The sequence below is a fragment of the Zalophus californianus genome, chromosome 6, assembly GCF_009762305.2.
Source record: "Zalophus californianus isolate mZalCal1 chromosome 6, mZalCal1.pri.v2, whole genome shotgun sequence".
In the NCBI taxonomy this organism is placed as follows: domain Eukaryota; kingdom Metazoa; phylum Chordata; class Mammalia; order Carnivora; family Otariidae; genus Zalophus; species Zalophus californianus.
This window is the reverse complement of record NC_045600.1, coordinates 31,849,608-31,976,613: the sequence shown is the minus strand read 5'-3', so window position 1 is coordinate 31,976,613 and position 127,006 is coordinate 31,849,608. Positions and strand designations below refer to the sequence as shown.

Below are 127,006 nucleotides of genomic sequence, written 5' to 3'. Positions count from 1 at the left end.
CACTCCCTCCAGTCTTCTCTCCAATCTCAGGGTGTCCAGAGTCTAAGACCACTGATCTGGGTCCCCGACCCCACCAAAGGCTGCTCTGCTCCCACCCCAAACTGCAGGCTCTGTGAGGGCAGGACCATACCTACCTTGTCACAGCTGCATCCCCCATGACATCTGATCTCTATAGATTGGGGGGGGGGTCTCCTGCGCGGGCCTGGCCCCCATAGGTCTGAGCTGGGCTCAGGTGAGAGGCCCCTTTCCCACCCCCAAGTAATCCTGCCACTCCTCAGTATCTCTATCACCTTCCCACCTAAACCCAGAGGCTGACAGGTTGGGAACTGATGTTCTCAGAGCCGAGGCACTTCCCACCCCGAGCCCTAACCCCGATCCTGCAGTTCCCAGCCCTCCCCAGCAATCCCACCCTCCCAAAGCCCTTTGGTGGTTTCTCTCCACCCCCCAAGACCACTTAGGGAGGATATTTTACTTTCCCAGTCAAGCTCGGGGATGCAATTTCTCCTCCTAAGAGGTTAGGCTAATTGCTCTTCCCAGAAGAAAATCCTCCGAGGTTTTCCTTGTGGTGGGATAGGAGGTTTGAAAATTATATGTTCAGGGCAACTTGGGGTTACTATATTAAGTCCAGTTTCACAGCGGGGTGGCTACTGGGGAGCACAGGCGCCATCTGCTGGCCCAAAGCAGGATTGCGGCAAGGTCCTCCCAGCCGGACTTGATTTTCCTCATTTTAAAAGCCCCGTTAACAACAGTGATGTCTAAATTATTGGCCCCGGGTACGTTAATTGTGTGATTTCCAGGGATGGAGAGACTTAAAAGGTGCCAGACACAAACACATCAACTTGTATACATTAAATATCCACAGCTTTCTAATTATCAATCAGACCTCAATAAAGCAATGTTTTTAAACAGGCACACAATTTATAAACCTTAGGCAATGAAAAGATTATGTATTTGTATTCACACACACACAAAGACGCTGACTTCTAACTGATGATGATCCCTACCACTTCGTATATCAAATTAGTTATGCAGCTTTTATCCTATTAGATTGTCTTAAACTCATCTTTTTTTTTTTTTTTTTAGATTTTATTTATTTGTCAGAGAGAGAGAGAGCACAAGCAGAGGGAGCAGCAGACAGAGGGAAGCAGGCTCCCCGCTGAGCAAGGAACCCCTTTCGGGACTCGATCCCAGGGCCCTGAGATCATGACCTGAGCCGAAGGCAGACCCTTAACTGACTGAACCACCCAGGCGTCCCAATCGTAAGCTCATCTTTAAACACATGGGCTCGGGGCGCCTGGGTGGCTCAGTCGTTAAGCGTCTGCCTTCGGCTCAGGTCATGATCTCAGGGCCCTGGAATCGAGCCCCACATCGGGCTCTCCGCTCAGCGGGGAGCCTGCTTCTCCCTCTCCCACTCCCCCTGCTTGTGTTCCCTCTCTCGCTGTGTCTCTCTCTGTCAAAAAATAAATAAAATGTTTAAAAAATAAATAAATAAAAATAAATAAACAAATGGGCTCTCTTAAACATTAAGGTGGGAACATAAATGAGAGGTAATTTTCAGCCTATCAAATTATAAAAGCACATACTCATCAATACAGGAATCCCATTACTGATAATGAGCCTCACAGACACATCCACCTTCATGGGTACAAAGATAATGTTCAAGGATTTCCTCCGTAGCTTCATTAATAAGAGCAACACACCAGGAAGGGTCCATCTAATTCTAAAACCCATACTCTTCAATTAAAAAAAAAAAAAGCTATTGTACCTTTTCCAAAGAAAACCATTTTTCTTGGTGTCCAAGTACCCAGGGTAAACTGGGGTCAGGGTTAAGTCAGGGTTAGGGTTTCAGAGTACACTGAGCAGCTCTGTGAATTGGTCAGTAGGTTTTGGAGTGCAGATATAACTTTCATACAGAGAAACAAAACAAAACAAAACTACCAACCGTTTAACCAAGATATCTCAAAACAACAACAGCAAATTTTTGGAAGCGAATTTTTGCTTCATAGCCATCAGCCTTACCTTAAGAGTGTAGCAAAAGGGAAGTAAAGTCATGAGTTGGGCATTAAAAGAAAACATTTGACAGGACAGAGAACTGAAGGGACGTGCGCCTGGGTGGCATCAGGCTTCGAGACCAGCCCCTGGGGCACACACGGTCAGGGCTGCAGCTCAAGGGAGCCCGTGGCTTGTTTCACTGTATCCTAAACTTCTGCATGGGAGAAGATGGGAGACCCACATGGGTCCACATCCACAGCCCTGGGAGGACAGAAAGTCCTGGACACAGTGTGAGCCCCGGCAGACCCTGGCTTCCCGGGCCCCATGAAACGGAAAGGACGCACGTACCCCAGCCCCCAGGCACCAGCGGTGGGAGGGCAGCAGCATGTGCAAGGGAAACAGAAGGCAGAGGATAGGAAACTATGTCTTCAGCCCAGCCGGGGGCGGGGTGCTCAGTGAGGGGGTATGACACTCTACAACATTCCAGAGGCAGAAAAGTCCAGAAGCATAAAAACCACAAGTGAGAAGAAAAAAAGAACTACAGCATGTCATCAGTGCTAAGATGTGCATTTTTTTTTCACATTTTGTTATCTCTGAAATCTGGATACGTCTTACAATTGCTGGCAGGTCGGTTTATTTGGCAGCTTTGTTCTCCTTCTTAGAAGAGCATAAAATAAAGATGATTTTATTTTTTAATTGAAACAGAGCTGACAAATAAAATGGTGAGCTATTTAAAGTGTATAAGATACATGTTGTAAAAGCATTCGCCCCCAAAAGATGCCTCTTAAAATTGGTGGCATTCAATAATATCTCAATAAAGTGAGAAATAAGAAGTGATGACATGTTAGATTCAGTGAAATCCAATATTATTTACCTGAACCCTAATTATATTGCCGGCACCATGCTGGTCAGCTAGCAAATACTGTTGCACAACCCCGGGAGCCTTACTTCACAGACGAGGAATGAGACCCAAGGTAAACAGCCTTCCCCAGGTGACAAAGCTAGTAAGCAGCAGAAGCAGGATTCAAACTCAGGTTTGCTGGCCCCTATGCTTCCCACTATGTTGTCCGAGTCTCGCCTTCTGGATAAAGTGAGGGGGGCAAGACCAAAGCCAGTTTGTCCTTTCTGTCCTCAGGCCCTGGCTAATTCTCCAGGGTAGGTAGGTCATTCTCATCTGCTCTATTTGAATCCTTCGTATTCAGCTCCACGCTCAGAAGCTTCTGGAAGGCCTGCTTCATGGTCCCCAGCTCACCTGGTTCTGCAGCCACTCAGTGGACCTGGCCTCTCTGGCCTATCTCTACCTCCCGTCCTCGCGGGCTCTCATTGTGGGTTTCCTGTTGCCTTCCCAGCCCCACTAGGTCTTTACTAACCCAGCTTGCCCCCAGCTTCTCTCCCCAGGCCCTGGGGAAAGAGGCTGCAGGAGCTCCTCAAGGTGGCAGTTTGGGGAAAGACACAAATTGCAAGTTCTCCTGTCAGACTGGAACTGACTAGCAGGATGGCCAGGTCAGGGCTCCCATGTTCAAAACAGCTGGTGGGCCACTGGCAGGGTCTGTCTGGCTTCCAGCCTGGGGGATTAGGGAGGGCCAGTGGGGTAGCAGATCAAACCAGGGTCCCTGTCCCCCAGAGACTGAGGGACACCTCTCCTTTCTCCTCCTCTATGCTGCAGCCACCTGTTTCCCAAAGACCTGACATTCCCCCACATGCCCCTTACCCCCCCCCCCAGTTGGGCTTTATTCTTGCTGAGCCTGTGTGTTCAGTTTCTCCCTGCCAGGCCTGGTAGATTTGAAGTTTATGTTCAGAGACTCAGGTCTCGGTCAGAAGACTCCCTCCAGGCAGCCTTTGGCTCTCCCAGGCCCATGGGTCCCTTCCCCTCTGCCCAGACACACCTCCCTGGCAGTTCTCAACTCTACGACCACTGTGGCTTTGCTACTCTCATCAGCTCAACCAGTATTTGTTCCCAGGATGAGAGGATGAGTGGACACTGCTGAGTGCTGAGATGCCAGGACACCGTGGCGGGACGCGGAGAAGGGGCAGACACTAATAGTAGCTCGTGGCGGGTGTTACAGGGGCGGGGCCGCGCAGAGCCAGCTCACTCCACCCTGAGAGCCTGCAGTGGGCACCTCCTGTCTACCTTGTGGGCAGGGACGTCAACTTGGTCGTTGGAAATCAGCCACGGTGGGAGTACTCATGCCCCAGAAATCAGCAAACACTGCAAACCAGAGCTTTTCTTATTTGCTAGCCAGCAAGATATTACACGGGGACAGGCATGCCACTGAAGGAGCAGCATGCCAGGGGCTCTGGGCCCAGGGAGGGGGGCCACCAGCTTGGCTTGAGTTTTCCCTAAAAACAGACACTCAGTCGGGGTTTAAGAACAATGGTTTATTTGGAAGATGGTCACAAGGAGCCACCGTGGTAGGGCCCCCAGTTGTGAGCAAGCTGGCCTTCCTCCTCCCAGGCTGCTGGGAGTTTTCCTGCTGCTCTTGTTCCTCAGCTTACCACATGGGACCTCTTCCTTGTAAATGATGGGTCCTGGTAGATGTGTCTCTGGGCCCCTTGCCAGACAGTGCAAATGTCCCCAACAACATCAAGGTGCTTAGTTTCCATGGGGGTGTAGGGGAAGGAAAGAAAACCTTTTTTTTTTTTCCTCTACCCATCTCAGGTTCATTGGCTGGGGCGCTGTAGATGAGAATAACAAAAGACATTTCAGAAGTATTTTCCACTTTATCTAGAACTACTTCCATAATAGCAAATGTAATATTAGAACAAAATTTTTCTTCTGAGTTTTGTTTCCATTGGTATTTGGACTCAGATTCTAAAAAAAAAAATTGACAAATACTTCACAAATTTGAAAAAACAAAGTTAACAGATGACAGATCTTCTGAAATGATTCAGGTATTTGTTCTAATATTTATTTATTTATTTATTTATTTATTTATTTATTTAAGCAGGCTTTATGCCCAGTGTGGAGCCCAACGTGGGGCTCGAACTGACAACCCTGAGATCAAGAGCTGAGCCGATATCAAGAGTCAGACACTTAACCGACTTGAGCCTCCCAGGCACCCCTGTCTATTTTAAATGGTAGATCTTCCTGAAGTCAGATGGATGATTATTGATTCAAGCCATATTTCTCTGTGAAAATCATAAATCTTGAATAAATGAACATTGTACTTCAGAGGAAAAGCCTCAAAACAAGGAATTCACTTAACTGCTTTAAAAGGTAGATAAAGAAAATTGAGATAATTTTTCATCTTCATTAACTTTGAAGTACCAAATGAAGTAAATGTAAGTTAATGACAAAGGGTGGAGTTTTGATGAAAAAAAGACAGATCAACAAGAGAAAAACAGAAGTTTTTTTAACATGTTGTTCCCACATACGCACAGGAGAGCTGAGTTGAGTAACTCAGAGGGTGGTTAGAACCTGGGCTTATACAGCGTCTTGACAGAAGACAATACATTTTTAGAGAAGCAACAAGACAAAGGAAAAAGACTCTGGGTTTCTAGGGCAGCAAATTGTGGGGAGGCAAATGGGGAAATGAATGGTAACGAAGGGCTAGTTTTAGCAAGTTTCGTCATACAGGCCCCTCTGGTGTCATTGTGGGCAGACATGGGTATAGCCCTCTCTCTGGTGACCAACTTCTGTCTTTCCTAGTAAAGAGGGGAGAAGGGGACCCTTTCACAGTTGCGTATCCTGCTTTCTGGCAAATAAGAGGAGGACAGGGAGCCTTTCTTGCATCTGCTTTTCAATCACTTTCAGTTCAAAATAATCCCTGTGCTGAAGTGGCCTATTTTGGAGGGCATCACCAGAGACCCACTGTAAACACAGAGTGGAATGCTGAATGAAAGGGATCTCCAAGTAGAAGAAAGCAGGGAGGGGGGGTTTGCTCTCTCTTGGAGGCATCATCATCGGCACACTGGGTACACTGAGCTCCCAGAGTTACCAAGGAGGGGGCCTGACACTGTGCTCATGAGAGCATCTATCAAAATGCCTGGCATGCAGACATGAATTGAATCCGCATATATGACTAGAAAGTTCTTTCTTGGGGCCCTGGGTGGCTCAGTCGGTTGAGCATCTGCCTTCAGCTCAGGTTATGATCTTGAAGTCCTGGGATCAAACCCCTCATTGGGCTCCCTGCTCAGTGGAGAGTCTGCTTGTCTCCCACCCCCACACTCCCGCTCATTCTCTCTCTCTCTCAAATAAATAAGATCTTAAAAAAAAAAAAAAAAAGACAGTTCTTTCTTGTGTCCAGACAAAGTCACCCTCCTGGCAATGATGAGATTTTACTTTGGTGCTTCCCAAACTGTGGCCCATGAACCTGCTTGGATTACTTACTGGATTCTACCCAGAATGTCCTAAGGACAGATTTCCAGTTGTCTTTGCTCCTCTTGGACCCTGAGCTACCCAGGCGCCCCAGTTTCCTGGTTTTTAAAGGGATAATAACAGTCTGTGTGAAGACTAAATGCACGTGAATGGCTTAGGACTTGGGCCAGAGCAAGGTTAAGTGCTCAACAAATGCTAGCCATTGTTTTTCTCCTGCTAAGTGTGCCCGGTTTTTTTGCCATTCCTCTGTGGCACAGATCAAGGGCCCTCGCCATCCCAGAAATTACCCAGGTGAGACACGTTGGTAGCAGATGGAAGCAGGTTTTGCTCCCTGCCACTCTCCACCTGCCACACGCTGTAAGGACACACTTGGCCACTGGAGGGCAACAGCCACCCAGCTCATTTTAAGACCTGCTTTCTCAAATGGCCTTTTCAGGCAGTAGTGCGGGGAGGGGGGAAGCCTTAATTAGGGCTTACTGGGCTCTGGGTTAGTTGCTTTACCGAACGTCCACCCTCCTCCAGGCAGCGCTTAGGGGATAGATGTGTCCTAAATATAACCTATAAAGAAAAGTTTTGCATAAAGAACTCTGTTTTCCCATTGCCTTGAATTATAAAATGGGAATTTTGCTCCTAAACCTGGGGACTTCCCCAGGTGCCCAGGGACAGTTTTCTGAGTGTCCACATGCCTGACACCAGGATTCCCCACTCCTTTGCAAGCCCACAGGAGGCTCCTTCCTTCCCCTCCCCACCCCCCCTCAGCCACCGGCTACACATAAAGAACCACGCGGACTGCAGCCCAGAGAGAGGAGGCAGCCCCCTCCCTGCACACTTGGTGTTTCCTTCTCAACACGGCAGCGGGCATAGACTCTCCAACCAGCAGGTCCAAGTGTTCTAGCATGGTGTTTGGACGGGGCATGGGACTCCCTTGGAGCACATCTCAAGGGTCTAGACAGAGGCTCTCCAGTGAAGTCACTCCGGGGCATGTCCCTAAGAATGGGCTGTGTGTTCATTTGGGTTATCCCCAGAGCAGCCTCTCGGCTGAGCTTGTGCCATAAGCTCAGGGGGAAGCTGGACTTAATCCTGTTGGGATAACGCTGTGAAACCATGCAAAACCCGAGCCTCAGAATAATGCCATCCAAGGGGGGAGGCAGCTGGTACGCATTGTTCGTGGAAGCTACTTCCTGGTAGCCTGTCTCATCCTCAGGCAGGGTGGCCTTCGGTGGCTCTGGGAGGAAAGTCCCCAGGCACAGAGATGCAAGAACTGGAGGTGGAAATCGCCTGGGTGTGAGCGGGGCCGTGAGAGCAGCTTCTGGAGGCTGATCTGGGCTGGGAATCCATGCCTTCCCACTTTCATGGAGGATGTCCTATTTGTTGGCTGGCCAGCATCGGCTTCTGGAGAGCCCACTCCCTGTGTGAGTTTTGTGGGGAGGCAGAGTCTCATGTGTCGCTGGCAACAGAGTCCTGCCACACCCCCTCCAAGTGCAGGTGGCCTGGCTGGGGCTGCACCCTCCGCTCCAGGTGAGCACCCAGGCTAGGCCGAAGCCAGTGAGCAAAACCCATTGCCCCGGCTGAGGCCACCATGTTCCCTAACTCTGGGGGATGTTATTCTCTCCCCCAGGAGTCTCTTCGCTAGACTAGAAATTGCAAGGTGGGAGCCCCTGGCCATTTGGGAGGGAGAGCCTATTTGAGAATGAAATCAATCCAGAGAAACTGCTGTCCTGCTGGTATTGTGGGAGGCCCTGCCTCAGGCACCTGGGAAGCCAGGATGACCTCCGCACACTTCAGTTATCCAAGCCAGTAAAACTACCAGTCCGGCGTTAGCAGCTTAGGTTGGGTTGTGTGACTCTGACAACTAGAAGTGTCCTAATCAATACATAACCTAGCAGTTGCTGAGTACCATCCACAAATGACACTGGGTTGGGTAACGAGTTATTACATCTAATTATGCTGATTGTGTATGAAAACGAAATAGTCCTCTCTTTCTCTTTCTCTTCTTGCCTATCTCTCCTCTCACCCACCTTGGCTCCAACTTGGCTGCTCTGCACAGAGCACTGGGCTGTGAGTCAGGAGACCTGGCTTCTCCCGCAGCTCTGCCTCAGCTTACCTCTGTGGCCTGGAGCAAGACATTGCTCTCAAGCCAAAATCTTCTCCTCTGTCAAATGGCAAGGTTGGACTCTGTGACCTCCACGGTTTTCTGACACTAACATTCCATGGACATTCCTGGCCTTCATCCCACACTCAGCCTGTCACGGAGGCCCATTTAGGCCTCCCTGGGAAGCTCTCACTCATCCCTTCTGCACTCACTGCCCCCTTACCTGTAACGATAATGGTTCCTCCCTCTCTTCCTGAAAAGCTGCTTTCACCACTGGATCTAAATTTGGAACTAAAAAGAATTTTGCAGTGAGTAGAGCCTGGGAGGGCTCCCCAGAAAATTCTGGACGGACAAGGGGACAGACATCTCCATTAAGTCTGATCCACAGAGACTGAAAATGAAATAAAAACCTCAACTCCTGATTTTCTCAAACAACTTAGTGTCCTAGATTGTGTCCTGCCTGCAGCCCCAGCCCTTCAGCCCTGTGCCGCTAACCAGCTCCCCCACCTCTTGCTGGGCACAGCCATCCTGGCCCTTTTGGGGTTTCAGGGCTGGGTAGCTTCCATCTCCTTACTCCGTGGGCTAGCATGTTTAGGGTTAGGGGCTCTGGTCCGACAGCTATGGTGGCCTCCCAAGGGCCAACACTGACAACTCAGGGCTTTGAAGCTGGAGTGGTTACTCCAGAGCCTCAAGCTTCTAACCTGGGCCACTGACATCAGGGAGGCAGCCAGGCTTTCCAGAGGCCTGGACAATGGAGCATGTATTAGTTTCCTATGGCTGCCATAACAAATCACCATACACATAGTGGCTGAAAACAACATGGATTTATTATCTTATACAGGCATCTAGCTCGGAGCTACTGCAGGTCCATTCCAGAGCACCACAACAGAGCAAACACCACAATAAAGCAAGCCAACTGAAATTTTTGGTCCCCCACTGGATATAAAAGTTGTTTTTGCACTATACCGCGGCTTATTAAGTGTGCAACAATCTTATGTCTAAAAAAAGAACAATGCACATGCCTTGATTTTAAAATACTTTATTAACACAGAGACATGAAGTGAGCAAATGTTGTTGGAAAAATGGCACCAATAGACTTGCTCAACTCAGGGTGGTCACAAACCTCCAATGTGTAAGAAACACATTATCTGCCAAGTGCCATAAAACAAGGTACGCCTACGGTTCTGGAGGTCAGAAACGCAAAGTCGGTCAGCAGGGCTGCATTTCTTCTGGAGGCTCCAGGGGCGAATCCATTCCCTCGCCTGTTCTAACTTCTACAGACCGTCCACATGCCCCGGCTTACGGCCCTACAGCGTTCCGACCTCTGCCTCCAACACTTCTCCTTCTCTGACTTTGACACTCTGGCCTACCTCTTTCTGAAGCCCCGCCCAGATCACCCGGATTCTCCAGACCCTTAATTACATCTGCAAAGTCCCGTCTGCCATGTAAAGTAATGCAACCACAGGCTCCAGGGATTAGGGCGTGACCAAATTCAGCCCACCACAGAGCTCAAAGACCGGAAGAGGACTCCCCTTACTAGCATTTTTCTAGACTCAAGCCTTTTTGCCTTAAGAATATTTAAAATAGCTTAACAAACCACAGCTAATTAAAATAAAAAAACACCTGTATGAATACTGACTGTCACCTATTGACTGCCTACCATGTGCCAGCACAAACAGGAGGAGACACGGTGGACGCCATGCGGGGATGCGCCATGTGTCCAGCTGGGAAGCAGCAGGGCCCCCCTGAGCCCACATGTCTCCCTTGAAAGGCACTGACGTCAAAAGAGGTTGTATTTCTTCCCTCAGGGACAGGAAGGCAGACCCTGGTGCAGGGCCAGGTTTCGGTGGGAGGGCTCAGGGGCACTCCCCACCCCTCACACCACCCTTGGACGCTGTCCATGCCGAGGATCCCCACTGTCTGGCACAGGCCAAAGAACTGACAGAGCCTCTGACCTCCTTAAAACCTAAGGAAATCTTATCTGTTCTCAGTTCTGGTAACTCACTCACCCTACTGACTGTACCCTTCGGGCATTGGTCCTGTATCCGGGGGACAGTTCTGAGTTGGCCCAGCGACAGAGGACACAGCAGATTCCCGAGACAGGCCTGGGATTTGGAAGGGTCGTGGGGTTTTACCGAAGGCTTGACAGGCCAGAGAAAGAGGAGCTCTATTTACAGATTGGCCTTCATTAGGCTGTCAACAAATCCCCCCCGCCAAAGGTATGGGCAGAGGCAGATAAAAACACAAAAGAAATGCATGCCCTATGCAGGCAAGAAAGAGATTCGATGCGTTCATCCCATCGATGCAGGAACAATCAACTGCCCCCTTCGTCAGGGTGGAAAATTCCATCCAGCCAATCATTTAGAGTAAGCTGGAATGGTTTATGATGAAAAGTGGCCCACGGTGAGATACAAAAGATGACCAGACAGGGAGTGAGGCGACAGGCTGCAGAAGTGCCAGAGGAGGGGCCAGGGCTTGGGGACCCTGGTGACACCGCACTCAACGCTGGACTCTTGAATCGAGGCCATGAGTTCCCCGGGGGCCTTGGGTGAAACCCGGAAGTGGGTGAGCGCCTCATCTTGTGTCCTGGTTCGGACTCCCCATGTGATACATGTCACCATTCTCAACCTGTGACCCAAAAACCCAGCAACGAGTGACCAGGGGACTTGAGATCACCTCCGTAGAAAGAAGTACAAGGATGAAGTAAATCCAACTCTCAGTATTAAGATTTTGGGGGGTGTTCAGCAGGTTTATACTCATGGCAACCTGTGGATTAATTTAAGGAGCTTGAACTCATAAGAGAATCTGGCATATATTCGCTTTGGGGTTTTTACCTGGAATGTGAAATTGAGGTTAGATGTGTAATTTTCATTTTGGAGGTGGAAGAGAACTGTTAGTAAACAGCTTTGAACCGCTCCAGAGAACTTGACTTACATTTAATAATATTTCAACTGCTTTGTGCTGAGCAAGAAATTTGCGGCCTCAATTTGAATTTGCCTCAGTGGGGAGTCTGATGTACTGGAAAGAATTATTAAAATCTGTAAATATGTTTAAAATATTTACAAGAACTTAATTATTTTGGGAGATTTAAATGGGGTTGTTTGTGGAGTGGTTAACCGTTACATGTAGGAATGATTAGAACAAGCAAGAGTGTTTTTATGTTTACAGAAAAAATGGCATTATCCATATAATAAGATGTGTGTGAGAACCTAAATAGCTTAAGAAGTGGACTTAAAAATTTTTATCTCTTTAGCAGATTGAAAATGTAAAGCAAGTATATAACCATCTGCACACATGCAAGCAAATTTAATATTGAGAATATCAAATAAGGGCATTTGTCTAAAGGATGTAGAATAACTCAGTAAGTATACTTTTCTTCAAAGGACTCTCACCCAATTCTTTTTTAACGTGAGCAGTGAAAAGGTCGACTGACCTCTAGAAACTGTGGTAGGATCAAGTGCTTGCACCTTGGGTTTAGGGAACTTTCTGGTTGGAACAATTCCCCCCTCTCCTTAACTGCGCCCTCGGTTAGACTTGCAGGTAAATGGCTAAAACAGGGTATCTTGTGTATTAGCCTCTCTCAAAGGACTTTGACCCTCTGAGGCCAGGCTCTGGTCTTGTTCCATGGTTTTCCCCATGGAGCTGCACCCACCACAGACTGGACTTTTAACCAGCCGGTTGTAAATCCTACAGGAATGTTTCCCAAAGCAAATGCCAACCTCTACCCCATGTCCTTCCTTCTGAACAGTCCTCTTGCCTCTTTCCCTGGGCACTGAGTATTCCAGAATGTTCTAAGATTCTGGGAGCTCTATGTGTTACTGCAGTGGCTTTCCAATAGCACCATTATCGCCACTTAATAGCTAAAGGAACAATAGTGCAGTTTCCCCACTTTGGAAACAACAGTCTACTGCACTGGTATTATGACTGATCATCTTCACTCCCTGTCCTGTAAGTAAAAGACAGCCTCAGGAAGGAGAGACAGGCAAGGAGAAAAAACCGGAGAAGCTAGAGCAGTGCATACAGATCCCCTGGGGATCTTGTTAAAATGCAGACTCTGATTCTGAAAGTGTGGGGTGGGGCCTGAGACTGCATTTCCAGCAAGTTCCCAGGTGATGCTGGACTGCTGCTGCTGTCTGCAGGACATTTTGTTTTTATTTTTTTAAGATTTTATTTATTTATTTGAGAGACAGATAGCACAAGCAGGGGAGGGGCAGAGGGAGAGGGAGAAGCAGACTTGGGGCTCAATCCCAGGATCCCGAGATCATGACATGAGCCACCCAGGTGCCCCAACTGCAGGACATTTTGAACAGTGAGGGTCAAGAGGACTCTGAGACAGTTCAGTGTGTTCCCTTACAGGGAAAATAAACAGAAGGGAGGGGCAGACAGATGTCACAGAGCTGTCTGATGCCAGAGAAAACAAAGGTAGGACTTATTACAGAGCCCCTTCCTTACACATCCATGACCTTACCTTCAACTCATAGGAGCCTTCGGAGGAAACCACCTTTTCTTTCTTAAAATAAAGATAGCGAAGTGTAGGAGGATGGAATGTGCCCGGTTAAAAAAACCTATTAAGGTTGGGTACAGTGGGCCCCATCATCCTTGAACCACGCACCCTTCTGGAAAACAGTAAGCAAGGAGCAGTCCAAGAGTGGTCATGGGAGCACTGTTGCTTTAATATGGTGTGTGACAAGTAATATCGAAATTGTCCACACTCTCCAATCTTGTTCATTTTTATAATCGGCAATAATTAAAACTAAAGGAAAAAAAGTGCGCTAACCACACCTCTGGGCTTAAAAACGAGAAGACAAGACACATAAATTCTCTCCTTAAAAAACAGCCATTTCAAAAGATTTTCTTTAATATCATAAAATATTTTCATGGACAAGTGAGCTAGCAAACACACATGCACCAATGTGCCTTCTGACGAGATACCCCCCCTACCCCCACCCCACCCCCCGCTCCCACATCAAGGTGGACATGAGATTGGAGAAATGAATACAGCAGATGATACAGAGAGAAAAAAAATCGATAAAAAGTACAGAATAGAACATTGTGCTTGGTTATTGTCCTATGTCACAACAAAACAAAACATTTCGGTGCAAACAGTTAATTTTTCCTCTTTTCCATTTAAGTCTGGTGGAGAAAAAAATACTTTTTCTATAATAAAATATGTGGTTTTTTGGCTTTTTTTAACTTTTTTTAATGTAACTTTTTTTTTCTTTTTTGCAGAAAATAATTTTGTAAACTGTCACTTTGCGGGCAGGGAGGCTCGATGCCACGTGGGTCCTGGCTCGCCGGGCTCGAGGCTGAGCAAGGAGACCAAACCCCGGCGGGAGAGGGGGCAGCAGGGGCGCAGGGCGGGGGGGGCGCACAGCGGGCAGGGCGAGGGCGCTGGCCTGGGTGGGCGCGTTAGAGGTCACTCTCGCCGTACAGCGCCGTGGAGAAGGACATGTAGTCCAGAGCGCCCGGCACGGCGTCGGGGCCGCTGTAGGGGGCCATGCGCGCGATGCAGTACTCGGCCTGGTCGGGCGGCAGCTCCCGGCGCAGCTCATCCACCGTGATGTAGTTCTGCAGAGGGAGCGGGCAGGGCCGCCGGGATGTCACTGGGGTGGCAGCACCCCGCCACGTCCCCGTCCCCTCCTCCTGCTTCTGGATACAGAGACGTGCACGCGCGCCTATGCACATGTGTATCGTGTATACGTTTATATACGCGCGTTTATAATGCATGCACTTGCATACATACACACGTGTGAATATACAAAATATATGTTCATTTTCAATCTCCTGTTTGCCATTTCCATACCTACTTTGGCCTGTGCAAACTAATTCAAGTGCTAACTGCACCTATTATTCCATTATCACTCTAGTCTGCAGCAACCACGGGCTGGAGCAACACCAGCAGGGACTCTGGTTGGGACGCACACCCGCTCAAGTGAATACTCTGGAGGTCACGTAATTTTAGCAAATACAGTGAGCATCCAAGTGTGACATCGCCGTGGCAGACCGCTATCTCCACCACGACTGCAAGATGTGGGCCTGCCCCCACCTCGCCTGGTTCCCAGCCCAGGTTTCTGTGCATCCGTGACAGGTCTACTGGGAAGTTGCTTGTTTTAGGAGTTTTAGGCTCCAGAACAGCTCACTTGAGGCTCTGACCCACAAGGTGGGCCCCTAGCCCCATGCCCTACCTCTGCCAGAGTCCCCTAGCAACCAGTTTCGAGGAGAGGGGGTCATCCCTAGGTCACTCCAAAAGTCAGGAGCCCAGGCCCTTTTCTGGACTTCAGAGACCCAGAGTCACTTCAAGTAAGTGGTTTCTGAGGGTCATTCCAGCTCCAAGATGCTAGGACCCTAATAGGGTGTCCTTGAACTTTAGGAACCGACCTTTAGGAAATGCTACTGGCTCAGTCTTTTTCCCTTATAGACTGAGACATTCCAGAAATTATGCTCCCCATTGGCTTTGGCTTTTTATAACTCAATCTCTTCAGTCTGGAGGAAGGATGGCAGAAGGATTATCCTATGAATTTTACAGAAAGGAACTCTGGCCTCTAGACACCTCCCGCTTTGCCAGTTTCCCCTGGTGTTCCCACTGTTCCATTGCCAGGCAGGGAACTTGGGAAATTTGGAAACCGAAACTGACTGCTGCTCAGGGTAGGCCAGTTCGAGACATGCTTCCCTCCCGCGCCCCGCCGACACTCCGCACCTGTGCCTGGCACGACGTTAACGGTGAAGTCTGAGTTCTCGGACGGCCCTTCCATCACTCGGTCACATCCCCCACCCCGTTCTACCCGCCTCTACCACTCAGTGCTCCAGCCCAAGTGCGAAGGAGTCCCGCTCCCTGGCAGGAGACACCCCCCCCCGCCCCCGCCACTCAGGCTCATATTGTGTCCGACACCTTAGCTGATCCCAAAACATTACAGAAATGGGTGGAGGTGGACAGCAGGGGGAGGTCCAGTGGGAGGGAGGGGCCACGGGGTGCAAGTGACCTCCCCTCCAGATCGGAGTGGACCCTGCACAGCACCCACGCCATAGCAGACCCACCTTGTCCCCAGCCAGGATCTTGAAGGAGGCCATGACTTGGTCCGCTGTGTCTGTGTCGGCGGTCTCCCGAGACATAAAGTCGATGAAGGCCTGGAACGTCACTACCCCCAGGCGGTTGGGGTCCACGATGCTCATGATACGGGCAAATTCTGCCTCTCCCTGGAGAGAAGAGCCAACCCCAGGCCTGTCAACCTCTCAGCCACAGGCTGCTGGGAATGTCTCACATGGACCTGAAGCCCCTGGGGGCTCAAAGTGGCCTGAGGCTGTGAGAGGGGGGCAGAGCGGCCCCCTGAACTGACCTGGGCTGTCCTAAGGGCATCATAGGGACATCAGACCCAAGAGCGAAGACCCCGTTCAGGCTTCCCACGCCCCACAGGTTCCCGCTGGAGCAAACGACGACAGTCCTGCCCACGGCTGTCGAGGCTGACGGCACGGGGCAGGTACCGTGTGCCAGGTGCTCTTCTAACGGCGGCAGGCATTTCGCTGCTTTTCACCCTCCCCACCACCGTATGGCGCAGGTCCTTATTACTTCCGTCGGGTTTCCAGACGAGCAACCGGAGGCCCAGATAGGCTTGGTGACTTGCTCAAGGTCACACAGCCAGCAGGTAATAGAGCTGGGGTTTGAACTTGGATGGTCTGGCTCCACAGCCTGTGTTCTCCCCACCACACTGTACTTTCTCTGTGTCAGACCCATGCACAGCACTCACGGAAGTTCCTTCAGTGAGCCCTGACCGCAGTCCTGCTGGGGTCCCCTGGCCTCATCCCAGTCCCCAAGCTGGTGATGGCAGAGCTGGGGTTTACTCCTGGGTTCCCTGCGTCTCGAGCCTGTGCCCCTGCCCGGCACGGGGCAGCCCACAAACTCTGCCCTTTGCACCATGGCCCAGGAGCTGCCTGGCTGTCCAGCTCAGGCCCCCCGCTCTGCTCAGAAGGCCTGCGTAAGGGCACACAGCTGAGAAGACTGTGAAGGCCAAGGGGCAGCAGGCGTGGCCGGAGCCACCGCCAGGGTGGAGGCAGAAACCTCTGTGCTTCCTGAAAGACGAAGTCGAGCCAAACCCGACCCGGGAAGTCCAAACCTCCAGTTCTTCTTGCTAGCCTTGGGGTCAGCCCCACCATCCACCATGGGAGTGAAAAAGCGCATCTCCACAGTAAGTACCAAAGAATACGCCAGCACAGAGACCGAGATGAGAAGGCCAGACCCCTGGGACACACACAGGCCACGAGGCTGGGCCCAGCCTTCAGGGCGCCATCTTCCCGATGGACCAGAATCGTGAGGCCCCTCCAGGGAGAGCAGCCCCTAGCCTTAGGGCCTCCAGCCTGCCCTGGCCAGGACTCGGCTTCTCTGGCCAGCTGGCGGGCCCTCGTCAGAACAGAGGGCGGGGTTTACGTTACCATGTTGTAACCCATGGAGATAAGGCAGGCGCGGAAATCATCCGTGTCCATCATGCCTGTCTTCTTCTGTGGGGGCAGTGGCACCGAGACACCGGAGGGTCAGAGGCAGGAGGAGGAAGGACCAGCCCAGGGCCAGGAGGACAGGGCACAGATGGCCAGAAGGGGAGGTCGAGGGGCATGGTTGGGGCAGGGGGTTAGGAAGGGAAAAGGAACACAGGAGGAGACACATCCACAGGGAGGAGAGAGAACAGGGAGAGGCCCAAGTCCGTCCACAGGATGGAGAGTGACAAGGAGAGAGGAAGGTGGGCCCCGGGCAGGTTCCCATGAAAGACGACCGAGGGCAGAGGTCAGAGGTTGGAGCAGTGGGAAGAGGAGCCCGACATGGGCCCGACAGCAGGAGAGGACGAGCCCCGAGGCCCACAGGGAAGGGGAGACAGGGAGATCCAGACAGAGAGAGAGAAAAGAAAAAGGAGAAACGTGTTATTTCTCGCCCCGGATGCCACCCCTGAGCGTGCTCCATGCAGGAGGCGAGTACCTGGGGGTCGTTGCCAATATCATAACCCAAGCTGATGAGGCAGGCTTTGAACTCCTCGGGACCCAGCGTGCCGGAGTGATCCTGGGGCCGCCGTGCGCCAGGCAGCGAGCCATGCGGTGCCAGGGAGGTGGAGGCCGTGAGGGGAGGGGGGTGGGCCATGCCCCGGGTGGAGGGTGGTGTGTGTGGGGAGACACGGGGACAAAGGCATGCGGGTGGAGAGGGTGGAGGGTGGAAGGGGTGGGGCGGGGAGGGGAAATAAAAGTGCACACGGTTAGACACGCGGACGAGGTCCAGAGGGTGCCCTCTCCCTGGCACACGCAGCCCTGCTCTGGGAAGCAGGCCAGAGGGGAACACGGTGAGCCACAGGGGTGAGAAGCTCCCCCAGAAGGGCCCGGCCCACCCCGTGCCCAAGGCCCCGACCCGGCTTTCCAAGGAGGCTTCACCCACCCAGGAGGCTGGAGGACAGGGCAGGAGGCAGGAGCGGCGGGCAGCAATGAACCCCATGCTCCGACCCCTCTGGCTGCCCAGAAACCCCAGGGCACTGGGAGGGCCAGCCCACATAAAACCCAGCCTGCCCCGGAGCTAGGATGAGAACCTAGGACGAACAACGCTGACACCCCCCCGAGTCTCCCAAAGGCTGCCGGGGGCGGGGGGAGGGAGCCTCCCTGAGGCTAGGGGAGCCTTGCTCCCAAGGGCTGACTCCTCGTGGCCGGAAAACAAGGGTCGGGACCACAGATGCTCTCCCCACTCACTACATGCACTCTTACTCCGCAAAAGCAGGGACAGCACGCCGGGACCGGCTTCCTAAGGCCTGCTGTGAGGGGCAGCCAGGGCAGGCTGACTCCCTGCTCTCCCTCCTCCTCCTCCTCCTCACTTGCCCAGGAACTGGCCCAGCGTGGCTGCCCACCTCATGGGCAGTGCCCTCCCGGGCCCTGGGGCAGGGGCTGGGGACTGCTCTAAGTGCGGGCAGTGGGGTTCTCACCCGGTCAAAGTGGTTGAAGGAGGCCCGGAACTCATTCATCTGCTCCTGGCTGATGCCCTTGGCATCTCGGGTCAGGATCTGATTCTCCACTTCGTTGATGGTCCTGGCGATGGTGGTGAGGAGCTGCTCCCAGCCCACACGGATGTGCTGGAGGGCGGGGAAGAGGAGCCTGTCAGCAAAGGCGCCCCAGGCCTGGGCCTCGGCTGCTCCCTGCTACTCGTTCCCCCAGTACCAAAATGGCCCAAGTAATCAAATCCGGACCGCCAGCCAGATTTACAGCATCACCAGGACAAGGGCAACACGCCAGGACAGAGGACCCAGATGATGAAAGGGGAAGCACAGGAGGGCGCTGGCCTCCACCTGAGGCAGCAGAGACCGGAACTGACGGTGTGAGTCAGGTCAGGAAGGAGGGCCCTGCATATCCCCACTCTAGAGCCACACACACATGCCTTCATGGTCCAAACAATTCACCCCCTGGAGAGCAGGTGCCTAAGCCAGTGTTTGGAGACCACCTGCATCTGAATCATAAGGGTGCTCAGCCTCATCCCAGACCTAGTGAATCAAATCCTAGAGCTGGAGCCTGCAAGTCTGCGTTCTCAACAACCTCCCTGCGAAATTCAGAAGAGCCTGAAGGCCCGGAGCTCCAGAGCGGAGCAGCAGCGAGTACCCCCTCACCCCCAAGGGAGAGTCTGTCCTCCTGCAATGAGCACTTCCCTTGGAAGATGGGAAGTAACTGCCCCCTGCGCCAGCCTGGGGGGTGGGGAGCAGAAGGGGATATGGGGCTCCCTTCCTGGAGGAGCAAAGTCGGCGCCACCCACCTCCATGGTGTAGTTGGTGTGCTTGTTGTCGAAGATGAGGGCCTCCTGGATGAGCTGGTGGTCACCCTCCAGCTGGTCGATCTTGGGCTTGTAGTTGACGATGCTCTTTTCATACTGTCGCAGGTGGCTGAGCTGGTCCTCCAGGGTCCCGTGCATCTCGATGGAGATCCGCCCGATCTCCTGCTCACCCGGAAGGAAGCCCTTGTGAGACCTCCCCACTCTGTCCCTGGGGTAGGGACTGGGGCACCCAGGTCATCGGTCAGCCCCTCAGACGATTTTCGGTTCCCACCCCAGTACCAGGGAACCCATCAGTGGTCATTAGTCAACCGAGAACAAGACACATTGCGCAGGGACTTGGTGTGGCAACAGCATCATAAAGGGGGTATGAGAAGCACTGTCACTACCAGATGACATACTTCCCATCTCTTGGGTGCCTCTCAGCTTCAGAAAGGGGCTGCAAGATCAGTTCCTCACCTAAACGTTCACTCCTCTGCTTGACATTCAAACTCCCCGCCCAAGCCTTGTTCCCAACTATCACCCACCTCAGGGACTCTCTCTGCCCACAGAGCCACCTTCCTCACAGCCTCAGGGCACCTGACGCACCTCCTCAGTGGCCACGCACCTGCTGTTCTGCCCCCACAGTGCCTGCCTTGGCCTGCCTTGATCCCACCTGCCCCACGGGCCAGGCCTCATCCCCCTTTCTGTCTAGACTTCATCTATGGAAACAAAACCTGTTTGTAAAAGCCTCAATTGCGCACTCAATTTGACCCAGCAAATGTTTCCTGAGCAGTTACGACGTACCATGTGCCATGTGCTAAGCAGGTGGGGGTGGGGTGCAGGAGAGACACAAACATGAGCTCAACATGGTCTCTGCCCTCAAAGAGCTCAGAGGGACACCATGCTCTCTAACCCAAGCAGAGCCCCTTCCCTGATCTACAGCGCCCCAGGATCTGGCCCAACAACTCAACAAAAAAATTCCACGCTTGCCCGAGGCTCAGTTCTCTCTCTGGAAAGTTCCTTCTCTTTGACAAACCTCTCTGCTCAGAAGGAAGGGAGACCTGGTCAGCCAAAGAAGCCAAAGGATAAATTAACTAGTCAGTTCCCCAGGCACTCATCCTTCTGTGGGACTTTCTCATGTGGCTCTTTAGTGGCAGCCCTGGGTGGGTCTTTGCTCACAAACCAGAGCTGGGATGGTGGTCAGAGGGGCAGAAGCGCCCATCCCTGCCTCCCATGAGGGGACGCACCTCCATCTTGGTCTGAATCCAGGGCCCGATGACATTGGCCTGGGCTGCGAACTGCTTACGTAGCCTCTCATTGTGCTGCTGGCGGGCATGCTCCTCCGTCAGGGCCTGGTCCCTCCGAGGCACCAACTGCCGCACCTGGGGTGAGGACAATCATGGGACGTGGGGAACGGGCCGGCCACCTGCCCCATACTTCAGATGGGGAAAGGGAGGAGGCATGAAGGGAAGGGGCCAGGCAGGTATAGAACAGGAGTGAACACATGGACCTGTTCCAGAAATTCCATCGTTCATTAACTGGACAGGTGAGTGCTTACCATGTGATAGTGAAAAAAATAAGATCAATGAAAATCAATAAAAATCAACCAAAAAAGGGGACAAAATCCCTGCCCTTATAAAACTTTCAATGGCCCAGCCAATGCCCCACCCAGCCCTTGGACTCACGTGGTCCCATTTGCCATTGATCTCCTGAGGAGTGATAGTTGTGTAGGGGTTGGTGCCCGCCATGTTGACGTGATAGGTCTGGACAATCTTGGACACCTCGTTGTGGATACCCAGAATGGCCAGACGCTCCTTGTCGGCATCAGGGAGGGTGGCCTTGAACTGCTCATGGGCTGTGGTCAGTCCCTTGGGTGCGAGAGAAGCACAGTGAGCAGTGCCTCCTGTGGGCAAGATGAACTAAGGGAGCCCTACGGGTCCCAGGGTAGAGGGGGGTGGCAGGGCCACTGAAGGCCTGGCCCCACACCAGCTGGGAGACCCAGGGGCAGCAACCAAGGATACTCATGGCTGAGAACCAGGCGAGCAGGGCCAGCCCTGGGGAGGTGAAGGCAGAGCCATCAAAGCAACAGCTCATGCTTAGGGCTGGTGAAGTCAGGAGCAACCACCCTAGAGTGTACACCACCCCACAGTCAGGTCAGGGACAAGGGGTGCCCCAGGTCTGCTTCCCAGGTGACCTTCCCCAACCCAGGCTTCCTTTGCAAAATCTTTTAAATCCAATTCCCTGCAGCTGAATGAGGACGCTATTGCTATGCAATGAGCTCCGAAACATTAAGTTAAAAACAAGGGTTCAGAATACAGTATATAATTCTGTGTTAAAGGGGGTATGGGGAAGAACACATTAACTAACAAATAAATACATAAAGAACACAAAAATAAATAAATATAAATTAGTGAATAAATAAAAAAAGGCTTGCATATGCAGAGACAGTGTGGGCATGCTGCTTCCCTCTGGGGAGGGCACTAGGGTAGGAGGGACAATTTATGGCATATCCTTTTTATCTTCTAGATTTTATACCATCTGTATATATTACCTAATCAAAATACATAAAATGTAATTCATTCAAATGTATAAAATCCTTGGCTGCTATCCCCAACCCCACAGAGCAGTTCTGCAGGAATGAGGTTTGCACAGGGGCCTGGGGGAACCGGCCTCTGGGGGTGAGGGGTCTGCAGCACACCTGGATCTCCTCGATGGTGTGCACGATGAAGGTGTCCTGCAGATCTTCCATGGCCCCCTCCATCCAGTTGTTGAAGGGTGCGGCCCGCTTGGCGTACTCCAAGTACAGCTGGTCAATGGTCTCCAGCAGTTTCTCTGTCCGCTGGGAGTGACAATTGAGGCGAAGGGGTGGACAGGGAGATATTCAGCAGAGTCATATCCAGAACCACCACTCCCTGCCTACTCCCCCCCCCACCCCCCCCTGCCCCAGGCCTCCAAGACCCTCTTGGCCAGCCACAAGGGGTCTAGGTCTGGAAGCACCAGACTAAGTCAGACAGAAAGACTAGGCTTTCTCTGGGACACTGGTTCTTAATGGGGGATCTACAGACCCTCCCACATTTGGAATCACCCAGCCTGGCCCCCGGGCTGATCTGTAGAATAGGAAAGTTCTCAAATGGCTAGGGTTGGGCTGCGAAGTGCACTAGACTGGGAGGAGGAGGTGTGCTTAGGGCCAGAGAGGAGGCATCTCCAGCAAGGCAAAGCTCAATCCAGTGCCAGGGTGAACCTTCGACAGGCAGGCCAGAGCAGGTCCAGGGAACCCAGCGGAGCCTTCTGGCTCAAAGCAAAGGGACTCACAAAGCAGGAAGAGGCACCCAGAGCTGCTAGAGGCAGGCCTCCCTCTCCCTCAGGGGCCCTCACCTCCAGAGCTTCCCTCCGCTTCTGGGTTAGGGCTCCCAGATTGTCCCACTGGTCACAGATCTTCTGGCATCGGGCATTGACACTGGGTGAGTCGTAATAGTCCAGCTCACTAGAAGGCAAGAGACAGGGAGAGTCCGGTGACCCGGGTTACCTCCAGGACCTGCTCTCCTCCTTGGGGCTGGGGTGCGAGTAGCACGGGGGGGGGGCCTTCTAGGTGCCCCTCCCACCCACCTCCCGGGCTTTCAGAAGACTGCTGGGAGACAAATGAAGGCCAGTTCTGTCCAGAGGCCCCTGGCACACCTCGGCTGGAGGCGACACCTGTCTTGACCCCAATACCCCATGGCAGGGAGCCTCTGAGGCCCAGCAAGAGCTCTGGCCCTGCACTAGTTCCAGGAAAGGACCGGATGCCCTCAGCAGTAGGGTCACGGGCTCATTCTCCACCTGGGGCGACACTCAGTCTTCTGTATTGACGCCCTTCCCGCCCGGGCGCCCACCGTGCCCCCGCTCCTCGCCTCTCACAGCCACACCCTGTCTCCCATGGCAGCCCCAGCCCTCGCCTCGCCGCGCCGCGCCTACTTGAGCTCCTGCGCGATGGCAGCGATCTGCTCCACGCGGTCCTGGTGGGCGGCCAGGTCGCTCTCAAAAGCCTCGTGCTTCTTGAGCAGGGCCTTGATCTCTGAGAGGGTGGCAGTCTCATAATCTTTCTGCCGGAGCATAGCCTCTTTGCCTGGGTTCAGAGAGAAGGGGTACGAGGCTGAGCAGAAGCCGAGGCCCCATCTTCTTGGCCCCGACCGTCCACCCCTCGGGGCCCCAAGAGGCCCATATCCAGGGGCACAACGTCCCCAGATGACCACCATACAGTGATCGATCATCTGCAGCTTGAGAAAGCGATGTGCAGCAGGAACATCCACTAAGAGGCCGAGTCGGGGAAGTTCCTACTTTCCACGGAACACGTACGGGGCCACGAGGAGTGGTTACATACGAAGGCTACACAGGGCCAGGCCCCGTGGTGTAGCCAGGAGAGAACCACACAAGGGCCTCAGGGGTGCCCCATCTTTAGAGCTTCTCCACCTATTGTTGCTAGCCCCCAGCAGCCCTGCAGGGACCCCTCCCCTTAATTACTCTCACGGTGGTCAGCATGTCCAGTGCACTCTACACAGAATCCAACAGTGGCCAGAACCTTCTCTGTCAGGGGCACCGCCCTCTCTTTAGCAGTGGGGCGGGGCTGGCATGTCTTGGATTTCTGTTTCCCGGGAGGAAACGGGATGAGAAACCAACCTCCTGGGACTGCTGTTACGTGATGTCTGACAGCTGTCTTATGAAGCGTCTGGTACAGGACAGGGACTGCCCTCGCCTGGCCTGGCCCGCACGCCCACCCTCCCCATCTGGGCCCGTCAGGGATGCTCAGTCCTGCTCAACAAATAAAGGCTGGGCTGTGGAGGCTGAAAGACGGTGCCCGATGTGGCCTTTCTTTCCTTCCCTCTACCTTTTTTTTTTTTTTTAAGAATTTTTAAAGATTTTATTTATTTATCTGAGAAAGAAAAAGCATGAGCAGGGGGAGGGGCAGAGGGAGAGGGAGAAGCAGACCCCCATGGAGCAGAGAGCCCAATGCGGGCTCAATCCCAGGACCCTGGGATCATGATCGGAGTCAAAGGCAGACGCTTAACTGACTGAGCCACCCAGGTGCCCCTTTTTTTAAGATTTTATTTTTAAGTCATCTCTACACCCAAGGTGAGGCTCAAACTCACAACCCCAAGATCAAGAGTCTCATGCTCTCCTGAGCCAGCCAGGCGCCCCTCTACTTTTTTTTTTCTTTAAGTCAGAATAATAATATGACAAGTTTAGGGGGAAAAAATTACAGATGAGCCTACTTATCTACTCCTTTCCCATCTTTCCTTATACAGATGCTGTGTTAGAACCAGCAGGGATATGTAAGCTGTGTTTCCTGCTTTTCAAACATTCAGCAGCACATCATCAGAGTCTCTGCTCCGGCTCCAGTTGCCGCATGTGTCCCCTCCCGTGGCTGAGCCACCACTGGCGTGACCACCTGCCACACACACTTACTGTGGGGCATCCAAGCCCCTCAGCTTGTGCTATTAGAGAGGGTCTCACGGCAAATCTCTCTAGACATGTGATTTCCCCACGTTCAGGGTTAATTCTTTAGACAGTCTCAAGAATTCCCGGGTCGGCAGGCAGTGCCACGGCTAGGCGTGGACGTGCACAGCTCAGACTGCTTTGCCCAGAGGTCGTGCCAGTGTCCACGGCCCGCACACCAGCTGGTGGCGGGCTGGCTGACGGGGCCGGCCCCTGCTCTGTACCTTTCTGTGAGCTGCGCCTTGGCCCTAGGGTGGACGTGATCGAAACAGGTGGGTGAGCTGGTGCAATCTCCCCTTCCACTCTGTACCAGGCGCACCTGGATGAATAGCTTCCTACACGTGCGGCGGGGGCGGCGCAGAGAGCAACCTGGCGTCCCTGTGTACCTACGACATGGAGCTAAACCCAAGCCCCTCAGGCCGAGTCAAGCACGCTCCCATCCCCCACCACGCCACAGGGTACAGCCGTCCCTAATGGTCTCCAGCCTAAGAGCTGAGGAGCACGACAGAGCTAACTGGGGGAGAGTGGAGACACTGCGCTCCACCGGCCAATAGGGTCTGCCCCAGAGGCTCCGGCTGCAGCGGCCGCAGGACCCGAGGAGATGGGCAGTTTGGGTCCCTCTCCAGAGGAAAAGACTATTTCAGGTGTGATTTTTCTTTCTTTGGAGTTAACTTCAGCTGCCGACAAGCAGACACCAGAAATGGCCCCAAGTGCCTCCAAATTGGAGTAATGGAGACACGCATGTGCTAACATGGTAAAGGCTCTGGGTCACTATAACCGGAGGCTGGAAACAAGAAGAGGGAAGGCAGTGGAGGAAAAACACCCAGGGCTGCAATTTACGGAGTGTGCTCTATGTGCCCGGCACTCAGCTAAGCATAAAATGTCCTTATGATGTTTACTCCTACAACAACCCTAGGAGGAGGCATGCTGAGTTGAACAGTGTCCCCCAAAACTCATGTCAACCCAGAACTTCAGAATCTGACCTTAATTGAAAATAGGGTCTTTGCAGATGCAATTAGTTAAGATGAGGTCATAGGAGACGAGGGAGGGCCCTAAATCCAATGACTGGAGTCTTTATTAGAAAAAGGAGAGACACAGAAGCAGCCATGGCGGGTTGGAGGCAGAGCCGAACTAAGCCAGCGACACCAAGGATGACCAGCAACCACCAGACGCCAGGAAGCAACACAGAGAGCCTCGTCCTCAGAGCCTCCAGAAGGAGCCAACCCTGCCGACCCTTTTGCTTTGGACCCCTCCTGACCTCCTCCTCCTGAGAGAGCACGTTTCTGTGGTATGAAGTCACCCAGTGTCTGGTCCTTTGTACCGGTGGCCCTAGGAAGCTGACACAGGAGAGGGCGCATGGTCATCTGCATGTCACAGATGAGGGAACGAGACCTGGGGGCTAAATCGCTGCTCCAAATTTACTCTGCTTCTAGGTGGCAGAGTTCGGATGAGAACCCCAACCTCACAGACTCAGGGAAGAAGACATCATCACGGTGACCAAAACCAACAATGAATTACACATACGTAGCATCATGCTACCCCAAGTATCGATTCATTCCGTTCCCCTAAACCTATGAAGTTGGCACTGTGATTATCCCCACTTTACAGACGAGGAAGCGGAGACACCTAAGAGGCTAATGAACTTGTCTAATGACAAGAACTAGTAAGAGACAAAACAAACAAGCAGCAAGAGAGAAAGCAGCGGGCGGTTCAGCTGGTGGAGCACGAGAGCTGGCACCCCCGGGGGGGAAACAGGAGGCTGGGCTGGCCTCACCGTCCGTCCAGGCCTCGTGGATGGAGGCCTTCTGCCGGAACTTCTCTGCCAGGTGGTCGAGCCGCTCCAGTCTCCGGATCTCATTCAGCAGCCACTCCTCATAGCCCTTCTCCGCCTGCTCTAGGCAGCCCCAGGCATTGTTGATGTCCTGTAGGGATGGGAGGCACAGGGTCAGCCCCTCCTGGCCCCCGAGGCCCCCACCAGCTGCCCCATGCCTTCTAGAAGAAGCACCTTCCCCATCTCAGCCATGCCCACCCAGCCCCACACTGGTGTTTCCCGGGCTCTTGGGCACCAGGCCTCCTGGGCAGGGAGTGAGGCCCCAAGTCCACATGGGCCACCCAGCTATAGGGCTTTGGGCGTGCAGCCCTGTGCAGAAAGAGCCCGAGGCCCTCTGTGGCCCAGGATGCTGACCAATCACAGAGGATGTAGGGCCAGCCAAGGGAAAAGAGCAACAATTGAACGAGGCAAGCAGGTGTGGGAGCCTCCCAGGCTCCCCACATCTCTGGATCTGCTCATGGGCTCTGGGCAGTAGCCTGGAGCCTGCAGAGACCCTGGTCTGGGCGAGCTGGCCGAGCATCTGAGGAGAGTGACAGCTGCTGAGCACAAACCCACAGCCCTTCAGACGGGGAGCCACCCACAGGGTCGCTCCTACAATTAGTACAGGGTGCCCACTGGGCAGATAGGGGCTGAACCGGCCTGCATGCCACCTGGAGGCCCCGGGCACAGGCTACATCCACTGGGAGGAGGGGGCTCCTCTAACTCACACAGAGTACCCTCTGGTTAGCAGGGGCTCTAGCCACCTAAAAGTTGCCGTTTTAGCCTGGAATCTGTAAAAAGACAGCTACTTTCCAAAGTGCAGATACAATGGCCAGAGACTCTCTCCTCTCCTCCAGGGTCCCCCGGGATTGTGCCTCCTTCCAACGCGCTTTGCCTGCTTTGCCTGTCCCCGGCCCCTCCCGCCTTATATGCCCACGCCTCCTCATGACTTCTCATTTTAAAGGGCAAAAGCTCTATCTTGGTGAATTCTTAAATTTTCTTTTGCATGCTTCCCTGGCTCATAACATTTCTTCCCAAGTCTGAGGACAGGGTAAGCGGGAAGCAGTAATAACCTAAGTAACCTAAATGAAGAGAATTTAACAACTCGGACAGCCATTCACAATTTTAATTTTTTTTAAAAAGCGACTTATCAAATAAAACATGCTTTAGGATTTCCTTAAAAATTATATTTACATAGACTAAAAGAATCTTTTCCAAAAAACTTTTTTTTTTCTTAAGGAGGCTCCGTGCCCAGTATGGAGCCCAACTCGGGGCTTGAACTCACGACCCTAAGATCCAGACCTGAGCTGAGATCAAGAGTTGGACGCCCAACCGAATGAGCCACCCTAACATTTTTTAAGTTGATACTGGGTAATTGAGACTATAAGTAATTTCTATTTTCTGTATTTTGCCTATTTGTATCTTTGAAATATCCAACCAAAAAAAAAAAAAATCCATTATATTTTTTTGTATGGTAATACGCTTTTTTTAAAGTGCTTAAAAAAGATTCCGCGGCAGTAAAAAATTATCTTAATTGCTATTGAATTAAGCCCTGTTTGGTTCAAAATGTCAAGAGGCATTTTGTTTGCAAAGACGGTTTTCTGAGGGGTGGGGGAGAAGGTGGTGCTGGGGGGTCCAGGTGGATATTCTGGGGTCTGGCAGGGCAAGTCTGGCCTGGAATAGTGGGGGGTGTGGGGGTTGAGCCTGGGGGGGCAGGCGGGGGAAGACACGTCCCACCCTGACTGGGAGCAGCTCGGGGCTGGAGGCGGCGGTCCAGTGGGGGCCGGGCCCTGTGGGGCTCACCGAGACCATCCTGCCCTCGGAGGGCATGAAGGCAGGCCGGTTGCTGAGGCGCAGCTTGGTCTGCAGCGTGTTGAAGTTGATCTCCAGCTGGCACTTCTCCTGCACTTTGGGCGGCTTGTGCAGGCGCCGGTAGTCCCGGAAATCCTCCAGCTTCTGCTGCATGGCGTGCATGGTGTTCTCCGGCGCCCGGTTCTCCAGCCACGGGATAGTGCGGCGGATCCACTCCAACAGCTGGAGGGTGGAAGGGGTGAGGGTGCTGGGAGCAGGGGCAAGGGCTGCTTCCCTCTCCTGATGGCCTTTTGGCCCTTCCCACGCTAGGGGAGCTGGGCGGGGGGGGGGGGGGGGGGGCTCTCCTGACAGCACACTCTGTCCCAACTGCCACTCTCTGGCCACGAGGCCAGGTTGCAGGGTGCTCCTTCATGCAGCCTGGCCACCAGCCTCCTCTCTGCAAGGGGAGGAGGCTAACTCCACCTCCCTGCTCTGCCAGACCTGGTGGGAAGTCAGCGTGACTAGGAGCAGACCCGAGCTCTGGTTCCAGCTCTACCACCCGGCTGGGCCTCCGTGTCTTCATCCGTACCAGGGAGGGGTGCACAGTTGTTTCCCGAGGCCCTTGTCACCCGGCCATCTAGAATTCTAGAATGAGGATCTCTGACTCAAAAGGGAAGAGGCCAGCTTCTGGGGCACAGGCAGGGAACAGCCTGGGTGAGGTGATGATGGTGGAGAAGCTGGGGGGGGGGGGGCGGGGGAGTGTTGGTGGTCACAGGGGACAGAACGAGCACCTGCAAGGTACCAGCCCGTCTCCCAAACGAACTCACTGGCATAATGACGGGAACCCCATGTGGTTAGGTGCTGTGAGCCTCCCCCAGGCTGCAGAGGGGTGACCGAGCACCGTGAGGTTACATGACTTGCCTAGGTGAGGAGGCTAGAATGGCAGAGCAGGGATTAAACCTGGCACCTGGGTTCTTAGTATGCTGGATGGCAGATCCACCAGAGGCTCAGAAGGCTGAGTTCTTTTAAGGAAGAAGCAAGTGGATCCCTACAGAATCTGCTCCTGGCTCAAAGCCTAAAGTGAGTGACCCAAATAGAGTCAATGGCGAAACCCAGAACAGCAGACCCATCACTGTCTCCTCCTGTCCCACGGGTGGGCCCAGCTGCTAAGCTAGCTTGAGCCAGCACAGGTCCATCTCCAGGTCACATCCTCGCAGAACCAGGCGTCCTCCTTTTCTAGGCCAAGCCTCTCACAGAACAACAGTATACCAGGCTAGAAAGGCCCCTGAGATCTCTTTCTTGGCTTAGCTCTCACTTGACAAGTGAAAAAAAAAAAAAACAAGATCCAGAGAGGTGCAGAGTTTGCCAGGCTCACTGTTCGTTGGTGAGAGAAAAAGCTGGGGACTTGGCTCGATTGGCACTTCCCTCTGCCTCCTGGGAGAACGAACAGGTGAGGAGCGGAAGCTTCCCTGGATCTGCTGTGCTGGGACCAAGGACTACGCCCAGCCTCAAACTGTGCCCCAGGGGCGGGTTTGGGGGGGACAGGTTCTGGGGGCTCCCTCTTCCCCCAGGGTGGGGTAGCAGAGCCTGGCTGGAGCTGGGCCAGGAGAACCCAGGAGGTACCCACATCGCTGGCCAGCTTCTCATAGTCTTCCATGAGCTGCTCGTTCTCCTGGTTGACGGCCAACACCTTGCAGATGCGATTGGCTGCTGTCTCCGCCTGGGAACAAGAAAGGTGGGGAGGGGGTGCTCATGGTCAGCCCTGGGTAGCAACTCTCACCCCTGCAGCTCCATGTGGCAAGAAGGCAGCTCGCAGGGCTTCAAATCCACCGCCTCCTCGCCAGCTTCTGCCAGCCCATGCTGGGTCCCATGGATCAAGGAGCCCAAAGAGAGATCTTGGTGGCTGAACTGGGGGCCCCTGGAGAAGGACCTGAGTTTGAGGCCAACCATACATGTTGGGAAGACACTAATGTGATGACTGATATAATCAAAATGTTCAGGTAAAGAGGTGAGAAAATTCACGCCCAGCCGAGAATCCCAAGTGGAGGCCCTGGGAGTCCGAAGGCTCAGGCTCTGAGGCTGGATTGGCCAGAATCTTGGGAGATGCAGAAATTCAAAGCTGGGCGTCTGGAATAAGGTGCCTACTGAGAAGCAGAAGGACCTCTCGGGATCCCTACAGAATCTGCTCCTGACTCAAAGCCTAAAGAACATCAGAGAAGACTCGGAGACCCTCTACGGCATGAAGACAAGACTTAAGGACCAACCCAACACAGGCAGGACGTCCAGCAAGCTCAGGCGCCTTTGGGAAAGCTAAGTGTGGGTCCTGCACTGAGGGAGTGCTGGGCTAGCAGATGCCTGACATGGGTCCTGGCGACAAGAGGAATGAGAGGGAACTGACTGGAAATCAGAGGCAAAGGCCCAGAAGCTCCAGGGGACACTGCCTTCTCAGGCCATGGAGGGTACTGTGGACCCAACACCAGCAAGGGCCACATGTCCCTATATCACCAGGTGCTCCGGTAATTTTTAAAATTCATCTTTTCACATCATGACCCAACTCCAAGGGGAGGGGAACTCAAAGCCTTTTTGGGGGTCCTGGGATAGAAAGACAGCCTAGGGGTGGGAGCAGATAATGCCGATGAAAAGACAGATATGCATCCTGGGGCCCTAGAGAAGGGTGACCCTGCAGGCGACAAGGGCTTAAGGGACAGAAAGATGGGACCTCACAACTGGTTGATGAACAAGACAAAATGAGGTTTTACTGCAGCAAGATAAACAGAGGCTAGGCATAAGGAAGAATTTCCTGAGAATGAGGGTGCTTTGAACTGAAAAGAAATAATTAAGATGTAAATTTTTTTTTTTTTTTTGCAGAACTTTTCAAACAGGATTCATACCCACGGATTCATGTACTGGGAGGGCCTGCTGGGATGTGTGTGTGTGTGAGGGGGCACAATGAGGTCAGCATAAAGGTTCTTTAGAGCTCAAAGTCAAGAGATTGCACCTCCAGGGTGAGGTGTCAGAACAAGGAGGCCTCCACCAGGTCCAACTGTGGGAATGGCCAGAGGGTCTCCAAGACAGGATGGGTGCTTTGAGTCCCAGGTCTCAAGACACTGAGGCAAGGAGTCACATCCTTAGACCCTCACCCCTCTGCCCTCCAGCCTAACTCTGCCCTGGAGATGCCATGGCCACTTCTCATGTAGAACTCCTGATGATCATCCTTCCTCTTAAAAACCAACAGGTAACTACAGGGAATCCCAAAAGGTGACAAGGAGGGAAATTCCTTCCCTCTGGGGCCCTGGAAAGAGCAAGGGCATAGGGAACAGGCCGACATGCCCCATGAGGAGGGCTGGGGGGTAGCAATCCACCTGAGGTCACCAGGGCCACTTCCCTTGAAGGCTGGGGAGGGGGACCCGGGGCGGGGGGGCAGTGATCTCTGTACCAACCTAGGTAAGCTATGTCCAGCATGGTGACCAAGTGGGTAAGAATCAGAGATGGCCACGCATCACAGGCAAGTAGCAGTTACCACTGTGATGTTTCATGGATAAAGCCCTCCTTGGCCTTGTTACCCTCCTGATTCATCTTGAAATCCTGGGCTCAGTGGTCCTAAGCTTTGACTAGTGTGCACTCTGTCAAACCGGCAGACTGAATGAGGCCTGTGTTTATGGAATTTTAGGAGATGGATCCTGGGAGCCTCCCTCGGGAGCCCCGCCTGCTGCCTGTTCCAGGGTCAAGGCAGGCTCCTTCGGATGAAGTCTGGGGGACTTCCCCAGTGGGCCACCTGGGGAGTTTTCACAGAGACCTGCCTCTTTCCCAAGCCTGCAACTCAGCCTGCCCATGCCCAGGTGGCTTCACCCGGAGAGACTGAGAAAACCGATCATTATAACCAGGATATCTGCCTTTGGAAAGGAAGCACAGGCACCACGGAAGACGCATACTTTCTTTAGAAACAGCAACGGCCCGTCTGCAAACTCCACCAGGGGTGCCTCCGCCCTCAAGGGACAGCCCAGCTCCCACCACGGTTCCCTTTAGGAAAGAAGCAGGCTCCTGGAATCCAGATTTAATTTTAGGAAAAAAAAAAAAAAAAGACAGGTAGAAAGTTCAAGACCTTGACCCGTTTCTTTCGCTCACTGTGTAACTCCCCCCTGCAGAAGCCTACAAGGTGACACCTGCTTCCACATTGGTCCCTTTACAAAGAAGGGTTCGGTCATCCACCACCCCCAGCCCAGGAGGGCCACAGAGGCCACGCAGGGAAGTAAGACCTGCAGGACATACTCACTGCGGTGGAAGGCAAGTGAGACCCTCGGCAGGGGGGACCGAGGCCTACCCTAGTTGTCTCACTTTCTAGTTTTCTAGAAACTGTTTTTCCCGTGGCTACAAGAACTCCATCACTACAGGGGATTTAGGAGAGAGGTACCCAGAACCACCAAGTCATGAAGACGGCTCAAAGGAGAGATTTGTTCTAGGGGAGGAAAGATTCATTCTCTGAAAGAGAAATTGAAGCACCATCAGAACACCGACCCTGGAAGAATCCTTCCTGCAAGAGGAGGGCTGCTTTGGAACAAGGAGAAGAACCAGACCGCCCAGCCTTTCTGATGTTAACAGAATTTGCATGAGATAAAGGACATAAGCACAAATATCATTAATGGGCTGAGAAAATATTTTTAACACTAGGCAAAAGGATTACTTCTAAATGCCAAAGGAAGACTTCTAGAAATTTGTGTTTACCTTCCCTTGGTTTGTTTTTTCATGACTTACTTTAAGTTATATTATTATACATCTTAACACAGAACAATCTGTTTGGTTTTATAATAGTGTTTTTTTTTTCCCCCCAAGTTAGGGACTATTATTCCTGGAGTACTAACAACTTAGCTATCCCACACGAAACTCAGCTATCACAATCCAGGCTGCTACTCTAAAAAGCAACATCAAATTCGCTGGTCCAGGTAGTTAATTAAGGTGATGTCTAACATCCGAATGTGGCCAAATGACGCACAATGGCTCTGTCACCCACCATCCACGGGGATTCACATGAATGCCACCAAAATGTCATCTGTGACCTTTTTAGTCAAAAATTTCCCAAATCTACCTAGAATTGCCCATTTCCTTCCTCCCACAGCTCAGCCCTTCCCCGTGTCTAAATCGGCACCCAGCCCCAGTGTCCCCACCAGCGAGGCCCATGGGCAAAGGGGCTCAGCTCCCCAGCTGCCATCTCCCGCTTCCCCTGGGTGCCTCGCTCTGGGCAGTGGGAGAGCCCCGGCCAGCAGGGCTAACTCGCCCTGCCCTCGCAGCTGTACTGTCACATCTCCAAGCTGTCACATACGCTGTGACTGCCTTCCCCACACTTGCCCCATCTTCACTTGAGGGCCCCTACTCAACCCTGAAGACCCCCAAGCTCAAGTTCAAGAAAGCATCTGTGCTGTGCAGCCCTGCAGCCCTCTGGCCTGCCCCGCCCCCGCTCAGTCTGTAGCAAAGGTGGGCACTGATTGGATTGCAGCCATTGTTGGCTTCTAGGTGTAAGGGCTTCCCCCAGATGGACTGCGAATCCCTTGAGGGCAGGAATGGGGTTTCTTTCCCGTAGGAGATTCACGATGTGAAAAAAGCAACCGACGGGCCAGAGAGATACAAACATCACCATCCACTCCTGAAAGCATCCAGAAACACCTACAGCAGAGCTAGTCTGTGCCTTAGATGGTTATTTCTCACAATCGTTCCCAATAGACCATGAACTTTACAGCACAAACTACATAAACAAAATCCATTCCTTTCTGTTGATTCTATATCGACACGAGGGAAGAGGAGGGGAAAAGGAAACCGAGAAAGAATCAGAACCCAAACCAACATGTCAAACAGATGTTGGTCCTCGTCCGACAAGGAAAACCAATGATGTGCACCTGCGTGCCCTACACCTGTATGGGTACGTGGACTATTGACACACTCGCGCGCACACGTGTGGACATGTGCGTGCACACAAGGCGCTCTGCTGCCTTTCTAGTTCCACCGCCCGAGGCTTGACAAGAGAAAGACAGTGGTGGGGTTGGAGGGCCCTGGGCATGGGTTTCAGGATATGTTCCCCGACTGGCAAGAGACATGGAGACGGTCAAGACAAGAAGAGTGTGTGAGTCTGAAAGAATCCTTCTTCTTCCACAGGAGAGGGCAAAGCTTCCCCTCCCCCTGGCCCACTTGGCTCTAAGCAGTTGCTTGAATCCTTAGAAGTGTTCCGGGACGACTCTGGGAGAGGCTCTTGACCCAGGACATGAGAGGCACACCACCCTTACCCCACCCCCAACCCCACACTGGTGACCTTGTTCTTGAATGTGGACAAAAGGAGCATGAAATGGTTGCAACAAGGATGAGAGGGAGGGAGGAGGGCATGGGGGGAGGTGGCATGAGGTCTGGGAGGGAGGAAAGCAGGCTGTTCCATGCACACGCACATACACACGCACGCGCGCGTGCACGCACGCACTCCGTCCGAGCACCATCATCAGCCAGGACACAGGGAAGGCCAGTGTCAGCAGGCATGAAGCCCAGGACAGAACCCTTGGAGGAGCAGGGAAAGGAGGGGAAGAGCTCGAAAAAGGAAACCCCCACAGCAGAGCGCCCTGTAGCTACGGACGCAGGGAAGCGGGCCCTCTGTTGGTTATCAGGGCTGGGGCCCGCCCCGGAAGTAGACAGATGCTGCTCACAGCCTGGCTGAAAGGTGGGGGGTCAGAGGGGCCAGAAGCAGCTGGCAAGACAGCAGCAGTAGAGATGGGACAGAGAGAAACGGGAAGCAAGAGGAAAACCAGAGAAGAGGTTGGAAGGGGCGGGAGATCTTGGGAGGGCCAGGACACCTGTGAGGAAGCCTCCACCCGGGACAGCTCTCCTGTCTCCGTGCCAAAGAGGCGAGGACCAGAAAGAAGGCGGGGAGGGTCCTGGGTGCCCATCCAGCCAGGGAACAGGGCTGCTGCTAGCCCATACAGTGCTTCTTGTGGGATGGTTTAAAGGCGCCTCTCCCCAAGGCACTTCTAATGGAAAACTATCATACTGATAGGTTAGGGCCTATTTTTCCTGCCATCTGCAGGATCACTTCAATAACAAATATTCACACCTCCATGGTCTATGGGGCACCCATGGCACCCTTGTGGAGTGTGCAGCCTGCACCACGCCCATGGCAGGCCTGGCTGGGAAGGGCGCTGAGCCTCTGGCCTGGATACCAGGGAGAAGGCAGGAAGATGTCCCCCTGCCTCTTCTGCTGGGTAATTTCAGAGGGTGGTCCTGACTAAGCGGGAAGGAGAGAACACGAAGGGGTCCTGAATGTTTCAAGGAGTAGTCAGGAAGCACAGCCAGGAGCTGTGCCGCTTGGGATAAGGGCTCTTGACTCAGGATCCAGGGCAGGAGCTGAGATCACAAGCTCCCTTCCCATCTGTGGCCTCCACTAGGCCCAGCGTGTACGCGCAGAGTCACACGGGGCCAGCCAGAGGATGGGGCTCTCGGGTGTCTTCAGGTGTCCTGGCCAAGGTTCAGAGAACACAAGAGGCAGGGGGCCTTCTCAAGTCCCTCCTGTCACTGCAGGGGCCGCGGCCCCCCGGGACGGTTGCTGGAGCATCCCGGGAGGATGGAAGAGGTGGGCGGAGGGTGGCAGGGAGAGCGGGCGAGGCCGAGGGAGAGCTCACCTTCTGCGCACCCAAGAAGGCGTGGCAGTGACATGAAACAATAGGTCACATGGCCTTCCCATCCAGCCTTAGCGTGCCTACACATCTGCACAGAGAAGGAGAAGAGGTTGAGAGGAGAAAGGGGGGCGGCAGCAGCACAGAATAAACCCAAACAGCCGTGGTGGCCAGAGAGAACACAAGATGGTCGCAGAGACAGCCAATGAGGGGATGGGCAGAAAGAGGAGACATGAGATGGTGGGAGGAGAAAGGGGTGGGGAGCAGAGAGAGCACAGACTGTGACAGGGAAGGGGGAGAGAGAGCAGAGGGGAAGGCTGGGCAGAGGTGCGGGGAGCACCCCCATCATGCGTTTGGAGACAGGTCACTCAGACTCCATGCGGAGGGTGGGAAATCTGCCTGAGCACATCCACGTGATGGGACAGGTCCTTGGCCCAAAACCATGAAGGCCCAGCCTGTTGTGTTTCCAGGGTCCTGCCTGTGAGAGGGGTCTAGGAGAGGGGCTTCTGCTCCCTGAGCTAAGCCTAGTAACAAAAATATCCAAATCTTCAATATATGCAGTGTGAATGGGTGCTCTTTAGTTGTGGTACCCTTGTGCAGTGTGGAACCTGCACAACTGGACTTTAAACTCAGGCCTCCCTGAGCAAAACTGAGCCAGGGCATTTGAAGGGGCTCACAGCTGCCCAGCTCGCCCCTCCCCCCCCCACTCCAAGGGGTTGTGCTTATGTCTGAGAACACAGAGTGCAGAGTGACCCCACATGCGGGTCCCAGGCAGGATATAGAAGGATATAAAAGGCACCAGGGCCCAAAAAAGCTGTGGACAGATTTGCTAAATCATGCCCGTGAATGGGAGAAAGGTGGGGGCTTCGTGACACCTTTGTAAAATAGGTCAGCGGAGACAGGAGATGCCTCCCCAGGGGAAGCCCTCAGCTCCGTGAAAGCCTGTAGCTTCAACAAAGGTGGGCACGGAGGGGCTGTTGCCCACCGTGCCTTCCAGGCGTCCAGAACCCCCAGCCTGATTTCACACATGCAGCTCTTCCTGCTCAAGCCGGGCCTCTGGGCCCCAGAAGGTGAGCTCTAGCCCAGGCTTCTCAGAGACTGTAGAGGAAGAGGAGAGAAGGAGCGGAGATGCAGGGTGGGAGAGAGCCGAGCAAGAACACGCGCCACGTTGGCACCGGGAGTTAACTCTACCAAAGAGACAGACCATCCGGACCCCCTTGCCAGGGAGAGGCGGGTGGGGTGGGGGCGCATGGTTTGGGGCCCGGCATAAGGTGTGCTGCGAGAGGAAGGAGCAGAGGGACCCGGGTACCTTCTGGGCTCCAGAGAAGGCATGGTAGAAGCTGGACACGTAAGTCATGATGGCTTTCTCATCCGGGCGGGCGGTTCCGACGATGTCTGTCAAGAAAAATCTGGAGTTAAAAGCCAGCTGGCGAACACGTGATAAACTTCCTGATGTGACTTGGACAGAAGTTTACAGAACCTCCAAGTCTTCTTGCCCAAATGCTGAGCCTGAATCCTACCCGCTTCTGGCATCAACCTCCACTTACAGGAATAGGAGAGGTAGAGGGAGCAGAGAAACAGTGTCCCAAGGAAGCAAACGACAAACCCAGAATAAGGAACGTTCCACGAGCAGCTGGCCCCGTTTCTGCAACAAGTTCAGTGACAGGAATAAAAAGGAACAGAGGGAGGAGGGGGTGCTACAGACGGGGAAAGACAGAAGAAACAGAACAACTAAATGCTACGTGCAGACCTCACTGGGATCCTGATTAAAAACAAACCAACTCTCGAAAGAACCAACTGGGGAAATTTGATTTTGAATTGGGCAGTAGATATATCAAGGAATTACAGTCACCTTGCTAGATGAAATTTGTTTTACGGTTACATAAGAAGATATCCATATTTTTAAGGTATGTATTCTGAAGTATGTAGTGGCGAAATGCTGTGATGTCTGGGATTTGTTTTAAAGTATTTCAACTAAGAAAACAAAAGGGGAAAAAAGTGGCAAAATCTAATTGTTTCCTTGGGATGATGGGTATATGGAAGTTCATATACTATTCTTCCTGCTTTTGCACAGATTGGAAAATGGTCCCAGACAGACATTGTCACCAACTATCACCTCTCCCTCCTAGTCTCCTAAGGGCCCAGTCACCTTTCTAAAAAGTCACTTGCTTTTCCACAAATGCCGGATATCCCCTCCCTTTCCCCTATAAGTTAGATGTGGATATAGACCCCAAATTCCTAACCACCCCTGCGAAGTACTCTCTGTGAATGCACATGTCAATCGACTTCTGCTTGCTTTTCTCTCGTTATTCTGTCTTTTGCCAGTCTAATTTACAGGATCCCAGCTGGAGTGCCTAAGAAAGCAGGGGAAAAGAGTTTTTCCCTCCCCTACAACAAGGGAACACTGTGTTCCAGCCCAGCACCCACCACCCCAGCTCCAAGACAGAGATGAGAACAGGCAGTTGATTCAGATCAGCCTCAAGGGCACCAGCTAGCCTCCCCTCCAAACGGCAGGGAATGAGGAATCCCTGACAGGCAGGTGCCCCCCGGGGCTCCCCAGATGAGGTCGCAGAGCCATGCCTCTTCCCCGCCCCACCTTGGGCCATTGGGGCCCACCCAGCTTGGTCATGGAGTGGGGGTTGGGGGGATGGGGGTGGGCAGGTGAGAAAAGAGCTGCAGGCACAGAAGGAAACACCTTTTACCTTCAGCATCCAACATCTTGGGGATGTCCAGGTACTTCTCTGCCACATCAAAGGCCGTGTTCAGATTTGTGAGTGGGTCGTCCTAGAGGAAGAAAAAGAGGAAGGCATGGGGGGCCCAAGAAGCCACTGGTCAGCCACACCTGGGTGATCAAAGACGGAGGCACAGAGAGGGCGTCTATGGCCCCCTGGTCCCCAGGACCCAGCTCTGGGTGTACAAGGCCGGCTTCCCCTCTAGAGCTTGCTGGGTGGGTGTTTAAAGTGCCATTTTTCCTCCTCAAGTCTCAGTTTGTCAGAGAAAGAGCGTGAAGCATACTGCCCTGTGGCCCAAGAAAGAACGGCTAAGAAGTACACGCGGGGAGCAGGTCACTGGCCTGGGCACCGCTCGTCTTGGCTCCTGGTTTCGGCTCTGCCAGGGGCTGGTGCGACTGCTCAGCAACCCACCCTTGCCTTCCCCTCTGCTATTTAGGAGTCGAACTAGGAGACCTCAAGCTGCTCACATTCCATGAAATCTGGGGGGCTCCTTCAAACAGCCACAATTTGACTATTCTGACTTCTGCTACCAGCTCCAGAACACAGACTGGGGACTGGGAAGGATGCGGAGAAAGCAGAGACCACAGGCACCGGGGGTGGGAAGGCAAGCTGGTGCAGCTGCTGGGAACACTTGAGGGTCCTCAAGCAGTTAAACCTCGGCCGGCCTGCCATATGACTCAGCGGTCCCACTTCTGGGTATACAGCCCAAAGAACTGAAAGCAGGGACTCAAATCGGTATCTGCACGCCCATATTCATGCAGCAATTTTCACAAGAGCCACGAGGCAAAAATAACACAACTGCCCACTGACAGATGAGCAGGCAAACCAATGGGGTGTCCATCCAGTGGATGATCATCCTGCCTTCAAGAGGAAGGAGATTCTGACACCTGCTACCACCTGGGTCAGCCTTAAAAACATTCGCTCAGGGCAATAAGCCAGACACAAATACTGTATGATTCACTTATATGAGGCATCTAGAGAAGTCAAGTTCATTGAGTCAGAAAGTAGGATGGTGGCTGTCGGGGGGGTGGGGAGCGGGGCGTGATGGTTTCATGGGTGCAGGGTCTCAGTTGTGCAGGACCAAGAGCACGGGAGACACGTCCCTGCCACCACCCTGTACACCTCAGCATGGCTCAAGTGCTTATACCATACATGTTTTGTGTTTTGACATATGGTACATTTTATGTTTTACCAGAATTAAAAGAATTTTTTTTTAACGTGGGGAAAAAACCACCGTGCAGCAATGGAAGTTCCTTGTGGGTCCTCCCCCACTACTTCCTGGCTCCCCAGACTAACCTACAGCAACCTGGTTTTTCCAGCCCAGGACTCAGTGTCCCCCTTTGCAAAGACAAGAATCACAAAGTTACAAAGAAATAAATGCATTCATCCAGGATGCTTTCAGGAAGAAACTGCTCAAAATAGAGAAGGTGGAGTCCTTCTGGGAAAGTTGCTGACAGCTTCCAGAATGATTGAAAAAAAACAATGCCAAGCAGTGAAAGTCACTTCCGTCCAGGGCCTCAAGCAACCCTTGGGCCCCGGGCTACACCCACCGGCCACACTCAGTTTCCAGGCACAGCCAGGCTCCCAGGCCCAGCTAAGGCCACAGCGGGAAGGAAGAGCTTCCCAGCCAGAGCCCCACAGCTCTCCCCTATGTCCTAACGCCACTTGGCTCCAGCAACCTGTGCTTTCTGGAAAGCATCAACGGTTCAGTGGGACCAGGTCTGTGCTAGGATTTGGGCTGGATTTTACTGATGCTACTGAATTAAGGCAAGGAGAGACAGACACAGTGAAACAGTGAAAAGACAAGACATGAGGGGGTGGGCAGCTGGCTGGGTAGCAGACTAAGGGCCCTAGACTCTCACCTCCCAGAGAACCAAGACCCTACAGTCTGTGGCATGGGGGTTAGGGACTGGAAAGCCACAGTCAGCAGGGCCCCTCTCTATATGGGGTGGCAGACAGCTATGGGTTAACTGGCTGTACCCCAGCACACGGACACAGGAACAGACACACACACAGCTATCACCTAGGTGCATCAGGCAAACAGTAAGGAGGTATGTGATGATGTCTTTGAAAGAAAAAAATCACCACCTCTAGGGTTTCCCGCCTCAGCTGTTTAATTCGGCCACACAGCGTTCAGGTAAGTCAGGGGGTTCTCAACCTGATTTTTTTCCTTGCGAGGCAGCTGAGCTGGAGTGCAGGGACCCTCCCACCCACTAAGACAGTGGCTTGGGAAGAGCTGGACCCCTGACCAAAGACACAGGCAGGGCCAGGCCGTGGGCTTCTCTCCTTCAAAAGGTGGGCCTGAGGGGCGCTCAGGTGGCTCAGTCAGTTAAGCGTCTGCCTTCAGCTCAGCTCGTGATCTCAGGGTCCTGGGATTGAGCCCCACATTGGGCTCCCTGATCAGCGGGGAACCTGCTTCTCCCTCTCCCATTCCCCCCCTGCTTGTGCTCTCTCTCTCTCTCTGTGTCAAATAAATAAATAAAATCTTAAAAAACAAACAAAAAACAAGGTGGGCCCGGGGCCCAGCCTCAGGCTTCAGCCTGGCTTCGAGTGACTGGAGGATATGGGAGTCTACTCCGTTTCTCCCCTACACCCTGGAAACTAAGGCCCTGACACCATGATGGACTTGCCAGAGCAGCTCCCGCACTGGCAACATCAAGCCTGGCCTCTGGGGGCGCAAGCCAGGTGGGGGGTCTTCACTGAACACTGTGTTCTCCAAGTGTCAGGGTCAAGTGGAGAAATGTAAGAAGAGGCATTCCTAGAAGCTGCCTTGTCAAGAGATTCACCCACAGACCGGCGACATTCCAACCCGAGCTCTAGATCATCAGCTGGGGGTGTGTGGAAGACTCCACAGGTGGCTTCTTGGCACCGGGCTGGGCTCAGAGGGAAGCTGGTGAGTGAGGTCAGAGCAGTCCCGGACAGGTCTCTCCAAGGTCTAGGCCAGCCCCGACACCAGAAGAGCTCCCACCGCCTGGTCTGCTCCTCAATACATACACACGCTCAGGAAAATCCCCCAGCGGCTTCAAGCCAAGAGAGTAAGTGAAATCAAGCAGCAGCTAAAGAAAATCCCCCAGGCAAACTTCAGCAATGAGTTTGGCAGGAATCTGCTGGGACTGCACAGCAAGTCTTGGACCTGGATGGGAGCAAATGCCTCTAATATGCAATAGCTTAAATTGTGGAAGTACTATATCCATTTTATAAACCCCAGAAAATAGAAGGGGAAAATGTCAGTGAGGATCTCATCACCCCAACAACATGCTGCGGGGTTCTAATACACTGTGGGCTGTTCGGGTCAGCAAGAACACGCATGCTATGCACACAGGGAACCCAAGTAGCCCTCATAGTGGAGATGCTTTTCTCTGACTTCTACAGGCTGTCTCTGGGGCCAGTCTAAGGGGAATAACACCCCTGATTGTGGCCATGGGCTCTCAGAAGAGGGCCCCAGGCCTGCCCTTCTACCTCCCCTCTACCCGGCAGGGACCTGGCAGCCGGGAGCTGCCGCACGTACCTTCCGCAGCTTCCCGTAGTCAATCAGCTCAGGCCGGTGTCGGTGGATCAAGGCACAGAAGCCAAGGCCGTCCTTCCAGCTGCCCGAGGGAGAGAGAAGGCGGGGGGCAAGCTGGTGAGTGGGACCGGGCACTAAGGGGAAAGCTCTAAACGAGGATTGGGGGGGAGGGTCCTCCTTTTTTCCAGAGATGAACACACAGTGCTTCGGAGCAAGAGTGAGGAGAAGACAGGATGGGAAGCAGCATTTCTTCCTGCCACAATCCCAGGCACTGGGGTCAAGCTTTTGGGGGCCTGGCAAGTTGAGACACCTACCACATCCAACTCTATTCTCCACCAAGGTCTCCGTCCCCTCCCCTTCTCTGCTCTGTTCCAGTACCCCAGGCTGGAACTTTCTGGACACTCTCCTTGGGGAGCTCCCCAGCAGCTCGAGGAGCATCAACCAAAGGCGTATGTAGCCGCAGCTAGATCGAAGGCACCGCTGGGAGGGAAGGTGGCATCGGAGGGTCTGTGGCTCCCGCCCCTCGAAAGCAACTTCTTCCCCAGGGACCTCTGCTCTGTTCTAGAGTTGAGACGAATCCAGCCAAAGGGGGCCCGGGGGTCTTGGGGGAACAGCCCAGGTTCTGCAAGAGCCCCTCAGTCCCCGGCCACTCACCTTATGTGGAAGTTCTGGATGTTGACGTTTTTGTAGGGGGCGGTCTTTCTCTGACACCACAGGAGTAGCCCTTCCTTCGCGGAAGTTTCTGTGAGGAGGAGGGCGGCGGGCAGAGAGGTCAGTGGGCGGAAAGCCCCACCCACTGTGCCCACAGGGTCCATGCTCTGCCACACGAGGGGTCCATACAAAGACCCCTAGGTGCCAGCCCTGGGGCTACCAGGCCACGAAGTCTGTTTCCTCGACAAAGTCTGAGAAGTTATTTGAGAAAGAAAGAAGCAAGCGAGGCAGCTTTTATGAGCGAGCCACATAACACACGTAAATACTGATCTAATGGCCTTTCAAACTTTCAGAATCTTCCCCATCCTTCCCTTTTATTCAAAGACAGGGAGCATTACAAAGTAAATCAGCAACCCATGTCAGGTCTATGTTTGACTGGTCTATGAAATCTGAAGTCCTGGGATCTCCGTGTTGGCGTATTCAGGCGGTGTAGAATGCACACAACCGTGGGGGACAGAAGCATTAGGATCGTCTAAAAAATAAAGTTTCCTTATATTTAATGCACGGAGTGACGCCATTGCTGTATGTGTGAAGCAGACACATGTCTGTAAGGTAAAGCAGGTAGGCATCTGAGGGGACGGCAGGAGCTCCCTGCACAGAAGGGTTGTAAACCACACTGCCCCCATGTGCTCGCATCTGTGAATTGCAGAAATGGAACCCCAGCAAAGAGGGTTCATGGGTGATCTCATTTACTCTCAAGTCACAAAATGGACTTTAAAATGACATGACGTGATTTCTGCAAAGATAATATTTCAAGCACAAACAATGAAAAAAATCAGCAAAGCTAATGCTTCTCCTCAGCTCAAGCTCATATTACAAGATTAAAACAATGACAATTTAACCAGAGCCGACAAGAAATCAGCCCCCAAAGAATCAAATTGATCTCACCAAGAAGGCAATTTGAAAATGGATTTATATCCACCATCACTCACAAGAACCATGTTCGAAGTGACTACTGTGGACACCTTTTTAACCGCTTCAGTCCGAAATACCAAGCATCTATAAACCAAACTTAGGCCTTCACATGGCTATCTCATCAGGTGTCAAACCAAAATTTCCAGAAGGAAGCAATTTATTCCACATTCTTCCCATCAAAAGAATTACTTTGAATTACAATCTTTATAAGATTCCTGGGCCATGAAAATGAATAAAAATGGTGGCTCAGTTCGTTGGGCGACTGCCTTCGGCTCAGGTCATGATCCTGGAGTCCCGGGATCGAGTCCCACATCGGGCTCCCTGCTCAGCGGGGGGGGTCTGCTTCTCCCTCTGACCCTCTTCCCTCTCATGCTCTCTGTCTCTCATTCTCTCTCTCTCAAATAAATAAAATCTTAAAAAATATATATATATATTTTGTAAAGTTTACGTATTTATTTATTTATTTTAGGAATCTCTGCACCCAGTGTGGGGCTCGAACTCACAACCCCAAGATCAAGAGTCATACGCTCCACCAACTGAGCCAGCCAGGCACCCCATGAATAAAAAATATTTTAAAAATATTATCTCCATGTCACGTTTTTAAAATTTGTTTTGGCATGTGTGTTTCATAATACGAATATCAATACACAAATACAATTTATTACAAAATAAATATACACATATCAGATATAAAGCTCAAAAACTGCTGGAGTGTGGAACCAAAAGTTTAAAGAGATCGCGCGGCCCCAGACTATTAGTGGCCTCTTAAAGATCTCTAACGTGGCCACCAGAGGGGGCTATGGGAGCGAAGTGCAAGATCTTGGGTCCACTCGGAATCCTGCAACACAGCCTCCTGGCTGCCAAGCTATTTCCCTGCCCTTTTGGATTTAACAATCCAAGAGCCAATACTTCCCCACAGCACCTTTGGGCAGTCCCAAAGTGAGTGGGATTCCCTGGGGCCAGGATGTGGCCCACAATTAGGCCCCCACCGCCAGGGGTCAGGTGGTTCTCCAGGCTGAGCTCAGGGAGGAAGACATGATGGTGAGGGCAGGGTTGATGGGGTGGGGGTGGGGGCCTTGGGGACTAATGAAACAGCAGGAGACCCACCTTCCACAGAGATGTCCTGGATGGCAAAGCGGAGGATGATGGTCCAGATCATGCCCAGGGTCATTTTCACGTTCCCATCCACAATTTCTACAGAAATGGCATCGGGACATGTTAGGATGGCTGTTAGCAGGGGCAGAGTTAAAATTCCCAGAGTGCCCACATCACTGCATGTACCACATAGGAAATCAAAGACCACACAGCTCCACTTTTAGGAAAAAGTAAGTATGTTTTTAAAAGTACATTTAGATATCACAGGTGCCAGGAGAGAAGTCTATTTGGGGGTGACCCGGGGAACACGAGATAGGTGATCAATTCCAGTGGGTGCATCAGGGAAGGCAAGAGAGACTGACAGAGAAGAGGGAGAGGTTTTTTAATCATCACCAGTGTTCTAGCAACTCTGTGAGTTGGGGAAGTCTGGGCAATCACAGCTCTCAAAATAGCCATCCACACCCAAAAACCAGTGTAGGCAACAGAAAGGAATCAATCCAACAAAGCTTTGTAAATTGACATCTTGAAGGATCCACTAACTCACAAATCAACCCTTGGGTATCAAATGCATATTTTTTAAAAAATCAAACAATAGCTTCAAGATCACAATTAAGAGATAACCCACTAAATTCAGTCTAAGTAACACTTTTTAGACTTTTAAAAAATGCTATAAATTCTATGAAGTAATTTCTTTTTCCTGTACCAGGCCCAGAGGCAGAGAATATACACATAAATACCTGTCTTTCAGGAGCCTAAAACAAGCGAGCCATTTAAGGTCTTGGGGGCTGAGTCTGTGGCAATCAAATGTAGACTCCTTACCCTCACCTGCTTCCAAACCAGGAGACAGTAACCCAGCCCCCGGCAAGGTACTCTCAGCTGACAGTCTGGCATCCAAAGAATATCTTATTTTTTCCAACCTCAAAAACTGACTATAGGAAAAACCTAACAGAACCATGAGAAGGGGTAACTTGCAGGAACTCCCAATATCCTAAGCCCATGTCCACTAGGGTCTGCTTCCCACAAACCCATTAAGCAAGAATGGATTGCACTAAGGAAATTATATTCTAAGATCTTATCACTTTCCTCAAAAGGGAGGGCAAGACTGTGTGCCGCTATTGGCCCAACAAGCTACAGAGCGTTGTTGCTAATTCCCGGCAGGGCGGGCCGCTCCGCTGAGCCCGCATCGGGGTGCTGAGGACGAGAAGTGTCCACGTCGGGCAGGGGACAGGATGTAACTCTTCCTGCTAACAAGGGCCTTACATGCCCCTCTGAGAACTGCAGACACCAGTGGGGCACAGACCTGAGTCGGAGGAGGGCCTGGGTGAGAGACAGAGAACTGAGCAGTACACAACCATCTCCTTTAAGAAGTAAAACAGGCAGCCAGCACTGTGCAGAGCACGCTCGGGGGACACAGAGGCAGCCAGTCAGTTAAGAATCAGTTCATAAAGATCTGGTTTTTTTAAAAATGCCCTTTTATTTGTGATTTCCAATGATTTCACATCTATAATGTTTAAAGGGTTTATACAAATTGATAAGAAAAAGGCCAAATTCACAATAAGCAAAAGACCTGAATAAATACTTCACAAAGCATGAAATATAACCAATTTATAAGTATGTTCAATCTCTCTTGTAATTAAAGAAGATAGTATCTTCCCAGCTATTAAATTAGCAAAGTTAAAAAACAAGGAACCCACACCTTCATGTGTGTTGATGGTAACAAGCCTACCTGGCACACTGTGCCTAGAAGTGTAAATTGGTTTAAAAAAAAACACTTTCTGGGGAGCCTGGGTGGCACACTTGGTTAAGCGTCCAACTCTTGGTTTCAGCTCAGGATGTGATCTCCGGGTCATGAGATCAAGCCCCACGTCGGGCTCCAGGCTCAGCACAGAGTCTGCTCTAGATTCTCTCTCCCTCTGCCCCTCCCACTCATGCTCTCACTCGCACTCTCTCAAATAAATAAATAAATGTTTAAAAAAAAAAAACAAAAACAACTTTCCGGGAAATATTTTGGCAACAGGACCAAGCATCTTGAAGTTGTTCGACTTTTTTTTTTTTTTAAGATTTTATTTATTTATTTGACAGAGGGAGCACAAGCAGGGGGAGCGGCCGGCAGAAGGAGAGGGAGAAGCAGGCTCCCCACTGAGCAGGGAGCCCGAAGCAGGACTCGATCCCAGGACCCTGGGACCATGATCTGAGGGGAGGCAGATGCTTAACTGACTGAGCCAGCCAGGGACCCCGAAATTGTTCGACTTTTGACAGTGAAGTCTCCCTCTAGGAATCTACACCTAGCTAATGATCTGACATACAGGGTGAAGGCTGCTGTACAGAAGAGGGTCATCGATCACGGCCCCAAGTTGGAAAGTGAGAATATACCAGGTACAAGGTGTGATGGAGTTAAATGCCCTGCCCGTCAGCCACCTGCTCAGAACCTCCATGCCTTCCCACCTGACTCGGAGTCAAAGCCCTGACAGTCCCCTTCCACCCTCCCCAGAGCTCTCTCCTCCCTGGATACCCAGGGGATCTGCCCCTCGCCTCCCTCCATCTCCGCTTCATCTTCTCCTGGAAACCTTCCACTTTACTCCCTGCCTGGTCTTTCTCCACCTGACACCCGTGTGTGTGTGTTTTCTCTCTCCCCCTTTCTAGAGCGTAAGCTCCACGAGGGGAACAATCTTTCTGTCTTGCATCACGGCTTAAAGCCCAGCAGAGTGCCTGGCCTAGAGAAAGCCCTCCATCAATATTTGGTGAATGAATGAACGAGTACTGGAGGGCTCTACACACACGTGGGTGAATGGGCAGAGGTTACCCAGGTCTGTGGCTGGGACAACATAACCACACTCAGGCTCCTCCAGGGCAGGACCCAGGTCTGGAACAGAGCGCAGCTATGCTCAGCAATTAACACAGCCACCAAAAATTACATTCACGAGTTTTTAATGACCTGGAGAAATCTTTAGAATATGGAAAGCAGAAAAAGCAAGTGTGAAATTTCATGGACAGTGTTTCAAATATAGGGGATTTTTTTTTAACGTCTAGAAGAGGCTCCGGTGAAAGAGGCCTCCACTCTTGACCTTTCCAAGAGCAGAGGTTGCAGCACTGGCCTCCACCTCTGCCCCATCCTATGGCCCCCTCTTGTGCCCGTGTAAAGGCCAAATACCTGGGCCTCCTGTGGCCTTGAGTTCAGTGCCCTCCCAGCACTAAGGGAGACAAGAGTGGCTTCTTTTGGGGGTCTTGCCTACTTATTCCTCTCTCCCTTCTCCAGAAACTCATTGAATTGCTCACTGAATTCTCACTCATATCAGATCCTGCAGGAAACAGGAGAGCCAAGTACAGGCAAAAAGAGTGGGGTGCGTTGACACCCCATGCCCCACCCCAGCCTCAGGGCCCACTGGCTCCCTGTCCCACCCCCAGAGTGTAGCCCCCCACCCCGGGCCCCCAGAGCAAATCCTTTTCCCAGGCATCTGTATGTCTGGATCAGGGATGCCCCATCTCACCAGCAGCTTTATGTTAGGGGGCTGCCAAGCATGCTGGGTCCAAGAGGGTCCCCAGGCCACAACTGGGCCCTGTGGACAAAACATGAGAGTGGACTATAATGTCTGCTGTGGGTACGAGAAGAAGGGGAGGGTCATGTTTCTGCCATTCCTGGTCTATAGCCAGCCAAGAAGCGTTCTCATCCTGCATTTACCCCCTGCCCCCACCCCAGGGATGCAGCCACCCACCCATGATTCAGGCAGTAGAATGAAGACATTCCACATGACAGAAACTAGACGCCTGGGGGGCACCAAGCTCCCAGACCCATGCTTTAGCTACTGCACCCACCACCCCCTCCGTCCCAAGGACAGGTGATCAATCATCAAGATCACACGCAGGCTCTTGGCACCCAAAGCCATCAAGCCCCGCCCCCCGGCCCAAAGATCTTAAGATAAAAAAAAATCTTTCAAGGTCCTCTCACCTAGTTAAATCCCAACCACTCACCTACGTCAAGCCTCAATTCCATGAAGTCTAGACATTCTAAATCAAGTACGGTACAGAAAACCCTAAGGATCTATTCTAATCCCTCCTGGACATACGGAAATCCCTTGCCTTCAGCTTCCAAGCACACACCTTCAGGGACAGGGCCCATATGCCCCTCCAGAGCACCCATTCCATTCCCAAAGAGCCTCCTGGGCCTGGGTCTGCCCCTCAGGGGTTCACCAGAGTCTAGTCCTGCACCATGTGATAATCCTTTAAAGGTCTGGTGTCTTGCCCACGCTGGGCCTGCCCTCCTCAGCCCAGGACGCTCCTCAGCGTAACCGGCAACATCTCTCCCCACCTGGACCCCCACAAGTGCTCACTCCAGGGGATCTGCTCCACTGCCTTTTATGTTATAGTCTACAGCAATAAACTGCACTTCATTACAATAAACAAAACCCATTTGTGGCCTCATCCAGTTTCCTGGCACAGCCGAGCAACCATCCCAGCCTCATCTGAGTGCTCAATTTGAAACAGGAGAGGTGATTTCAAAGTGGAAGGCTCGGCCTAAAGCACGGACTCCCTAGGGCAGCGAGGAGGTCAGGATTATCTCATTTTAAAGGAGCCTTTCAAAATCTTCAGAGAAGTGAGGACTGTGTGAGAAAAGCTGGAAATCCGAGGCCAGCTAGGTTGACTTCCCGGAAGGTCAGAAGGGCCGGGCGGAGTTTATGCCCGAGGTTGTCTCTGCTCCTCGCCCTCTGCCCAGGCAGGCACAGCCAACCTGACCCAACCCTCCGCAGCTGAGGAAAAGCAGACAGGAAAGTCCTGTGCTCGGCCCCCACACACCATGTCTGCAGCTATGGGAACAGGTTCGGACCTCAGCTCTGGAGCCCAAACTCCCAAGCTCATCCTGGCTCTGCCACATGGAAGGAGTCTGGTCCAGAACCCATGCTCAACCACACCACAGGCTTCCACCCTAGCAACTTTCTCAGCCTAAGTTGCCTTGATTATAAAATATGGCTGGTGAAAAAAAAAAAATAAATAAATAAATAAAATATGGCTGGTGATACCCACCCTACAGGCCTGCTCACAGGTGGAAGGGGAGAGCCCATGCAAAGCATCCTGTCTAGCCAAAGAGCTAGAACCAACGCTCCTCCTCCCCCTTTGGACCTCAGAGTTAAAAAAAAAAAAGTTAGGTAGCTGTTTAATTTTTCTTTCTAAAAATCTGGATTTCTGGCTTCTTTTGAAAAAATGGGAGGATCTAGCCATGCTGGACCTGTATCCCCCACACAGCAACAAATGATTAGTAGGTGCCCCACTTAGAAGGACATGCCTTCCCCAGTTCTCCACAATCCCCACCCATCCCTACCGTCACCCCTGGCCCCGCCTTACACATCCTTTACTTCCCTGTTCCAAGGGGCATGTGAGCTTGCACCAGACCAGCTGAGCACCATCTTCTCTGGTTTCCCAGCCCTGCTTAGGTGAAATGTTTTCTGCCAAGTCTTTAATCTTCCCTAAGAGAGCAAACTACTCTTTTAAGAAGCAGAGAATATATTTCCACTCACAAAACAAAGTACCCCACTAGGTGCGAGTCCTCTGAACATTTCCTGAGCACCTGCTGTGTGCGCCACACGGATATAGAGACACTGTCTTTGCTTCACAGCTGAAGATGTGCTGGGTGGGACACATGAGGCAGCACCCACAACTGCTCAAGCATGAGCCTGAGCCCCAGTAAGGCAGGGCTTGGTGAAATTTTTCTGCCAAAGGCTGAGAGGAAATATTTTCAGCTTCGCAGCCCGTACGGTCTCTGTCACAACTCTTCTGCCCATTGTAGCAGGAGAGCAGACACAGAGAATATGTAAACAGACAGGTGTGGCTGGGTTCCAATATTTACGAAAACCCGTGTCGGCCGGATTTGACACCGCGGACTGGGGGTTGCCAATATTGTGCGAACATTCGCGTTTGATGTAGCAATGTAAAATCCCGCAATTTCTGGAAAGAAAGCGGGGGTGGAGGGCTTTAGACTCATCCCACCAGAAAAGAGACGCACTCCTCTGATTTGCTGGAGCAAGTCCCCTACCCTCTTCAAGAAAAGGCCACACTCTAGGGGGACTTCTCGGACACAGACCAGGTCTGAGCTTTGGCTTTGCCACTTACTGACATTGGGACCTTCAGCAAGGTACTTCATCTCGTTAGGCAACTGGCTCCTTCTCATCAAATGAGGATAATAACAAGAGCCACCAGAGAGGCTGTGGGAGGGATCAGCGAGATCGCCGGCACCAAGGGCTTTGGCATAGCACCTGCCTCAGCGTGTTGCTCGGGGATCACAGCTGTGCGCATACGTCAAATGATGAACGAATGGATGGAAACCCTCCCTAGCTTGAGATTTACGGCACCACACAGCAGGTGCCCAGCGAGCCCCAGCTGAATCCAAGGGGCGCAGTGCTGACACGGCCTGGCTACAGTGTTCCCTCCCCAGATCCTTCGGGGCCACCACAGTACACACAAGAAACTGCATTGCCTCTCTTAAGCCATTAAGAACAAACAAATAACAATTTATACTGAGCTTTAAAAAATTTTTTTTTCAAGCGAAGGAGAAAGAGTCAAGAATCTAATCTGCAGAGAAGTGCTATTAGGAATGTTCCTGAGGGCTTCTGGACATCAGTCTTCCCAGGGCTCCATGGGGCCTCAGGGCAGCCTTCACCCTCCACCCAACCCAGGTCTGACACCCTGCAGGCAGCAGAATTCTCTGCCACGGGCAGCAAAGTGCAGGCAGGCCTGTGGGTGAGGGAGGTGGCATTCCACTCTCATGGGACCTCATGGCACCAGGATTCTGCTGGTGTTGGGGGGGGGGGGCATCAAGGTCAGGAGCAGGGAGCGGGCCCTTGGTTTTCCAGGGGGCAGAGCTGGATGTGGGGTGGGGGGGCGCTGCTGAGACTGGATGGAAAGTGTAGTTGTTACATGAAGAATCCAGAGGTCGACCAGATGGAGGTGCTGGTGGCCCCACTTCCCAATGCACCCAAGGGTGTGGGAACCTGGGAGTCGGGCAGAAAAGGCGAAGAAAACAAGGAGCAGAAAATCAGGCTCCGTAGAGCAGCCAGACGGCAGGCCTCACTCACCTTCAGCTCCGATGGACACGAGCTTGACCCCCTTGCTGGCTATGAAATCCAGGGCCTTGTTGACGTTGGAGATCTTGTGCACCCTCATTTTGCCTCTCTCCGGCTTGGCCAAGCGCTCCCCTGAATGCAGACCAAGAGGGGGGGCAGGGAGGGTCAGATGCTGTTTCCCGGGAGCAGGGCTGCTTTCATGACACCCTCATCCAGGAGTGGTGAGGGCCACCCTTCACAGGGAACGACAGGGAGAGTCAATCCTGCCTCTTTCCTGCCACTTCTCAGACCTCAACTGTTTGCCTCCACCCAATAGATCTGCAGTAAGCCCCGTATGCCTGGGACCTGGCTGGGTGCTAGGAATACAGGAGTGAAAAAAAACACTTTCCTGCCTTCGTGCACTTCTGGCCCAGGAGGAGACAGACCTTCAACGGAGAACACACAAATATATGCAAATGAACGAACATCAAGAAGGATAAATGCTTAAAAAGAGGACGCAGAGGAGGGCAGGTGGGGGGTGAAGGAGTTGTGGGGTAGTCAGGAAAGGCCTCTGAGTGGGCGGGCAGCTGGGCCGCAACAGCAGGGAGCAGTGATCAAGGCAGAAGGAACAGCACATGCAAAGGCCCTGAACCCCTTCTAGTCTATACTGTTTGGCCCGGGGAAGATGTGTGGGCACTTTAGAATATTCTGAAAAAGTCCCCTAGTGTTTAAACAGAGCTGCCCGTGGTGTTCCTCTCTCGCTGGAGAACCGCTGCCTCTTGTGGGCATCCTTGGCTCAGCTCCAAGCCAACTCCCCACCCTCAGCCTGCCCCCTCCTCCAACGCAGGTTCCAGGGTCAGAAGCTTCAGGGAAAGAGCTGGTTTTCCAAACACCCCGTTAAGAGCACTTTCAGCTCAGAACAGAGGCACCCGGGGACCTCTTTAAATTAAAACTCATGCGTGCCCATACCGGGGGAAGGGCACATAGCTATAGAGTCTCTAAAAGGCCAGGGACACCAAAAGGCTGAGAACTACCGTCCTAGAGCCCAAAACTCAGGACCCTTGCACCTGCCGCGGTCTCCAGCCCTGCCTCGCCGCACATCACCTCCCCGCCACACCCAGCACATTAGCAGCCTGACCGTGACAGCTCAAGGAGTGGGGCTGCCACAATGTGGTAGCAGCACTTCTCCAGGGGACCTCCCAGCAACCCCCTCCTCCGGCTTCTCAAGAGCAGACTTCCTGCCACAGATGTGATTAGGCCTGGCAGCTCCCAGGGAAGCACAGCTGGGTTTTTATGATTAAATTAAGACTTTCCATTTGCAGCTCTCCCAAGGCTGTGGCCGCTGCTCAGCCTCCCCAGCTAGGTAGCCCACCATCCCCCTGGGCAGACGAAATGCCCCAGGGACTCCCTCCCATAGGATGGATGAGGCAGAACCCCATCCCACCCTGAAGGCTCTTCTGCTAAAGCCCCAGCCCTTAGGTCATGCCGAGCCTAGGCTCCCCAGCCAGTGCCCCAGCTGTGCATACTGGCTGGAACAGGACTTCTCCATTGGGACAGGGAAGGCAGTGAGACCAGCAGTTCTCGCACTTCTGATGCCCAGCCCCCTCCTCCTGCCTCCCAAGTTTCTAATTTAGGAAGTCTGGGGTGTGCCTGGGACTCTGCATGTGGACAAGCAGTCCTGCGGATTCTGGTGTGGGTGGTCCGGGGATACTACTCAGAGGACCTCCCGGGGCACCAGCCCCTTCCTTCTGTCCTTCTACTCACCTCACGACACTCAAGGAGGAAAAGGCAATGTCTCAGCGACTTGATGTCCCCCGCCCCAGGGAAAGAGACAAGTCTAGTTCACAGAGGTACACAGGTCCCCTTGGGCACAGGCCCACCTGTTCGGTGGGGAAAATGCTGCTAGTTATGCAGAAAAGCCCAGTGCAGGGCATCTGGTCACTCCGATATTTGTTGAGCATCACATACATGCCAAGTGCTATTCTGAGCACTTGGGACACAGAGATGAGACCGTCCCTGCCCCAAGCAGCTCAGGGTGGGATGGGGAAAAGCACAAATGCGCCAAAAATGATCATGCCATGGAGAAACGGACACAACAGAGGGATGAATGGGGTGTGGCAGGAGCCCAGAGGACAGCCACTCATACGGGGAAAGCCTTCCTAGAGGGAAACCCTGAGCTGAGTTTTAAAGAATGAAAAAGAACAACACCAGGTTTGTGTAAACTCAGAAATGTTGGAAGAGAAGGCAGGGAAGGACGCTGTAAAAGGCAGTTCGAGGAAAACAGTACCTAAAAATGGTTCCCCCAAAAAAATTAAACATAGAATTATCACATGATCCAGCAATTCCACTTCTGGGTGTTGACCCCAAAGAACTGAAAGCAGGGACTCAAACAGACACCTGCACACCCGTGTTCACCGCAGCACTAGTCCCAAGAGCCAGACGGTAGAAGCAATCAGAAGATGAACAGGTAACACAGAATGCAGTGTGTGCGTGCAATGGAATGTTAGCCTTAAAAAGGAAGGAGAGTCTGACACGTGGAGGAACCTGGAAGACGTTACAATGAAATAAGCCACAGAAGGACATATACTATCTGATTCCACTAATATGAGGTGCTTAGAACAGTCACACTCACAGAGACTTAAGAGAAGGGTGACTGCCCAGGGCTCAAGGGAGAAGGGACCAGGGAGCTAGTGTTTAATGGGCAGGGGTCTCAGTGCGGGATGACGGAGAAGTCTGCAGATGGACACCGGTGGACTCCCATAACGATGGGAGCGTACGAAATACTCAATGAAATTGAAAATGTTCAAAACGCTAAATCTTACGTTCTGTAGTTTATACCGCACACACGCAATCCCCCATCCCCACCCTCCAACACACAGATTTCACCTGCAAGAGGATATTTAAAAGTACTGGGGAACAAGTCAGCTGGAGCTTATGCTGAAGCACAGAGAGCAGAGAGCCTGTCCTTGGTGAGGACTGCATGTCTCTTGGGGTGGCAGAGGGTCTGAGGTCTGATACCTTTTTGGGAAGTTAGTTGAAAACCAAAAAGGTGCCGGCTCACAAAGGATCCTGCGAGCTATGCTAAGGAACGTGGGCTGCAGGCTTCGAGCCTTGCGGAGGCACTGAAGGGTTCTGAGCAGGGAACAGCGAGACCATATTTGGGCCGTCAGATGGCCCCTCTGGCTGGCTGCAGCATGGGGAATGGACGGCGGCGGTGGGGAAGGAGCTGGCAGGGGGTCAAAGGCCTCTGGGGATCATCTAGGTGAGAGCGGACGCAGGCCCACACTGACACCACGGCAGCAGAGGTTAAAAGGCTAACAGAAGAAGGAAAGAGAATGAACAGAACTTGAATGCCAACTTGGGAGAGCGAAGCAAAGGAAGAGCTGTCTCTGATGCCTACATTAGGTTCAGGAGAACAAGATGGAGATTATAGGAGGAAAGAGGTCAGTCAGGGCCAAGGGTAGTCCGCACAGTCTTGGGCATGCTGAAGAGACCCTGGGGGACATCTGGGTGGAGATGGGGCCTCAGGGAAAAGGCTGGACTGAGACAAGGTCTGGGACTCACCGGTGTCGAGGAAGAAGGTAAAATGAAGAGAGTAGCTAAGATTACCCAGTGTATGAACCAAGGCGAGAATGTTGGAACCACCAACCTCTAAGGCATGGTGGAGGAAAGGTATTCACAAGAAAGTGGAGATCTGCATTCAAGGGGAGCTGTCTCTCCCAATTTCTGGACATCCAAATTCTACAATGGGGGCCAGATAAGGGAGTGAGATCAGCTGGATATAGGTGGAGAGGTACTAGTGGAGCCAAGGTTTGGAGATGGTCAGCCATGGCCGACCCTGTTTTGCAAATGAGGGTGCTGAGGCAGAAAGGCAGTGGCTTGTCCAAGGATATGTGGATGGTCAGCAGCAAAGCCAGGACCAAACCCGGCCTCCTAGTCTGAATTCACACATGGCACCCCCAACTTCTCTCAAGAGACCCAAAGCTCACCATGAGCAAAGGCAGAGCAGAAGCCAAGCTGTCAGGGCAGCACCCCCACAGTGGCCAAACCCAACAGGCAAGCCCCTCGTCCTTGGCCAGGGTGGCCCACCTCACCTGAGATGACCTCCAGCAGCAGCATGAGCTTCAGTCCGTCCCGGAAGTCCTCCTCGATGTTCTCGATCTGCGTCCCTGCCTTGCGGAGGTGGGAGTTGCACCATGCTGTGAACGTCTGGGCAAAGGAAAGACGAGCAAGCGGTCAGGCTTCCCCTGCATCACAAGGTCTCTGAGGCCCCCACAGGGGCCTCGGTGGGTCCCCAGGACCCGCCTGCCTCATGCCCTCTCCGGTTGCTGTGTGGAAGGCATGGGTGGGCACCGTGGGATGGACCCTCCTTTAATGCCTCCCCACCTGCAGTTAGGAGGGCCAGCAATTTACCTTTTAGGTTATAAGGCTTAGTTTCCATCATCACAGGGACAAGGCAGAATACCCCAGAGGTGACATAGTAATAAGCCTTAATTAATCAGGGCAAATGAGCTGATTAAATCTTTGTCCACTTGGCAGCTGGCTAAGGAAAGAATTAGCAAGTCTTGCTGGGCTCAGAGTTCAGAGGCACGGTTTCAGGACAAGGAGACAAAGGTGAGGGCTCCAATGTGCGTGTGTGCATGTGTGTGTGTCTGGCATTGGGGTGTGAGGCACCTCAAGCTGCAAAAGCGTGAGGAAGAATTCCAGAAGGGAATCTGAGAAGACTTAATGAAAGACCATCTATACTGTGACTTTCTAGTCTGCGGGGGCGAGCAGCAAGCCCGAAGCGGCCCCCGGATCAACCGAGCAGTCCTGCACTGACAGCACCACCTCCAGGCTTGCACAAGGAACAGGCTGACCCGACGAACAGAAACAGAAGCGTGTGCTTCCATTTCCCAGGCCCGCCTAAAATTGGGGCAGGGGCCTCTCCCCAGCTGTCACATTCCATGGGAAACAGAAAGAAGAGCTGTCTAGCTTCAGATGCAACCTACTTCTTGGCAACTCCAGAATTCTATGCCTCAAATGGCACCCTCAATGACATGGGGGCTCAAGCGCCCATGTCCAGCCCCCCACAGCAGCTCCAGTCAGCTGCCCTCCTACCCGCCCTGCAAAGTTGCAATGGTGAGTGGTGTGTTGCTCAACCCGTAACAGCCACACCAGAACCACCCCTCCTCCTAAGAAAGGTCACCAGACTCATGACCCCCTTCCCCTACCACTTCCTCTTGCCCTGGGGAACAAAGGGAAGTGGCAATGAACAGGCCGAAGGGAGGAACGTCACCCCAGTGATCATTAGGGGAAAAGAAATGGCTGCTTAGGTTTATAAGCAAGAGTTGAAGAGCCTGCGAGCAAGAAGAAGGGATGGTGTCAGTCCAGGCAGGTGGGGAGGAGGAGGCAGCATTATGACACCCCCAAGTCCGGGCCCACGCCTCACGAGACGACTTCTCTCTCCCTACAAACACTGCTCCACTCTGCAGGCCAGTCTGCTCCCAATACAGAGAAGAGGCTCGTGGATGCTATCCAAAAGCTTTGGGAAGACTGGCACACAGATGAGGGTGGGCAGGGGATATATTCTGATCCTCAGCCTGCAATGTCCTCCATGTCATGTGTGGCTAGCTCACACTCATCTTCCAAGATCAGGCTAAGCTATCACCTCCTCCCGGAAGCCTTCCTGAAAGCCCACCGCCACATCTGGGTTGGGGGCACAGAGCCCAAAGCACCTTGCACCCACGCCATCGTTGCCCATATCCCAGTGCACAGCCCTTGCCTGGCCACTTGTCAGAATGGGAGCTCCTGAGGGTTTGGACTCAATGCTCTGCCGAGAGTCCCAGAGCAGAGTCAGGGACACAGCAGTGACCCAAGAGCAAAAACCCCTGCCCTGTGCAGTGGACATTCTAGGGGATGACAACTGGGTGAAGGAGCCAGTGAGGAGCTCATGCAAAGTCGGGGGGCGGGGATTTCTGGAAGACCCAACCGCACCTGCGGATGATGCTGGATGGTGTCAGGGCAGGGGGCCGATGGGCCCAAGAGCGCCCTCAGGGACCCTCTGGAAGTGTAAGACGGCTCAGAGCGGGCCTGTTTACCAGGTGCCCTGCCTCTAGTGTTGGCACCACAACTCGGCAGGAGACCAGACGGTACTTAGCCTCTTTTTGCATTTTGTTAAAACTTTTTTTTGTTGTAAAACATATCAGAGAATTTTTTCATCTTGAAGAGAATTTATCTTATGGTTCCGTATTCTCTCCCAGCTGTGACCTGTCTGCATACTCCTGCCCTGGGTGTCATCACACTGTACATAATGTGGGGGGGGGGGGGGGGGGCAGCTTTCTCTCATTTACCACCATCTGGAATTTCCACCGCACCTTGCTCTCATCTCCCTTCCCAGCCCTCACTCAGCCCCTGCCTGGGGTTTTCTACAGACTCGAGGGGAAGTAGGTCCCCCCAGCAGGGGACAGTTCCAGGTCCAATGTGGCCAGGGTCCTGGTGAGAATCACCCACACCGGCAGAGCTGGGGGCTGTGAAATCTGTTTATTGCTCAGTTGTGAAGAGGGGTTGCGGATGAGAGGAAGAAGAGGCTGGTTTTGAAAAAAAAAATACTGCTTTTGCAAGAGGAAAATGCTGTTGAAAGCAGCCAGCCCCATTTCCTGGGGAAGCCAGGCTCAGCCCTGGCAGACAGAAATGCACCTGTGTTTGCTCATGGCTCCCACACAAAGCCCTAGTTCTGAGGCCTCCGGGGCTGCACGGCACTGGGAGACCCTCAGTCTCCCTTCCCGGGCCTCACAGGTAACTGCCTTGAAGGGGCGTCTGAGCACCTCCCAAATGAGGAAAGTTCCACCAGTAAGCACCACCTTTCATGCAGCTCAGGCCGAGGTAGGGAACGGTGGAGGCCACTTGGTGACTGAGACCATGCATGTACCACACCTGAGTTCAACTCTTTTCCAGCTGTGTGATTTTGAGATTACCCTCCCTAACTTTAGTTCCCTGACTAGTAAAAGTGAGATAGTGACAGCACTTTATAAAGTCAGAAGAATTAACTAGAAAACACTTATAAAGTGCCTGTCACTTTGCGCACCATCGGTGGTAAGAATAGAAAAAGCAGCTCCCCCTGAAACCTCCCAGTGGATTCACCTGCTCTGTGCCCCCAGCCTGCAGTCTCCTCCCTGCCCTCAGCCACCAAACTCTGTCACCCTGAATGTGCTGCCCTGACTTCCCAAGATGACACCTGGTGTGTCTGAGAACTCTGATGTGTTACGGGAAAGGACTAACATTGTGGTGTGGGGTGCAGAAAGCCCGTGACTTAGACAGTGGCCTTGTGGATCCTCACCAGAGAAGACACCAACGGGGCAAAGGAGTGGGGAGGACATGGGGGCTTCCAGGCACACCACACAGCCAGATTCTCTTCTCCAATGTATAACCCCACCTGCTGTGTCTGAGTCTGAAGGTTCACGGCTCCCTGGCCAGGGCAGCCCTCCAGGAGCTCCTTTGTAAAGGACTTATTAAACTGGATTCAAAGCACAGAGCTCAAGTAATTTCCATGAGACACACAAAGGGTGGAGATGTCCCCGTCGCTGGTGAAGATGTGCGAACAGACCTTGGTCTTGACCCTCACGCTCCAACATTATGACAGAGGAGGACACCTGCCTCTTAGCAGTGCCCCAGGGGTCCAGCAAGGAGGAAAAGCCAACAACCACAAGTGATGCCCATGGCTAGAGACCCCAGGGCCCCATGGCCTCCAGCCCAGACACCCCAGCGTGGTTAGTACTACCCCAGCAGGGTTATGGTCCAGGCTCACTCAAATGAAGGGCAGGGGCCATTTTACTGCCTTAGTCCCAACCCCGCCTCACCCTATAGGACCTTCCCGTTGCTCCAAGAGCCCCATCACTGGGTCCTTCTTCAGCTCACAGTCTAAAGAGACAGAAACTGTTGATGGGGGAGCACCTGGGTGGCAGTTAAGTGTCTGCTTTCAGCTCAGGTCATGATCCCAGGTCCTGGGATGGAGCCCCCTGTCACACTCCCTGCTCAGAGGGGGTCTGCTTCTCCCTCTCTGCTCATGTTCCCCCTTTCTCTCTCTCAAATAAATAAAATCTTCAAAAAAGAAAGAGAGAGAAAGAAAGAAAGAGAGAAAGAAAAAAAAGAAAATTCTAAGAAAGAGAAAGAAAGAAAAGAAAGAATTGTAAGAAAGAAAGAAAGAAAGAAAGAAAGAAACAAAGAGAAAGGAAGGAAAGGAAGGAAAGGAAGGAAGGAAAGGAAGGAAGGAAGGAAGGAAGGAAGGAAGGAAGGAAGGAAGGAAGGAAGGAAGGAAGAAAGAAAAGAAAAGAAAAGAAAAGAAAAGAAAAGAAAAGAAAAGAAAAGAAAAGAAAAGAAAAAAAGAAAGAAAGAAAGAAAGAAAGAGAAAGAAAGAAAGAAAGAAAGAAAGAAAGAAAGAAAGAAAGAAAGAAAGAAAGAAAGAAAGAAAGAAAGAAAGAAAGAAAGAAAGAAAGAAAGAAAGAAAGAAAGAAAGAAAGAAAGAAAGAAAGAAAGAAAGAAAAAGAAAGAAAGAAAGAAAAGCTGTTGATGGGCCTTTGGTGGATGCACTCTGCTGCAGAAATGGGCTCAGAGATGCAGGGAGGTCCCAGGAAACGTGCTTGGGGCCCCATGCTGGAAGTGCTCACAGGTTCCCTTTCCCATTTCACCCTCCTCCAGCTGCAACCTCTGAGGGTGCTGGCAGAGAACCCAGACCCCTGTTCAACCTCGCTCTGACCCTGAATTATCTACCCATATCCAATCTGTATATCTAACCCTATCTAATAAACAGTGCTTAAAGTCAGGGCTGCGAATAGGCCTGGCCAGGCCCCAAGTTGGGGGCGAGGGGACAGACGGACACATCACAACAGGAGAGACAGGTGAGGAGGGTGCTTGAGCCCAGGCTGAGTTCCATGGAGCTGGCCATGGAGAAGCACCTTTGTCTACCTTCTCTATGGGTCTCACAGTCCTGCTGTCACAGAGAATCCTCTAATACCTTTCCATTATATCTTTAACAAGTATATATTTCCCTTAAAATGTGTTGAGAAAGCAAATGGCTTTTGAGAATATGCTGTCCCGCATTCCCAGCTCAGATGCACTAGAATGTGACTCTAGTCACAGGGGCCTCTTTGAGCCTCTGTTTTCAAATGTGTAAAATGGGGACGGATGATAGCATCTACCAGGCAGAACTGTGATGAAAATTAAGTAAGATAAAATTAGACAATAGAAAATTAGAAAAAAAGATATTAACCTTAATATTGCTAATTTATGTTAATAATGATAATGTATTCTTAATATATGTTTGAACTATAGTAAATGTGTAAGAAATAGTCACAATCATCATCATTATTGTCTATATTTTAGGTTCTAAAAGAATATCTGTATAATCACATTCAGCTGGGATCTGGGGTACAGAGGATCACCCCATAAGCATGAGTCAGAGGCTGAGCCTTTAAAGTCAGGTGGTGTTCATACCCTTCATCTTGGTGGGAGAAGGGAGTGTTCAAACATGAGATGCTGAAACACATGAAGGTCAGGACACTTGCTCAGGATCACTTTATTTTTTTTTTTTTAAAGATTTTATTTATTTATTTATTTGAGAGAGAGAGAATGAGAGATAGAGAGCACGAGAGGGAAGAGGGTCAGAGGGAGAAGCAGACTCCCTGCCGAGCAGGGAGCCCGATGTGGGACTCGATCCCGGGACTCCAGGATCATGACCTGAGCCGAAGGCAGTCGCTTAACCAACTGAGCCACCCAGGCGCCCCGCTCAGGATCACTTTAGAGAGCAAGCATCCGAGAGACTGGAAGGATTCACTCTAAAGAAGTTGATGCAAACTCCAGGTCTAACCACTTCTGCTCAGGTGGTAACTGTGGGCAAGCGACTCAACATGGCTCTGCTCAGGGCACTCATCTGTGGAGTGGGGGTAATATGATGAGGGTAATAACAGCACGGGGGTCAGAGGATTCCGCAAGATGATCCATTTAAAACACTGAGGAGAGCCTGGGACCGAGTGGCTGCCCAATAATTACCTATTATTACTGCTACCACAATAATTAGAACCACAGTTACTACAAACTCTTGCTGCTCAACACATTTCATCAAAGAATGTTAGAGCTGGAAGCGATGCTAACAGCACCCAAGTCAAAGCCTCACTTTACAATGGAGGACACACGACCAGAGAAGGCAAGTGGCTCTTCCCAGGCCACAAAGTCGGGTATGTTCACAACCCAGCCTCCTGACTCCCTGTCCCACACACCTTCTGTTCCGCCGGGACACTGTGGATTTCAGGTACAGGTATAGATGGGCTGAATCTTACAGAGTATCGTTGAAAATGGGTCACTGTGAAATGATACCACCAACCAGATGGAATCTGGGTGACTCGGGTCAGCAGTGGCACAGTCTGAGCTGATGGAGCGTCAGTAGAGCTGGCACGGGCTGGGCAGCCTCTGTGGGGGCAGCATGGTGGAGAGAGGCGACAGGAGCAGAGCCAGGTGGTTACCAAGACATGGGAGAGCATTTTGGATAGTGAGCAGATCAGAAACATTTCTTTGTGGGAAACTCTGAGAACTGGGGCTCTTTGACCAGAGGACAGAAGAGAGGACTCAGCGGCTCACCTCAAAGATTTGAAAGACCTTCCTGTGGATGAGCAAAAAGCTTTTTGGGTACAGCCCCAGGCAAGACAAGGCAGGAAGCAAAGTGAGGAATATAGATTCTAGAGCAAGACTGACCCGCACCCAGTCCCAGCTCTGCCCCTGAGCGATCCTGGGCAAGTGACTTCACTTCTCCCACCCTGGATCTCCACATCTGTAAAATGGGTAGAAGAATAGAACCCACCTCAAAATAAAATAAATAAAATAAAATAAAAAATAAAATAAAATAAAATAAAATAAATAAATAAATAAAATAAAATAAAATAAAATAAAATAGAACCCACCTCAAAGGATGGTGAGGATCAATGCACCAAATACATGGCAACTGCTAAGCGCAATCACCACACATAAAGTTCAAAGAATGGTGGCTACATTATTAGGATGGAGGACAGGAAGGTGCCGGGAAGGCTAGAGTTCAGTGTCGTCACAGACCACATGTCTAATGTACAGTGTGCTTCCTGCCAACAGCATGTGCTTGGTGAGGGTGCTGGGAAGGGATCCACACACCCCTGCGGACTGAGCAAAGTAACTTCCCTTATGATGCTGATTTGCTGAGAGACCAAGGCAGTCCTTGAAAATGTTACTTTATCGGGCTCCCTGCTCAGCAGGGAGTCTGCTTCTCCCTCTGACCCTCTTCCCTCTCGTGCTCTCTCTCATTCTCTCTCCCTTAAATAAATAAAATTTTTAAAAAAAAAAGAAAAGAAAATGTTACTTTAGAGACGTGTTTAAAGAGCTCAGTTACCAAGAGTCACACTTAAACGTGTGAGCAAGGCTTCTCGACCTCCATACTACCGATACTTGGAGTTGGTTTCTTGTCAGGCGTTGGGGGGCCTGTCCTATGCATCACAGGGTGTTCAGCGGCATCCCTAGGCCCTGCCATGAGATGCACTAACATCTCCCCATTTCAAGCGGTGACAACCAAAGATCACCCTCAGTCAAGAACCTAAAGGAGACAAACATAGCCCGATGCGGGGCTCGATCCCAGGACCCTGGGATCATGACCCGAGCCGAAGGCAGACGCTCAACGACTGAGCCACCCAGGCGCCCCCATGTGCCCTAAATAATAGCAATATTAGCAGCTAACATCTACCAAACACATACTATGTACTACACCCTCTTCTCGTGTTTTACCCCCTTTAACTCGTGTATCTTCACAACACCACTCTAAAGCAGGTGCTATTATTCTTCCTCATTTTACAGATGAGGAAATGAAGCCTCAAAGAGGTTTAATAAATGAGCAGAAGGGGCAAGTGTAAGGCAAGTAGGACTGGGGCACCTGGCTGGCTCAGGTGGTAGAGCGAGTGACTCTTGAGCCCTACGTTGGGTGTACAGATTACTTAGAAATGAAATATTAAAAAAAAAAAAAAAAAGACTCCTAGGGTCTCTGGCTCCACAGTGGGAAAACATGAAATCTTTCTAAGTCTCCTCACCAAAAAAGTGGCACATATAAGAACAGGAATGTACAATGTGTTGACACCAGTACTGAGCACCCAACAGTGCTTAGCACAGGCACCCTTCCTACCACCACAGCGGACGCTGGCCATCTAGGGAGCCGGTAGCAAAAGCTGACAGGACCTCCCGTCAGGGGAAGAGGGGGCTCCCCTCACTTGGGCTTGACGGAGGATTGATACCTGTCACCAGGGATGACAGACGAACCACGCACACAGCCGTCCTTGGTGAAGTGAAACAAAGGTACCGATTTTCATTCGTTACCTTTGCAAAAATAAGTTTCTTCTAATTCCCATTGCAGGGTGGGTACCGTGACAAGGAGCGCAACACGTCACGGCGGGCGGGCTGACGTCAGAGCGGGGCAGGCTGACGTCAGAGCGGGGCGAGATGCCCTCACAGCGGGCGGGCTGACGTGGTATGCCCCTGGGGAAAGCTCCTCACCAAAGGGAAGTAAAATGTGCACAAGCCCTAGCCCGATGCTGGGGCGCTATTCTGGGCAAACACTGCTAAACAAAGGCCTTGAGTATGAAAATGTTCTTGTCAGCGTTACTTGAGAGGAAAAAATTACAAATGGCCCCAAATTATATTAATAAAGTATCAGTAAAGTAAATTATGAGTCATCCACTTAATGGAACATTACACGGCCAAAATGAGAGGTTCTGAAACCATGTATTATTATGGAAAGAACCCTTAGATATAACTAACAAAAAAGCAGAATACAGAACTGTATGTACTGCAGGTTCAAAGCTAAGTGAGTGATCGCAGGAACATGAAAAGCACCCGAAACAAAACCCATCCACACGTGAACAGTGCCGGTGCTCCAGGAAGCGAATGTCCATGACTGTCTCCGCTTCCCTTGATCAGGCATCCGCAAATATGGCCGGTGTTAAGGATCTGCCCCCTCACCCTTCTCCCTGCTAGCACTTTCCTTTTTGATGTTTACTCGCCTCCAAGCACAATCCAGGCCATCCACTCTTGGCTGACCTCACCAGAGAAGCCTCCGTTGACAAAGGTGCCTTTTCTATTGGTCGCGCAACAGAGTAAACAAGATAACCCACCTGCAGCCCAATGAGATGGTGTGGCAGTGGTGGGGGGACAGCAGCGCCACCTCACCCAGCCACCACCAGCCCCAGGCTCACGTGCTGACCACACCTCTCCCAGGCACATCCTCCCGCTCCTCTGGGATCATTCCAGGGGAGCTAGTGTTCAGAGGACAGGAGTCAGGGAACCTGGTGTGCGTGTGATCCTGGATAAGTCACCTTAACCCCTTCCAGCTATGGAACCCCAAATAAGTCCCTCACACCTTGCAAGCTGGAATCCAGCAACTTTTCCCATCAGAACATGCCTAACTCAAAGACAGAAGCACAGATGGGAGCTACACTTGTGGTGAGCATAGCAAAATGTATAGAATTGTCGAGAATCACTATTGTGCACCTGAAACCAATGGAACGCTGTGTGTCAACTATACTTCAGTTAAAAAAAAAAAAACCACAACCAAATAGAGCACGCAGGGGCAATCTTTTGTTCCTTGTAGGGCTGATTCAGATTGGTAGGCTCTGCTCCTTATCAAAAGAGGCCAATAAATTCCATAGGGACAGTTTCTTCTCAACGAACTCAAAGTATGATCAGTGTTTCCGTCTCGAGACCGACAGTTCCCACTCTCACAACCAGACACCTGTTAGTAGTTTACTGGATCATCCACAAAAGCTGTAGGCCAGAATGTCCCTGGAAGGACATACAGGGACCTGAGACAGTGACTGCCTCCAGGGAGGGGAGCTGGGGCCTCCTGACAGAGGAGGGAAGGACATTTGCTTTTTACAGAACACCTTTCTGTTTCTTTTGAATTTTATACCACATACAATCATTACCTATTTTTAAAAAAAAAGCTATGCAAATTTAAGAGAAGTCTGTCTGCAAGCATATACATTTATCCAAGTCAGACCTCTGGGATGGGATATAGGGAACTTTCCATTTCTCTAGGAATTCTTTTGTGGGGGTGAAGGATCCGTGCTCATGTATTATCGGGGGTGGGGGGAACAGATGTTTCCAAAGTAAAAAAAGAACAATAAAAAAGGAAAAAAACTGTCCCGTCTAATTAAAAGAATTAGTGAGAGAATCAAGTAAGATATTACATAGAGAAAGTGTTCTGAAAAACTTTAAAGTGCCTTATCTATGTAGAATATCCCACGAAAGTCATAATTAGGGGCCAGGATAAGAGGATAAGCCAGCAATCAAACACACGCACACACATCCACCCCAATAGTTAGTAAACTGCTAACCATGGGGGAAGATGAAGGGCAGCACCCCTTCGCCAAGAGGCTCCAGAAAACCCCAGTCTAGTTTCTCAGCCTCTTGAAGGTGGTACCTGGCTGCTCATTCTCAGTGCCCCTCCCTGGAGTAGAACAACCAGGGACCGGGTTTAGGCTCCTCAATTCAAAAATCAGTTCTCTGGCCCCCAGCCCCAACCCCCTCCCAGTGGGTGCTCCTCCACATGTGCTGCGGGGTCGAGTTCTCCGAAGCATCTGCCGGCACCGCCAGGGTGCCTTCTCTCTCCCGCAGGCCACCCTGCAGACCCTCTGGTCCCCGCACACAGCCAGTCTAGCCAGGGTGTGGGCACTGGGTGGTGTGTGTAGGCAAAGAGCTGCCCAGAAGTGATCTCAGATGCCCGCTGCTCTCGTAACATAAACAGGAGTATCTGGTTCACTTATCAAGGGCATGCTGCCAGTCCTTAAAAGCAAGCTGTCAGCTGGCTCGCTCAAAGATGAAAAGCAGAGTCCTCAAGAACATCTCCACCCAGATCTATTTACTTTCCCCCAACCTGGGAGTGGTTGCTAACAGAGTTGAGAACCGCCAGGCAGTTTCCTCTGTTTGGAAAGGGTACCTCTCTCACAGTTTGCCCCCAGGCCATGGGAATTCTGGGATCCTGGAAACTCAGGGTGCAGGCGGCTGGGGCACCCAAGGGAGCTGGACTGTGGAACTGAGCAGAGCGGGGGCCGCAGTCCCAGCCTACACCTCTCACTAGCTCTCTTTGGACAGGATTCTCAGTCTCAGCCTCAGGATGCCCACCTATAAAATGGGGATAACAGGACCTACATAGCAGAATGCCTGGGTGGCTCAGTAGGTTAAGCAGAGCAGAGCCGAAGGCAGATGCTTAACCAACTGAGTAGGATTAAGTCCCGCATCAGGCTCCTTGCTCAGCAGGGAGCCTGCTTCTCCCTCTGCTTGCTCCCCCTGCTTGTGCTCTCTTTCTCTCTGACAAAAAAAAAAAGAAAAAAAAAAAACCCACAAGACTTAAACAGCACAGCATCAGAAAGAACCAAGTTAGATCTTATGTACTTAATCAAAGATGGCCTGGTAGTATGTCCACAGCAGACACTTAAAAAATCTTAATCCAGCCCGCCTCTGTCCCTCACTGGCTGTGGGACTTTAATTAACCTGTCTAGGCCTCCAATGCTTTATCTGACAAACGGGGATACATAACATCCCTACTTTGCAGGCTGTTGTCAAAATGAGGCCAATGGAAGGAAGCAAACACAACAGAGCAGGAGTCCATAAACATCCACGGTCGTACTGCTCTCATTTCCCATCCCTTTCTGTTTAATCAAGGCTAATCATTCACAGAGCTCTACAGGCTGGAAAGAAAGACGGCCTGTTATTTTTTGCCCCACTGAGGAGGAAACCTTGGGACCAGCCTCTCAGCCAGGGTGGGGAGACTAGGCGGGGGAGCAGGGGCCTGTCTGTCTCCTCCTTTATGTCCAGCTGCAGCCCACGCTGGGAGACAAAGGAGCGGGGGCCGGAATGGCTCATCCTGGCAGGTGGTTTGACCTGATGAACACACCCGGGTTGGAGACAGCGCCCATGGCCTCCTTCCCGACAAGGGCCTCAGAAAGCAGACGGAGGCCTGGGCAGCCCAGCGCCTTCCTGCCAAGGTAGGGGGAACTTGCCGGCTCCTGAGAGAATGGGGAACCATTTTTTAAAGACAGGTGGCCTGTGATCCCTGTGAAGAAGCAAAGGTGGTCCCCTTAGCTCCTGGCCAATGAGAACCTCCACTGTCCCCACCTCCACAGCCAGAAGCCAAAGTATGGCGATGCCATCAGCTGGCTCCGGTGGCCTTTGTGATCTGGATCCACCAGGCCTCAACTGTCACATCAGGAAGACAAAGACAAATACGAGCATCTATTCCACACGGTGGTTGTGTAGGAGGGTTGGGTGAGCTAATGCAAAGGGCTCAGCCCAGTGTGAGATGCAGGTTAAGTGCTCACCAGATGTTAAAAACCAAAAAGCTATCTACAGAGACAGAAAGTGAGTCCTGGTGGCTTGGGGCTGGGAGCAGGGGAGAAAGTGGGGTTAAGCTAAGGGGCATGGGCTTTCTTTCTGAGGTGATGAAAATGTTCGCAGGGGCGCCTGGGTGGCTCAGTCGGTTAAGCGTCTGCCTTCGGCTCAGGTCATGATCCCAGGGTCCTGGGATCAAGCCCCGCATCAGGCTCCCTGCTCTGCGGGGAGCCTGCTTCTCCCTCTCTCTCTGCCTGCCGCTCCCCCTGCTTGTGCTCTCCCCGCCCCGTCAAATAAATAAATAAAATCTTAAAGAAATGTTCTCAAACTGACCGTGAGGACGGTTGCACAGCTGTGAGTACACTAACCACCTTCCAAATACACCCTTTAAATGGGTGAACTGTATGTAAATTATATCTCAAAAAAGCTGTTATAAAAAAGGACAAAACTAAACAAAAATGTTCCAGGACCCCACTAAGCCTTTTACCGCGGTTTTGTTGTTGTTTAGCCACTAGTCCCACTGGCAAGAAACCAGCCGCAGGGCGCCTGGGTGGCTCAGTTGGTTAAGCGACTGCCTTCGGCTCAGGTCATGATCCTGGAGTCCCGGGATCGAGTCCCGCATCGGGCTCCCTGCTCGGCGGGGAGTCTGCTTCTCCCTCGGACCCTCCCCCCTCTCATGCTCTCTCTCAAATAAATAAATAAAATCTTTAAAAAAAAAAAAAAAGGAAAGAAAAGAAACCAGCCGCAGAGGCAGGCCCCAGACCCTCTGCTGGTCCAGGTGCTGAGGGCATGGACTGAACTAGCCGGCTTACTGCCTGTGGCCCGAAAGCAAGCTAACTGGAGGATTCCAAGGTGACAGGGACTGGCCTCATCTTTGGCCACATGTAGTGGTGGAACCAGGCCTGAACTGAGCTGGAGGTACCACTGGCCTTCTCGATGCCTCCCCAAGGAGTAGCGACTCTGCAGGGCAGCTCACAGCCTAGAGCACCTGCTCCTCTGGCCATACCTCACACCTCCCTGCAGCAGGGTGACACCTTCACTCTGGAGACCAGTGTGAGAACGGCCTGCTCCCCACAGCTAACCCTGAGCTGGTCCCGCCTGTGACACCTCCCCCACGTCTGGAGTCCAGTTCTGGCCCTTGCAGGTCTGACGGCACACAGGCCTCGGCAGGCTGGAGCTCACAGGAGTAGCCCACACATTCCTTTTCCAAAGAAGGAAAAGCCACCCAAAAGTGAGGTCATTTGGTTTTTCTGGCACCGATGCTTACAGCTATGGGCCACTCAGTTCCACAGAAAGCTTCCCTGCATGACAAGGATTTGGCCCAGCCTCGTATTCATAAAATATGGGAACCTGTGGTCTGGCTGACTTGACCCTAACTGGACTCCCCTGTGTAGCTGAGGTGTGACCGTCAACTTTACCTGTCGAAGCCTCCATCTGTGAAATCACACTCAGCAGGAACGGGCCTGCAAGAAGACATGAACTGCGTGCGAAATGGTCAGTGGGCACCCTGCGGGAGTTAGGGAGGTCACCTGGGTGCCGTGTGTCTTCCCGAGTCTCAGTCAGCATGCTCCAGGAGGCCCTGAGACCCAGCTCCTCCGGTCCTGGACTCCTTGTCCCAGCCAAGGACACAAGACCCTCGAGAGGCCCTCAGCACCAGTCAGCCCAGACCGAAGCCAAACGCCGGGACGCCTCCCACCTCCCTCCTGAGGGGACTGCCACCCAGCAGCCACATGACCTCCCACCAAATACAGGTAGAGACACGGCCTCCCAAGGGAAAACTCAAAGCTCCAGGGAGCCCAGAGATGCCCCAAGCAGAAAGCAGGGGTGGTGGCGCCAGCTCAGAGTCCAACAACCGTGGGAGTATCACAAGCTAGGAGGAATCACCCCGGAGACTGACACCTGGGTGGGGGGGGGGGGGGGGGCGCGGGAGTGGGGGAGGTGCAAACTTCCTAAGTGGCAATAGCAGACTCTATAAACTGCCACTCCCCAAGGCATTGGGGGCTTTCTGCAGAAGATCTCCATAATTCTCCTCTGTGACAGCAATTGCCCCACGCCTAAGAGGAAGTTTCTGGTTCCTGGAGCGCTGACTGGAGGAAGGGAATGAGACGCTGGCACATGGAGGGCCTCCTGAGTTGCATACAAAGCAGTAATTGTCCCTTTACACCTAAGAGACTGGTAAGCAATTAGGATGTTGTTGGGGTCGAGGGAAACAGGGGTTCTTATGCCCTGCTGGAGAGCAGACTGTGCAGCCCTTCTGGAGCACAACCCAGCACTAGATCGTCAAGCACAACGTGCACCTCAACGTGCATCCACCCAGCTACCCAGCAATGCCCGCCATAAGTCCCCCTCCCAAAGAACTCCTCCCGGGGTGAAGACCAGGTACTCCCACCGGGTGGGAGAATGTTCATCATTCCATCAGCTGTGTTGGCAGGGGAGGGGTTGGGGACGATTCACATGTCCACTGTAGGAAGACGGTGGGGTAAAAAGGCAATGGATGCACAGTGACCGGGCCTGGACCTGCAGGGACAGTAAGCTGTGAGCTGAGGGCCTAATTAGGTCAGTTCTCTTCACATGAGGTCCAGGAAAATAAAGTTTCTTCTCCCAAAACCCAAACACAGATCAGCACATTATGAAGCGACACAGAAACCCCAAAATCCCCCTATTAAGGACCCAAAGACAACCCGTGAGCCAAGGAAAAGCCCACCCAGGCCCAGGCCGGTGGAATCCCATGCCACCACTGCCCTCCCGGCCGGGCTACCAGACCTGTCAGAAGTACGGGGCATTGGCAGCCAGCACGACGGGCCTGTGGCCAGGTGGCCAGCCCAGCTCGAGGGACAGGGCAGCAAAGGGATCCGCTGCAGGAAGCAGGAGGCTGAGGAACAGGGATGTGTCTACAGAAACGTCCACATTTTCAGACGGGTGAGAAGAAGTGGAGCCGCAGGTGGATGTGGACAGGACCCTCCAACTCTGCTGGGACCCGGCAGGACACGGGGCTTCTGTCTGTGGGGGGTGTGGTCACAGCCTCCCTCAAAGCTGGGAGAGCCACACCCACACTGTCCCCCAGCTCTGGGCTTCACCTCAGAAAGCGTGCAGAGAGCTGGGGCAGCTGGAGGGCACCACAGCCCTCAACCACACCACAACCACTGAGAAAAATACAGTGTCAAGCCCCCACAAAGGGGGCACTAAAGGCAATGGGGACCGCTGGCCCCAAGGAGTGGGGCAGAGAGGGAAGGAGATCAAAGATGTTGGCTATCCCTACCACTCTGTGAGGCACCTACCACCTCAGCAAACCTGCTCAACAATCCTATGCTAGAGGAGGAAACCGAGGGCCAGAGATGTTCACAACCTTCCCAGGCACACAACTAGTGAGAGACAGAACTGAAATCTAACCAGGTCCATAGGACACCAAAGCCTGAGCCCTTGCCACTGTGCTGGGGCTGAGACCCCCCCCGAGGGAAGCCTTCTATCTTCACTCAGTGTGGGAAACAAATAAGGAATTAGCCAACACCACCTGCACCAACCACCCAGCTTCGCCCACCATCCTGCACCAGTCCTGGGTCTGTCTAGAGCCACACGGGCACCCTTGCGGCTGTCCTCAGGCCGTCCCTGGGCCTGGATCAAGGAGGGTAGCTAAAGGGCAGCCCAGGATACTAGGCTAAGAGTCACCCCCAGCGCTCACATCCAGCCACGAGAGAAGGTCCTGGACCTGGCGGCTCTCTGGGGATGCGAAATGGGCCAGGCAGGTTTTTCTTCTAAGTCTCAGTTTTAGGGAGGTAGAGAGAGGGTTTGAACTCTGATCTCTTTTGGCTTTCTGAACACAAAGCCCATTGAGAGAGATCAGGAATAATTAGAGGGGCAGCCAAGTCAGGGATGTGTATGCCAGAGTGTGGGCAACTGGCTTGTTTGGGCTTGGACTGGCCTGATGTCAGCAGCCTCCCCCACAGCAGTCCACTGCAGATGCTCCTGACTCACCCAGGCTCCAGGATCCCCCACCTGTGAGCTGGGAGCCAGATTCACATGGGGCCTGGGGTTACACGCTGGGCTCCTAAATCAAGGAGCCTTCAGTCTGCTGGCGATGACAAATGCTAATCAGAGACTCATATAAATGACTATATATTTGCAAACTGAGTTTAAATGCATACAGGAAAAGTTCCAGAAGGTCTGGGGCTAAAACAGGGCTGGTCGTGTGTGGGTAGGAGCGTGCATGCACAACACACCTGACTGCTGGCCTGAGGAAGTCAGTGAATTTTTTTTCTTTTTAAGATTTACTGACTTATTTTAGAGAATGAGAGAGCACAAGTGGGGGGGCGGAGGGAGAAGGAGACACTCTCATGTAGACTCCGCCCTGAGCACGGAGCCCGACGTGGGGCTGGACCTCGCAACCCTGAGATCATGACCTGAGCCAAAACCAAGAGTCAGACACTTAACTGACATGCCAACCAGGTGCCCCAGTCAGTGAATTTTTAAAGCTGAGGAATTTTAATTAGATGAAAAGATTGTCAATGTGAAGGGGGACCATATCATCCAAACCAGGGCACTTCAAAATAAAAGGAGGTGCTATTAATAATTACATCAGGGCACCCATCAATCGATGAATGGATAAAGAAGGTGTGGTATACATCTACAATGGAATATTACTTGGCCATCAAAAACATGAAATCTTACCATTTGCGATGACATGGATGGAACTAGAGGGTATTACGCTAAGCGAAATAAGCCAATCAGAGAAAGACAATTACATGATTTCACTCATACGTGGAATTTAAGAAACAAAACAGGATCATAGGGGAAGGGAGGGAAGAATAAAATAAGATGAAATCATAGAGGAAAACAAACCGTAAGAGACTCTTAATCACAGGAAACAAACTGAGGGTTGCCGGAGTGGGACGGGGTAACTGGGGGATGGACATTAAGGAGGGCATGTGATGTCATGAGCACTGGGTGTTATATGCACCTGATGATTCACTGACCTCTACCTCCGCAACTAATAAGACACTATATGTTAATTAATTAAATTTAAATTTAAAAAAATAATAGTTACATCAGGGCAACAGGTGCAAACCAAGCCATATGGTCACCCCGCGCACGTGTGTGGGGTCGGGTGTGGTCAGGAAGCACTGCCGCCCAAGCAGAGGGAATGAAGTATCACAGTGCTCAGGCACAAGGAATGAAGCCTTGCTCAAACCACTGGAAGGTGGCACAGGAGGAAGGCAGGGGGCAGAGGCTGAGGTCAGCAGCCCACCGGTCTTGAGGCTCATGCAGGAGGTTAGGATGGTTTCTCCTGAGAACAACAAAGCCCCTGAAGAGGTCTGTCTGACTTCAGCTGAGGGTCGGGGGTGAGGATGAGGTGGGTGCAGGAATCAGTGTTGGCTGACCCATAATTACACCTGCATCTTGGAAAGAGACTCCTAATTTTGGTGTGAAGAACAGATCAGAGGCGGACAAGAATGTCAGCAGAGAACAGGAGGGGACCACACAAAGGTCCAGGCAAGAGAGAAAAGTGGCTTAGACCAGGGCGGCAGCGGTGGAGACAGAGAAGCGGGTAGACCAAGTACACCTGGGGGTCAGGGAGGGATCAGAGATCACCCTCTGATTTTGTACTTGGGCCATGAGATGAAGGAATGAATGGATGAAGGTGCCCTCCACCAAAACCACGCTCCCCTGCCCACCCAGACACCTCCAGCGGCTCACCACGGCTACAAAGGAGGGTCTACAGCCCTCAGCCTGGCAATCGAACATGAAAGTCAGAGGAAAAGGATCTGAGAGACCACGATCCCCTCCCAAGCTCACTGTCAAGGGCTCTATCGGCATCGGCATCATTAACCCTCCCAACCTCCCTATGAGGTAGGTACTATCATCAATCCCATTTTACAGATGAGAAAGCACACACAGAGCACACAAAGGCACTCAAGGTCACATCAAACAGCACATGGAAGAGCCAGAATTCAGGCTGCAGAGCCCATGCTTCTAACCACAGGCTCGGTCAGCCTGGACCTCCTCTTTCCCGACCCTCCCGAGCACCCAGCAGCAGGTGATGTGATGTGCACAAGCCCAGCGTGAGGCTCCTCCCCTCTCACTGCCCACTGGCCCACGGCCCCCCAGCCCAAGCAGATCACCCTTCAGGAGTGGAGCCCGCACAGGCACACCTGAAGCTCCCCAGGGAAGGCTATCCTACTGTGCAGAAGGGATGGACAAGCGGGGCCTTAGAACAGCCTAACGGAGCAAGTCCGGTGCATCCCTCCCACCCTCCCCAAGCCTTTCCACCAAAACCCAGAGACAGTCAGGTTGAAATCATTAAAAGCCTCATTAAGAGCCCCTTAACTGAAGAGGGGGGTACATAAAGAACTTAAAAGGGTTTTCCTTTCATGGACCAAGCCAACCTTGGGAATAAGGAAGCAGGGAGGCAGTGGACCCCTGCTCCTGGAGGGGCCTGGCAATACCCATTCTTCACTTCCTGCACACTCTGCCCTCCACCACCTGAGCAGGGGGGTTCGCCCTGTCTGTGCTTCTAGAAGACTTCCCAGACCTAACCTAATGGGGGGGAAGGGCAGGAGAAGTGGACACTGGCTACCCACAGGAGAAGTGGACACTGGCTACCCACAGGACTTGCAGGATTCCACCAGTGGCCCTGAGACGGTGTCCGAGCCCTGTCCACCTGGCCCTTCCTGCCTCCCTACCCTCCTTCCGTCTGTGGATCTGCAGTGGCCCCGGGACAAAGCCCACAGCTCACCACGCTCAGCGGGGCCCTGGCCTTCAGAAGGCACACCTGGGGAAGCTCCCGCCCCGTCGCCCTGCCACCCGCTCACTATGGCTGGTCTCCGCGGGCCTCCCTCAAGGGGCGGCAGCAGGACGCACTGTTCCCCCTCTGCCACCACCGCAGCCATGATACTCACCTCCTTCCTGTCACCCCACCTCTCTCCAACCCCCACCTTGTCCATGCTTCAGTAGAACGTTGGCAGGCACAATGGACACACGGCACTGGGAGGTCCGAGTTCTAATTCCAATTCCACCACAAGGGAGCACAGCGTCTGAGTCTGTCCTGGAAGCCTCGCCATCTCCTCACCTAGAAAGTCTTCCACATTATGGGGGGCCATACGCGCCTCAGAGCTGTCTCAGTGGGCTCTCGTGAAATCAAGTGGTACAGCCACTGGGACAGGAATCCAAAAGCAGCAAATATGAGAGTTTCCAAAATTGGCCTCATCATAAAACATGCTGAAAATGCAGATCCCACCCCAACAACTGCCATTCTGGTTCAGGAGTTCTGGGGTGGGACCCATGAATCAGAATTTTAACAAGTAGCAAGTACTCCAAAGTGAATCCTATAATTGAGCAAGTTGGGACACTAGGCTCGAGACGCACAGAGGAGGTCTTTACCACCTCCCCTGGGCAGAGAAGGGCAAGAAGGGTTTGCTAAAATCGCTCCCTGGCTCTGTGCACACATAGGAAATAACAAGCCCTACCCACGCTTCGGGAGCCCACCAGGGGTGGTTGACATCCCTCCTCTCAGGTAGTCCTGGCAGTGACCCCGCAGGGTAAGTTGCAGGACACAGGACGAAGATGGCAGAGCCTCCCTTCACCCCAGAACTGCCGACGCAAAGCTGGGCTCTTCTCAACACACTGCAGCCTTGCAAGAACGACTCTCCTGCTCGGGGAGCGGGGCGGGGTGGGCGGGTGCAGAAAGGAGAAGACAGCAGTAAGCAGGACTACCCTCCTGTCCCCTCCCCCGAGCCTGGACGTGACCCATGCACGGGTGGTCCCAATCATCCTATCCTGCAGGAGAAGGGGGCACTCCACTGCCTGGAGGGGAGGCTGCTATTTCCTGTCCCCAAATAAGAGGGGACAGGGGTCCTGGAGCCTGCAATCTAGGAAGGTAGGGGGGACCCACCTAAGAAACAGTCATACGGCGACCCGGCTTAGAGAGAGCGCTGAGCCAGAATGCCTGGCACGGAAGTAAGGGGTTCTAAGAGGGTCTGGCAGGAGAGGGTGCCGGGATCCAAGAACACGTTGCATTGGAATGAAGCCCAAGGTACCCTGGCCCCCTCCCTCCCCCAAACACATAATCCCTGCTAAGCGAGCAGCAGCCGGCCCCATGACAGAGTGCACCGAGAGGAAGTTGCAGTCACCCAGCCAGGGAGCATCACAGCGCCCCTTCCTCCTCTCATCCAGACTCTCCCGGGGGGGCTCAGCCTAGAACCAGACAACAAAGCAGCAGAGAGAAAGCACAGGGCAGCCCCCAGACCTCGCCTTCCTGTACCAAGTCCTCACCCAGGCCTGCTGGCTGGTGGCTCCCCTCCCCCTTAGAGGGCACAGCAATGCCCACAGCTGACGTTCAGTGACACTTGCTTACCAAGCAAGCACTTTGTACCAGTTATCATGTGGACTCTTCACCACAACCTTACAAGTTAGATTTTGAACCCCATTTCAGAGATGGAAAAACTGAGGCTCCAGAGGGTTAAGCACCCCAGCTGGCAAAGAACAAGCCCTCAACCGAAACCCAGGAGTTCCCTAACACCCAATTCCACAGTTCCTTCCCCTGCTTTCTCTGTCTCCCTCACTGAGCCTCTGCTGAGTACAGGGTAACAGATCAACTACTACCAGAACTACCACTCTCAGGGAACCAACATGGAGCTGACAGATCACTATACACCCAAGAGGGAATGACGCACAGATCCCTGCAGGGAGCCAGGGTCCTGGCTCGTGCTGGAGGTCTGCACCAGCAAGCAGGCAGAAACCAGTTTGCTCTGTGTGGGGCTCTGGGGTGCAGCCATATTTGAGGGCCTGACTTGAGCCAGCAGTCAACTGCAGGTGCAGCAGACATGGTGAGAGCAGGAATCAGGAGAGGAGATCCTGCTCTGTTATCAAGAAACAGAACTCTCCAGAGGAAGCTATGAAATTTTACATCAGTCTCTGTAACTCACTGGCCAAAAATCTATCTCACAATTACCCTCCAGGAGAGCCTGTGGCACAGAATCAGCGTGGGACAGGAAGAACAGGAGGGGGCAGGGGAGTGGCCACGGGGAGAGTGGGGCCCCCTGGTTCTGGGGGCCCCACTCCTCCCCAGAGTGCCCAGGAGGCTGCAGTCCCCTTCCCAGGATCTGTAGCAGGAGGAAGACTGGGACCTGGCCCAAAAAGGCCCTTCTTCACCAGAAGATGCCAGAGCTTCTCATTAGTTCAGTGGCTCCAGACTTCATGGTACCCCTGTGGTGACTCCCCGGCTGGCCAGACGGCCCACCTCTGCAGGCAGCTACTGGAGCAAGCCCAATGGACCAGGGACCTGGCCCTGGGGGAAGAGGAAAAAGGGCTGGTGTCCAGAGCCCTCTGCTGACCTATCAACCCTGCTTTGGGGGCTCAAAGTGCCTGAAGAGCATAAACAGTCAATACAAAAAACGTAGCAATTGCACATCTGGGTAGATACAGAAAAGAATCGAAAGCAAGGACTCAAACAAACAATCATACACCCATGTTGAGAGCAGCATTATGCACCATGGCCAAAAGGTGGAAGCAATCCAAAAGTCCACCAAAAGATGAATGGGTAAACAGAATGTGGTGGATGCATGCCATGGAATATTGGTCAGCCATAAAAAGGAAGGCAGTGCTGACACAGGCCACCACACAGATGAACCCGGACGACATGATACAAAAGGACAAATACCAGATGATTCCCCTTTAACGCAGTACCTAAAGCAGTCAAATTCACAGAGAAGACAGAGGGTGGCTGTCCCGGGCCAGGGGAGGGGGGCATGGGGAGCTCGTGTTTAACAGGGACAGTTTCAGTTTTGCCAGATGACAAGAGTTCTGGAGATGGACGGAGGCGATGGTTGCCCAACACTGTGAATGCACTTAATGTCATTGAACTGGACACTTAAAAATGGTAAAAATGGGGGGCACCTGGGTGGGTCAATTGGTTAAGCCTCTGCCTTCGGCTCAGGTCATGATCTCAGGGTCCTGGGATGGAGCCCCACATCAGGCTCTCCACTCAGTGGGGAGTCTGCTTCTCCCTCTACCCCTCCCCCCCACTTGCACGTGCACATGGTCTCTCTCTCTCTCTCTCTCTCTCAAATAAATGAAGTTTTTAAAAAATGGTAAAAATGGGGCGCCTAGGTGGCTCAGATGGTTAAGCGTCTGCCTTCGGCTCAGGTCATGATCCCAGGGTCCTGGGATTGAGTCCCGCATCGGGCTCCCTGCTCCTTGGGAGCCTGCTTCTCCCTCTGCTTCTCTCTCTCTCTCTCTCTTCCTCTCTCTCTCCCTCTGTCTCTCATGAATAAATAAATAAAATCTTTTAAAATAAATAATAAAAATGGTAAAAATGGTAAATCTTACATTACATATATTTTACCACAAACTCTCTCTCTATATATATATAAATATAGAGAGATGCAGATTAAACATAAAACCTTATGTGTGGCATAGGAAAAATAACCATTTACCTGCAGGGAATTTTTTTTTAACCATGAGCAAGTTATACTCTCATAATACAATAAAAAGAGACACTGAAGACTTATCAACACAAAACATTTCAAATCGTGAGCCAGGCTGTTGTTTAAGGGCTGCCCACTCCACACAGTGGGGCAAGGCCATGCCCCGACTCTCTCCTCGCCACCAGTGCCAGCCTGCCCGGCACCGCCGAGGATGAGAAACCACCTCCCCCCCACCCGAAAAGCAGCAAAGGCGCACTCGGGGTGGGGGCCAGCGATCATGCAGAGGGCCGTCCCGACCCTCACCCTTCATGAAAACAGCAGCAGGGAAGTCCCCCCAGGGCCAGAGGTGAAGGGTAACTGGGGTGCCCCTGCCTGGGCTCTGACTCCAAGGTGACTCCGGCTTTGGGAGGAAATGAGCCAGTCTGCCCCATTTCCCCTTCTAGGAAGGCACGAGGGAATGACTTAGCCCAGTCCCTGCCTGGGAGGGCTCTGGGGAAAGCACCTCCCGTCCACCACCTCCACCTCAGGGGGACAGGAAGCTGCAGGGAAGAGGGAGACAGAGGAAACGTGCCCCTGATAGAAGACTCAGGGTGGAGGAGGCGCAGAGGGCAAGACGCGCCCTTCCTCTTTCTACCCTCAGCTCCCACTGTGAGCACACCAGGAGGGCTGCAGACTCGGGCTCGGGTGCCGATGCTCCCACCGACGAGCTGCGTGGCCCCGCCTCAAGTCCTCATCTGTCACTTGAAAGGGATGGAACACTTGCTATCAGCGGCTCCTTTCAACTCTGAAACCGTGGGCTTCCGTACCAGCTGGGTGATATTCCAGAACTGGGAAAGGGCTGGGGAAGACAAGACATGGCCTTGGAACAAGGAGAGCCTCGAGACAGGGACACGTGCCTGGTATCCATCCCCCACCAGAAGCAATGCTTCTAACGGGACCACCAGTGCCCCCACCCTCAGACCACACCACTCATTCACTGCATGTTTTCTAAGCTCTCGCCCTGTGCCAGAGGCCGTGCCAGAGCTGGGAAACCGCTGGGCAGCCCAGCCTCAAGGCACTCACAGCCTTCCAGACGTCTCCACCCCACCCCCTGTCCCCAAGCCAGCCCTCAGAGAGAGCAGAGCCTGCAAGAGCAGAAGGGGAAGCCATACAGGGCCCCGAAAAGAGCGCCAAACTAAACTGAGAGCCAGGAAAGTGTGGTTAGAATCCCACGTCTGCCACTGATTTGCTGCATGACCTTGAACTAGCTTCTTCAGCCCTCTGGGCCTCAGTTTCCCGATCTGTCAAGAGGGGCCTGGGGCTGGTCTCTGCAGGACCCTCCAGCTCTGACAGCCTGGAAAATCTCTGAGATCCTGGGATCCCAGCAGCACTGCTGACCCCTGACCATCCGGGACCCTCGGACCCCAGACAGGCTGAGCTGATAGCCGGCCAACTCCGGGGAGTTCTGCGGCACCAGGGACAGAGCTCAGCCCCGCAATCCCAGCTGCTAGAGGTCGTCTGAAGGCGAACATCTGCTGTAACTTCAGGGATAAAATGGATGTCAGGGAGTTCTCAAAGTTGGTACTGTTTAGCTTGGGATGGGGGTCACAGGACCAGAAGGAAGCTTTGTGCATTCTTGGCGCCCCAATGCCTGGTAGGGGAAAGTGGTGCCCCTCCCGCACCATCTCTGCCGGATTTGAACCATAAACACAGCCCTTTTCTGAAGGGAAGGGCTTAACACAAACCAGATGTGGTAGGGACTTTCCCCCACCCCCTCCTGGCCCTAAAATTAAACATTCGGTGTCTCCTCTGCCAAATTCACTTGAAGGCCGAGCCTTAAAGAGCCAGCACCTCCGGTTCTCACCCTCACACATTCTCAATCACATCCCTGCTTAAACAAAATGTCAAAGTCCCCAAATGGCAAATGTGGATGGGGCGGCCCCCCCAGGAGTACCTGACACCCATGCGGGCCAGGGACAGATTTAAAAGGAAAGGTCACTGGAGAAGAAATGCTGGTCCTCTACCATCAGCCCAGAAGGGACCAAAGGGCAGCCTTCCAGAGGTGGTTCACGTGCCTAGGGATTTGCCCCTGGGAGGCACGGAGCAGGCTTGCAAAGGCAGGGCAGCCAGCTCCTCGGGAGCACCAGCCCTGTCCCTAGAGGACTGTGGAGATTCCTAGAAGAGTCCATTTCCAAGACTAGAGTTGACAGTCTCTAAGGATGAATAACAGGCATCTTAGTTATCTCTGATCCCATGCAAGGCTGTGAGGATCCAGACAGAGCCCACCTCAAGAGAACTGGACTCTGCTGGGCTGCCAGACTGGTTGCTCCCCTGTCTGGAAAGCTCTCCTGGTCCTACAGAGCCTTCCAACCCCAGCTGAAGGCCCAGACCATCCACCCATCCTCCCCTACCTCCCCTTGTGCCCCATCCGTGCTGGGGCCATGCATCAGCACCTAGCACTAATCAGCTGACCCAGCGGAGGCGCATCCTAGCTCCCTAGCGAGGCGACACATCCCCTGCCCTTAAGCTCAGGGCACCACGTTGGATACCTTCTCTGCACTCCACGGCACCTAACAGTACACAGCACACACTGAGCATGCTCAGGACAGACCGTAAACTCTCATGGAGCCGCCATTAATCAAGCAAAGGACAGGTGACAGCAAAAAAATATTTGGAGAGGGATGGTGCTTCAGATAGAAATTACCTGACTTGCTACAAAATTGAAATACTCTTTTTTCTTAAAAAAGTATTTCATCCTGGGGCACCTGTGTGGCTCAGTCGGTTAAGCGACTGCCTTCGACTCAGGTCATGATCCCAGGGTCCTGGGATCGAGCCCAATGTTGGACTCCTTGCTCAGTGGGGAGCCTGCTTCTCCCCCTCCCTCTGCCTGCCACTCCCCCTGCTTGTGCTCTCTCTCTCTCAAATAATTAAAATCTTAAAAAAAAAAAAAAAGTATTTCATCCTACAACCTCAACACAGACATTTTCATTTTTGCTTATTATTTTTCTGTTTACACTAGTTTTGACGGTTGCAACTGATTATAATGCACATACCATAGTGTTCTTTAATAATCAACAGACTACTGAATATTTCATTCCTGTATCATATTTATAAATGTCATTTTTTTTAAAGATTTTATTTATTTATTTAATTGACAGAGAGAGAGAAGGCGAGAGAGGGAACACAAGCAGGGGGAGTGGGAGAGGGAGAAGCAGGCCTCCAGGCGAGCAGGGAGCCTAATGCGGGGCTCGATCCCAGGACCCTGGGATCATGACCTAAGCCGAAGGCAGTCGCCCAACCAACCGAGCCACGCAGGCGCCCCTATAAATGTCATTTTAAAAGCTGAAAAAATGTTCCAGCACCATCAGATAACAGGAAGGTTTGTGAAATTCCTCCCCTAATGTTACTTAGACATGGAAGCTTTTTTCCCAGATAGCACAGAGAACATTCTTTGGCGTTTCTGTTTCAACCAGTTTTCTTCAGACAAAATCCTGGAGGCTGGGGTATGTACCAGGCCAAAGGGTATGAACATTGGCATAGCTTTCGCTACATAAATGAGTCACGATGCTGACCCACAGGCCGCACCAATCCCAAGCACCTTCAGAACGCAGGGTATCCACTTGTTCAAATAGAACCTTGCCTGGATTGGCTTCTTCTTCTTGGTAGAACTCTTTCTCAGTGAAGTTGTATTGCCTGGAAGATTTCATCATCTCTGGGCCTCCAGAATAAGTGCTCCACGGATCCTTTGAATTGTATCTTCGCTCCAAGGCCCAACTTCTCCATGCCAATCCTGGTAACCCTAGTCCATTCTGATGTCACTGGCAAGTTGTGGCTCGCCTGAGGCCTGCTCTACCAAACTCGATCTCCCCCACGTCTGAGATCCCTGATCCCCTTCCACACGGTGGCCCCACAGTAGCACATCCCCCCCTGAGAAACTCCTGATAGACAGGCAGCTAAGGGCTCCTTGACCTAAAGCCCCCCAAAATGATGCCCAGGGATGTTGAATTGCCCTGCTCAACTGAGTCTCACAGGCCTTCTAGGCTCCCCGTTGCCTGGGCCCATCTCCAGGGGCCAGTCTGAGTCTGGGCCAATAAAACACACTGCTGCTGGCAGCCCCCCCCCACCCCACCCCTGGCTGAAAAGACAACGAGGAGGATTCACAGTCCAGAGCCAACCCAAACCCCTGCAGTCACGCTGTCTGCATGAAAGTTAGAACCTAGACAACAGCCCACAGTCAGCATCTGGCTCAATGGACACCAGAGGGTCAGAGGTCACTAAGGTGGGACAGGGCGGGGCACAGGGCAAGGCAGGATGCAGACCGTTGAAAAGCCCTCTCTCCACAGGAAACCAAACAACAGAGCTGGACGGTCACTGAAGGACACAGATGTTTGTGCTCGGTGAGCAGGGAGGGCCACCTGTCTGGTAGAGAGGGCCCCTCAGAAAGCCCAGTATGAGAAAAGCATGGCCTCCATGAGCAGTGCAGTATTGTTTTATTTTTTTTTAAAGGTTTTATTTATTTACTTGACAGAGGGGGGGGGAGCACAAGCAGGGGGAACAGGAGAGGGAAAAGCAAACTCCCCGCTGAGCAGGGAACCTGATGCAGGGCTCAATCCCAGGACCCCAGGATCACAGCCAGAGCCAAAGGCAGGCGCCCAACTGACTGAGCCACCCAGGCGCCCCCTGCAGTATTGCTTTTTTTTTTTTTTAAAGATTTTATTTATTTATTTGACAGAGAGAGACACAGCGAGAGAGGGAACACAAGCAGGGGGAGTGGGAGAGGGAGAAGCAGGCTTCCCGCTGAGCAGGGAGCCTGATGCGGGGCTCGATCCCAGGACCCTGGGATCATGACCTGAGCCGAAGGCAGACGCTTAACAACTGAGCCACCCAGGCGCCCCTGCAGTATTGCTTTAAAGCAGCCTTGCAGGGCACCTGGCTCAGTCAAGAGGGCATGCCGACTCTTAATCTCAGGGTCGTAAGTTCAAGCCCCACATTGGTGTGGAGCCCACTTAAAAAAAAAAAAAAAAAAAGAATTAAATTTAAAAATAAAATAAAACAGCCTTGCAGATAGCCAACTGGCCCAAAACAATGTACAGTCAGGAAAGCAAGAACAGATTTTCCTTCCTTTCCTTACTTTCCCTCTAAGTAGTGTGGGTTTAGGGTCCAGAAGAGACACTTGGTTCACATTTTGGGGATACTCCTACCATTCAGACTGAAGCAACAAGATTCTCCAGAGAAGAAGGCACAGAGGTCTCTAGTGTTATCCAAAAATTATATAGGGAGCTTGCTAGAAATGCAGATTCCTGGGCTCTGCACCCAGAGCATTTGGTATGGCAGGTCTGGGCAAGGCTCAGGAGGCTACAGTTCGTACATGAACCCGAGGTGGGCCGTGGACCACCCTTTAGTAAATATGGCATCGAAGTGAAACTCTCCACGTCGGTGGCAGAGAGCCGACATGCCCGCTGGAACCAAAAGACCTATAGGGAAGTTGTGGTCACCTGGAGTGGGTGCTCAATAAAGTGTAGGCAGGAGGCCCTTCACTGTCCCCTGCCTCCACTCCTCAGAGCAAAGGAACCTCTCCTTGACAGAGCAAAGCACAGGTCTGCTGGCTCCTCAGGAGTCCCTCTCTCCTTCCCAATTACCATGAGTCTTAATTAGACCAGCCTTTATAGTTCCTTGTGGTTTTCTGGGTGGGGAGAGGCAGAGGGTAGAGTGTCTAGCAAGCCAGACAGAACAAATCAATCCCAGCCCGTGCACATGGCTGCAAGCTGGAGCACCATGAGGCCCTGACAGGGAGCTCTTTACCCGAACAACCCGAACAGCAGCTGAGATGTTCCAGTGGCTTCCCCCTTCAGTGCCCCCAAGGAAATGTCCCAACATGAAGAATCCCCCTGGCAAATCCCATGGCTCCAAAGTTCTGGTTCTCCACAGCCCCTGGACATGGGAAGGCTGTGCAATATGTCGGATGGGCTGGCCGTAGGACACTCAGTATTAGGGACACTCACCATTAACATCCTCTAGGTGCACCTCCGAGACAGCCCTTTAAGTTCCACATGCGGGTACAGGGGCTTAGGTAACTCTTAAGACGCCATCATGGAAGCACCATCTCTTCCTCCCCCAAGAAACACCCACGGACCTCCAGGTATGGTGCCCGACCAAAGCGCACCCAACTCCACGTATCGAGTTCTCAGTGAAGATGAAAAACTGGGAGGGCCAGAGCTGCAGGAGAAAGGAAGCTTCTGTGCATCGCCTCTTATGTCTTGAAAATAACGCAAACATCCAGGGGTGTCACTGGTGCGTGCACAGCACCAAGTGCTCCCGATGCATCACCCAGGTGGGCATTTGAAGCAGCCTACGAAATCCTCAGTGGGCTCTTAGAGCTCCCAAGGACAGAGGCCTCATTCCCTATTTCAGGTCAAGTCATTTCATGAACAGTCCAGCTTCCTCTTCCCATCCGAGCATCTGGGAAATTCTGTCAGATACATGACTGCTCAGGTAACAGTGGAGCTGCCCGGGGACAGAAGCAGCACTGCGGGTTGGGGGTGCGGCCACCCTCAGCCCAGAACCAGCACCCCCGCCAAGAGTTGAGCAGGGGCCCGGCCAGCGCGGGAAGCAGGCTCTCCCGCCCTGAGGCTTCCTCCTGCGGATGGATGGGGGACAGGAGAGCGGCGCCTGGGCCGGGGAAGGCTGGGTTCGGGGAAGTGAACGGGGAGAAGTGAGAGCCCGGTGCAGAGCCGGCAGCTTTAGCTTCTCCTCTAGGACTTTTCCCACTTCCCTTCAATGTTACCAAACGCCCTGGTCCTTCTGACAAGCCTCACAGAGAGACAGGAACTTGGAGAATGTGGTCAGCAGCCAGGTCTGGGCGAAATCTTTCCCACCTCGGATCCTACTTCTCCCTGGACGCTCACGCTCCTTGTGCCCTGTCCCTGAGCCCTGCGCTGGCGTGAAGAATCTGCTAAGCTGTCACTGCGGGATCATATTTCGCATCTTCCTCCCAAATATTTAAGTCCTGACAGTTTTCTGAATCACCTTCTACGCCTCTAACACTAGATGAAAATGTAAACAAGGCCTTCAGATTAGAAAGGTAAGCCCACAGCCAGGCAGGCCAGTGGCGAAGATATTTGGGGTCAGAGGAAAATCAGGCGCCCCCCTGCCAGGTAGGGCGCGGCTAGGAGAGCCATTAAGGGGGCCTGCCCCAGCTCTGACCCTGGCCTGACAAGGGGCAGTGGGTTCACTCCAGCAGCGCCCCAAACCAAGACCTCCATACTCTCAGCATGGTAGAATTACAGGTCATCTTTCTTCTCTTCCTGATACTTGGCTGTATTTTCCACAATAAGCATTACTTTCCTTTTTAATTAGTTTTAAAAAAAATAGGTTGTGTATTGCTGGTGGCATATTAAGTCAGTCCATCTGATAAAGGCAACTGATGAATATGTAAAATGGTCATCTCCCTTGGCCAATTAACTCAGACCCCAGATATTAACCTAAAATGCAGGAAAGTATCCACATGAAAGTAATATTTACAGAGGCATTAGCTAGGATAGCCCAAAACTGAAAAGCATGGAAATGTCCACCACTGGGAAAAGGAAGAGGAGTATATTTGTCGCCTTAGTGAGGAGTGAAGCAGCCGGTAAAGGTGTCCCACCAAGCCCAGCCCCAACTGGCAAGCCACTTCCTTGCCACTTTCTCCCCGCAGGACCTCATCCCTGCTCCACGGCAAGGGATGCTCTGGGCCAGAAACGCCGGGCCGAGACATGGAGCAAATCCAAAAGTGCTTCTAGAGGACATCCTCGGCCTCCACCACCTTCCTTCTAAAAAGGTGGACGGGCCAAACTCTTTTTTTCCTAACAAAAGAGCAGCTTTGGTCCTCACGTGCCTCGTACCTAGAGCAACCAGTTCTCTTCTCTGTAAAGGTCTTGGAAAACCTCTAATAAACACAGGGCCCAGGAGTCTACTCCAGCCCTAGACAAACAACTGCAAGTGAGGGTCTCCTGTGACAAGCATCTGCAAGGAGTAAGGCCTCGCGAAGGCTGAACCTCTAGAAGCAGAGGATGAGATTTCATTATTCAGTCTCTCACAGAAATGCCTTCATCTAACTGTGACTTAACATCATGTCTCCTGGGGGATGATTTAAGAACCAATATGCAGGGGCACTTGGCTGGCTCAGGTGGAGCAGGTGAGTCTTGATCTCAGACTTGTAAGTTCAAGCCCCATGTTGGGTGTGGACATTACTTAAAAATAAAAATCTTTAAAAAAAAAAACACTATGCAAAAAAGGTCTCTGTGTTCCACGAAACCACGACTGACAGCATCGTCCGGCGCACCCCTCTTCTAAAATGGAAAAGTTCCTAGTATTCAGTACTTATAAAAAGTGTCTCTCCCATGAACTGATATACTTCCTTTTATTAGAAACAAACGTATGATAATTCCAATTTCCCCTTTTGCTTTGGTTACCAGGAAGCTCCAAACTAGGGTCAAGGCAAACTTACAAAAACTAACCTCTTATAACACTGTTTTCTCAACTACCTCCTCCTCACCCTGACAAAACTCAGATCTTGCAACTTTTAAAACTCTGTTATACATGAGCCTTTTAATGTGCTCTCCTCAAATGCTTGTTGGAGAAAGGCAAAAAAAAGTACAAATAAAAAAACATTCATGAAACAAACTCTATACTTGGCTCTCACTTTCTCCAGGGAAGGAACACAAAGGCTGTGCAGCTATATATGGGGGGGGGGGGGGGGGGGACTTTGATAAAATGCCATGTGGAGAAATAAAAAGGAAGAACTAAACTGTATATACACTATGATTACCACTATCAAAATAACGTATATATGAGGATGAAAACAAAAATAGGTTTCTGAAACTATAAATTGTGTGTTTAGGTAAAGGGTTAAAATGGTCATATTCCCCCCCCAACCCCCTGAAGTTTTTTATCTTCTCGAATGGAAACAGAAGCCCATGTGGGTGAAGGAAGCAGGCAAGCAGAGGCCAGAGCTCCCTGGCCTTCCCCTGTCACCCCCCAGGCTGCCACACTGGGGGAGGGGACGTGCTGTAAGCCCCCATCTGGCTCCTTAGGGACTGGAACCCAGTGGGTGTGGTCTGGATGTCTTAGGGTCCTGAGGAAGACGCCTGGTGCCCTGAAAGCTGTTGGAGATTCTCGCTGTCGCTATCCGCCAGCAGCCATGTGCCGAGCACACCCTCATAAGAACGACAGACTAGACACCTGGACACACAGCTGTGGAGAGAGGCGGGAGCCATCGGCCATGACCCCTGACCTCCAAATGCCTAGGACTTGACTGGCGAGCTAGCGACCCCTCCGCCTTCCCACGTCAGATCAAACGGCACTCCCCCCAGGAAGCTTTCCTCACCCACCCCCAGAAACTACCCTCACCCCCGACAGACAGACATTCGCAAATGGCCTACATGCCTCCTTCCACAGCCCGCCTCCGCATCTGCCCAGCCCAGGGGACCGACTGCGAGCCCAAGGCCAGCACAGTTGCGGTTGGCGCCCGGGCCACAGGAACTAAGTGGCCGGCGGATGGGATGGTTCAGCCCCTGCTGAGGGCCGAGGTTAGGGCAAGTGGACTAGAGGCTTCCTCCGGCCTCCACTGCAGTCAGGGTCCCCGGGGCTGCCAGAACGGCTGGCAGCCGTCTCTACTGTGTCCATCTCTTCTCCAGTTGGGCAGAGAAGCCCCGGTGGTCTGAGGCGCAGCCTTGCCCTGCAGAGCAAGCAGGAGGCTGACTCACCACCTCGCAGGTGGAGTGAGCTCATTCCCTTCCAGGGCATCCTCAGAACTAGAAACCCACAGCAGAGGTGGTTCCCATGGCAACAGGCCAGCACCTCCCCCACAGCCGCTTCCCTGGAGTACCCTCCTCGGAGCCAGGGGTCACCTACCCCGCCCTCCCCAGCCTCAAGCCTGAGAACAGAGTGAGCAGGGGCCTTGGGCGCCAGGCAAGGCAGAGTCCTCCTCCCTCCAGCACCCCCGCGGGCTTCAACAAGTCTACCCAAACACACTCAACACCAGGAAACTCATGACCCCACAGTTCATTCCTTCTCTGGAAAGTCTGACGACCAGAAATTCTGAGCTAGACTCCATCTCCCACACAACTCCCACCAGGACTCAATCTCTCCCTTGGGCCTTGCAACGTGGCCTGGAGCCTTCTCTACACAGCCAGGTTCCTTCCACTACTCCTGACACGGCTCCCACCCTCCACACCGGACCATAGGGGTCTCCAGCCCTCTCAACACGCAGAGTCCAGAGAGCTGAGCGCTGAGCAGGACTCAGGACAAGCCCAGAGCCCACTGCTGCCCCTAAGATGGCCACGCTCGTCCCTCTGCTGACTCACCCGGTAGGCTGCCACCCAACCCCAGGCCTCTCTCCCTCCAGCAGCTCCCAGCCCACTCCTCCTCGCTCATCCCCTGCCCGGCCCTTCCCAGAGCTTGATACTCATCTCTCATGCCTTTGGTCACACTCTTTGCCTGGCCCACCTCCGTGCCCTTCGCCACCACCGCCCTTGGCCGGACTCACCCAGACATACCAGAGATTCGATTTTTAGCTCAGTTTATTGCCTCCTCCAGGAACTCTTACCTGTCTCCTCCAAGGTGGGTTGAGGTGTCCCTTGGGCTCCCTTCACTATACTGCATGTGACGTTTTTTACTGTGACAAGGTCTATAGGCCTGTCACCCACAGGCCTCTCAAGCACCTGACCCTGACCTGCTCTCAAGCATCTGGCCCTGACCTGGAATGAGCAAGTACTTAATATCTGTTAAATCTGGGGGGTAAGCTCATCAGTCTTTGCTGTACTATGCTCCATACTTTTTCTTAGATTTAAAATGTCATTTAAAAAAAAAAATGTGAACTAAGTGCACAAACTACTGTTGGCTGCAGTGCCTTTGGCCCCAGAGTATGTCTGACCACCTCAAATATCTGGCTGAACTCTTCCTTCAGAGCCTTCCCTCCCACCCTGGGGCTGGGGCCGTGCCACGTGGCCAGGTACCAAGTAGTTCAAGCCTTCTGGAGCACTGCACGTCCGTGCCTGGAACGGAGGTGACACGAGGCTGAGTTCGCGTTAGGGCTATAAGGTCATCTCGTCTCCGCTTGTCCTTTGTACACGTGAGAAGAGCAGTTCATGCGAGCACATTCATCTAGTGTAAATTAGCCCAGATGGCTAAATATGACAGGGCGGTTTCACTAAGTGCTGAAGCTGGGTAATGGGTACAATGGGATTCATTATACACTTCTCTACTCCTGTTTTTGTATTACCCGTAAGTTTTTTTTTTTTTTTTTTAACTTATTCATGCAACTAACATTCCCTAAGTGCCTACCACACCCCAGGCATGGTGGATAAAGAGAGAAGTAAGAAACAACCTCCTCCCCCCATGATGAGTTGAAAACTTGATTAAATTCTAAATTCTTTGCTACCTTATCCCTCCTGGAAAATTCAACATCTGATGGCACATGTGACATAAAGACAATGCTGATCTCCCCAAAGGGCAGAAGAGCTAGTGAGGGGCTTTTGGGCGCTGTGTCCCCTGGGCTTGTCTCCCCAGCCCTGCCTCCTCCACCTACCCCTGCAGTCTCCCCCTGTACGGGGGCAGCCCCTCTTTTAGTAAGTGGCTGCAGGACACCAAGGGTGGGCCACCAAGGGTGGGCCTCAGGGCCACTGCCGATCGCACACGCCCACAGGCAGCCGGGCCAGGATACCTGCAAATGACAGCTTTCCCTCAAAGGGCAGGATGCTTTCCCTCAAAGGGCAGGATCCAAACACCCTTCATTCTACCATTACAACTTCTCCTAAAGCCCTCTCAGTATCAGGTGCTAGGCCAGCTTTGGAGATTGAAATAAAGGCCACACAGAGGTCCCTGACTTCAAGGGAATCGTGGTCCTATTGACAGGAAATCCTTGAATTCAAATCCCAGCTCTGCCACTTACTCACTGCAGGACTTCGGGTGAATGACTAAACCTCTCTGGGCCTCGGTTTTCCCATGTGTAAAATAGGGATCCTAGGGCCCACGTCCCAGGGTTGTCGTGCAGATTTTATGGGTCAGCGCATGGAAAGTCCTTGCCCCGGCACTTAGAGGTAAAAAGCTAAGGACAGTGCCAGGCACGCAGCATTGGAAGAGTTACTTCATGACTCCTGCATTAGTATTATTCACCACACTCCTACGGCCTGTTAACAGGTCTAGGTGACGGTGTAGTTCGAAACGCAAAGAACAAAATCCCAGAGGCAAGGCCAGATGCAAGAGACAGGCTCAGACTGGTTCTGGCTGTCCTTGCACCACTACGCTCGCCTGCCTGAGCTTTCCTGAGCAATGCCCCAGCTACAGCCTAATGGGTAGACGGTGCCCGCAAGCCTGTGAAAGCTTTCCATCTGGCCAGCCACGCCCTTCTCCTCCCCAGCGTGCCCAGACCCAGGATGCTGTAGCCAGGCTGAGCACTGTTTCCTTGTTGTTTGGGGTGTGGGCTTTTGTCTTTTGGAGCCAGCTGCCAGTTTCTGCTCACCCTGGGCCTTAGAGGGGAGGGGCACTTCAGCCCCCACAGACCTGGGTGTGAATCTCGGCCTGCAGCACTCGAGCCTCAGTGTGTTATTTGACTTGTCAGGGTTTTGATCCCCTCACCTATAAATAGAGTTAATGCCTCCTACCTTGTTGCAGGGATGAAGTAAGAGTTTGATGTGCAACACAGGGCCTACAGGCCACCATGACTGGGTCAGGGGGTGGAGCCTGGAATACCTCCACAGATGCAGGGCCAGCCCAACCCGGACATGGCCAAGAAGGTGCCACACTCGTGCCCCCAGGAAGGCAAGGAGTTCCACCTCTCCCCAGAGGCAAGGCCCAGTACAGCCTCATTCCCAAGACCAGCCTTGGGGATGGCCAGTGCCCGGGGTGCCACACAGGGCAAGAGGGAAAGAGAAAAGACATGGGGAAGAAAGGGAGAGGCCAAAGAGAAGCCCCCATATAGCCCCGAGCTGCCCCCATGTCCACTGCTTGACACAGCACTGGGCCCTGGAGTGTCAGGGACCAGAACTCCAGCAGCAATGACAATGGAGCACCCCCCCCCAATCCTATCACTCAGCACCCGCCATGTTGTAGATGAAGAGCAGGTGTGGCGCGTCCAGCATCACCCAGCAGCCATAGGCAGCTCCAGGTTCCGCAGGAATGTGCAGGAATGTGTGTGTCAGCAGAGAGGTATTTGGGGCCCGAGGAGGGTGGAGACCCAGTTCTGTCTCTAGTGTGCGGCTTCCGGTCTCCAGTCAGGTCGGTGGTGAGGACTGTGGGCTCTCTGGCCAGGCAGCCCTGGGTTCAAAGGCTAGAACATTGCTCAAGAGCTGTGTGGCTTGGGGCAAATTATTTAATCTCCCCAAAGCTCAATAACTTGTGTAAATTGGAGATGAGAATGGAATAGTACCTTTACTGCACAGTGTGGTTATGAGGATTCATGGACTGAAAGCACATCACAGACTTAGCACAGGCTGGGCGTGTGGGCGTGTTAGCTGTAAATACGGGACCACGACCGCTAGTCCCACCCATGCCACCAGCCTTGACCCTTTGGCTCATTCCTCACTCCCTTCCACAACTGCAATCTCAGGAGCCAGTCCCAAGAACATCTGAATATAAGGGCAGCCATACAAAGGGCCCACCTGTTCTTCACCACCTCCAAACTGACACAGCGCTGCTGCCATCATGTCTGAAATCCACCTGAACTTGACCACCCACACACTAGCCAGAACCCCAGCAGCTCCATCCCTCTGCCTCCAGAGCACAGAGGCTCAGGCTGCCTGTCTATCTGCAGGTGTTCTGGAGCCCACCCACAAGCATGACCTCAGAAGATGGTGCATATGGGCTTGAATAAACAGTCCTTCCCAAAACCAGCCATACAAGGAATGAACCCATGGCAGAGCATCCTCGCACGAGTCTGATCACCATTATGGACCTCCGTCTCTTCATCTGAGGAGGGGAGAACCTGGTGACAGAATAGTCCCCTTCTGGCTCTGGCATTCTGATTTGACTTCTTCCCGCTGCTACAAGGGAAAGAAGGGCCAGAGCTGGCTTCCAGAAGTAAACAAAGTAAAGGACAAGGCCGCCTATTGACACCCGTCCCTTGGGCAGATTCCAAACTGAAATCCTTGCTCCCTGGCACAGGCTGGAGTTTCTCCTACCTCGCACCAGTCCTGTGATGCAGCTAAGCCTACACAAAAGATGGATTATGAACGGTCCACCTTGCAGTGGGCAGAGATGCTCTCCCCACCCCCGGACCACACCTGGAGCACCCAGGCGAGAAGGCAGAGCTAAGGAACCCTTCACCAATCCCAAATAAGGCTCCCTACCTCCACCAGCACCAGGCTTCCCACACGGCCACACCCCAGGCAGGCATTTCCAGAATAAGAGTGCATGCAGGGCCCAAAAGACAGAGCACCCCTGGATCCATAAGGGAAACTCACTCACCTGGCCCCACCCACGCCCTCCCTAGAGGGTGGGAACAAATTCCTGAAAGCTGAGGACAGGGAAGACTTCTAAAGATAAGAGTCTCTGTGGGTTGGCAGAATAGTTGTCTCAGGGTCAGGCTGGGAAGCCCAGGAATCAACCTCAAGATCACCTCTAGAAGTGCTTGGCTCTACCGAGCAATCCCTATCAAGAGGATGGAAACACAGAGTGCTAGCACTGACCCAGACCTTAGAGATCATCTCCATGTGAAAAGCCAGGTAAGGCATTTAGGACACGCCACTCCCACCATCCTATAACCCAGGCCCTCATGTTGTAGGTGAGGCTCCGGCCTGGCTTATCCAGCAGCACACAGCAGCCACAAGCCCTGGGACATCCTGCCTGCCTGCTCTCCTTATTCCCAGGGGACAGAACAGGTCCTGCCCAGCACTCCCAAGCTCTCTGGAGGCTCTCTCCAAAGAGGACGGTTTTTCCACACCTACTCCTCTCCTAAATGCCACCCACCAGGGTTCCAACAGAAAGGAAGGCAGGTGGACCAAGGTCCTGCTGGACCCCACATGCTGGTGAGCTGGAGGGTCTGAAGCTTCTGTCAGGTTCCACGCCCCCCAGGCTGCTGTGGCTAAAGATGGCAGGCTGCTGACATCCACCGCTTGAGAGAGAACCCTCAGTGCTGGGGCTGGAAGCAGGTTTTACTTCCTTTGAGGCCCGCAAACCCACACAAGAGGACCAGAAACTCCCTAAGATTTTCTGAAGTAGGGGCACTAGCCAAATGCAACAAGGGCAGGGAGCAGAGGGACGTGTCAGCATGACCAGGACCTCGGGAGAGGAATCTGAAGTGGGCCACTGGCCAAAAGAGGGAAACACACAGCTGGGCTGCCTAACAGGGAGCTGGGGGGCAGGGGCGGGGGGCGCAAAGGCTCCAGGCCACCCTGCAATCAGACACCCTGAGAGGGGGTGCAGAGCAGCGTAGCAGGGCCTGGGGTCATCCTAGGCTTGGACCCCATCTCCAGCTGATGCTTCCCCATCACTGCTGCGGCCCTTGGTGACTTGGACTGTCGCCACCCAACACCTGAGAATCTGTCAGGCATCTCCTACTGGACTGTGGCTGCCACACCCCCTCCCAAGGCACCCACTGTCACCGCTCAGCACATCTAATATTTGCTGAGCACCTACCTTGCGCCAGCAGGAGGCTCCTCAGGAGTCACCCTGCTCAGGGTGCAGAAGCACATCTCCCTCTCCAGGCCTGGGCCACCCAAAGTGAGAAAGGACCCAGCTTTCCCTTATTTTGGGGGGAGGGGGAGGAGGCACTAGGTAGTAAATATCAGCAAAGTCACCATCTACGTCAAGACCTGTACAGCAGATTGCAAAAGTAGCCCCAATTCTTCGCCCCTGCCTGGGTCTATCTCCTTTACTAGTAACTTTGAGGTGCCTGCTCACTTGTTAAAAATGCACATTCTCGGGCGCCCGGGTGGCTCAGTCGTTAAGCATCTGCCTTCGGCTCAGGTCATGATCCCAGGGTCCTGGAATCGAGCCCCGCGTCGGGCTCCCTGCTCAGCGGGAAGCCTGCTTCTCCCTCTCCCACTCCCCCTGCTTGTGTTCCCTCTCTCGCTGTGTCTGTCAAATAAATAAATAAAATCTTAAAAAAAAAAAAAAAATGCACATTCTCAGGCCCCACCCCACACTGACACAAAGCCTGAGGAAGGCGTCCAGCATCTGTATTTTAACAAGCCTTCTGGGTGATTCTGACGCCCGGTCACGTTTGAGAACCACCCTTCCAGGCTTCAAGGCTCTGGGACGAGGTGGCATAAGTCTGCCTGGATCGCAGTGGCATAGCCTCCAGGAAGCCCAGGCGACAAACCCCCTACTAGGAGGGCTCCTGAGACAACCCCCCCCCCAGCCCAGACCCACCTCCAATCATCCAAGGAGCCTCAAAGTCATTCATAGATCAGTGACATCCCCTGAGAACCCTCCAAATGTCTTCAGAGCCAAGAGTTTCACAACAATGCCCAAACCGAGGGTGATGAGGGCTGCCAAGGGGCTGCCAACACGCCTGTCCTTTCCATCCTCTACCCAGGCGCTAAGTGAGCGAGGCAAGCGTTGAGTGGCCGAGAGCCAGCAGAGGAGGAAGAAAAGGCCAGAGCCAGGAAACCAGGCCGGGGCAGGGAGACATAACTGGAATCCCACCGGCTGCCCCTGGGGCCCAGCCAAGAAGGGCTCAGCTGTGGCTCCCCACCTCGGCCTCTTCCCAAACTCTACGTGCCGAGAACGACTAACTTCCCGATGTTGCAAAATGCCACTGTGAGACATAAAATGCAAACTCATTTAGAAGCATTCCCAAATCCACAGTAGCTTTCTGTCATTACATATTTGCTTCATCAAGAAGCAATAAAAGCACAACCGCTACTCTGGGAGGAGAAAAACTGGCAAAGCAGTGAGTCCCTAAGAAGCTGACTGTCGGAGGCCCCGGGAAAGGAGAGCGGCGGGCAAGGGTGCAGGTGCCCCCCAGGAAATGGGAGCCAGGTGCCAAAACATGTGTGTGAAGAAAGAAAAGAAGAAACTGAGGCTGGCTGCCCCCGCCCCTCCCTCCTCAAATACCAGGGAGTCCTTGAATGCCGGGCGGGCGGTGGCGGGGGTGGGGTTGCGGAGCAGCAGGAGCAGCAGGGTAACACGGAGAGCAGCCCGCAGAGGCAGGAAACCCAGCTTTCCGTCTCGCCTCCAGCTGTAAGCCCCTGCGCGACACGGACAAGTCCCTCAGGTCCCTCAGCCCCTCCAGGCCTCAGCTGTGGTCTCATCCGTGAAGCTGGGGGACCAGTCCAACCTCGACAGCTCCAGGGCACAGGAGAGGTGCAAGCAGAAAGGACAGCGTGCATGCATGGTGCTACGCTGGCTGTGACACCATTTAAAATACAGACGACTATGCAGGCAGTGACTGCATAATACAACATACGCTGAGGACAGAAAGCACCAACACCAGATAGCGGTTACTTCCAGGGAGGACGACAACAGCACGGGGGACAGGCACACCAGCCCCTCACCGCCACCTATAACACACATGGTCTTGGTGCGCTGGCCTCCAGAGCAGAAAACCTAGAAATAACAGCTGGAACTGCCTGAGCCTTTGCAGGCCTTTCTAAATTTCCTTACCTCCAGCTAAGTCATCTCATAAGGGTGCTGTGAAGACTAAATGAGGGGCGCCTGGGTGGCTGTCAGTTAAGCGTCTGCCTTCGGCTCAGGTCATGATCTCTCGGTCCTGGGATGGAGCCCCGCATCCAGGCTCCCTGCTCAGCAGGGAACCTGCTTCTCCCTCTCCCTCTGCCCCTCCCTCTGCTTGTGCTCCCTCCCTCCCAAATAAATAAAATCTTAAAAAAAAAAAAAAAGACTAAATGAATGAATAGTTGGGAAACCCTTGACCGCACCTGGCCCACAGCACCCTACCGGGCTGGTACATACGGGGGGGAGGGGGGGGGGGCGGGGATGCTCAGCTCCACATCCCCAGACACATTCCCTGGGCCTGGGCCTTCTGAACCAGCAGCTCCCGTGGAAAGGGAATTAGGGGCAGGTCCCTGAGCCTGGCAGCCCTGCGCCCCACTGTGTCCTTACTGCTTGTGCAAGCAGCCCTATTACAGGGGTTCCGGCCAGGCCCACTGAACTGAGACCCCTGTGCAGCATTCCTTAATATTTTTTTAAGTTAGTTATGTACAATGAACCTCCAAATTAACTACTGTTTAACTTAAACAAAAACAGTGGCTTTCACAGAAACTCAAGCCTGGGCAAACATCTAAATTAAAAAGAGGCCTCAGGGTTTCATGCATGCAAAGATACCTCTGAACAGCCCCAGCCAGGATCCAGGATAAAGGGCAGGAAACCAGGGGTCTGGCCCCGCTTCCCCTGCTCCGGGAAAGCAGGATTCATGAGCCACCTCCTCCATCTCCCAGCTCCCAGAGCCAAGTCTGGAAAAGCACTGTGGGTTCCTGGAAAGAAAGACCTTTCCGAAATATCGGGAACTCCATTGGAAAGTGCCATTATAGATTATCTGGAGGATGTCTGCGGTGTTTGAAAGGGAGCCACTCCTCTGCCGAAGTCAAGACAGAGGCCAAAATCAACACAGGGGCTTGTGAGATCCAGAGAGACACACACGTGTGCCCGCATTCGCACGTGTTGCACGGCCTGCACTCCCGGGACAGACCCGGAGGTCGGGAGCACAGCGCCTCTGCCAAGCGGCTGCCCCCGCCCCTCCCCGGCCCTGCAGACCCCACGCTGGGAGGCCGTGGGGATCCCATTTCCTGGTGGTGGGACTGAGAAGAACTGAAAGGCCGACTTCTCTGCATCCCCAAACCCCAGGCTGTGACGGTGGACAGTCCCACATCGGACGTAAGGAGAGAAGACAGTCTGACTGTAACAGGCCCTCACCCACCCACACGCAGGGCTGGCAGCCTGTCCTCCAAGATGGAAAGCCAAGTTCCATTCGGAGACCTGCATGAAGGAGGCCACCCACCTCGACGTACCCACCCCTCCTGGAGTTTTACCTACAGAGGATTTGAAAATAGAGCTCAGAGCACCCCTCCATTCTGTTCCCATCCGTTTATAATCAGCTTTACATATGGCTTTTAAAAATAAATCTTCGGGTCCATAAAAGTGCTCCCCTGTGAGCCCTGGCCTGACCTCAAATCACAGGCCCATGTCTGCACTCTGACTGGGCCCCAATACCAACCAGCACGCAACAGGAAAAACAAGGCAGGGAGCAGGCAGCTTGTCACCAGCTCCCTTCCCCCACCGACCGCTTTTCCGCCACCCGCTGAACCACTTGGGGCCTCTAATTTACACCCTGAGCTGAAAGGTTCAAAACTGGGGGTCAGGAAGGGCACCGTCCTCCCCCCAGGGCTGTCCCCTGGCCTGGCCCGCAGCGCTGAAAAGCCTGAACGGACTCCAACCTAAGCCCCCCAACTTTCCCTCACCAACTTTCTTAACAGTCTAAATGCTTAAACAAGAACCTCCAGCTTTGGGTTTCATTTAAAATCAAAATAAACAGTGAGCCTCGTGCTACCTGGTTCAAAGCCTGTTTCCCTGGTGACCCAACAAAGGGAAAGATGAGCAGGTGAGGCTGAGGGAACCAGATCAAGAAGAGGGACATGGTTGAGTCTTAAAGCGGGGAAGCCAGTTCCCAAAAGCTGAGGTCAGCTCTACAGAGGCCACCAGGGACACAGGGACCTTCAGGTTCAGAGGACTTGAGTCTATTGCTATCAGTTACTCCTTCTACTCAAAAGTGTGGAGAGGGGCGCCTGGGTGGCTCAGTCGTTAAGCGTCTGCCTTCGGCTCAGGTCATGGTCCCAGGGTCCTGGGATCGAGCCCCACGTCGGGCTCTCTGCTCGGCGGGAGGCCTGCTTCTCCCTCTCCCACTCCCCCTGCTTGTGTTCCCTCTCTCGCTGTGTCTCTCTCTGTCAAATAAATAAAATCTTTAAAAAAAAAAAAAAAGTGTGGAGAAATACAATTAGAATGTTATCCTACCTTTCCAACCAAGAAAAGTAACTTTGGATAGGCCCTGCTCCCTTGGCTTAGCCTCTCAGACTCTTCAGTCAAAGACTTGGACTTAAGACCAACTCCACCCCATTCAAGCTGAAAGAGAGACCCTGGTAAAGTCACTTAACCTTTCAGAGCCTTACTTGCCCTGTCTACAAAAAGGGGATAAGACCTCACAAGTTTGCTCATCATGATTAATGAAGAGAAAACCACGTGTGAAAGCGTAAGTGCTAAAAACCACGAATCGTGGGGCACCTGGCTGGTTCAGTCAGCAGAGCATGCAACTCTTGATCTCAAGGTCATGAGTTCGAGCCCCACAGTGGGGATAGAGTTTACTTAAAAACAAAAAAACAAAAAAAACCCCACGAATCCTGGGGCGCCTGGGTGGGTCAGTCGGTTAAGCATCTGACTCTCGGTTTCACTCAGGTCATGATGTCAGGGTCATGAGATCAAGCCCCGTGTCTGGCTCCACACTCAGCAGGGAATCTGCTTGAGAGTCTCTCTCCCTCTCTCTCTGCCCCTCCCACTCCGGTTCTCTCTCTGTCTCTCAGATAAATCTTTAAAAAAAAAAACCATGAACTTGAGTACTTGATTATAATGAGTACTTGATTATAAACCATCTTTAGTCGTTCCTTATGATTTCATTTATATAAGCCTTGTCTCTCAAAACAAACTACAGAATAGCAAAAGGTTTGTCAGTACTTCTGGTTAAGAGTTGAGTTCTGAGGTCGATCTGCCTGGGCTCATTCATAACCTGGCTTACTGGCTGGTTGATCTTGGCAAGATACTTAACCTCTCTGAGCCTCAGTTTCCCTGTCTGCAACAAGGAAACTAACAGTACCTTCCTCAAAGGGTTGACAGATTGAGGTAATCCAAGCCATACAACCCTCAAATAGTGTGAACAATCAGTCACTTTACTTATGTGGGGAACCAAGATGTTCCTAATAAATACTGGCTGGTTGGTATAAAGCAGAAAACACTCCTTTCCAGCCTTCCCTTCCTCATCTTCTCTTCCCTCCCCAGGAGGTAGACAGTGTTTACATCACCTCCCAGATCTTGGGCTTGGGAAATGCTTGAAACCAAAAGGTTCCCGTTAAGGACCAAGGGCACCAGCACCTTCCTTCCCAGGCCCTTCTCACTCTGCAGCTGTCGAGCACGTTACTTTCTATCTCCCGGCTTGGGATTTTCATCTGTCAGGAGTGATCATCCCACATCCCTTCCAGGGCTGCCACGGATGCTAAATGGGGCCACCGAAAGAACATGTCTGACATGCAAGCCATGTGCAAGAGGGGTTTGCTCTGTGTCCCCCACCCCCCAGGTCTGGAGAGGACCCCACAACCTCTCAATGAAGAACAGACCCCAGCCCCAAAGCAGCCCACCACAGCCAAGGACCGAGGCAGTTTCCAGGGTAACAGCATCCTCTGCATCTACTCCCGATTTCCATCCCCGGCTGCTTTTGATTCTCTTCCCGCCCCTGTAGTGGGCTAAGTCACCTCTTCCCACTATTGCTAGGCAACCCTAAGAGCAGTGCAGCTGCCTCCCGGGGGAGGACCCCAGCCCCCCTCCCCTTCCCAGGACTCGGGCCCTGGGGAAAGCTGCCCCCTTGGACACTCCCACCCTTCCCCATTAACCCAGGGGATGGCAGAAGGTGAGAAGCGCTCCCAGACCAACAGGGTTTAGAGGTGCAGGTGTGGTGGACTTGACCTTGGGGAAATGAGGACAGCCACCCCCTTCTTCCCCACCCCAGCCTTCTACTTGCCTGTGCTTGTGTGTGATCTATTCTTAAGCAGTTTCCAAGCACAGGGTCACATCAAGCTTTTCATGAAAGATGCCCCTCTTGATTATTTTCCTCCTCTGCAGCTCTCCCGCTCACTCACCATGAACCTAGATCCCTGACCTTAGAGTAAACAGTGAGCAAGAGAGAGAACAGGTAGACACAAATGGAGAAGAGGGGCAAGGAAGCAGAGAGCACCAGCAACTCCTGGGAGGCTGCTTAGCTCCAGAGGTGGGAGGACAGGCAATTGTCATTTTCTTCTATTACTTAGCATGTTCTCAGGTTTTTTAAATTAAGATAGAATTATACCACACAAGTCACCCACTTGAGCGGGTTTTAGAACATTTATACATACATAGTATATGTATATATTTAGACTATATTTACATATATTTAGTGTATACATGTTTTGAGCAAGTTTTAGTATATTTATTACATGGTTTTCGGTGTATTCACAGGGTTGTGCCACCATCACCACTATCTAATTCCAGAATGTTTTCATCCCTGGGTTTTGTTTCATCTATGTTTGTCTCTGGTCAAATGTTCCCAGATAACACAAGCATTTCTTGAATAAGCAGCAAAGCGGTGAGAAGGCAGAGGAAGACACACCACCCAGCCGGGGATCCAGGCCCACCTCTTACTGGCTGTGTGATCTTGGAAGTTCTGCAGCTGCTCTGAGCCAGCCCTCTCATCTGTAAAATGGGGATAAAGTGCCCACCTCACGGGATCAGATGTGCTAATGCAGCAAAGAGTCCCCAACACAGTGCCTGATACCTAGCCTGTGCTCAGAAGTGGGGGAGCCCCTATGAATATGATGCAAAAAAGCCTTTTTTTTTTTTTTTTAAGTACAGTTCTGCTCCCAGCTCTGGTCTGGGAAGATGACTGTGCCCAGGCTGTTGGGGACTGCCATCATTTTTGCTTATTTGTCTGGGAGGGCTGACTGGGGCACACAGAGGAGGCAAGCTGGAGTCATGACTTGCCCATGTGGCTTTGGGGCTGATGCATCACTATCCCAGACTCCAGGTGCCCAATGTGTTGAGAACCTGCCAGATAATCCCCAGCCAGGACATGGAAGCAGGGGCGAGGGCAGGCGAGGCAGAGAAGAGAGCAGCTGACCAGCCCTCTGTGTAAAAATTTACCCCTGCGCACTGAGAAGGCAGGCTTCTGGGAGCTTGGACTTGATGCCTAGCCTGGGACCCAGTGAGAAATCTTGATGTGTTAAGAGGAAGGTGGGGACGCCTGGCTGGTTCAGTCAGTGAAGCATGTGACTCTTGATCTCAGGGTTGTGAGTTCAAGCCCCATGTTGGGCACAGAGATTACTTAAAAATAAAATCTACTAAAAAAAAAAAGGGGGGGAGGAAAGTGGGCTTCCAGGCTGTCTCTGAGCCCCAATTTGCTGGGTCTCCTGCCCCCACCACTCCTAAGGCCCCTTGCCTCCAGCAGGACCAGGTCCAGACAATTAGTGCTTAGCAGGGCATGGGTGCCTCAGCAATGAGACACAACCCTGGGTCTGAATCAGGGAGTCTGAGCGGGCTGACCCATTGTGGCCAGGACTAAGGAAGCAGGCTAAGGGCTTTCCTCTGCCCACGGCTTCTTGGCCATGACCTCTCTGGGGAGCTGCGGACTAACCTGTCCAAACCAGCCAGTGGGCTCTGGAACCTCTCCCATGTCCTTGGCAAGTAACCGAGCCCCACTCCCCAGGCCCTTGCAGAGATGTGTGCCCACCAGGCATACTCAGAGAGGAGAAAAGCAGGACTAGTGGGGAAGGCGCCCCAAGACCACAAGCCCGTTGGCTGCACGCCCCGTCCTAGGAAAAACTTGGGTGCGTTACATGTGGGGGCAGCTCAGGTGGCGTTAACTGGCTGGGATGGTCCCCACAACACCTGCACAGGTACGGGGCTCAAGAGCCCCACCTGTGAGCTGTACAAACAGCCTGGCCTCTCAGAAAGGTGAGCGGTCAGCTCTGGGAGAAGGACAAGGAGAGAGAACAATGGGAGCGGGGGGTGCCCGGCCCGCAGCAGCTTACACATGGTTGCCCTCTGGTCTGCCCTTCCACACTTCTGGCTCCCTCCTGTCCTGCCCTCCTTTACACACACACACAGCCCAACTGCCAGGCTTCCCACAGAATCTTCAACCGCTGCCTATCCTTCCAGATGCAGCTCAATGCCACCAGCTCTTCTTCCCCTTCTCCACCAGCGCAGGCAGGGAGCAGGGCTGGCCCTGGCCCGACAGCGGCCAGCACCACACCTCGGGCCACTTGGGGCGCTTCCTGGTGTGACATTCTATCTTTCTGCTTCTCTCCACCTAAACCATGATGTGCACGACCCCAGGTGGGTGAAGCGTCAGATACCTAACAGGGATTCACCCAGTGCTCCCTGATGGACTCTGCTGGGAGACACCATGGATGTTCTTACACTAAGAAGGGACTAGAAGGTAGCGGAGCAGAGACACCGGGTCTTCTCTAAAGACACACAGCAGCAGATCGCAGGTCTCAGGCTCGGGCTGCCCCACCCTGGTTCCAGAACCACAGAAGGCACCAGGTCTTGTGTGACAAGTCCTCAAGCCAGGCTTAGGGTTTGTGGCCACTGGCCAGGCGCCCAGCTCCAGGCCTTCCTGGAGAAGGAGAGGGGAAGCCCAAATCCCAACAACAAACTACAGGACGCCTGTGTGGTTTGACCTCCTCACACTTAGAACGGCCTGCAAGGAAGGGCCCGGGGTTCCAGGCCTCCCCCTACCCGCACCCCCACTCCAATGAGCACAGCCTTGGCAGCACCTCCTCAAGAAGTCAGCTTCAGGAAATGACTTTCCTCCTTTTCCTTTGGTGACCACAGACCTTGCAGGAGCCTGCAAGCCTATCACACCCACAAGCTCAACTCTAGTGATTAACAGCCCCTCAAGGTCTCATCATTCCTTGGGCACCTGGATGGCTCAGTCGGTTGAGCGTCTGCCTTCGGCTCAGGTCATGATCCCGGGGTCCTGGGATCGAGTCCCACATCGGGCTCCCCCTGCTCGGCGGGGAGCCTACTTCTCCCTCTGCCTCTGCTTGCCACTCCCCCTGCTTGTGCATGCGCTCTGTCGAATAAATAAAATCTTTTAAAAAAAAAAATCTCATCATTCCTCAAAACTGGACAATCTGGTTTTCAGTGAGCTCCGGGCCTTCCTGCATCTGTCCTAGGGAAGCCTATGTGGTAGCCCGAGGCAGCCCCGCAGCCCCGTGCTCCAGACCCCCATCCAACTCCTTCAGGCTTTGGCGAGCGTGTCCTCAGAGTACCCACAGGAGACGGGTTTGGGAGAGGAAGCAGCAAAGCAGGGCTGGTGGGCTGCCAGAGTCGTGGGCGGGGCCTCAAGAACGCCCTCAGCTACCTGACCGCGGGGCCGCGGGGCCGTACCCTCTAGAGGAAATCCATGCTTTGAGGTCACTTCACCTGTACTATAACAAACTGACAAAGCTTTTGAGCGCTTCACATTCATCTCTTCATCCTCGATACCCAGAAGGTAGGTAAAGGGTAGTCAAGAGATTCTACACCATTCTATAGGGAAGAGATTGAGCAATCAGAAAGGTCAAGTGATGGGGAATGAGCCACAGTTGACTTCAAGGTCCAAGGTCAAGGAGAACACAACTCTGCATACTCCTAGCCAACTAGGAGTTGGCTCCTCCTAAGATGGGTTTATATACTGCACCTTATCCCCAAGAATATAGGGTAAAGGCCACAGAAACTCTGGCTCCTCAGAAGAGTTAACATGTATTTACTGAGCACTCCCTGTTAGGTGCTATGCTAAATTCCCTACACACGTTAACTTGGTTTAAACCTCCACTCAAAGATATGAGGCAGGAATGATTAATTTCCTCATTTCCCCATTGGCATCATCAGGCACAGAGCAGGTAAGTAACTCACTGAAGATCACATCGGAAGTCCGTGAAGGGGCCAAGATTTGAACCCAGGGTGCCCAGAGCACGTCTGCAGAGGCTGGAGACAGGATACAGCCCCAGATGGGCTGGTTTGTCTGGAATGTAAAATATTCCAACCCCATTTCCACCTCCCTCCCCACGTCCCGCAGTTGGGAGCCATGGGTGATGCTATGTTTCTCAACACCTTGCCCTGTACTAGGCACCAGGGGTTCAACAGAGAACAGAAGAGGCTGGGCCCTGTGCCCACGGCCACGGGCACAAGGTGAAGCAGGCAGGAGTGCAGAAGGGCGAGGGGGAGGAGGACCGAAATGAGAGTCAGTTCTCTCCTCCTGCAGGTTCTACTTCCACCAGGCATCACTCTGCTTTTTGCAGCGCTGACCTTTAAGGCAGGCAGATATCCTGTTCCTCCCCAGGTAAACCCCTCCATAGCAGGCCTCCCCCTGGACCGGTAGCCTTGACTAGCTCCTGCAATGGTCCTGCAGTCTAGCAGGGAGTATAAACAAGGGGGCCCATCTTCCTGGGACCTGGCATGATGTGGGTGCAGACTCGGGACCTGGGCCCTCATTCACCTGCCAGGTGAACGCCTATTTCAACACCATTAGCTCAACAAATATTGACTAAGCTCCTATATGTGAAACAAAACAAAACCCAGGGCTGGCATCTGTGGGAATACCCATTAAGCCCAAGCCTCCGGGATTCAAGAGAGAAGAGAGAATAAAATTTCACAGCTGAAAGCTGCCATTTTACAAATCTTCGTCAACCCAGCAGGTGGGGATATTAGCTCCTTTTTATAAATAAGGAATTGGAGGCTGAGAGGTTAAAGTAACTTGCCCAAGGTCACAAGCCTGCAAGAGTAGAGCCAGGGTGCTCCTCAATCCACGCTCTCTCCAGCTGGGCCGGTGTCCGGCCGGGACGCACAGGAGGGTGTGTACAAAAAGCACGTGAGCAAATAAGCCGGGGGTATCGTCATCCTGCAAAGATGGGGCATTCAGACCTGCTCCCTTAAAGAAGGCGGCTTTAGAGCTCAGCCTCGAAGGCCAGGAAGACTGGGAAGGCCAGCCAACTCCCTAAGCCACTGCATTCTGTGTCTGGAAGCAAGGAGTCCAGGCCCATGAACTCTGCACGGAAGCATTCTGTGAAGACGGGACAAGCCACAGCCCACCAATGTGGGTTCTTGAGTCATGCCTCCTGCCTGCACCTGCCTAGGCCTACCCAGTCACCAGGGAAGTACTTCCTACCACATCATTTCACCCGAGGCCTGTCAGAGCCCTGAGGCATCAGCAGGGCAGGGCAGAAATGCAGCCCATTTACAGAGGAGGAAGCAGATCGGAAGCACCTGTCTGGAGCATTCACTGCTCCAGCCGCAGCACTTGGAACTGGGCCTGCGAGAGTAGGTGCTCAAAAAGCATTTGCTGAATACTCTAATGAAAGCTCAGAGAAATGAAATGACTTGCCTGAAGTCTCTCCAGTTGTTGTGAGTGCACCACAGCTAGAAGCAGGGCCTTCTGCCTCCCACCCAGAGGCCTTCACACCCCACTGCACTGTGTCCTCCCACCCACCCAGCTACGTACTCACTCTCCTGCCTCCTGCTGGAATGGCCAGCCTCCTCTGTCCACTAGTCTGTCTGTCCTCATCCCTCACCTCCCACGTTCAGCAGGGAGGCTGTCAAAAGGAACACCCAGGCTGGGGCGCCTGGGGTGGCACAGTCAGTGAAGCGTTCAACTCTTGGTTTTGGCTCAGCGTACGATCTCAGTGTCATGAGATCGAGCCCCATGTCGGGCTCAGTGCTCAGCATGGAGTTTGCTTGAGATGCTCTCTCCCTCGCCCTCTGCCCCTCCCGCTTGTGTACTCTCTCTCTCTCAAATAAATAAATAAATCTTAAAAAAAAAAAAAAAGCAACAAGTTACTTTAGGTCTGATCTCCCATATAATACCACTTCCTGATATCTCCACCACCCCACCAAGAACTAGGTGAAATTTTCAGACAAGAAAACTTGAGGCCCATGCAAGGTAACAGAATTAATGGCAGAAAACAGAAAAAAAAACCTTGGATTTTCAAAGTCAGGTGCAGAGCTTGTGCCACGCCCCCAGCCACTCCATCAACCCCTCCAAAGCACATGCTGGCTCCCGTTGGTCCAGAGGTCCTTGCAGGCTCTGGATGCCAAGTCCAACTTTCCTGACCTTCGCCCCAGCCCCCTGCCATGCACCATTTGGGACTCTGGACTGGTTACTTTCCCCTCTGCCCCTCATTTCCTCAACCTCAGGTGTGCCAGGCTCACATCCAATGCCAGCCCTTGCAACTGTTGAGTTTACCCCCTAGATCACCACATTTCCCAGATGACCCGTTCCCACCTGGCTACAGAGGCCTGGGACACACCCACCACCGCCCATGTCAGAGTTTTACAAGTCTATATATGTGCATATATATATATATACACAGAGACAGAGACAATATAATTTTTCTCCCAACTATATTTAACATTCATTCATTCATTTAATACAGAATACTATACGCAGGTCCAGTGACCAACACTGGGGAGACAAGAGTTTTTGCCCTCCCAAGAACTTCATCCCACAATCCTGCCGCTCGTGCCCCAACTAGGCATATAACAGATGCTCGGCAAAGGGATGTCTCCTCGACTTTCCCTGGAAGAGCCCAAGACATCCACCGCCCTAATCCCATCCCCTCCTATCCAATTTAAAATCTAGTCTCAAGAAGTCCTCATCCTGAAATTTTAAAAAGCCCCCCCCCCCCGCCTTGACCCCACAAGAATCTTCAAATTAACCACTCCATTCTGAGCTCCACCAACGGCCCAATTGTCCCAGGAAATAAGCCCAGTGAGTGGGGGACTCTCACAGCCCTCCCCCCCAGGGATTGGGGGGGCAACAGGAAGAGGGGGAGGGATGTTTAAGCAACTGTCACACTGCAAGTAAGTCAACTCCAAGCCGGAGACCTTCTGCCGTTGCCCTACAGGGCCAGGCCCAGCAGAAGCCCCTGCCTGGGTCTCAGGTCGCCGGGCTTTGAGGAAGCCCTTTGTGCGTGTGTTTTAAATTACCTCTGTTTGTCTGATGATGAAGTGAGTAAAAGGGCGCCGATTCAGGGTTTAGGATTCCTGAGTGAGCTAATACAGGATGCCTTTGGCTGAAAAAAAAAACTTCAGTCGGCTCCCTAAACTCCCCCCCCTTTTAAGTTTAAAAAAGGGAATGAATGTTACCATTTTTGGACATGAGCGTTCTCCCTCAAGCCCAGCCCAGCCCTAACCGCACTATCCAAAGGGACGCGCCATCCTGTCCCCCCCCATTCCCAGATCAGCGGGGGGTGGGGGGAGATGAAATGAGGAGGGACCGGATGGGAGCGGACAGCGGGGGGGGGGGGTAGGCTGGGGGGGCGGTTGGAGGGGAGGGGGGAGGAGAGGAGGGTGTTCAGGGTACGTGGCCGCCTGGGGCAAGAGCTCATAGCTCTGGCAGGAAGCAGAGGCAGGGTTGGGGCGCCCTCCCCTCCCTCCCCACAAGAGTGGTTTCTGACCTCTTCCTGCCACCGGCCACTGTGCCCAGGTCCCATCGCCAGCTCCGAGCCAGCCCCCGTGGCGGGGTGCGCACCCGGTACACCTCGTCTGGGACGCCTGGGGACGGTGGCTAAGCAGAGATTTCCCCAATGACTGACCCCAGATATCCCAGTAAACAACCTCTTGTCCTGGAGCCCTTCAACTCAGATCAAGTTGCCCAGATTCGCCTTCTCCCAGGAATAAGTGGGTGTCGGAGGGGCAGGACGGAGACGCAAACCCATCTCCGCCCGCAGCTGAGTTTAGCAATAAAACGGTTTGCCGTCCTGACCCCGCCCCCACAGGGCCGGCTGGGGAACCGGCTTCTGCCCCCTGGTTTTCTCGGCTCCGGCCCCACTCCGGCAGGTCCACCTCCAGGCAGACCCGAAGGTGGCTGCCAATCCCCGCGGCGCACGCTTCCCCCCGCCCACCCCCCGCGGCCTGCCGGCTGAGGTTGGAAGGTGCAGGGTCCCCCGCAGGTACGGAGCCCAGGGCGGCCCAGGAAGCGCGCTGCCACCGCACGCCATATGGAGAGGCGGCCAGGGGGCGGGGAAGGGAAGGGAAAATCGATCCGGAGCAAGCAGCCACCAAGCCAGCGGCTCAGCCCCAGGCTTCCAAGCACCGCCTCCCACCCCCTGCCCACGCGGGGACCGTGCGGCTGCAGCCGGGTGGCCTGAATCGCGGACCCCAAGGCGACCTGCCCGCCGGCGGCCCCACCTCCCCGCGCTCGGGCTCGGCGTTCGCGGGCTCTGGGAAAGGGGCTCTTCCCCTTCCAACCGCGCCTGTAACCCAACACCCCACCTCGCAGCGGCCGCGCATCCCCCGCCCCCGCTCGGGCGAGCGTGGAGCTCGTTCCGAGCCTGGAGCCGGGAGCGCGGCGGGCGGAGCCGGTCGGGCCGGGGGGCTGCGGCGGGCTGGGGAGGCTGCTGACCTTTCTCTGCTGCTTCTCCCAGGCCGGGTCCAGGAGGAGGTCCCGATCCCAGTCCTCTTCGGGCTGCATGTAGTCGTTGGTTTGCTGGGAATCATAATGGTCCATGATGGTGCGCGCGTGCTACGAGCTGGATTTCTTCCTCCACCTTCTCTCCCGGCGGCGGCGGCGGCGGCGGCTGCTTGCTGCTCCGGCCCCGGCGTGGGGAGGGAATCGGGCCGGGCCGGGCCGGGCCGGGCTGGGCTGGGCTGGGCTGGGCTGGCGGGGCCGGGCTCGCTCCCCTGCGCCCGGTTCCGCCGCGGCGGGGCTCGCGATAGCTGCTGCTGGAGGCGGCGGTGGCGGCTGGAGCCCGCGGACTGCCTGCCTGGGACCTAATCTCCACGCACAGTGAGCGAGGCGGACACACTCGCGCTGCGGGCGCCGAGGCGGGCGGGGGCGGGGGGAAGGGGCAGAGCCCTCCCGAGGTTCTCCATTGGCCAGGCCGAGTTGCCCAAACTTCCCCCCATCGCCTTTCATTGGGAATTCCTGGCATCCGTCAGCCAGGCCGCGGCGCATATAGGTGGACTGGGCGGCCCCCTCCCGGCGCGCACGCCCCCGCCCACTCCCCGGGTTCCCACTCCCCCGCCGCTCATGTGACACCAGCTTAAGCTGAACGGGACCGAAGCCGGGGGACGCCTCCCCGAGCTCTGGGACCGAGCGGCAGCGCGCCTCGGAGCCCCAGTCGCCGCCGGGGACTGGACACGCTCCCCGCCCGCGGCAAGGCGGCGAACTGGGGCGCGCCGGCCTGACTGTGCCCCCCACGCAGCCAGCGGCTGGAGAAGGGACGCGAGCAAACCCGGAATGCATTTCATGTCTCCTTCCTAGGGTCCGGAGAAGTCAGCACCCGAGGAAAGGGGGCAGGGAATGCCGGAATGGAAAGGAATTTCCTGGGAATTTCCTGACTCCGTCCCGCCCGTCCCCGCCCGTCGCTACCCAGCCGACCCCTGCCCTCTGAGAACCCGCGGTCTGGCCAGCGAACGGCGTTCAGGGGCCACGGAGCTTTCCCGTCTCGCCTCAGGGTCCTTTCTGGCTCGACCTCCGGCTCAGGGGACCGCTCTGCCTAAGGGCTTCCCGGTGGCGCCTACGTCGCCCCGCTTCCTGGGCTCCCTTGCCGGTCCCCGCAGGCGGGATCTACCCTCTTACACGCCCCAGCAGCCCCCTGAAAACTGGGAGGGAGGGCCCTGAGTGGTCTACCTACTCCACGCCCCGCCCCCAACACACACACACCTGACAGATGGGCAAACTGAGGCTCAACGAGTTGAATTGGAAAAGGGATTTAGCAGGTTTTCAGGACCCCAAGGCCCAGCCTGTAACCTCAGGCCTGACAAAGCCTTATTGTTATTCGAGGAAGAAAGAGGGCAAGATTGGCCAAACTCTTAACTTCTAGGTGCCTGTCTGGGCTTCCTTCCCCAGGCCTAGTAAGGAGAGTCTAAACACACCGTCCCAGCCGTGACAGATAGTGGGAAGAGGCAGACCTGACCTCCTGGTGGGCTCCTCTAGGGGATCCCGGACTGAAGAACAGTCCTCCCAACAGGTCATGCACACAGGAGTGATTTTATATTTGCGCCCCGAGCGTTGGCTGAGCCGACCGCAGAAACTCCAGCTTGTCAACCCAGAGGTGAATGAAGGAGAAGAGGAGTGCGTTGCCAGGAAGGTCCTTGAATGAGGACACCTGAAAGGCCACAGATGGGAAAGGTGAAGAAAGTGCCTCCGCCTCTCGGAACCACTAGCAGATGCTGTTGTCAGCAGATACCTGGTGTCGCTACCTGCATCATTAGTCAACCTCACATTTATGCAAGTACCACGGGTCAGCGCCCTGCCTGCCACAAGCCCCTGGCTGAGGAGGCACTGCCCCTGATTTATGGACTATTTTATAACCATTTCTAAACTGTGGCTCTAAACCTAACTAGAGGGTAATATGGTGCTGTAGCCACTCGTTCCCTCAATGAATACTTGCCGAGCGCTGTCTGCGTGTCAGGGGTTGTGCTAGATGTTATGTATACAGAGATGAAAAGACCCGTGCAGCCCAGCAGAGACAGATACAGAAACAAAAATATAGCGGGAGGAGGCAGCTGTGATGGGGAAAGCTCTGACCACCAAGCCCAGCAGGGGAAAGGAGGCTCCAGGTGTAACTTTTTGGAGTAGGTGAAATTCAAGTGCGCCTTAAAAACAAGAGTCAGCCAGATGCCGAGTTTGGGAGGCTATTCCAGGCAGAAAGATCAGTATGAGTACATGGGGGCAGGACACTGCCTGGTATAAAAGGGATGCCTAACATTTCAGTGTAGCTAGACTAGACATTCAAGGCCAGAAGGGGCAAGAGATGGGGCCATGGAGGTGGGCAGCTGCCAGACCACCAAGGCCTGGTGCGCCATGGGAAGTGCGGATCTGAGGGGACCAAGGCTGGACAGAAGCTGAGAACCAGGTGCAGAGCAGTTTCGATCATCCAGGTAGCAGTGGTGTCTCAGGCAATTCAGGCCACTGTCACAGAATAGCGGAGATCGGGTGGCTTCAACAAGAACATTTATTTCTCATAGTTCCGGAGGTGGGGAAGTCCAAGCTTAGGTTCAGTGTGATGAGAGCCCTGCAGCCTGGTTGCTAGAAGCCATCTTCTGTGTCCTCACATGGTGGAAGGGGCTCTGCCCTCATGACCTACGCACCCTCCTAATACCATCACACTGGGTGTTAGGCTTGCAACACAGGAATTTTGGCGGGACATGGACATTCAGTCTATTGCAAATGGAGAAGAGTGGGTAGGCAAGAAATACTTGTCTGTATTGTCTGAAACCCTGGCCTCAGGGTTTCAATGTGAGGACAGAGAGGAGTCTTTGCTCCTCTTGCCCAATGCCCCATGTGAGACGGACCACGCACTTCATCTATATGAACTATGTAAGCTCTACTATGAGATGAGAACCGTCTCCACTGTCGAGAAAAAAACCAGCTAAGGCTCGGGGAGGTAGCTAACTAGTGCAAGGTTACACGCAGTTTTGTGACTCCTAAACCCATGCTTTGGACCCAGTGTTTCTCAACCCTGGGACAGTTTGGCACCCTCCCTCCCAGAGGATATTTGGCAGTGTCTGGAGAGATTTCTAAAAGTTGTCACAACTGCTGGGTCACTATTGGCATGCAGTCAATAGAGGCCAGGGCTGCTGCTGAACATCTACGAGTGGGTCAGGACAGTCTCCCCCCAACAAAGAATGATCCAGCCCAAGTTATCAACAGTACTAGGGTTGAGAACCCCTGCCTTCACTATTGGCTTCTAGTTGGGATGATCTGGTGAATGGTGGCAGTACAACCAGCGGAGATAAAGAATTTCAGATTTGGGAGTAGAATCCTGGATTGAGTGTGAACACGTTGAACTTGAAGTGCTCTGAGAATGTTCAGACTCGGTTGCCCAGCAATCAGTTGACCGCATGGCCCTGACTGAACTCAGGGGAAACAGATCTGAGGGTCAACAGTATACAGATGGTATTGACAACCATGAGACCACCCATGAAGGATGCCTAAGTGGGGCTGGGAAGGGGACCAAGCGTGGAACCTGGAGAAGCAGCACTTCGAAGGGAGTGTAAAGAACAAGATGCCTTTGAAGGAGACAGAGAGGAAGGGGTCAGCAAGAACACAGAGCCTGGACCATGTGGTGTCGTGAAAGTCAAAGATATAAAGTTTCAAAGTGAGGGGAGTCAGCAGCATCAGATGTATCCAGAAAATAAGGCCTAACAGTATTCTTTGCATATGATCATTGAAAATTCACTAGTGTCCTTTGCCTGTGGAATTTTAGTAGTGTGGCCAAAGCTGTGAATTTAAGAGACACTAGGCAGTGAATGAGGGACAACAGTGAATATAGAAAGGATAGAGGGGAAAAAATTATATATATATATATATATGGCATTCCTAGGGGTCCAAAAGAGGAATTTTTTTTTTTTTAACAGGAGAAACTTGAGCTGTTTGTAGTCTGAGAGGAAGGATTCAGTTGAGAGGAAAGAATTGAAAATGCAAGCAAAAGTGAGAGATGGCATAGTTCTTGAGGAGACAGAACCGTGTGGATTCAAGAACACAGGCTAAAGTGTGGGTCAATAAGAGGAAAGGGGGGGCGCCTGGCCAGCTTAGTCAGTGGAGCATGTGACTCTTGATCTCGGGGTTGTGAGTTCAAGCCCCATGTTGGATGGACAGATTATTTAAAAATAAAATCTTAGCGCCTGGGGGGCTCAGTCGTTAAGCATCTGCCTTCGGCTTGGGTCATGATCCCAGGGTCCCGGGATCGACTCCCACATCGGGCTCCCTGCTCAGCGGGAAGCCTGCTTCTCCCTCTCCCTCTGCCTGCTGCTCCCCCTGCTTGTGCTCTCTCTCTCTATCTCTCTGTCAAATAAATAAAAATAAAAATCTTTAAAAAGATAAAGTAAGGGGCGCCTGGGTGGCTCAGTTGGTTAAGCGACTGCCTTCAGCTCAGGTCATGATCCTGGAGTCCCGGGATCGAGTCCCGCATCGGGCTCCCTGCTTGGCGGGGAGTCTGCTTCTCCCTCTGACCCTCTTCCCTCTTGTGCTCTCTGTCTCTCATTCTCTCTCTCTCAAATAAATAATAAAAAAAATCTTTAAAAAAATTAAATAAATAAATAAATAAAGTAAAATAAAATCTTTAAAAAAAAAAGGAAAGGCCCTGGTGCTCTGAGAGGGGGAAGGGTTCCAAGGACGGGCGTGGGTGTCCATAAGTGAACAGGAAGATGGTCTTAGGTTTCTCAATAGGGAGGAGGCCCCAAGGGATGGACTGAAGGTGATGAATTGACTAGTCTTTCCATCCAGGACTCACTAGTGGCCATCACACTGGTGATACTAGTCCCATATAACCTTCTATAGAGAGAACAGGATTACTAAACGGGTTAATTTTTTAGGGATACTAAGTTATATGCATGTTTATAATATCCATTCTTTTTTTTTTTTCAGTTGGGGTATAACATACAGGGGCACCTGGCTGGCTCAGTGGAGCATGTGACTCTTGATCTCGGGGTTGTGAATTCAAGCCCCACGCTGGGTGTAGAGATTCCTTAAAAAAAAATGAAATCTTAAAAAAAAACGGAGTATAACATACAGTAAAACACATTCCCCAAGGGTGCTAATGTTCAGCATGCAGCTCAGTGAAATTTCTCCTGGGTTTACACCCAGGAAACTACTACCCACATCAAGATAAAACATTTTCAGCACCTCAGGTTTCTCATGCCCCCTCCCAATCTATACTCACAATCCACATAGGAAACCATTATTCTGAGTTCCTACTGCCGATAATTGTTCTTACTCGTTTTTGAACTTCATATAAATGGAATCATACAGTATGTACACTTTGGTTTCTGGATTTTTCACTCAATTTGATGTCTATGAGATTTGTTTATGTTGTGGCTTGTATCAGTAGTTAATTTGTTTTTGTTTTTCTGTTTTTGCTGTGTAGTATTTCATTGTGTAAATATATCCTAAGTAATTTATCCACTCTCTTATTGATGGGCACTTGCCTTGTTTCCAGTTTGGACCTACTATGAATAAAGCTGCCATGAATACTTTTAAAAAAAATTTTTTTAAGTAGGCACCACACCCAGCATGGAGCCCAACTTGGGGCTTGAACTCATGACCCTGAGATCAAGACCTGAGCTGAGATCAGGAGTCAGACGCTTAACGGACTGAGCCACCCAGGCGTCCCTGCCATGAACATTTTTATGTGCATTTTGGTGAACATATGCATTCATTTCTCTTGGATATATACCTAAGAATGGAATTATTGGGTCACAGGGTGGGTTTATGTTCGCTCTTAGTAGATATTGCCAAACACGTTTTCAAACTGGCTGTAACAATTGACTCTCCGACAGCAGGTGTGGGAAATCCAGTTGCTCCACATCCTCCTACCACCAGGTATTATCAATCTTTTTTTAATTTTTTAATTTCAGCTGTTACAGTGGGTGAGGCATGGTCTCTTTTTATGGGTTTAATCTTGCCATAGGCTTATCAACCTTTTGAATAAAAAACTTCCATTCCTGCTGCCATTCACTTTAATAGCAATTGATTCTTTTTTTTTTTTAAAGATTTTATTTATTTATTTGAGAGAGAGAGAGAGAGAACACGAGAGGGGGGAGGGTCAGAGGGAGAAGCAGACTCCCCGCCGAGCAGGGAGCCCGATGTGGGGCTCAATCCTGGGACTCCAGGATCATGACCTGAGCTGAAGGCAGTCGCTTAACCAACTGAGCCACCCAGGCACCCAGCAATTGATTCTTGATGTATTAGCTGCCTGAGGGGCACCTGGGTGGCTCAGTCGGTTAAGCATCTAACTCTTGATCTCACCTCAGGTCTTGATCTCAGGGTTGTGAGTTCAAGCCCCGTGTTGGGGCTTGAGATAAGGGACAATGGCATGCATATGATATCAATTTCCCCAAATTAATTCATTCAATATTTAGCAAGCAATTGCTCTATGCCCAGCACCATACTGGATAAAGATGCAAGGATGGTCATGTCCTTCTTAGAATAGATAGTAGATGCTTAATAAATTTTCATGAATGACTGTTTGGAAAGGCTGTTTGGGCCCCCTTGGGAGCTGTTTTGTTTGGGCTTGTTTTGGTGGGAAGCCGGAACATGTCCATTTCATATGACTTTTCAATTAAAAGTTTAAGAGAAAACAGCTCTTGAAAAACAAAACAAAATCCCTGGAGTCATGTGGGCAGCCAAAATGGAGTGAGGTAAGGTCATGAAAGAAACGGGAGGACCCATCTGCGGAGCAGCCCTGACTGCTTTCTTTCTAGAGGCTCGGCCTCTGTTGCCCCTTTTCCGTTCATCCTCTGCATTTCTCTGGGTGCAACAACAAAGGAACCAAGACTGTGGGCAGAGTTCTTGCCATTCTACAGGCCAGAAGTTTGCTCAAGTCAAGGCAGGGAAGACAACACTGATGCCCCTTCAGGCCCCAGTCAGGCCTTTCCCTGGAGCTGCCCAAGGAAGGGAAATCTGACTCACCAGCAGCAGGCTCTGAGACTAGCCTAATCTACCACCAGCACCGCAGGCAGCTGTTTCTGCCCCAATCTAGTCGGTAATGAGTCACCCAGAAAGCCATAGGTGCTTTGCTATTGAAAGAACCTGGCTCTGGAGTAGATGACCCAGTTTCCTTAGAAATAAGGAGGAATTCTCAGGTCTATGAGTTCTGGGAGTACTTATTGGGTACCCACTCTGTACCAGGCAGGATGCTAGGAGACACACAGAAGAGCCCTATTCCTCCCAACCCTTCTGGTCTAGCTGGGACCAAACAATGGGCTTCCTCCCCTAGCATTCATTATCTAACAGATATTTACTGACAGGCACAGGCCGAGAGAATAGAAATGAATTGGACTGCCACATGAGGTGACGTCAGGAGTGTAGAGTGCCAGCTTCGTGCCTGGCATGCAGCAGACCACTCAGATGCTCAGAAGTTCCTTTTTCTTTCCCTACTATGTGCCACTGGCCTTGCAAGTCCCCGTGGGGAAACACAGAAAAAGTAGGATCTGCAAGATTCTGGAAACTAAAAGTACCACGGACCTCCCAGCCCAAAGATCTGGGGGTTTCCTTCATCGTGTCCTGAATCTCTAACCCTCCCCCCTAATGGTAATAGGCTCTTTCTCGGCTCTTCCTAAGAGAGCTAAGGGCCCGGTAGTATCTGTAGAAGGCTAAAAGGAAAGAGGGAAGATCACCATGGTTTCCTGGGTTTCTAGCTCAGCTGGTCAGAGACCTCAGTTTTGTTGCCAGTCCCAGTAGCAATTTAATTCATGATCACTTTTTCTTCTCAACTCCCAGAGACACCGTTTATGACTGAGATAACTTCCTCTGCTTTATTGTGTTCCTTTGTCCACATTTTCTTTCCTACTGTCCCTGTCTGGTCTTGTCCCTCTTCTTTCCCCCACACAGCCTAACGCAGGGCCTAGAACACCATAGGTGGTCCAGTTCAATCTTTGCTGAATGAAAAATGGCATTAGGCACATTCTATCTCTGTGCCTCAGTTTCGCTCATCAAGCTGTGGGAGGCCCTGGAAGGCCAGTCCTTTGACATAGTTCATGTAAGTATTTCCTAGGTCTTCTGACCACCCAAGAAGTTAGTGCTGGAGACACTGACTTGGCCATCTTGCTCACATGCCTCAGCCAGCAGCTCCCAGCCCTCACCAGGCCCACATCTTCACCACCAGTGAAAGGCTGTTTGCCTCTAGGCCAGTTCCTGCTCCTCCCACCACAGGCTGCTCCCGGGAGGAGAGAATATGGTCAGTTTCCCTCTTTCTGGGTGTCTGGTGAAGGACTGGCCTGGAGCAGGCAGAAGTTTTTGGTTCCCGTGCTCTGCGCAGTTCTCCGGCTTTGGGTGTCAGGTGATAGAACATCTGGCCTCTCTGGGGCCCTCTTTCTCATCTTTTTGCATATATCTCTACCCCAAACTCCAGGGGTCAAATCCAAGCAGGGCCCTCAGAAATCTCTAGCTCAGAGTTACCCTGAGGTCAGCTCCGTGTGCAGAGATAGTCATGCCTGATAGCTGCCCCACCTGAATCCAAGGAGGGCTGCGAGCTCGCCCCCGGCTAGCTCTACTTCCCAGCAAATACCAGAGCAGAACACCCAAATCACAGCTGGGACATTCTTGTTCAGTAAGACACTCCTCTGCCCCGTTTTAGGAGCTGGCAGGCCGACTCCAGGCCTGGGGAATGAGTTGCTGCAGGGGAGCCAGATTAACCTCAGCTTCCCCCTCTTAGCAGCTGGGTCCCACTGGTCTTCAGAAGCTCAACCCTAGAGGCCTGCCCAGGGCACTTCCTAGAAGTGATAGAATATCTTCGTGGGGGGTGGGGGGTGCAGCTGGCTGGCTCAGTCAGAGGACCATGCGACTCTTGATCTCGGGGTCATGAGTTCAAGCCCCATGTTGCATGTAGAGATTACTTAAATAAATAAAACTTTTTTTAAAAAAAAAAGAATATCTTCTGGAGGACAGGTGTCCTTATCTGGCTGGCAGGATAACCATCAGAGAAAGATCCTTGGGATCAGGGGACCTGTGCTCCCTGGGTCAGTTTATTCAACTGCACAGTAAGAGGGCTTGGTGGTCGTTAAGCCCTGAGCCCTGTCCTAAGAACATCCTTCTCAGGCTCCTCTCTGCCACCAAATGACAAGAGGATTTGAGTCTTCTGAAACCGTGCTTCTCAATCTTCTCAATCTTGAATATAAGCAAGTTCCTCCATAAAGGATACAAATTCTCACAAAGTTACTTAATTTTTGTTTTCATGTTTCTCAAATGTTTACGAACATAAAACTCGGCACACAGTTCTTAAGGTTTTAGGTTTTTTACAATTAAAATCAAAACAAGCTTACAAATTCCTGTCTACAAGAAACTATGAAACCAGTAAGACTCAAAGAAGCCCCGGTAATTTGAATGTGACTGTTGCTATTTGGCAAAATGCACCTGCTACCCCCAGCGAGACAGAGGCTACAGCAATGACTGTGATCGACCAGGTGGACGCCTGGCATCACCACCTACCAGGCGGTGACTTGGTTCTCCGACCACTTTCTCGATTTGAACCACTGCATCAGGGCACCATTTAACCTTCACTTGGTGGGAACACACTATAATGTGTTAAGTTCCCCTCTGCTGTGTTCTCATTAGCACTCAACAATTAAAGGGTTTTTTTTGTTGTTGTTGTTTTTAAGTTCTTTTTAATCTTTTTGCCAACAGGATCCTTCTCTCAAGTTTCAATATCCTGGGGTGGGGGATGGGCAAAATAGGTGAAGTGGAGGATGAGGTACACACTTCCAGTTATAAAATAAATAAATCACAAGGATGAAAACTCCAGCATAGGGAATATAGTCAATAATACTGTAGTAACTGTGTGGTGACAGGTGGTAGCTCCACTTATCATGGTGAGTACATAGTAACGTATGTAATTGTCGAGTCAATACGTCGTATGCCTGAAACTAATACAAGGTTATACGTACACTATACTTCAGTTAAAAATTTTTTTAATTTTGGGGTGCCTTTCAGCCTCAGTTGGTAGAGCGTGCTACTCTTGATCTCAGGGTCATGAGTTTGTGTCCCACGTTGGAGGTAGAGTTTACTTAGAAAAAAAATTTTTTTTTAAGATTTTATTTATTTGACACAGAGAGAGAACACAAGCAGGGGGAGCAGCAGAGGGAAAGGGAGAAGCAGGCTCTCCGACGAGCAGAGAGCCCGACACAGGGCTCAATCCCAGGACCATGGGATCATGACCTGAGCCAAAGGCAGATGCTTAATCGACTGAAGCACCCAGGTGCCCTGAAAAAAAGTTTTTTAATTAAAAAAAAGTTTCAATGTCCTTATCTATAAAAGAAGGGGTGGGGCGCCTGGGTGGCTCAGCCATTAGGCATCTGCCTTTGGCTTGGTTCATGATCTCAGGGTCCTGGGATCGAGCCCCACATCAGGATCCTTGCTCGGCGGGAGGCCTGCTTCTCCCTCTCCCACTCCCCCTGCTTGTGTTCCCTATCTCACTGTGTCTCTATCTGTCAAATAAATAAATAAAATTTTTTAAAAAAAATAAAAATTAAAAAATAAAAGGAGTATCACTGGGGCACCTGGGTGGCTCAGTCGGTTAGGCATCCGACTCTTGATTTCGGCTCAGGTCATGATCTCATGGCTGGAGGGATGGATCCCCACCTCAGGTTCCATGCTCAGCAGGGAGTCTGCTTGAGATTCTTTCCTCTGTGCACCCCCACCGCCAGCCCACACACAAGTTCTCTCTCTCTCAAATAAATAAATAAATCTTTAAAAAGAGAGAGAGAGAGAGAGGAATCACCTTGATTCTACCTACTTCACAGGATGACTGTGAACATTCATTCATTCATCCTATCATTATTTATTGAGTACCTACTATGTTCTAGGCACACAGGGTGTAGCAGTGACCAAAATGGACAAAAATCCCTGCCCTGTGGAGCTGATATTCCAGTAGGGGAGACTGATAATAAGATAAATGAGGAAAATAGTATGATAGTATGAAGGAAAAAAACAAAGCAGGGAAGGGAACAGTGTATAGGGATCTGATAATGTGGGTTTTCTGACATCACCAAGCAATTCCCTGACACCCGCGGAGCGTCCAACAATTCAACTCCATTCCGACCCTGTCTACCCAGTGCCAGCATCAGGCCCCCTGGTTAAGTATTCACACCCACAAGATTTCAGATGTTTATCCCAAGTCCAGGATGTCACCTCCGCTTTGGACTGACTGGCTATAGATCCCAGGTTCCCACAGCCCTCTTCATGGGTTCAATTAATTTGCCAGAGCGGCTCACAAAATTCAGAGACATGGTTTACTTACTAGATGACTCGTTCATTATAAAAGGATATTATTCAGGAACAGCCAGATGGAAGAGATGCCTCTGGGGACAGGGTGCCATTCTCCTGGGTTCTCCACATGTTCACCAACGCAGAAGCTTTCCAAATCCCATCCTTTTTTGGTTTTTTATGGAGGATTCATTACATAGGCATGACTGATTAAAGCATTGCCCACTGGTAATTGATCCAACCTCCGATCCCTCCCCTCTCCCCAAAGGTCAGGGGGATGGGACTGAAAGTTCTAACCTTTCCATCACATGGTTGGCTCCCCTGGCAACCAGCACCACTCAGTGCTTTCCAAAACTCACCTCATTTACATAAACTCCAGTGTTATTGAAAGGGGTTCAATAAGAGTACCTTCGTTGCTCTTATCACATAGGAAATTTCAAGGCTTTTAGGAACTTTGTGCCAGAAATGAGCACAAAGGCCAATATATATTTATTATGAATCACAATATCAGGGCACCTGGCTGGCTCAGTCAGAAAACCATGTGACTCTTGATCTCGGGGTCGTGAGTTCAAGCCCCACATTGGGTGTAGAGATTACTTAAAAAAAAAATAATAATAACCTTTAAAAAAATAACAATATCTCAGTGGAGAGGTAGAGGGAGGTTACATTTTTAAAATGGCATGTTCAGGGGAGGTTTCATTGAGTAGGTAACACTTAAGACCTAAATGAGATGGAGGAAGCTAAAGCATTTTGAGGAACCGCCAGGAGGTCAGGTGTCTATTGTGGAAACATAGCAGGCACACACACACACACACACACACACACACACACACACACACACACACACACACACACACACACACACACACACACACACACACACACACACACACACACACACACACACACACACACACACGGAAAAGTACAATGCAAATGTGGGTATAATAGATACCCATTGTTTCACTGCCCAGCAACCATTTCCCCTCCTGGCAATTGAACCCTGATTTTCCTCAGGGAGTCACCTCCCTTGCCCCAGGCCCCATCCTGCTGGTTGGGTGGCTCCACCTCTAACCACCAGGGCGGGGCAAATGATGGGCCTGGCCAATCAGAGCACAGCAATTGGTTTAGGAATGGGCTTGGGACCCAATCAGAATGAATGATACACCCTTGGGAGAGAGACACACTCTCCTGCCCTGGAGATCGTAGCAGTAAGGATGATAGGAGCCTGGAGCTTTCAGGAGCCACCACACGGAACCTGAGGAAAAAAGCCAATGCAGAGGAAGACAGATCTAAGGGCTGAAAAGAAACTGAATCCTGGAGATATATTTTGATCCCCTGCATCAAGTGGTACCTACTTCAGAACGTCTCAATTTATGTGCACCAATGAATTCCGTGTTTTGTTTTGTTGCATAAGCTGGTGTATTAGTTACCTATTGCTGTACAATTACTGCAAGATGTGGTGACTGAAAAGAACATATCTCGTCTCACTTTCTGTAGGTCAGGGATTTAGGAGCGCTCTTAGCTGAATGGTTCTGGCTCAGAGTCTCTCAGAGGATTTCAGTCTGGGTATTAGCAAGGGCTCTGAAGGCCTGACTGGGCCTGAAGGATATGCTTTCCCAGTGGCTCGAGGTGGGGCTGGTGGCGGGAGCCCTCAGCTCCTTGTCATGTGGGCTCTCCGGAGGCTGACTGCGTGTCCTCACAACATGGCAGCTGACTCCCTCCAGGACGAGGTATCCAAGAGAGCAAGTGAGGAGTGCCTTTTGAGTTAGACTCTGAAGTGCACGTTGTCACTTCCCTTACTATGTTTGTTAGGAGTTAAGCCTATATTCAAGGTGAGGGGAATCCTTCTCGAAGGAAGATCAGAGAATTTGTGGACATATCCGAAAACCACCACACCTAGTTTGATTTTGGTTTTCTGTCACTAGCGACCGATAGAGTTCTGACAATTATTCAGTACCGTATTATTGCTGTTATAACATGGCTCTTGGCAAAACAAAAAACCAGCAGCCAATAAAGTGCCAACAAAGTATATCTTTAAAAATGCCAATTTGACCCTGTCCTACCTAAGCTCAAAAACCTCCAATCGCCCTCATTGTCCAAAAGTTCAGAGCCCTCTCCATCGCTCTCCCACGAACTCCCTGCTTCAGATTCGTCAAGCTGCTTGCTCTTCTCTGAATATGCCGTATTTCCACATCCTCATGCCCTGGTCCATGACTTTCTGCCTAACTTCTCCCTGTAAAGCTCTGCTCAAAACCCAGTTCAAGTATCACCCCTCCTGTGAAGATTCTCTGACTTCACCTCAAAATTGGTGATACTCCTGAGACTACTGCTGCATACTGAGCATCAGGCCCTTCATATTTACTAGGTCCAAATCACAAATCCATAACCCTGAATTTACGTGCTATTTATATTATCCCCATGTACAAGTAAGAAGATTCAGGCCCCTCTAAAGAGGTTGAGGAAGCTACTCGCAGTCATCCAGCTGGTGAGTGGCAGAGCACACGTGGGTTAGCACCCTGGTTAGTTAGTTATTCCTGCCTCTGCTACCAAACACCGTTCATGTATACTGCGTGTAGTTATTGATGGATCTTGCTCCCCTGAGAGACCAAGAACTTCTTGGGCGCCAGGCCCTCCTCTTATATAGCCACCTTTCATGGAGCACTCACTATATGTGTGAGGCACAGGGATTAATGTTGCCCACTTTCCAGATGAGGAAATCAAGGCTCAGAAGGATTAAATGACCAAGGTCTGACTCAGAACTCCGTGCCCTCATCCCCCACATGTAACAGTGCATGAGAGGCAATAGGTCCTCAATATGCATTTGTTGGAAGGCTTGACTGGAGTGCATGAGAGGGGGGTGGTCCCGGGCTCCCCATCCCCCACCATCTCCAGCTGGAAGCTTCAAGGCTGCCGTTTACTTGCCTCTGGTGGGGCGGGGGAGCTGCAGACAGGTGGAGTGGAAAATACTCCGGCCAGAAGCCAAGGGCCCCAGCTTCTGGTCCTGGCTCAGCCTCTATCTAACTGGGTGACCTTGGGCTGGTCTTTGCAATGCCAGGTGGGATTTGAGATGACCCCAGATAAAATGGGCAGCCCAGACCCCTGTGGGTCTAGCAGCTGCTCAGGAGGCTGGGGCCCAGGGCCCCTCTACAGCAGGCAAGCTACATGTTCTGGTGACCAAGGCGGGCCTCTGCCCCAAACTGAGCGAGTGCCCACTCCCTGTCAGGACTCGGGCCTGAGTCCTCACAAAAGAAGCAGAGATGAGGTTTCACTCCTTGTGCCTTACCTTGAATGTGCTCAGGTTCAATTTTAGCCCCCATCCTCGCCTGGGACACAGAGGAGATTAACTCCATCTGGAGTTTCTCACGGCCTTGCAGCCTGCCAGCCGAAACGTGTCTGCATCAACAACAAACTTCATCAGCTCATTTCCGCCTCCAACCCTCACTAAATGGATTAGGCAACAGGAGCCCCAGGGCTGACCTTTGCAGCATCCATTGTCATGGCTCTTATTGCAGACAGAAACAATAGCCAGGGTAATAATTCGTTGTTAATGGTCCTTTAACCAGAGGGCTGGAGGGCTCTGGGAACATTACTTCACGGCCCTCTTGGCACGCCCTTCACAGGCCTTTTCTTCAATCCCTCTCTCATGCTCCCGCCTTCTGGAAAGCCTTCCTCCACCTTCCCTAACTTCACTGTGCTACAGCTTATGACCTGGCTCCCAGGTTCCAGCCTTGAGGAGAAGCCTCACGGAGAACACCAGGCCTCGAAGATCTTCTCGCCTCCCACTTCGGTCCACCAGCCTGAGCGATCCCCTCCACCAACCTGTTTCTCTGTATGTTCAGAAGGAAGAAGAGTTGATGTGCCAAAGTGTTTTTGAATAGGGATGGGAAAAAACCTGGGCAAATATAACCTTGTGGTTGGTGTACGGCTTGCCGGGTGTTGGTACTCCCTGTTCCTGGTTGGCCAGAGGCTAAGTTATCTGCAAGTACAAGCTGTTCTTGCAGAATTATTACCATAATGTGCATATCAATTTGGCCGTTGGGTGTTGCTATTGGTTTCTGTCCTCTCCTTTGTTCTTCCTTTCTTTCCTTTCTTTCTACCATCTAAAAGTCAGAGTACATTTGCTGTAGCACAAAAATTACCCAGCCTATGGCCAAGAAGAAGTTAATCTAACCCCTAGATTTGGGGAAAACACAGCAGGTCAAAATGTATGGGCCGGCGGAGCACCTTTCCCTGAGTTGTTTTGGAAATAAGCCTGCAGGCAGGAGGAGATTGTCCGGAGTGAGAAAGGAATGTGTAAAGAGGTGGGGAAAGAAATGGAGATTAGGCACAGTCTCCAGGAAATATAGTCTGCTCTCCAAAACAATGATGTGGCTTGACAACCAAACGGAATCATGTGGGTCCTGAAATATTTCCAACTGTTTAAAAAAGAAGTGACTGCAGAACCCGCGAAGGCCAGCAAGTGTTTTAACTCCCCCAGGAATATCGACTTGCCTCTGAAAGAAGCAGGGAAGAGTCACAGATCCTAGATCCAGGCACATCCTGGCCCAGCTGGGCAGAGAGATGGAGGCGGAGCTTCGGCCGAGACAAGGTGAGCGGGATGCGCAGAGACGGAGAGGGGAGGAACAGAGAGGGGAGGGAGGGAGGAGAGCAGAGCTGGAGTGAGTGGGATCCAAGGGGTGCTGCTAGAGAGGGCGGGGCAGTGTACCCCCGAGTGGGGGGCGGGGGGCGGCCCTGTTCTCCATCTGCAGAATGGGAACATTAGCAATATCTGTGAGGCAAGTACATTGGTCAGGGTCTCCAGAGAAACAGAACCAATAGGATGTAGAGAGAAAGAGACTTATTATAAGGAATTGTCACACCTGATTATGGAGGCGGACAAGTCCCAGCATCCGCAGGGTGAGCTGGTCAGCTGGAGACTCAGGAGAGCCAGATGGTTAGTTCTAGTCCGAGTCTGAGTGTCTGAGAAGGAGGAGAGCTGATACTGTGATGACGGTACTAAGGGCCAACAGGCTCAGTACCCAGGGAAAGCCAGTGTTTCAGTTCAGTTCAAGTCCGAAGGCAGGAAAAAAGCTGACATCCCAGTTCAAAGGCCATCAGACAGCATGAATTCTCCCTTAGTCAGGGGAGGGTCAGCCTTTTTGTTCTATTCTGACCTTCAACTGATTGGTCGAGGCCCACCCACGTTAAGGAGAGCAATCTGTTTCACTCCGTCTACTGATTTAAATGATAATCTCATCCATAATGACCCAGCATAATGTCTGACCAAATATCCGGGCACCTGTGGCTCAGTCAAGTAGGCCCATAACATTAACTATCACACAAGGTTATTGTGATGGCAGACCACATGAAATCACTGTGTCTGTGGAAGCAGTTCATTTGTATTCATGTAAATAGATGGTCAGCATTTGATTAACCACAACAACCGTGCCTTGCTCTTGGCCTGAAATTCCCTCCTGTCGTTTCCAAGCATGTCCCTGACATTATGGAAGGGAGTGGGGACAGCCATGGAAGGGAAATGGAAAGGGGGTAGCAGCCCAGACAGGGGTCTCTGTTAGCAGCAGAGAGCTAACAGAGAGCTGGGACCAGAACGTCTTGGGAGACTTTGGGCTTAAGAAAAAAAAGACCACTGGAGAGGCTGAAATGGAGGGCCTACAGAGAGAGGGACCAGGGAGGCAAGGCCTGGCTAGTGGGCAGACTCCAGGAGGAGCCGCAGTGGAGGCAACTCCAGCCCATCCCTGCCTTGGTTCCTTAAGGCCCGCTATTCCTATCAGGCTCAGGGCCAGGGCCAGCAGGCCAGCCCGTCCTCACGTCCCCAGCTAAAGGTTATGGGGACTGATGCTACACTTAATCCCTGTAAGGCTAGGTTAAATTAAATCAGAGAAGGATGCAAAATCTTACCAGCAAAAAGGTAGCAACAGAGATAGCGTAGCTCCGTAGCTTCCTTTGGCCCTTGGAATTCTGGAATGGGGTGGGGAGGGGTGCCTGCCTGCCTTCATCCCTGGGAGGTAAGATCTCACTGGAAAGTTGGATTTCTTACCCTACTTCAATGGAGCTTACATCATAGGTCCAGAGGAAGGCACTTCTAACAATCCAGTGTGATCAAGAGAATGTCTGCAAACACGGGCCTCTCCTGATTCTGGACCCAATCCGTGTCGCTAGGGCCACATCCTCATGTGGGGTCTGAGCAGAGTCAGAACCCAGGAGCACCTGAGCATTGTCTGCGTCCAGCTTTCCAGCATTCCAGACAGCACATCCCACACAGATGCCTTCCAAACAAGGAATCCAGCATTGTTGGCGGGTGCTAAGCACGGCCTTCAGAACGGGACATACTGCGGAGACTGTTTCTCCCTTGTTTTCCCTGCTGGGACCCCAAGCTCAGGGAACTCTTGTGGGTCAAGGAGGGTGGGCATGTCCAGAGGAAGCGAGGGGCAGTTGGGCAGTGGCTTGAAGCCCAGCTCTGGGGCATGGTTCCTGTGATGCCTTGGGCTAGTAGTTACTGAGCTGCTCCGGGTTTAAATTCTCCTCTCTTCTTAACACAGTGGTTCTCAACCCTGTGTTAAAGTCACTTCATAGACTGCAAAAAACAACTATGCTTTTATCCATCAGGCGGTTGGATAAAGCTGGACTCTCTGGACGTTGTAGGTTAGAGACACCCCAGGTGATTGTAATGTGCATGTTCATCTTTTCTCATTTGCTGCTTCTAAACCAAATAACAGAGCTTGTGAGGATGGAGCGGGGTGTGGAGAGTGGTGGTGAAGAGGCCGAGTCTGTGGCTCCAGGATTCAAAGTGAAGAAAATTACAAGGAGGCAGAGTTTGGTTCAGACTAGAAAGAAATTTCTAACCATTCCTGAAACGCCTCTTCTGGAATTGCCTTCAGGACTAGACTATGAACCCCACAAGATGATCAGTCTTGTGTAAATTTATACTGAACATGCCTAATTTTGCCAAGTTGGATGAATTA

At 52.3% G+C, this 127,006-nt stretch overlaps 1 protein-coding gene across 7 annotated transcripts; it reads right to left on the bottom strand.

Moving 5' to 3' along the window:
* Window positions 1-13,220: 13,220 nt before the first annotated feature.
* ACTN1 (actinin alpha 1) lies at window positions 13,221-109,172 on the bottom strand. 7 transcript variants are annotated; one of them, XM_027571051.2, is made up of 22 exons: window positions 108,738-109,172; window positions 55,955-56,069; window positions 51,894-52,013; window positions 44,842-44,928; window positions 42,763-42,850; window positions 42,112-42,190; window positions 38,574-38,655; window positions 37,181-37,266; window positions 29,856-29,948; window positions 28,241-28,471; window positions 26,402-26,549; window positions 23,110-23,260; window positions 22,534-22,642; window positions 21,857-21,997; window positions 20,844-21,026; window positions 20,406-20,540; window positions 19,162-19,341; window positions 18,344-18,490; window positions 17,362-17,442; window positions 16,827-16,892; window positions 15,438-15,596; window positions 13,221-13,970 (listed from the first exon to the last, which is right to left on the bottom strand). In XM_027571051.2, the coding sequence occupies exons 1-22, from the start codon at window positions 108,840-108,842 to the stop codon at window positions 13,812-13,814; spliced, it is 2,745 nt and encodes a 914-aa protein (XP_027426852.1). In that variant the 5' UTR covers window positions 108,843-109,172; the 3' UTR covers window positions 13,221-13,811. The 7 variants fall into 7 exon arrangements, with proteins under 7 accessions (XP_027426852.1, XP_027426853.1, XP_027426859.1 ...); XM_027571058.2 differs by lacking the exon at window positions 108,738-109,172 and adding an exon at window positions 107,951-107,993 and having other exon boundaries at window positions 13,373-13,970; XM_027571057.2 differs by lacking the exon at window positions 108,738-109,172 and adding an exon at window positions 94,973-95,103 and having other exon boundaries at window positions 13,373-13,970.
* Window positions 109,173-127,006: the final 17,834 nt, after the last annotated feature.

What these genes read in the sequence shown, in the direction of transcription:
- ACTN1 (XM_027571051.2), bottom strand. Translation starts at nt 108,842, where the DNA reads ATGGACCATTATGATTCCCAGCAAACCAACGACTACATGCAGCCCGAA. An exon ending in CCAGGACATCTCTGTGGAAG is followed by an intron (nt 42,851 to 44,841) that starts GTGGGTCTCCTG and finishes TCCTCCTCACAG; the next exon opens with AAACTTCCGCGAAGGAAGGG. An exon ending in ATATTGGCAACGACCCCCAG is followed by an intron (nt 16,893 to 17,361) that starts GTACTCGCCTCC and finishes CTGCCCCCACAG; the next exon opens with AAGAAGACAGGCATGATGGA.